At 53.1% G+C, this 142632-nt stretch overlaps 2 protein-coding genes across 2 annotated transcripts; one reads left to right on the top strand and one right to left on the bottom strand.

Annotated features, from left to right (window-relative positions):
• Positions 1-49639: 49639 nt before the first annotated feature.
• APCDD1L (APC down-regulated 1 like) lies at positions 49640-60867 on the top strand. The gene is made up of 4 exons (XM_037059834.1): positions 49640-49838; positions 51924-52062; positions 54871-55423; positions 59872-60867. The coding sequence occupies exons 1-4, from the start codon at positions 49640-49642 to the stop codon at positions 60643-60645; spliced, it is 1665 nt and encodes a 554-aa protein (XP_036915729.1). The 3' UTR covers positions 60646-60867.
• A 15704-nt stretch (positions 60868-76571) lies between these two features.
• On the bottom strand, positions 76572-123822 carry VAPB (VAMP associated protein B and C). The gene is made up of 6 exons (XM_037059971.1): positions 123545-123822; positions 95196-95348; positions 84428-84531; positions 81399-81479; positions 79478-79654; positions 76572-76796 (listed from the first exon to the last, which is right to left on the bottom strand). The coding sequence occupies exons 1-6, from the start codon at positions 123600-123602 to the stop codon at positions 76638-76640; spliced, it is 732 nt and encodes a 243-aa protein (XP_036915866.1). The 5' UTR covers positions 123603-123822; the 3' UTR covers positions 76572-76637.
• Between the last annotated feature and the right edge of the window lie 18810 nt (positions 123823-142632).

Genomic DNA, 142632 nt, shown 5'->3' with positions numbered 1-142632 from the left:
ATGTTGTGTGTAGTAGCCCCAGATGGGAACGGCGCAAACACCCATCAGGCAAAGCGGGTAAATAAATTACAGCATATTCGTACCCAGTCCTATACCCAAAGCAATAAAAGAAATACGCCCACACACAACAGCTGGCTGGAGTCTCATTTCTGAAGTGCCGGGAAAAGGCGCCAAAGGCAAACGAGCACAAACTAGATTACTCCATTGAAGGAAAACCCCAAAGTGGGCGGAATGAAGCCAGGGAGTGTTGGATGTCCGGGCGATGGTTCTCTCGGGGGGCAGGGACGGGGCAGATGCTGACACCCACAGGGAGGTGGCCGCCTGGCCCGGCTGAGGGCCCACAGTGGCGCACTGTCGGATGATTCTCTGAAGCCCTTTTCTGGGTGATATTACATTTCAATTTAGAGGAAAATATCACTTGGGCTGCTATGGGAAATAGGGGAGGGATGGGCCCTGCTGTGGGGGTGCCCGAGGAGGGGCCGTGCCCGGCACCCCAAACCACTTTGTCTTCCTCGTTTCTTTCGGGGTGGGGGGTGTCCATTTGTACTGAGCTGTGGGCCTTTAAGAAATGTTTTTCTGCTCCTGGCTTACCCGATCAGAGAAGAATCATTTCAAACGATTTCAAAATCCACCAATGTGGATGTCCATTTCACACAGGATAAAAATAACTGCAAAGGAGCCCTGAATGTTTAGGGTTAATAATATTGTTAGTAATAATATTGGTGTTTTGCAACATATAGAACCATTAAGCAATTTTCTTAATTGTTTTCAGCCTAAGAGGACAAAGAACTACAGATACAAAATCAAAGCAACCGAGTACACACCGAGGGGACAGGATACACACGTCGTGGCTAGGACCCAGTGGGTGGCACCTGGACCCTCTGCTGTCCTCCTGATGAGCTGTGCTTCTGTGGCCCTGTCCTCCATGCCCTCGGACCCCCACTCTCCCTGCAAACCTCAGCTCCAAACTTACATTTCCACGGAAGCCTCCCCTAAGCCCCCAGGCTCTGTAGGTCCTCTCAGGTTGCCCCCTAAAGTCACTGTCTGTCATCAGCTATGTGTGTGGGTGTGTGGTTCCTTGTTGCCCAAAGGCCACTATCACATCCCAACCTAACAACACCGACACGTGGCAGAAACTCGACACACACACAGTGAGCAACAGGTTGAAGACGTCAGAATAGCTAGCGTTCCGTGAGCACGTGGTATGTGCCAGGCCGCACGCTCTCTCTGAACCCTCTCAGCAGTTACAGCCGCTCCCGTGTATGCGGTACGTGCTCTGGGCCAGGCCCCGCCCTAACCATCTGAAGGTGTCACACCTCAGCCACGCCCCACGTCGATCCTGCACCGTCGGTGCAGGATCAACACACCTGATGAAGGGTCTCCTTCAGGCTCCCACGAGTGCTCAGGCTGACTTGCTCCAAGCCGAGAACAAAGAACGGGCTGGAGATATTGTTTCACCGATTTGTACGAATCAGCCAGACAAACCGTGGCCTGGACAGCGGCTGACATTTCTCCCATTGGAGGTGCCTCGTCGGGAAATGTGCCAGGCTGCCGCGATGACCAGAATGCCTCCTCAGGAGGAAAAACTTCCAGAAGAATCCGTCGCCAGCTGCCTGACTTTACCTTCCCTGTTTCTGAAGCTGTAACTGTGAAGCCCCCCGGGCCCACTTTCCAGGCAGCCTGCAGCCTTTCCGTGTGGAGCTGAGTGATCATTTTTAACACGAGTGCCCTCCGGGGTTGTAGAGTTTCGGGTGGTCACAGACGGGTCAGGCCTCAACTTCGTAACAATTATAGGAGGTGATTGAGGGCAGCAAGATCACTGCCTTCTCGCTGATGAGAAAAAGAAGCCCAGAGAAGTCAAGGGTGGGCGTTGGCCAAGGTCAACCAGCCAGACACCTGTCTGACAGAGTGAGACTAAGGTGGGGGTGGGGGGCTCTACCCCCAACCCCAACCTCTCTCCATCTGCACACCCCCCTTATTTTTTTGCCAGTGTTTACTGGGGGCTTTCCCGGTGCCCAGTTCTGGGCTGAGTACTTCCACTCTCTCCTCTCTCTCTGAATATTTCCTGGTCTCCACACTTTCCTCTGCCCTAGGATGTGCGCCCATGGCTGGGGGTAGTGGCGGAAGCTGCTACGAAGAACTGCATCGGAGCCTCAACTCACACACACGCACCAGCCAGAGTCTCGGAGACCCGGGGACAGTACGTGAAAAGTCCCGCTCATTTCCCACTTGCGAACACTGGGACCTGGCCCCGTGCCCCAGAGCTGGTCTTCAGATCCTTGAAAATGGGTCACCACCACGAGTGGAGCACGTGACGTGAGCTGACTCCGCACCAAACACTTTCTGTGTATCAGTTCTTTGAATCCTCCGCAGCAGATCACATTGGAGCCCCATGACATGAAAGGGAAAAGAGAAACTGAGACTCACTGAGAGCAAGTCCCTTCCCCAGGGTCACATGGACCCTGGGACGTGGAACGCTGGTCCCAAGGCTCCTGTCAGTACCCGAGGTTTCCCAAGATCACACCGGCCCCATCACCTCCCCATTTTCGCCATTTCACCTACCACCTGGCCTAGCTTTTGCTTCCTTCTGGTTACGAACTTACTGTTTAGAGACACCATTTTTACTGACTAATGTTTATTTTTGAAAGAATCCAGGCAGCTTCCGATGAAGACAGCTGGAAGGAGCACCACCCCCAGTCCGACAACCACAACCAACAAGCAAGCCGGGTCATGTGCGACCTCTCCTCACTCCAGCAGCCGAGGATGCCGAACCCTCGGGGAGGGCGGGTGCCTCCAAGGGGGGATAGGGCTGGGGACCTGCTCACCTGGACTGGGTGCCCATGGACACTGACAGAAAACAATAAGCTGAAATGCTAAGCCAATTGCTAAAAGTGGAGTGTGGGCCACCGAGACAATACAGGACTTCTGGGAGCCACAGATACGAGAGGAAGTCATTCTCTCCACAGCTTGTTTCCATGGCTGAACTGGTGCTCGCTGGAGGACCGGAAGGGGTGAGGGGAGAGTCCTGAGGAACCTCCCTCCCTGTGCAGCCCTGGAAGGGGGACCAGCAGCCACCGCGGGAATAACACAGAGCCCCAGTTTGGCCCTGCTCCCCTGTCTCCCTACCTCTTCTAGGGTAAGGGCAATAAAACCTGTACTCTGGGGGTGCTGGTGAAAAATCGCTGAAGGAAACAACCCCCAAACCCACATATTTTGCTGTGTATAATGCATAGTTTTTTTACCCAAATTTTTGAGAAAAAAATAAGGATGCCCATTATACATGGGTGTTTTGAGTACATACCACCGGTATAATAATCCATGTGCAATACGCACAAAAACGTGAGTGTGCATTACACACGCCACAATGTGGTCCATGCCTGGGCAGCTCTGGGATGGGCCGGAAGCCGCCCTGAGCCCAGATCTGACTCTGGAGGTCGGACCGCATCACAGTGCCTGGCTGAGACGGAGGTGTATTCAGAACAACAGGCGGGTCACCCCCACTCCCACCCCCAGGCAAACCAGCACGGAGTCACCAGTAACGGCATCTGCCACTGGGGGAGAGGTGGGAACGTGGAAAGGAACCATCTCTTTGGCAAATCATTCCACGCAAAGGAAGATGTAAAACTAATGATGGAGCAGACACTGAGGGAAACCCTCTAGCAAGCTGGCTCCCAACCTACCCGCACACTTAACACAAGAGAACTGCGGTTTTTGTTGTAGTTTTGGTTTTTCATTTTTTGTTTTGTTTTTAAAATTTACTGATTTTAGACAGAGAGAGGAAGAGAGAGAGAGAGAGAGAAGTATCAGTTTGTCGTTCCATTTATCTATGCATCCATTGATGGATTCTTGTATGTAACCTGGCCAGGGATCGAACCTGCAACCTTGGCGTACGGAGACGATGCTCTAACCCACTGACCTACTCAGTCAGGGCCAATACAAAAGGACTTAGAAGCTAGTGGCACACTAAGGGTAACTACAGCAACAGAACCTAAACCCAGCTGAACTCCTAAGTAGATTGACTCAACTCATCTCCCCACACTAAAGGCCTAGCAGAAATAAAGGCGTGTTCTATTTCCAGACGTAAAAACTATTCACCTCAGTCTCTATTGTCCTACACAAGAAATCTGGCTTCACATGCCTCACAATTTTTTACTGAAAAAAATAGGGGAAAAAAACCCCAACATAATCTCAAGAGACAAAAGAGTCAACAGAATCAGACACAGATATGACACAGATGTTGGAATTACCAGACAGGAGTTTAAAATAACTATGCTTAACACATTATAGACTCTAGTGGAAACGAGGATGCCATCAATGATCACAACAGTAATTTCAACAGAGGAGAAGAAACTATTTTTAACAATCAAATAAAAATAAAAATTCTGGAAATAAAAACCACAGTGGCAAAGATAGAGTGATTTCGAAAGATGCATTAGTAAACCTAACACAGGTAATTGCGAATGTGAACACAGGTCAACAGAAATTATTCAAACTAAAACTCAAAGAGGAGCATGAGTTTTTAAAAAAGAGCAGGGTGCCCAAGAGTTGTGGGACGGCAGCAAACAGTTTAGCAGAAGTGACTGGAATCCAGCAAGGAGACAGGTGAATGCGGCAGAATAAGATTTAAAGAATAGCCCTGGCTGGTGTAGCTCAGTGGATTGAGCACGGACCTGCGAACCAAAGGATCACGGTTTGATTCCCAGTCAGGGCACATGTCTGGGTTGTGTGCTAGGTCCCAGCAGGGGACGCATGAGAGGCAACCATACATTGATATCTTTCTTCCTCTCTCCTTCCCTTCCCCTCTAAAGATAAATAAAATCTTTTTAAAAAATGAAAAAAAAAGATTTAAAGAAATAAGGCCCTAATGGACATTGGTGGAAAACTACAACCAAGTACACAAGAAACTTTCAATAAGACAAACCATACACTGAAACCAATGTTAATACTTTAAAATAATTAAAATACTTAAATTATAGAAAAAGCACTTCCCAAAATGAATGACAGACATGAAACCACAGATCCAAGGAGCTCCGAGAACACCAACCACAATAAATCAACCAAAAACAAACCTGGGATATCCAAGCTGCTGAAAACTAACGGCAAGGAGAGAAGTCAAAGGAAGGCAGAGGGGAAACAATGTGTGACCTACAGAGAGGCACAGATGTACTGGACTTCTCATCGGACACAAGGCAAGCCTGAGGATGATGGAAATGACACCTCAGAGTACAAAAAGGGGAAACACGATCAACCCAAAATTATTCCCAGCCTGTGGGCCATGTCCAGCTCCCTGTTCTTGTACATAAAGTTGTGTTGAATTTATCAAATTCATTTCCGTATTGTCTACGGCAGCCCTCACACTGGAACCGCAGAGTCAGGAAGTTGCGACAAAAGACCGCATGGCCTGTAAAACCTTAAAGATTTTCTATCTGACTCTTTTCAAGAATAGTTTGCCAACTCTCACTCTAAAAGATAAAAGACCTTCAGAAAAGCGGCGGAAGCACGCTATTGTTCCTTCACAGCCCAAATGCAAAAACAAAACAGGAACACCAAAGGCACAAAGCAAGGCAGGGAAGAATAGTTAGCTTATTGTTGTAGGTTTTCAGACTAGACATACAGCAATATTGCTTTATTTGAAGTTAGGATTTTAGAGATTCGTATGGTAAAACCTAGGGTACCCACTAAAATTTTTTTTGAAGAGATGTAAATGGTAAGTCAATAGTGAAAATAAAAGAGAATTATAAACAAAAGGCTGGAAATTTTGAAGAAAAGAGCAGAAATTGCTGAAAAGGAAAACAGAAAAATCTAGAGGAGAAAAATGAAACCCAAAGCTGCTTCTTTGCAAAAAAAATAAAGCTGATAAACCTCTAATAATAAAAATAACAGAAATTATCAATATCAGGAATGAGAGATTGGATAGCACCTCGCAAATACTAAAAGATAATAAGAGAATATTACAATCAACTCCATGCCCCCTTCGATGAAATAGAGAAATATGACAACTTGGATGAAATAGCAAAATTTCTTGGTAGACACAGCTGTCAAAGCTGAGGCAGGAAAAAAAATGACCCAAATAATCTTTCACCTACCAATGAAATTAAATGCACAGTTAAAACCTTTCCCAAAGAGAAAAAAAACAGGTCCAGATGGCTTCAAGGGTGAATTCTACCAAATAATGTAGCAAAGAAATAATCCCAATTTTACCCATATTCCCCTGGAATACAAAAGCGGAAGGAACACTTTCTGACCCATTTTATGAGGCCAGCACTACCCCGATGCCAAAATCAGACAAAGACATTACTATAAAAACCACACAATCAACCAATAACCTTCATGAATGTGGATACAACCCTTCATACAATACAAGAAAATTAAATCCAGCAGTGTACATAGAAAGAATAATTAATCACAGCCAAGTGAAGTTGATCCCCGGAATGCAAGGCTGGTTCAATATTCAAAAGCCAATCATCGTTATTCACCATGTCAGCAGACTAAAACAAAATCAAATGATCATCACAAGAGATTCGGGAAAAGCATTTTATAAACATATAGCCGTGATTTTAAAAATAAATCTCAGAAGAAAAGGACTAGCTGGGTACCTACCCTGCTGATAACGGGATCCATGACTGACTTCACAGGTAACGGCGAAGGGCCGAGCGTGTACCCCGAAGATGTCAACAAGGCAAGGAGGCTGGCTGGTCATGCCTAGTGGCTCCTGGGGAGGAGCAGTAAGCCAAGGCGGAATAAGTCGTCCCCCCTGGAAAGGAAGAAACAAAACTATCCGTGTTCAGAGATTACATGATTATTGACGTAAAAATTCCAGAAGGATCTATGAAAAAGCTACTAGAAGTAGACAGTGAGTTGAATGAGGTCACAGAACACAAGGCCCACGCACAACAGTTAACTGTAATTCTATACACTGGCAACAATAGTTGGAAATTGAAATATTTTCAGGTGTCATTAGCAACCTCCCGAAACCCTTGAAGACTCAGGTATGAGTCTTCCAAAACACACGTGAACTCTATGAAATCAAAAACCAGTGATGAGGGAAATCAAAATGCTGAGTCCAGGGGGACCTACTCCACGTGCGATGCTCGGAAAAAGAGCCCAAATCTTCACCCCATCCCTGCCCCTGCTCTTCCCCCGCCCTCCCGGCCCTGCTGCCTGCCCGCTGACTGATCCACACAGAGTCCACGCCGGCTCCAGCTCTGCTGGTCTGCTTCTCGCAGATTTCCGTACTAGGAACGTATTTTATGTCGACACGAGAAAGAGGGGCAAGGAACCTGCACCCCAGCAGACGGAAGGCTGGTAGGGGGTCAATTCTCAAGAGCAAAGACCACCCTCGGCTCTTCTCCCTGCAAGGCACCTGGGATGGCTTATGCACAGGTAGCCTTCGTCCCAAGGGGGCAGCGCTTGCCGAGGTCTCACTGGTTGGTGGTCCATGGTTTGGCTCGGCTGGAGCCAGGACCCTGACTCCTAATATCCTGCCTCTTCCTCACCATCGTCATCATCATTGTCCTCATTCATTGTCACCATCACTGAAAACCAACAGTATCCAAACTCACTTTGCTCCCGGCTCCAAGGTTGTGGCCTGGCACGCACCTGCGTGTGTACTCAGAACAGCCGCTGGACACTGACTGGCGTGGTCCCACGAGCATGCTTCTAACACCGGCACCACCCTGTGGTGGGCACAGCCCCCACCCTGCTGCCAGAGGCGCCGGCCCCTGCCCTCCTCACCTGGTCCCACCGAGGAGCGTTCTCTGCAAGGGGCATTGCCCACTGTGTCCCCCGCCCCACCCCGGGGGCACTGTTGTAGAGGACATTCCACATCCCAGTGGACAAGCTGCCCTGGGCACAGCAGGAACCGCGGAGTTAGGTGGGGCGCAGAGTGGCCTGCCCCGCGCCACCTTGGGAACCGGCACCCAGAGAAAGGGCCTGTCCGCCACGGCCAGGCCTGAGGTCGCTCTGGGCCACATTGCCCCAGAAACCCTTTCTGCTTCCCTCTTGCTGTAGCCAGCAGGCCGCCAACATCCAAGTCATGACAAATGGGACAGGGGAAAAGGCACAGGAAAAAAGCACAGGTCCCTCACCCCACCTGCGTCACCTGAGGCTCCGTTTTGTCCCCGGCTGGTCATCCTCACCTCTGGCCATGTTGGTGAGAAGGGTCAGTCGCTGAGAACAGGGTCTGGCTGAGACGGACGAGGCCTTGGGTGGCCTGGGGGGCTGCAGCCCCTCCTTTGCATTGTTGCTGAGCCTGACAGTGATCTTCCGAACTTCCTGGCTCTTGGGGGAAACGGGCCAGAAAACAAACATCAACCTCCACTTCATTCCTTCTCTGATCTTGCAAATGAAAGAGAAACCGGAATGAACGTCTAGGATTGACACATGGGAGTGACTTAAGTCACAGCCCTGGTCCCCTTGCAGTGGGGATGACAGCACAGCTCCCAGCAGCCCCAGCCAGGCCACTCCTCCCCACAGTTTTTGGTATGGGTACCAGGCCGGTCACGGTGGGTCGGGGGACAGTCACACCTGGGCCTCACCAAACCCAGGTGCTCGCGATGGCTCCTTAACCTTTGTTCTGAGCGGTATGTTGCACCATCAGCACCACCCCAAGGTCACATTGACCTTGGCCTGGGAGGACTGGGACATTGGGCAGGACGGCTTATACATTCCTTCTTTTTTTTTTTTTTAAAGCTAGCAGGAGCCAAGGGTCACAGCCAGCTGTCCAGACCTGTTTAAAGGGATAAACCCCAGCTCAGCACATCAGAAACACCCCCCGCTTCTCCCCTGTGAACGAGGCCAGGGGGCCAAGTGCAGGAAGGAGTCAAACCGCAGGCTCTCCTTGTCCTATCAAGTCCATTAAATGGGTAGGAAAGAAAAAGCCTTCCCATCTTGGGTCCGGTTTAAACTATCAGGGAACCAATTAGAGTTAATTAATGCCAAGAACTCTGAGACCGCCAGCCCGGAGGGAGGTTCCCCGCGGGACCACTCCTGGCACTGCCTCGATTTCAGAAACCCCGAGTGGGCGCCACCTGCCTCCCTCCCCGCACCCGCGACACCGGAACCCTGGGGGCCGGCTCTGTGACTCCCCGGTCTGGATCAAGGAGAACCCCCAGCCCTGGGGCGGAGAGCGGGGCGCCCTGGAAGCAGAAGCTGCGAAGGTCTCTAGCGGACGCTCCGGAAATTGCCAGGGGTTCCGGCCGCAAGGCCAGGCTGCCAAGTTGCTTCTGACTCGTTGGAAGGAGCTTATCGGTCATTCACTGGACTAGATAAACGGGGATTTTATCTTGTAGCGTGAATCGAGATAAAAATTCCATTTTAAGAGGGAGGGTGGAGACTAAACCCTGAATGTTGATTGTAAACTGAAAAACAAAAAAAGAGAAAGAAAGAGGAAGGAAAGAATAATAAATAAGGCCTCCTGCCCGGGAGCCCTCCGAAACTCTCCCTGCTCCCGGCTGGCTGGCTGTTCACCTTGAATGCAGCTCACCTGTCCTTTGGGCGGGACACCCGACCTCGCCTGTGGACTAAATGAACCAGCCGTCCGACCCCACCCAGCGGCTCACCAGCGAGGGCCCCTTTGGGTGGGTTTTTAAACCCAAACACCACCACTGTCCAGGTATTTCCCTTTAAAACCAATGTGCTGCTTCCAGGTTAAGGGAGGAAGCAGAGGAAAGCTTACCAGCCGCTGCCCAACGTGGCCAAAGGCTCAAACCAAGCCAAACGGAAGGCAACTCCAAGGTGCAGGGTATTGGGCCCCCAAAAAGAGAACGTGACTTCACTCTGTACCTCCTACCGCCCCTCCCCCTGGCAGTTCCTTAAAGGCTAGGAAATTCACCAGAAAGCGGACACTGGGGAATTAGGGTTTATTTAGACGTGGACACGATTACATTTGGTTGTGAGCTGGGAACTACATATCCGGGTGGAGAACGGCCCCCCACATCCACGGGGCAGGTAGGACCCCACCTGACTTTCCTTTCCATTCTTCCTCCCTTGTGTTTTTCCAAATGGTGTATCGGGAGCAGCGTTGATTTTATCGAGGGAGAGGAACGAGGCTTTGACGGTACTGTGAGAGGAGCGTGTACTGGTTTCTACGGTGAGAGTAACAAGAACCTTGAACGATTAAAAACACTCAATGGTCCGAAGCCACACGCCCCCTGCCCTTCCTTAGTTTGCTTTCTTCCTCCCGCCAAAGCCCCTCCAAACAGAGGCATTGTCCTGAGGGTTTGCCTCTTCCTGCCCCCCAGTGGGGGAGTGGGTGGGGGGCTGAGGTCCATGGGAAGGTCCCACGCGGCCCTGAGACGTGGGAAGACAGGCCCCATACCACGCCCTTGGGCCCAGGCACAGACAAGAAGTGGGGGACAAGGAGGCATCAGCAACTCCCACACCAGGGACGCCTAGCCACCACCTTGTCAATCTCTCCCCTCACCGTGCCTCGGTTTCCCCGTATGCAGGAAGGGGGCATCAGGGGTTCCCTTTTGCTCAGATTGCTCTTCAGACCCCAAGTGCAGAAACATGCAGTACTATTACCTAGATCCTGGTGTTGCTCACAGCCTCAGAGGGGGTGGGCCCCACACTTATCCTTTTCCCCTCCCCCAACCCCCAGGCCCAGGTCCTTCCCCTCCTGAAGCACCACCCACTCCCATGTGTCTGATGAGGAGCCTCAGCCACAGGTACTGAAAGCACCCTGTCTGATCAGTGCCGGCCCCCGAGGGGGCATTTGGAAGCCAGTGAACAAGAAATCTGCCGCCCTCCCAGCTCTGACGCCCTGCAGCCCCGAGCCCCCTCGTGGTGGCGGCAATGGCCTGCCAACGACCCACCACCCCAGACCCCACGCTAAGAGCTTTATTTGTGTCACCTCCCAAGATCTTCCACCCGCCCTCCTGAGAACTCTCGCTTCCTAAATGAGCGAAGAGGCTGAGGGGCAGCCCAAAGCCACACACCCCTTGAGTGGTAGCATCTCTGCCCGACACACAGAGCCCCCCCTCCCCCAGCCCCGCCGTCCGCAGCAGCCAGCTCTCATGTTCAACTTTCCGATTTCTCAAGTAGAACAGACGGAACCAACCCGTCCTTCCTACAGGCCGCCTGGCCCTGTGTGGCCGAGCAGCTCCGAACCGCCCACCAGTCCCCCGCAGAGGTGATGGCCTGGGCGCTGCGAGGACAGAGCTGCTGGGGCCCAGGCTGAGCTGCCCTCCAGTCATTGCATAGCCAACTGTGTGGCAGCGAGAGCGGTGGGGCGGGGCTGCGGACCCAGAGATGGAGAAAGAAAACCCACCCCAGCCTCCCGAGCAAGGGAGACTGGTGACCTAAGAACAGGGGTTTGTTCCTCATTCAGTGACGAGTTTAAGCACCCATAGGTGCACCCTATGGCACACAGGAACACATACCCCACCTTGGTGGGGTGTCTCTGAGTAAAGGGGCAACGATGTAGTTCCACAGTTGGGGACTGGCAATCCAAGGGCAAATTAATATGTTCATGAATTGTTACTAACAAATTAATAAATGTGAGGATAATTCCCACAATCCATCCAGCTTAGGCACCCCCTAGAACAACAATCATGACAATGAAAATGTTAGTCATTACACCCATCCATCCACTCACCCATCCATCCACTCATCCCTCCATCCACCCGTCTCTCCATCCATTCTCCCTGCATCCATCCATCATCCACCTACCCACTCATCCATCCACCCAAACCCACTCACTGAACACCTGTGTGCCACATGCAGGTGAAGCCCTCCCCACACATAACAGCCTGATGGAGCGAGAAGACTGACGTGGATGTGAGCATTGGTGGGGCCGGTGTCTGGGCAGCCCCGGGCATTTTCACCACCTGCCTCCTCCCGGAGCAGGTGGACGGGAAGCCATTGAGGACCCAGGCCTTTTCCAGTCAACCAAGGAGCCAGACTTTCAATCCCAGACCAGGTTCTCACTCCGGCTCCATCTCACACCAGCTGTGTGACCTTCGACTTCTCCCTGAGAGTCTCAGGGGCCCCGAAGACTGGATCCTGCTCCCAGAGCCCACTCCTGCGGACCTCGTCTTCTTACCCCTACACAGCACCGGTTTACAGAGAAGGAGGCCGAGAAGGAGGCCGAGAGTGAGTCCCAGGGCTGGGACGAGGGTGCAGCAAGTGGGGCGCCCAGAGCTCAAAGTGGAAGGGGGGCCCATTTGAACACCCGCCCTGCACTCATGTGAGCCTGCAAGGGGCAGCCCCTCCCTGCTGAGCCCTGGCTGGGCCCCGGCCAGTTGCTAAGTGGTAGGTAGTGCCGGGGTTCGAGACCAAGCCTTCAACATGAGGCCCACCCACATTCCGTGTGGCGTGTTTGCTCATCCGCAGGGGACAAGCAAGTGTCAGTTACCCGACGCCTACATGCTCTCTCGGGGGGCAGGAGCACAGTTTCCCTGCCATGTGGGGGTGGGAGAGAGGACCTGGTCCACGCTGGCCTGGCCGGCAGAGCACTCTGTAGGCAGCAAGGGTCCCAGAGAGAGGGGTCTGTCTCCCTCTGGCCGGGAACTAACTTCACCCACACAGCCCCACCTGCCCTTCCCACGGGGAAGCTGCCTGGGCGTTTACCTGGTTATCAGGTAACCAGGCCTGGGCGCCTTTTCTTTGATCAGACACTCCTGATAACAAGCAAGGAAACAGACCATTTTATGGCACCATTTTGTTGGGGGTGATCTTATCTTAACAGGGACAGGAGTGAGGAGGCAGGTGTTGGTTGGGAGCGGGGAGGCGGGTCTGCCCTGCAGAGCCTTTCCGAGGTGCCCCCGGCCCTCTGCCCGGGCTTTGTGGGAGAGTAAGGGGAGGGGAAACGCAGAGGCGAGATGCTGGCCTCCCCCCTCCTACCATCAACATCTGGCTCCTGACTGCCTCCCTCTGGGCCCCAGAAGGGGCCCCAGAAGAGCCCCTGTGTGCCCCCACCTCTGCAGCTCTGACCCCCCGGGGAAGGCCCAGCTCTGGAGGCCGAGATGCCATAATGCTACCCATGGATGTGGTCACGGCTGGCAGATCGGGGCTCGAGAAAGAATTTGCTTCTCCTCCAAACAACCTTATAATCACCTCCGTCTCCGATGCTCCGGGCAACCGCTCCGACTGTAGAAAGGGGGTCAGGGACGGAGCGTGCACCGTCTGCCCTTCCTCCAGCAAAACGCAAGGTCTGGACGACAGATCTTCCGGGTTTCTCTTTCCCTGGTTAAAAATAAACATACGTTTGAAGCCAATAAATAAGTTTCAGCTCAGGTTTCTTCTTCATCGTTTGTCTGCTCTCCTTACAATTAGAAAAGAGTTGTTCAAACACGATTTGTTCATTTCCTTTGCTTTTTAACTTTTTGACAGTGAAATCTGCATCACCTTGGGACAGGTGGCTTACCTGCCCTGCGCTTCCGTTCCCTCGCCCATACAAGGCAGAGCTGCACCAGGTGGCCCCCACCGCCCTAGCCAGCTTTGCCCACTCTCACCACTCAGGTGACCACCATTAGGGTGATGATGGGCGGGGCAGGTTCCCTGCCCCTCCTCCCCACGCAACCCTCAGCCTCAACTCCAGGGTTTTGCTAAGATTTGGGAAGCAGTTTGCAGGCCTGCTTCCCTGTCCTTCCTAAGCCTCTTTGAAGAAAAGCTGTTATCATGGAATGGGCTTTCCCATGCAAATCTCCAGATTCAGTGTGGGTGACAACACAGTGAAACGGGGTACCCCATGCAGATGCGGAGCATCTGGGTCACAGGCAAGGCCTGGGGCCACTGGCCCAGCATCTCCCAGATCACGTCCCTGGTTCTCTGAAATGGGGCCACCACCCTTCCTACGTGTCATCAGATGGTCTGGTCCGAAAGCACACGCACCCAAAGCATCGGGCCCTCACCGGTCTGCAACAGTTCTCCACGGTCCCTCTTTATTTAAAAGTCGGTACAGCAATTGGTCACTCTTTGTAGGGACAGACCCAGTTCTGACAGAGGTACACTAAGTTCTGAAAGTGCTGAATCGTGACCTCGCCTGGGATGTCATCGCAGCACCCCCCCCCCACGCCACACCATTAACACTGAAGCCCCCACCAGCCCAGCACTTAGGACCTGAAAGGGCCCACACACCCAGAAGCCCAGAGAGCTCTGTCTCAGTCATGGACAGACTTGCGTGCAGTTTTTAAAATAATCCGTAACCGTAACATTTGCAACTTTTGAGTCGTATAATTGCCACAAATAATCACAATTATACGATTGCAAACATTCACCCCCTGCAACTCTCCCCCCACCCTGAGCAGTTACCTCTTTCCTGAGAACATCCGATGTGGCTCAGAGCCACCGTCTGCCGGGGGGAGCTGGTACAACGTGTCAACGAAGCCACCTCGCACCTCAGGCTGTTCTTGGCAGCCCAAAGAGACCAGAGGAAAATGTCCTTTTCAGGAGAGGAACCGGTCACTTCTCTCACACTTCCATTTGGAGAAGACCACACTGGGGCCTCCTTCTGCACCCTTCCAGATTCCGTTCCACTGGGAGAAGAGCGCTTGGGACAGCGTGGGTGGCCACTGGCTGGGGTCCCCAGGGTCCCTGGGAGCTTTGTCCAAGCTTCTCATAAGGAATCAAAAGCTGGGGTGCTGTCTCCCAACCCCCAGGGGCGAGCAGCCCACAAACACAGACAGATGTATCTATACGCCTTCGGAGGAAAGGCTGGCAGCTCAGACGTGCACCCTGGGCACAGACCTGTCCCAGGCCCCCGCAAGGGGACAGTCCCCATCTCTCCCTTCCCCGATTCTGTCTCAGGTTGCCTTCTCCATTCTCTCTCTGTGTCTCTTTCTCTCCCCCCACTTTTTTACTTTCTTTTTCCTTCTCTCTCTCTCTCTCTCTCTGTTAATGGCAGGCAACACAAAGAAAACAGACACAAGACCAACCCACCTCCACCCCCCACACCTTCCCGTCACTTGTCCACCTGGCCCACGCAGTAGGACCAACCCGGTTACATTTTTCCCGATTCAACTGATCCTTTCTCATCTTCATCTTCACCCATTAATCTAATTACTCGTGGAGGTCCTCTTGCAAACCTGTCTTCAAGCCTTGTCTGCCACTTGGGAGCTGCCTGGGGAGGCCGGGGCCTGGGGTGGGGGGCCGGAGGTGACTGGTTTAGGGACATGCTGTCGGTCCTCCTCCTCCACCCAGCGGCCTCTGGGCCATCAGCCTGAACGGACTCACTCAGAGGGGAATTGTGGGGGGTGTCCGGAGGAGGAGCTGGGGCAGGAGGGTGGGGGGAACCCACCCTGGTCGGCTCCACACTGTTTGCTGGGATGCTCTTGGGGCCTGGAGGAGCTCACTACAGACAGTGGCTGCTGGCTGAGGGGTGCCCCAAGTTGGCAACACTAACCGAGCCCCTAGCCCAGCTCCAAGTTGATGCGACTTTTCCAAGAGTATCTAAATAGAAACTTCAGGGGTTTGGAGACCCAGCGGGGGACAGAAGAGCTTCCCCTCACAGCCCCCTGTGCTGCCAGGAACCAGCCTGGCTAGGGGTGCGCTTTGGTGGGAGGAGCGCACGGCTCAGGTTTGGCAGGACAAGACTCGGGGAAGCGTCCCTGCTCACTGCGAAGACTCGAGGGGAGTCGAGGGACAGGAGACGGAAGGGGGTCGGCTGGGGGGTCAGAACGGCAGGAGGAGCGGCGCCAGGGGGCTGGACGCACTGCGCTGGTGTGCGCGCAACGCCGGGGGCTGTCTCCACCTCTTCTGGCAACTTGGACCTATGAGTGCGCGGCTCCACTTACAACCAGCAACAGCCGGGAGGGTGAGCGCCGAAGGGGGCACAGGGCCCTTGCAACTTCTTCACGGGACCCCAGCCGGGCTGCCAGCGTCCGCTGCCGCCTGAGAGCCCCGCGTCCGCGCCCCACTCCACACACCAGAGAGGCGCCCCCGGGCCATCCTGCCGGCCCCGACGGGATGCCTGCAGCCATGCTTCCCTACGCTTGCGTCCTGGTGCTTTTGGGAGGTAAGTCTCACCTTCCCACCCGCCCCCGCCCCCGCCCCCACCACTGGCTCCCTACCTGAGGTCGGAAGGTGGGGAGCTCGCCGTCTGAGGTCCCTGAAGGTCCTTGGGAACTGCTGCAGGCGTCTGTGTGCCGGCTCGGTGATGCTGTGTCCTGCGCGCTCTACCCGAGGCTCACCTAGTCCGCACCTGCCGCACCTCCAGGCTGCACTGGGCTCCGCGCAGGGATCTGCGTCCTTGCCTCAGTGTGCACCCCCTCGTACCCCGTGCGCCCTCGGCGCTTGACCTCCAGGCACTGGGAGGAGCCACTGGGACCGGGCTCTGGGGGTAGGGGTGGAAGGCTAGGCTCTCCTAGAAGAGCAGGAGGATTCCAGGGCCACTGAGCCCCTCCTGACAAGGAACAAACACACGCCAGGTGTTTGTATCAGGGCCACAGCATCCGGTCTTGTCCTTGGAGTCCTGGACCTGTGGGCGCTCTGGACGTGTGTTCTGAACCAGAGCTGGGGGCGGGGAGGAGTTAGGGGAGGGTGCAGTGACCCTCAGCCCAGTCTGGTGCACACAAGCCTGCTAGTTGGGCAGGGGATGGAGGAGAGGGGTGACCAAAGGACCTGGGACCCCTGGAGAAGGAGACCGTGCCTTCCAGGACTAACTGCTCTCCCACTGGCTCTTCTTAGAGGGTGGGGAAGGTACAAAACTCTACCAATGCCAGCTGACTGCGGTGTGCCACCATTGGCCAGAATGACCACACAGCCAGGCCACAAAAGCATGCCCGGCCGGAGCACCCTGGCACTGGGAAGGGCTGAGGATTCTGGTCCTGGAGTCAGAACACCTGGCTCAGAAGCCTGGGTCAGCTCCCATCCCCTGCGGTGCCTTGGTCGGACACGTCCACCGTGCTCAGCCCCATGTCCACATCTGTCAGATGGGCTCACAAAGCCCTCGCCTCTGTGCAAGCTTCTCAGGATGCTCTGAGCCCACGGCAGCTGGATGCAGTGGGAAAGCGGGTCCATGGGAAGATCCCCCGGGGCCCCACCGGGCGCTCTCTACCGCATTTCTAGTCCAGGGGCAAAGTCAAGTCTGCCTGCAGCAGCCCGTCCATCGGCCTTCTTCCCCACCCCCAATTTCTAAGCACAGTCTTTGGAGGAGAGGTGAAAAGGGTCTGAAGGAAGGTCAAGGGCAGGCAAGTGAGCAGCTTCAAGAGTCACAGATGCACAGGGTGCACTTGTCACCGGACTGGAGGTGAGAGTCACACAGCTGTCCATCACTGACGAGTCCTCCAGCAACGCCAACCCCCCACCCCACCACCACCACCAACAAACCCTGGCCCAGGCAGCCCTGCTCCTTGATTAGGGAGGGCAAGGAATGTCGGACTGGAAGTGGGGGAGAGCGGCTGGGCACAGAGGTGGGCCAGAGAGGGAGGAAGCAGGGAACCGTGGTCTTTATGGTCTCTGCCACTCCCTCCCCATCTGCTCCCTCCCGTGGGGATAGGACAGCCCAGAGCAGTGGGACCATTACCCCAGAAACCTGCAGTCTTGGTCTCAGTGCGGGGCTGTTGTCCTTGGCAGGTCCCGAGCTTCTCGTCATGCCAATAAAATCACTGCAAGTTTAGTACTGCTGCTCGCTTTCAGGGAGTCCTGCTGCTTTGCTCCTTGGCGACCTCTCGCCACGGCCCATCAGACAGACCCCACAGGAGAGGAGAGGAGGAGGGCCACGCGGCTCGGAGGAGGCGACCGCGCCCCCCTGGGTGCAGACTGAGACGCTGGGAAGGGCGCTGCGTCCACGCGCGCGAGCAGCCTTCGCCACAGCCTGCCCCAAGCTGGGCACCATTTTCCACTGAACACTTTTTCCAAGAGTCCTTTTCACTGCGGGCTGCCTCACCAGGCAACAAGATCCTTCTGCTTTAGTGAAAGGAAACAGAACCCGGTTAATCCTCAGATACTTACATAATTTAGGGACCCGAGCCGAGGCGTGCCTGGACTTCATGTCTCCTACCGCGGTTCCAGAAACTGTGGAGAAAGGCCAACGGGCCCGCCAAGTGAATTCACACTGAACACGCATGCACACGCACCCCTGGGTTCCTCAGCCTCAGCACTAGATGCCCAGACCCCTCTGCTGGGGGCCGCCTGAGGCCCTGTGGGATGTTGGGCAGCGTCCCTGGCCTCCACCCACCACCTGCCCGTGTCTGCCCTTCCCCAGTGGGGGCACCCATAAAGGTCATCACTTTTCCTGGCCCCCAGTGGGGGATGGGCAGGGAGTTGGGGAGTCCAGCGCCCTTTCAGACACTGCCGAATGGCCCCTGAGGGGCCCAGTCACCCCTGGTGGAGAATCTCGGGAATGTCTCCATCAAACTCAATGGAGCGCTTCTCCGGTGAAACTGTCAGAATCACCGGTTGGGTGGATTTTGTTATTCTTGCTCTGAGCAATCAGGAAATCAAAGGTACAGGGAGGCCCCAAGGAAAACACCACCACTAGGTAGCTTTCAATTTGGGTTGCGGACTTTTCCCATTTGTTCTCGCTCCTTCTGGTCTCCGAGAACGTCCTCTGGGTGGGTGGATGCTGGGAGCTGGGCTGTGGGTGAGTGCGGTTAGGTGCCCACCGAAGCCAACCTTCCTCCAAACCCTGAGATGCCAGCTCCGTCCTGTGCCAACGTGCTGGCCCCCAGCTCTGGTTCCCTCCACGGCAATTTCTGGCTTTAAAAAATCTCCTTACTCAACAACTTGTACCTAAGGGGGAAAATGAGAAACCACAGCTCCATTTTTTCTCTCTCTCTCATTTTTGGGGGGTCTAATTTCAGTCCTGTTTTTATCTTGAACCATGTATTTTGCGATGGCAAGGTATCATTTAGAGACAGATTAGCTAGAACAAAATCACAGGCTGGTCCACGAAAAATTAGTTGTCAATGTGGGGCTCCGCTTTGGATCTGAGAATAAAAACTGGGAAGAAAATGAACTGACATACACTCGTCTGAGAACCAAATGTGAGTAGAGACCAGTAATCATATTAATTATTTAAAACAAAGAAAATGGTCAGCAGACCCTCTCTCCTGCTGCTTCGCAAGGCGGGGTCGTCGGGGCCAGCTGTTTTGTGTATCCCTCTGACCGAGGCTGTAATCTCCAAGTTCAAAACAACCAGCTCCAGGGGACGAGAGCAGCTCCCTTGATTTCAAAACCATCTGGATGGCGAGCCGGTCGGAAGCGGTCGGTGAAGAAATGTCCATGCGATACACTGGAAGTTAACTGTGCTAATGAAAGCTTCTAAGCCGGCATGAGCGCCTGATAAAACTTCCAAGATATTGAGCTTCACCACCACAGTCAGTCTGGAAAGCGAAGAGCGAAGCCTAATGTGAGGGAAGGGAGGCCACTGCCATCCATTTGAACTTGAGGGCAACTGAGCCCCGTTAGGGGCCTCCAGGGAAATGACATTCTGCAGTCTGCACAGCCAGGGGTCTTGAATGGTGGCCAGGAGGTCGGTGTGGTCACTCCTTATACCAGAATGGCTTTCAGGAACCCTTTGTGCAAAGCCAGCTTCCTGTCCCCGGATGACCCTGATACAGGAAGCTGGGACCTGGGAAGTGAGGTGCGCAGTGGGAGGGGGGGAGGGATGGCCCTGAGAAAGTCAGACCTCCCAGCTGGAGGGGCGGCCACCCGGCCAGTGGGGTGCTGAGACATCCAGGAAGGCAGGGCGGGCGGGAGAGAGCTGGAGAGCACACCCAGGAGCTGGGCAGACCCGGGTCCCAGCCCAGCTTTGTCACCTCCCCGCTCTGTGATCTGTCACCGAGACAGGTTCAGCCTGTGTCCCCATCAGTGAGTTGGGAATGGCGGTATCTCTGGCCTCACGGGGTGCTGAAAGGGCTCGGTGAGGGCTGTGTGGTCAGGACTTGACCCCCAGAACCTGGTGACCCCTCGTTGCTGTTCTGGTTAAGAACCGGGTGCTGTGCTGAATGCTCCAGACCCGGGGAAGAGAGAGGCAGCTCTGGCCCTTGGCCGGCCACCAGCGTGGTTGAGTTTGGCAGGTCACTTACATGTGTCTCTCATTGGTGGGCGTCCCCAAGAACACTGATTATTGCAATGGCACTGGCCACAGTGACAATATGCGTCATTGCACCTAGGGGGTGAGCCAGGCTGCTGCTTGTGAGCTGCATCCTGCCCTCCCCACCCCGCCACCTCCCTAGCCGTGGGCCTGTGACCGTCACTTGCCTCTTCCGTGAGATGGGAATGGTGCTGTACGCTTGGCTGGGCCGGGTGAGGCGGCTGTGTGGCACTCACCCATGGAAGGCACTGGGGACAGAGGAATGAAGGAGGCCGGTCTCAGGCCCTAGGGAAGTGGGAGTCACATCGGACAATTAACCCTGAAGGGAGCCAGTCGCCACAGGGAATGCACTCGGGAGGAGGTCGGGCAGTGCCCGGCCCGGGTCAGTGGGTCAGGAAGGCCTCCCTGGAACAGTGATGTGTTACCTGAAACTTGAAACAACAGGAAGGGAGGAGGAGGGACACCCAGGGAGAGGGGCCTGCAAAGGGCGCTGCAGGTCCCTGACCCCACCTTCCAGTGTCCCTGGGATGAGGGGCGCAGGGGCCCACGCCCTCCCCGCCCACCTCCCTAGGGCGCTGCTCTGGCTCCTTCCCCTCATCGCTTCTAATCAGGATGGCAGCCACCTTCAGGGGCATCTGTGAGATTTCAGACGCTGCTGTCAGATGCAGGCTGTAAGGAAGTCCACCATCTGGAGTCACTCGGGGTCTGCAGGACTCGGTCCTGCCCAGACCATTGTCCACACAGCCCTGTCCCCCACTCAGGCCTCCCGGTTGCAGCTCTTCCTTCCAGTGCCCTCTGGCCCCCCTGACCCTCACCTCCACCGACTTCACAGACCAGCTCGCTTCCTCCTCAGAGAAGACGGTGACACCCACCAGCTGCCACCAGCCCGACACAGTCACATGGAAGACTGTCAGCCTGTCCGTCAAGGCACACTCCTTTCCACTATGGCCTCCGCACTCACACAGGCTGTTCCTTCTGCTTAGAGCGCGTTCCCCGCCCCCAGGCTCCCCTCCGCCTGCAGATCCGGGAGCCAATCCCTAACAGGGGCATCGCTGCGGCAAACATGGGTGCAGTCTTTCACAGGCCTTCCTCCCACATGGGGCACGCAGTCAGCACCCCCGTGCATGGCCCTGGAGGGTGCTGCTCTCCCCGCTGGCGTCCTTCCTCACAAACCAGCCCCAGTGACGCCGAGTGGGTGGGATGCGCCTTCCTCCCATCGTGGGCAGAGAGGAACATCTGTTTGCAGTTTTCAGGCCCCTTGGATGGGTTCTCCCGTCAGCTGCAGCCTTTGCCCTCCTTCCCATGGGACTCTTTAAAGAATCTCTTCTTGTCGATGCGTTAGTGCTGTTTACACACAGACGAGTAGCGGGTCCCGTCGTGGTGCAGGCGAGGTCGCTTCCTGGGAGGATTTCCTGTGCCCGTCGCCTCCACGTCCACTCCATGGAGCCCTGCGTGGTGGCAATAAGCTAAACGAGCATTCCCCCCCCCCTCGGTGGAGGGGTGGGTGACAGATGGCACACGCAGAGTGTGCAGCAGCAACACAGCTCGAACACACGTGAGGCGCAGTCTCGGCACTCGGCCTCCTTTGATTCTCTCGCTGGCCCCCTGCAATGGCGCTGTGGCACAGAGGGCAGGAGCCGGACCAGCTGGCAAGTCCAGGGGTGGAGATGAGGGGGTGCTGCGGAGCTTCCAGCCTCAGCAGCCCCCTTCCGGTGGAAGCTCCGATCGAGGTTCGGGCAGGGGCCTCCCTGCCCTGCTGCCTGTCGGCCAGAACCAAGCTTGAGAGCGAAGTCTGGCGGCGGGAGGGACTCAGACATACGTGCGAAGGTCTGTGGCCAGCAGGTCCCGTAACATGACTTCGTGCAGGAGGTCAGAGTGCAGAGGCCACAGGCACGCTGACGAGAGCAGTCTTCGAAGTCCCCAGTCGGGTGCATGTGACTCTGAGGGGGTCGAAGAGGGAAGGGTCTTAATTGTCCATTGGCAAAGGCAGCTGCGTGGGCAGGGCTCTGGAAGTCAATTTCCCAAGTTCTCATTCCAGCTGCTCCACTGGCTTGCTGATGGCTTCATCCCTCCATACCTCAGTTTCCTCCTTTTCCAAGTGGGGTTGCCCCAAGGAGACTGTGCAAAAAGCTTAGCGCAGTGCCAGGCACAGAGCTGGCACTTGGTAGGTGTCACAGCACGATTAAGGCGACAGGACACTGATCTGGGGACCGAGCTACTCAGCTGCTCAGGGAAGGCTGCAAAGCATTCTGGGCCATCAGCCGTGCGGCGGGAGGAAGCGTGAGCAATGGTGGCTGGATGGGGTCAGAGCAGGAGGGGGGTGCAGAGTAAGTAAGAGGAGGGGGTCCGAAGCCCAAGTTCCTGCTTCCAAAGCACAAGGGGGACTGCGGAGCCACCTTCGCCTGGTGGGGACTCCGAAGGGCCTGCTCTGGCAGCTGCTCTCCTGGGGTTACCGTACCAAGTGCCAGGAACTAGGTGTCCTAAAGCAGCAGCAATGTGCCTTCCCCCCATTCTGGGAATATGACATCCCCTGTCAGCAGCCACAGCCCCTCCGAAACCTGGAGGGAGACCCTTTCTCTCCTCACATAAGCCTCCGCTAGAAGTCCTTGGCATTCCTTGTCCTTACTGTGTTTTTCCATTACAGTTGACATTCGATGTTGTATTGCCTTTCAATGCATTGCCCCAGTCTCTGTCCCCAGCATCACCTGGCCATCTTCTTCCTGTGCACCTCTCTCCTCCTCTCAGAAGGACCGCTAGTCACCTTGGCGTAGGCCGCACCCTACTCCGGAGCCGCCGCATCTTAACTGCCGACATTTCTAACGACCCTGTTTCTAAACGAGGTCGCACTCTGAGTTGGGACACATCCTTCGGGGAGACACAGTTCAGCCCCTAACTCCCAGAAGGACCGCTCTGGTGGGTGGGACGGCACCAGGGGCTTCTGGGAAGTGGCGATTCAAGAACTTAAGTGATCAGCCTACCGTGGAGCAGAGATGGGTGGGACGAGCCATACCCCGGGACCCGGGGAGGGAAGGGAGCCCGGGAGACAGAAAGAAACCTAAATGCCTGACACCAGGCAATGACATCAGCTAATTTTGAGGGAACTACACACCCACAAAACACTGTGTATCAAAAAAAATATTGAGTGGTATGGGAAGATTTTTTTGGCATAATGTTAGAACAGAAACACAGTGGCATCCATGGGTTTTCCATCATGTTTTCTCTGGGGGGGGGGCGGCATCATTATTTTTTAAAAAAACTAGAAGAAAATAGAAGAAATGAGTGGTTATCTCTGAGAGGTGGGATTATGGGCAACTCGCTCTTTGCCCTTTCACGTTTTTTTCTGCTTCCTGCAGGGTCGGTTCCCTCTGGGATCCCGAGGAGGAAGGGGACTGGGCGTTTGCAGTCGCCCGGATTACAGTCTCCCANATTGAGTGGTATGGGAAGATTTTTTTGGCATAATGTTAGAACAGAAACACAGTGGCATCCATGGGTTTTCCATCATGTTTTCTCTGGGGGGGGGGGCGGCATCATTATTTTTTTAAAAAACCAGAAGAAAATATAAGAAATGAGTGGTTATCTCTGAGAGGTGGGATTATGGGCAACTCGCTCTTTGCCCTTTCACGTTTTTTCTGCTTCCTGCAGGGTCGGTTCCCTCTGGGATCCCGAGGAGGAAGGGGGCTGGGCGTTTGCAGTCCCCCAGATTACAGTCTCCCAGACTTGCAGGCCCGAGGTTGGCTGGAACCCCAGCGGGAGGGGCTGGTTAGAGAAGCGATGGGGGTTGGGGCTAGTGAAACCCGGCCTGGCTGTGGGGGTGGGTCCTGGTGTTAGAGGTGGGACCGCCCAAACGGCCCCGGGTCCTGGGAGTCAGCGAGGGTCTTAGGCAAACCGTGCTGCTGGTGTTGGTCTGGCAAACAGCAGGGCCCGACCACCCAGACATTAAGAAAGCCCAGAACTTGTGCTTCCTGGGGCCCTGCGGTGCTAACAGCCTCTCCGAATGGTCAGTCCAGAGGCCACGAGAGGCATCAATCATTCCAGAGCAGAACCGGGGCGGGTGGGTCCTTCACCGACGCCGGGGAGACCCGTTGTGCTAGTTGTCACCCCATTAGCTGTGGCCCTGAGGGGTCCCTGCCCCCGACCCCCTTCTCAAGTCCTCTCCCATTTGAAGCAAATGGGCAGTGGACAAGCACTAGGTGTTCCTGTCTCGATTCCACACCCGCTTCTGCTGGCAGCAAAATGTCCCTCCCTGGTGCCAGTCCTGGAGGAATGTCAATCAAGTCACCTCCCCTCCCCCGGGCAGGAGTCTCAAGCTGAGCAAACAGGATGCTTGTCCCAGGACCTGTAGCCTCCTGTGCACCGTGACCAGAAGCTCCAGTGCAGTGTGCCCACAGGCAGGGGCGTCCGGGAGGAACTGCATCCCCGGAGCCACCCGCCATCCCCCCACCCCCGTCCACGAGCCTCTGTGCGCGCCGAGGAGCCCGCTCCAGCCCACCTGAGTCAAATTCGGCTTCTGTTGCCCACGACTGGAGCACCTAATCAATATGGCTCCAGTGTGCATTTTTAACCTATATTTTATCAATTATGCTATCACAATTATCCCATTTTTTCTGCCCCTTTTTCCCCTCTGTCCCGCACACCCCTCCCGCCAGCAATCCCCCACCCTTAGTTCATGTCCATGGGTTGTATATGAAAGTTCTTTGGCTTCTCCATTTCCCACACTATTCTTAACTTCCCCTGTCTGTTTTGTACCTTCCATTTATGCTTCTTATTCCCTGTACCTTCCCCCCCTTCACCCCTCCCACTCCCCCATTGCTGGCCCTCCATGTGATCTCCATTTCTGTGATTCTGTTTCTGTTGTAGTTGTTTGCTTAGTTTTTTTTTAGGTTCAGTTGTTGATAGTTGAGTTTATTGTCATTTTACTGTTCACGGTTTTGATTGTCTTCTTTTTCTTATATAAGTCCCTTTAACATTTCATATAATAAGGGCTTGGCAATGATGAACTCCTTTAACTTGACCTTATCTGGGAAGCACTTTATCTGCCCTTCCATTCTAAATGAAAGCTGTGCTGCATAAAGCAATCTTGGATGTAGGCCCTTGCCTTTCATGAGTTTAAACACTTTTTCTCTAGTCCCCTCTTGCCTGCAAGGTTTCTTTTAAGAAATCAGCTGAGAGTCTTATGGGAACTCCTTTGTAGGTTACCGTCTCCTTTTCTCTTGCTGCTTTCAAGATTCTCCCCTTACCTTCAGTCTCGGCGATGTAATTATGATGTATCCTGGTGTGTGGGTCCTTGGGTTTGAGACCATGCTCCCCGAGCAGTTAGCAGAATTGTGTGCACGCCTCACCGGGTCCCCACAGGAGCTCACCCCAGGGCTCAGGGTGCATGACCGAGTCTGAGCTGCCGTCCCCAAGCCCAGGCCCAATTTAATACAGAGAAGGGGAAGAGAGGCAATAGCTCTCGCCCAACCCTGCTCTTTCCCCGTGAACGTACGTAAGAACCGAGACGCGACGTGAACCTATTTGGCTTGGCATGACCAGTGACCACAGTAAGACTCAATGACTTGTTCTTTGAAATACCCAATTAGGCTGGTTTTAACACGAGTTTTGGGCAGTTGGGGGCCATTGCTGGTCTGAAACTGCACCCAGTCTCCTGCTTGGCCCTTCACCCAGATGCTGATGGGCCGCCATTCCCTTCACAGCGACCAGGTTACAGGAGAGAAAGCCGAGCTGTCTGGGAGGGCAAGTGAGAATCCCGGGTTTTTACAACAAACGGTGTTTGGCCTCGTCTTTTCTCCCACGGTCTCACGGTGCCTTTGTGTTGTCTTCTGCCAGGCGGAGGGAGAATGGAAAGTACCCACTGAAAGGACAGTAACAACCCGGTGACGAGTTACACGTTCCCAGAGGGCCCCACCCCACGCTCGCAAGGACGCGGGCGGGAGGGGGGGTGCACCGCCGCGTGTGTGCATTTCTCCGAGGAAGGGGCGGCCTGACTCCCTGAGAAGTCCAGGTTCCAGGGGAACCGCCAAGGCCATTCCCATCCAGGGCGCTGGGTACCACTGCCGACAGGGGCCAGGAAGACAGGCAAGGAGCCCGGGTCTCTGGGATCCTGTAGGGCTCCCTGGAAGCCGCGAAACCCCTGGGGGTGTGGGCGTCCGTGGCTGGAGAGCCCCCGAGGGCTGCGGAGGCCAGAGCTGCTGGAGCTCGTCCCGAAGAGGGTGAGATACAGTCCGGGCTGGCATAGATAATTCGCTCTGAAAGCTCTTTTCTTTCTTTATGCTGCCGAGGTGCAAAGACAAACCTCTTTCTCTGTCTGGTCCCACTCCTAATTTAGGAGAACTTCCGTGAGAGCAGACCCTGACTGTGTTTTTAGGTAACTTCATTTACCCTCAACTCAGCGGCGGAAATGTCGCTTGGTCCCAGCAGTTCCTAAACCGGTGTTTGGCCGGCGCCTTCCGTGGGCCGGGCGCTGCTCTACACCCCGGGGACACGACAGTGAATGAGACAGGCCTGCCAGAGCTCTTGTGGGGCTGTGTTCTAGTCTGTGGGGCGGGGGGAGTGCAGACAATAGATTAAAAACAAATAAATAAACAAGAACATGGCCGATAGCAGTAGCACTGTGAAGGCAGAAAAGAACTCGAGCCGGGTGACAGCAGCCGGGGAGGGGGTACTGCCACACGGGTGTCCCTAGAAAGCCCCTCTGAGGAGGTACGCAGCAGCGCAGTCCCAGAATTGAGACCAAGCCGGCCACGTGAAGACCTGGGATGAACAAAAGGCACCTGCTAGAGCTGGGCAGGTGCGGAGGCTCTCAGACAGATGTCCCTGTGCCCACTGAAGGAACCAAAAGACCTCGGATGGCTGGGCAGGACAGGGTGATGGGGAGAGACAAGGAGGCGGGCAGCCACCTCGTCCTAACTCCAAGGTGAGCCTCACGGGCACCGGGAGTTGAGAGTTGAACGCATCTTTCTAGGGGGCACGATTCACCACACAACAGAAATACGGAGATGACTCCCCAATATCTGTTCTGGGGGGTGACGGCACCCAGGTGGGGGGGGTCGTGCTGCCAGGTAGCAGTGGACAGGTCGGTCACTCTGCCAGGGCGAAATGCTGTCGGCTGGCTGTGCCCATCCAGCAGGTCCCCTTTTTCTAACTCGCTCTTGACTCAAACTGGCTGGTGGGCTGTAGCCCACAGGAAGAGAGAAGGTTGGAGGCAGGGAAGGTCGGGAGTTCTGTTTGGCTGGGTTGGGCTTAAGCTATCGGAGAGCAGGGCTGTTCTGAGCTACGTCATTGTGGGGGCCACTTTGCCCTCAAGTCCCCCCATCCGCCAGGGAAGAAAGTAAACACTACCAAGACATGATCTGCTTGGGGAGGAGAGGTGGCCAGTTTCCCAGAGGAAAAAGGCCATGAGCCCCTTCCTCCAGGGGCTTTTATTGGGTTGTAATGCACAGGAATACAGGTAAGGATCAAACAGTAGCTAACATTTCAAAGAAATCTGAGGGCTTAGTCTGAGTCAGAGTCTGTCAGGAAGGGAGTTTTGCAGAAACTTTGGGAGACATTCTCATTTCCTGCTTGGACTCTTAACCTATGAATGAAAGCACTCCTAGCAAAGCAGGTTTCACAGGATTTTTAGGAATTCTTTCTGATGCCAGATTTCCCAGGATCCACCCTAGCAAAGCAAGCAGCTGCACCCCTCCCCATCAGGTTTTCAGGCTGAAGGGGATTAGAGCCAGGAAGCGCTTCTCCCAGAGGACATGGGGACTCGGGCTGTGTCACATAGCTGGGGAGCAAGGGTCCATCGCAGCCCCCCAAGTCCTTCCATGATGGCCTCCCAAGTGATCGAGTCTGGCTTAGGTTGCCCCCTGCTGTGAGGAGACTTCCCCGTCTCTGACTTCTGATCAAGCTCTGGGGGCAGGGAGAGGAAACTGAGGCAGCGTTTGCTGCCAGAGACAAGCTTTGTCTCCTGTGGCTCCCATTCCGGAGGTCGCTCACTCAGTCTTAGCCGCAGGGGGTAGTCACAACTGAGACCAGGCAGAGCGGTCCCCAACACATCATTACTCACAGAAGGCGCTGTCCCCTGAAGGAGGCCACGCCGCCCCTTGGCAGAGCCCAGCAGTGGCTGCAGAGACATGTGTCAACAACAGCAGCCACAGACTTTCAGGTGGGTGGTGGCCACTCCCCTCAATCTGTGGCCTAATTAGTAGAGCAGGTGGAGGTCATTAGGAATTAGAGGGCTCTGAAGCCAGGGTGGGGACCGGCCACACAGATGGACATTAGACAGAGGTGAGACTCCAAGAAAGGGTACCCACAGGCAAGAACAGTGACAGGGGGCCGGAGATGGCACCCACTAGGAGGTGACAGCGTGGGGGTGGCCTCCCAGGAAAAGGGGCTTTGACCAGAGGGAGGAGGAGCCATCCCCACAAAGGCCACTAACTTAGGACCTGCCACCAGGGAGGCCGATGTCGGTGGGGACGGGAGGGACAGGAGCTGTGGATCCGGCTGGTCTCCAGGTCCCGACAGAACCCTGGTGGCCGGTCATGACAGATTCTCCTAAAATCCCTCCTCCAGCTGGGCTGGCCCCTAAGCCCCTCTTCCTGGTCCAGTGAGTCTCTGTGAGCCTCGCCAGAGACCGGGGACTAGTGGCCTTTCTCTGCACAGGGGCCAATTCAGGAAAACCGAGGATATAAACAGATTCCCTTTTTTTTTCCTTGAAGAAATTATATCCTCGTTAATCAGGAAATGCAATACTTGAAACTACACGTAAGCACCCTCTAATAGGATCCCAGTTACTGAAGGGGTTCATTTCGGAGCTGAAATTTCAGCCACTGCACCACCGGCTTCCACCAGGCTCTGATGATAATGCTGCCCTCTGAACAAATTTCATTATTATTAGCGAGCAAGACACTTCTGAAGCTGGTTTACACTGTCTCTGCTTGGCTGACCTTGTGCGTATTGAATTGGAAAATGCGGTTTGTATTGTAAGGCCTCTTAATAATGTATTTTTTTTTTGCAACAAGGGACTTTTCCATTGCAAATGAGACAAAGAACACCATTATTTAGCACAAAGAATGCCTCAGTCTATTTTGAAACATAATTTTCATTAGGCAGGTTTCTCACCGTAACAGGGATTTAAATTTTATTTTAAAAACAGCGCCCACCCCCTCCCGCTGCAACACATATTTATGTATATTCCTTCACAGGAAAAAAAAAACCCATCTGGAGAGAGAAACACTAATAACGGGAGCCGCTGCTGGGGAGGGGGAAGGACGCGAGGCGGGGCTGCGAGGGATGCTGCCAGCCCGTGCGCCGCATCCTTTTGAAATAATGAGAATATATTAGTCGGGGCTGGAGGGGATGCCTCCCGCCAGCGGGAGGAGCTTGGGCTGGATTGTGTCTCTCCAACCCCGAACCCCCAGGACCTGGGAATGTGACCGCATTTGCAGACAGGGCCTTTGGGGAGGGGATCGAGGGGCTAGAGTTCAAAGGTCATTTGTTGGGTCCTCCTCAGAAGGCGGAAGGTGGCTGAAGCCCACTCAGAGAAAGATGGGGTGAGGACAGGGACAGGGAGAGGGAGGGACAGGGAGAGGGAGCCCGCCCGGCCCACACCTCTATCTGGGACTTCCCGCCTCTCTCCCCAAACAGGAGAGAACTCGGTTCAGCCCCCCGCCCGTGGGGCTTGCTCTGGAATCAGACACAGGACGTCCTGGGTTTCCTCCTCTGTGAAGTGGGCTGGCCAGCTGGACCCCACCGCAGACATGACCATGGGAACAGTCCTCTGGCTCCCCCACCCCCTCCAGCCTCTACTCCAGCCTCCCTTCCACCTGCCCCTCCCCCAGCAGCCCCAGAACAGGCCACTCACCGCACAGGGTGCAGTGCAGTTGGGGAATTATCACCCTGTGACCTCGCCGCCACCGGCCCCTTCCAGAGCGCCGGGCACGTTTCCCACGTTCCGAGTTCACTCCTTGAAAACAGGCCCTGAGTCTGTGGCTGGGCAGGCCTCCCGCCCGCCCCTCCCCGCCCCAGAGCCCACAGCCCCTGCCAAGGGCTCCGTCATTCCCGCCGGGGGCTCCCTGCGTGGCCCGTCCCGACCTCAGGCGGCCCCCAGCCAGGCCTTCGCTAAGGAAACTGTGCGTCCTGCCCGGCCACGTGGCGCTGATGCTGCCTGTGCACGGGCTGCCTCGTGGCGGTGCACATGCGGTGCCCCCGCAGCCACGTGGGGCCCCTCCCCCACACCGCACAGTGACCAGCTAGTTGGGGTCTGGCCCCCGCTCGGGGCTGGAGCCCCTCTGGAGCCACAGCCTCTTTTATTCCTCGCCAAGGCTCTCCCATGCCCAACGCGGCTCGGCGTGGCTGTTACTAAAGGAAGGCATTAATTGCACCCAGGAACATTTCTTTTCAGGATTCAGAAAAACAACCTGAACTCATTAACCCTGGGGGAAGAGGGACTGAATAGAAATGCCCTTTGCCTCCTCCACTCATAAAAACCGTCATCGAGAGCTGGCATCGTTCCGCCCTCGGCGTGGCAGGCCCCGAGTGCCACCCGGGGACCAGGCGTGAGGCTGCGGCAGCCTCGGCTGAGGCCCAGGAAGGAGGGGCGCGGGGCGCCAGGCCAGGTGCCCACCGCCGCCACAGAGGCAGTGACCTCAGCTGGGGGTGGCTCCGCCGATGGCCCTGTCGGGGCTGAGGTTGTTGGAGTGCGCTGGGACTGCTGGCCCGGTGCCCCTCTGGCCCGTGTAGTACCAGGGATGACCCATGGACTGAGCTGTCCGTACCATAGGGCACCCTGCAGAGAAGGCCTCCGCCGCTCCTTCCTCCCCGCAGCAAGCTGCAGGCCCCTTGTACAGACGGGGACCCAGAGGCTCACCGGCCTCTCACTCAAGGTCACATGACCTAGACCCCATCCTCCATGGGTCTGGCCCAGCGTGGGCTCCAGCCACAGGGCACCATGGTGGCCCCTCCTTGCCTTCAAGGAGCCTCAGGCACAGGGAGGATGAAGACCAGGTGTGTGTCGGCGAGAAGAAGCCGCAAGGAAGTTAACGAGGATGTTCGAGGTTTGGTCCGCAATGCAGCTCCTGCGATGTCTCGATAAGACTTCAGCTCTTTCCTATGTTATCACCAAGGGGGCCAGCTTCCCTTTTCTGCCCTACCTGCTGGGGTGGGTGGGGCATGACCGGAAACCCCTCTGTTTCCAATGGAAGCAGTGGAGGGGGCAGCAGGTACCCGGGGAGGAGGGTCCCTGGAGGGCCTACCTTGACACAAGGTCATAGGGACGTTCTCATTGAGGAGGTGACACTTGAACCAGAGCATGAGAATGAGCCGGAAGGTTCAGCATCCTGGGCCCGGAAACTGCTTGTGCAAAGGCCCTGGGGCGAGTGTAAGCGGAGTGTCAGTCATTTCAGCTATCACAAATTCCCACAGGCTGGGAGCCTTAAGCAACAAACAGTTCCGAAGCCTGGGAGGCCCACGATCGAGGTGCCAATAAATTCTCTCTCCAGCTGGTGAGGGCCCATTCCCCAGCTTTCCTTCTGCTGTGGCCTCCCATTGCCAAGAGGAAGGGGGCGGGGGGGCTCTGGTCTGTTCCTCTCCTTACAAGGCCCCGAATCCCAGTGTGAGGGCTCCATCCTCATGACCTCATCTCAGTCTAATCACCTTCCAAAGGGGCCACCCCCAAATGCCATCACACTGAGCAACGGGGACTCAGCAACTGGATTTGGGGGGAACACACCCATAATGCTGGGTGTTGTGCGAGGTAGGCAGAGCGCTTGAGAAAATGATAGGAGAGGAATTGGGGGCGAAGACTGGATTGGGTCAGATGTGATCAAAGCCCGTTCTTACTACATCAGATTCAACGATGACAGAACTGTGTGCCCTCTGAAACGTAACGTGAAATGGACAACTCCGAGCTCATCTCTCAGACCCAGAGCCGAACTCCGCCGGCGTCCTTGTCCCCCACGCCGACTTCCCCTCCTGGAAGCTCGTGTACATCCTTCCTAGGTTTGTTGCGGCGAATGCGGGCCCCGTGCGCGCTTTTTAGCCGAGCCTGTTTAGAGCTGTGTAAAAGTCATTTCACGCCACAGCGGGTCCGTGGTACTGCCTTTGGTCACTCCAGATTATGTGTCCGAGACCTGTGTGTGCTTTTTCATTGCTGGGCACTATTCCGATCGGTAAAGATGGGACGGGTTCCTTCTCGTTCCTTCGGTCTATGAACGTTCCACACATGCCCGTTTGGGACCATTACGGCCAAGGCGGTCACCAGCCTTCTAGTAATTGTCGCCTGGAACCCATGGGCGGGAGTTATAAAATCTGAGTCCCAGTCTGTTCACAGGCTAGGCAGTCACACTAGCGAGCTCAAACCGTGCGTTTTCTTACAGGCACGACAGGAAACACTGCCTAGTGGACGTCTCAGAGTGACAGCCCGGGCCACTCCCTGAAACCTCCGTCACCTGTGGGTGCGGGTGGGCGTGTGTGTAACTTCACGTGTAGGTGCGTGTGAGGGCCGGCATGAGTCTCAGGTCTTGATGAAAAATATTTCTACTGCAAGTCACGGAAAACGTCCGTGAGCCACGTAAACTTGGATGGAGCTCACCGACACAGACTGTTTTACAGAGAAGTTGTCCCGACTCCCTCTCCCACCAGCGGGGTTCCCACGAACCTTCCCCTCCACTTGCACTTTTGGAATTCACCATTGTCGCTGGTGTGGTGAGTGTAAAAATGTCACCTTGCTGGGTCTTTGCTGGCACGGCCCTCTGAATGGATTTGAAGAGCTCCCCGTGGCGTTACCGACCATTCCATGAACTCTCTAGTGAAAGGCTGGCGCGTGCTGTGTGCCTGGGTTCTGTGGTATCGCCGGTCTCTTCTGTGACATCTGTGGCACCCTCTCTACACACTCTGAGAGCTAATCCCTTGCTGGCCGTGTGAGGTGTAGGCACCTTCTCTTGGATTGTGCCTTTCCTTTTCATTCCCTTTATGGTGTCCTTGGTGACAGAGTCCCTAATTTCATTGTATTTTGTTTTTTAAAAGATGTTATGTATTTACATGGGGAGGGGTAAGGGCAGCCGAAGGAGAGGGAGAGAAACATCGATGCGCGGTGCTAATGTTAATGTAGTGGTAACACCCTTTGCGTTTTGGTTCATTTCCTTTTTTGCTCTCGAGATCAGAAAGATAGTCTCCTACATCGTCTTCTAAAAGCTTTAGCATTTTGCTGTTTACGTTGAAGTCTTTGATCAATTGGAAATTGATGTGGAGGGNTCCTTTTCATTCCCTTTATGGTGTCCTTGGTGACAGAGTCCCTAATTTCATTGTATTTTGTTTTTTAAAAGATGTTATGTATTTACATGGGGAGGGGTAAGGGCAGCCGAAGGAGAGGGAGAGAAACATCGATGCACGGTGCTAATGTTAATGTAGTGGTAACACCCTTTGCGTTTTGGTTCATTTCCTTTTTTGCTCTCGAGATCAGAAAGATAGTCTCCTACAACGTCTTCTAAAAGCTTTAGCATTTTGCTGTTTACGTTGAAGTCTTTGATCAATTGGAAATGGATGTGGAGGGACGATGTGGGGAAAGGTCCGATTTTTAAAGTTCCGCGGGTGGGCAGTGGACCGCACGAGCCTGTTTATGGACTAGTCAGCTCCTCCCCCGACCGGCGGCCCTGGCGCAGGTCACGCTGGTAGATTCCCTGAGTCAGCATCTGAACTCCGCTTCCCTGTCGGTCAATTTATTTATCTTCTCAAGGAACATACAATGTTGCAATTACTTCAGTCCTCAATAAATCTTGATCTGACACAGCATGCCCCCACGGCGAAATTTTCTGCCATTTCTGACACCTTTGCTCTCCTGTATACGTTTTATATCCACCTTCTCAAGATCCTAAAAATAATTCTAATAATTGGCTGGGATTTGGACTGGGAGCCGGCATCCAAGCGTCAGTGCTGCGGAGAACAGACCTCCGTGGCATTTCCCATCCCCAAATGTGTCTCTCCCTCACACCTTCAGTGAGGCCATTCAGTGCGTTTGTATCATTTTCTCCACATAGGCCTTACTTATTTGTGTTAGATTTATTCCTGAATACTTCACACTTTTTGCTACTATTGTGAATGGTGTCTCCCCATGCCACCCCATCTGTCGCTGTGACAGAATGTAGCTGACACTTTTTACGGTGATTCCTTTTATCCAGACACCTTCCCGAACGCTCCTGTTGTGCCTAACCACGTTTCAACGGACTGCGCCTTGGGTCCTAGACAAACACGTCACCCACGACTAGGAGTGTTGCCACTTCTTTGGGGATCCTCACGCCTTTCCTTTTTCCTGTCTCTCTGTGGGCACCACCGGCAAAGGTGGAAAGTCACTGTCATCCCGTGTGATGGTGGCCTCACCCGGGTTTCACCACGAAGAGCTGCCGTCGCCATGGGCGTCGGGGTGATGCCCATCAGGAGGGCGATTCACACTATTTCTCTCTTGACCAGACTTCTTCATGATGGTGCGGGGAGGGGGTGGGGTTTGGTGACCCTTTTCCTGTGGCTGTGGGCGGATAATGTGGCTCCCAGCTTTTCTCTTGTCATCAGCGGGTGTGAATGGCATTTACAGATTTCCCGGACGTTGAACACTCACATGGTGAGGACGGACCCAACCTCCACTCACTGCCCGGTCCTTTCCAAATACTGCTGGATGCTACTTGCTAAGACCTTATTTAGGATTTTTGTGACCATGTCCATAAATGAGACCGTCCTTTCTCGCACTGTCCTCACAAGGCTTCGGAGGCTCGATCCCCCTTGAGGGTCCCGTCAAAGCCGGGAGCGGGGTGGGAGCCCGAGCCGGTGCTCACGTGGACGTCGGGCTCGCAGACACTGAAAGCATGAGTGCTCGGGTTCGTCCGGAGACCGCCTCCCGCTGGCTCTTCCCACACGGACACACTTCCGTCCCTACGCTGTCGCGTGTCGGAGCGTCCAAGGCACTCGAGGGGCCCAGCGATGGGCTGGGAGTGACCTGAGGTTGTGGGCTGGGTGCCTGTGTTTTGCAGGCACTCACGTGAGCACGTAAGTCTCACCCACCTGAGCAGGTATAGGCTGGCTTCCTGGGACACTGTGGCCCCTCACTGAGCACCTGGCCCCTGGGTGGCTTCAAGGTGCACTTGCATGGGTCGCCATCCCCACAACTGCGGGGGTGGAGCACAGACAGGGCACGGGACCACTGCTTCCCATCCCTCAGCCCCACGTGAGAGGGGCTGGACCGGCGGTTCCCAAAATGTGGTAACAACCCCCCAAACACGTGACATCGTAACAACACGGTGGGGGCTGGAAAAATCTTTTCTCATGGTCAGGAACCAAAAATATTTCCAGGCGACAAAGGCCACAGGGGAACTTGGCAGACCTCCCGCTCCTGCGTGGACCAGGCAGGTGCCCAGTCTCCCGGGATGGTGGCAGCAGCCTGCGGCCTGCACCGGGCGGGGCGGAGCCATCCCAGGAGGCAAGCGGCTGATTTGTGAAATACTGCGCTTGTCCTCCTGGGTTTGGGGGTGTCTGGGGTCTTTGCCAACTTGGTAGAATTTATCATTTCTTGTGAAATGTCTCCTCACTCTAAATGTTTGCTTGTCTGCCGATTTTGAATGTTTGTTTGTGTTTTCACTTTTTCCTGGGGGGGGAGGCGGGTCTCCCACATTGAATAAACCTCGGGCTCCACAAAATTGGGGGCTGGTGGGGGGGCGGCTCCTCCTCCCGCCCCTAGAAGAGCTGGCAGCTGGTGTGGCCTTGGGATGACCTGTCTGTTTAGAGCTTTGCTGTTAATCGGCCGGCCTGGGGATCGTGTGTGCTTACTTTTCTGTTCCTTGAAGGGGTGAGGTGTGTGCATATGAATGTATACAGATACCTCACCCCCCAGTGACATATATGCATGTATCTCACTCTTCAGTAATATATATAACTGGATCTTAAACTTCTTCCTGAAAACATGTATCTTCTGAATCCCTAGGCAGGTCCCCTGTTTATTGTTTTTATTCCCAACATATTAATTTCTCTCTGCTCTTCTACCCACTGCCCTTTCCTTCCTTCCTTCCTTTCTCTCTCTTTATTTCATTCATTCATTCATTCATTCACTCATTCACCAGTCTTATCCAAGGTTTATCTGATTTGCTAAGAATTTCAGAGAAACATTCTGGGCCTGACTGATTCTTTTGTAGCTTCGTTTTTCATTTTATTAAGGCCTGCCGTTTCCTCCTTATAATTTCCTTCTGTCTGCATTAGGTGGGCTTACTCTATTTTTCTTGTTCTAACTTTTTTAAGTTGAATGAGCATCTTGTGTATTGAGACTTTCGATTTTAAAACATAAGCTTATAAGCCTGTAACCGCCCCTCAGAGCCTCGCTCCCCCCACGCCCTGTAGGTTCTGCTGTGCGTTATTTTCACCATCTGCCTAGCTCTAAGCTCCATATTTTTTTACTTTTATTTTGATTTCTCCCTAGATGCCTGAGTGTTTTAGGAGATTTTTAAATTTCCCAACACACAGACCTTTTTAAATGTTTTTATTTCTGACTTTTAACTTAGTGTCACTGTGGTCAGAAACATCGCCAGGGTGATACCTGTTCTTTGACATCTCTGGGATTTATTCTCTGGCCCAGCGCAGGCCGGCGTCTGCGAGGGCTGAGCGTGTGCTAACCCCTGACACGGCGTGCATATCTGTGCAGATGTGTAAGGACAACACACACACAAATGAATTCGGTTTGTTCATCGTGTTGATGAGTCTTCTGTGTCGTTACTGACCTTTGGTCTGCTTGACCCACAATTGAAAGAGTTGTGCTGAACGTCTCTCCTTAGGACAACGGACTCGTCAATCTCTCCCTGCACCTACAGCGACTTTTCCTTCGCACACTGTGATGCTATTTTACGATCCGATCTTCCTGGCAGATTGGATGGACCTTTTACGAAGCGAACTCTACATTAATAGTGCTTTCAGAGTATATCCGATTTTACCTAGTATCAGTGTCCTTTTACTGAGCATCTGTGGAGCGTGACTTTTCCGGGTCCTTGATTTCAAACTCTGTGTCCTTTTGCTTTAGGTACGTGAGTAACGTCGGTCAAAAGTCTACAAAACCCAATTTGATAACGTTCTCTAACAGCTCGTAAACCAGGCTTTTTAAATCATCTTTTTAATTCCTATACATTGTGCTACTCATGCTTTTTCCTCCTTTCTGGTCTTTTTAAAAATATATATACTTAAGAGATTAGTTGAGTTGTGATTATTCCTGTTTCTTTTTTCTTCTCATTTAGAAGTTATTGCCTTGGCTGACTAGCTCAGTTGGTTGGAGCACCGTCCAGATACCAGAAGGTTGCAGGTTCAATTCCCTGATCGGGACGCGTGTTTCTCTCTCACATCAATGTTCCTCTCTCTCTCTCCCCCTCCGCCTCCCTCTAAAATCAATAAGCATATCTTTGAGTGAGGGTTAAAAGTACAAATAAGAAGTTATACAATACTTCGATTGTTTTCGTGGCAACCTCTGACATTATATCTTAATATCTTAACCCTTTTCCCGATAGTGCAAGGAATTCAGGACACTGACCAAGTGACTCCCCTCCCAAGTTACGTGCTGCTATTTCCAGTATTTTAGTTCTGTCTTTTTTTTGACCCCACAAAATTAGAGATTATCAACGTATTCTTTTTTTTAGATCTGCAACACTTCAAGTTCTTTGCTCATGACAGCTTCTTTAAATCCGATATTCCTTCTTCACACAGTCCTTGATGTAGAAGTTCACTTCGCGGAGTGGCAAACACTCTCACATTTGGTGACCTGAAAATGTCATCCTTGATAACCTTGAAAGGTCATTTGGCTGGGTACCCAAATTCGAGTCGGTGGCTCTGCTTTCTTCTCTGTATCTTTAGTGTCCTTCACGTTCAAGGGGCTATTTATTTTTGTTTATCCTGCTTGGTGTGCACCGTCCTTCCTGCTACCAGTGGTTTGGTGTCATTTATCTGGAAAATTGTCGGACCTTTTTTCTTCCCTTACTGCTTATCCTCTCCCTGACCTCGTCTTCGGAGAGACCGTTAAGTTCCACGTTGTAGTTCCCCTGTCTCTTACTCCTTTTTCTGAGTTTTCAGCCCTCTCTCTCTTTCCCGAATTCAAGGTGATTTCCCTTTACATCTGTTTTCCAGTTCGCTGATCCCCTTTTCAACTACATCTAATCTGCTCGGTGATCCAGCCGCGAAGTTTTTACATCAACCATTTTAGTTTTTAATTCTAAAAATTCTATTTGATTCTTTTTCACATCTGTGTGGAGGTTTTTATAGGCTTGTGTTTGTTGCTCATTTAAAAAAAATTTTTCCTATTTTATTTCATCAACATTTCTTACATAATTAAAAAAATAATTCCAATATCTGACGCTCTTGGGATATAAGTTTTTTTCTAGTAACTCTCTCTTCAGAGTGGGTGTTTACTTGTGTGTTTGGTGATCTTTAGTTGAGAACTCCTATTGATTGACCGTTGTTTTTTCAAAAATTTTATTTATTTATTTTTAGAGAGAAGAGCAGGGAGGGAGAAAGAGAAGGAGAGAAACATCAGTGTGCGGTTGCCTCCCATGTGTCCCCCTACTGGGGACCTGGCCCGCAACCCAGGCCTGTGCCCTGACTGGAAATGGAACCATGACCTTTTGGTTCACAGGCCGGCACTCAATCCACTGAGCCACGCCAGCCAGGGCTGATTGATTTCAATTGATGGAAAATCTGGGAGCCTAAAATGGGTGTGCATTCACTCAAGAGAGCATTCATGTCGGCTTCTCCCAGGAGCCGAGGGGCGCCAGCCCTCAGGACGGTCTCCACGGTCCCACTGCAGCTCACTCTGAGGCTAGGAAGCTCAGAGGACCCACCTTCTAAAAAGTCACCCTTTACGTACGTCAAACCATTTGCGTGCAGTGAGGGTGTCCCGCAGCTCGTTCAGAGAACCACGTGGCAGAAGCAGGGCGCTGACGTCCATTTTCCGAAGGTCATGGTCGCTGCTCCAGGGAAAACGGGTGGAGGGGCCGAGCGGACGCTGGGCGAGGGGGGCGGGGCCCCCGCCAGTCCTTCGGGGGAGAAGGAGGGAGGCTTGACCCGGACGGGGGGCAGCAACAATACAAAGAAGAGGAGGACTCCAAGTTGCAGAGACCCCGCGATTACCTTGTTTATTTCTAGGCACAAAAGTGTGTGAACAGCCACAAACCATCACCAATGTGTAATTTCTCGTCCACTGTTCATGTTCAATTCCCAAAACAGCCCGTGTGGCCAGAGATGGAGGGACGTGGAGCCCACCCCCCCCACCCCCCCACCCCCCGCCACGGCAGGAGGGACACTGAAGTGGCATTTTTGGAGAACGATTTGCTCAGGTCGACCAACACAGTAAATGCCAACACAGCGTCTCACTGAGGAAAATCTTTAAGGACGCACACGAAATCCAAACAGATACATTTGAAGGATGCCTGACATACTGTATGACGCAATAACAGGAAAAAGAAAAAAAGGCCACAGCCTGCAGGACCCCCGACAGAGGACTGGCTGACCAGCGAAGTTCCGCCAGGATCGCGGGACCCGGTTTTGTCTTTAAGTCTAAGGCGGGAAGAGAGCGCTGGTCACTCAAGTGTGAAAAGCGAAGTGCAGCACAGTGTGTATAGACAGAGAGCGTTCATAAAAAAAGTGTTAACGGCTGAATAAAAACCACAGACATCAATATGCAGCCATCGGCATGAAACTGTGTTCTGGGAGGTTGCACAGCAAACTGTGAGGATAATTCACTGTGGAGGGAGCGACCAGGGCTCCAGGGTAGCACGCCGCTCCCAGTGTTCGTCTTACGCCTTTCGGCTACAACCTGAGGACCCCCGAAGCCGGGCACCGCCTCGCTTGGCCGGGTTCAGCCCATGTTCGGTGGTCTCTCCCTGAGGGGGGCCCTGCGGGAGCCACGTCCTTCTGGCCTCTGGTCCCTCCCCTCGAGAGTACCCAAAAGCCAACCTTCCTCAAAGATTTCTAAAACCTATCGTTAAGTTAAAAACATAGACTTCAAATAATATACGCAGGGTGATCGCATGTCTGTAAGACATAATTGGGGACATATTATGTATGTTTGCATGTATGTGAGTGTAAGAAGAAAAAGGCCCGAAGGATTTCATCCTTCACTCAACAGAAATGTCACACACGTCGGCCGCCGTGGGCCGGGCGGTGCTGTTGATGGGTGTCCGAAGGGGACCTCTGCGCATTTCAGCATCCCAGGCTCCAAAATCTAAAGGGTCATGTGCACCAGCAGGTTAATGACAATTCACTTGGCGGGGGGGACTGTGGGTGAGCTTTTCTGTCACCTTCATGCTTTTCTGTATTTTCTGATTTGAGTGTTGGCCCCGCGCATGGCATGAAAGGACTTACGCGAACGTACTAATGAAGCCCTGAACCGTGGCCTCTCTCCCCTCTGGTTTTGTCCCCCTTCTCAAACCCCTGCCCTCGTCCCGGCAAGGGGTGCATGTACTGATACTGGAAAAGAGGGCTGTGTGTCTAGAATGGGGATGTAGGTGGGTGTCCTGTGTTCCGTCCGCCCCCTTGGAGAGCCCCCCACCCCCTCCCCCGCCTGCCAGTCCTTCCCTGGAGGCTGTTTGCGTGGGATTCGGCCTCGCCTCTGTGGGCCCCGTGGACAGGTGTGCAGGCCCAGGCCAGTCCCTCTCAGAGACAGCACCCCCTTCCCTGTTAGGTTCTCGAACAGCTTATTCCCAAACAGAACTCCTCCCAGGGCTCCATCTGAGAAAGGGACACCCACCTCGTCTCCCCACACCACATCTCCTGCCCCCTCCACCACTTTGCCTGCAGGTGTGAGGTCATCTCCCGTAGGTGGCCTCGAGCCCCCCTGCCCCACATTGGTTTATCCTGAGCACACGCCAACAGGGCCTTAGAGCCTTGGTCCCCAACCACCTGTCCCATCCGATTGCCACTGTCCTTGGCTCAACTCGGCTTTCCAAACCCACGAACTCATTTTCCCTTATTTCAAAAATACCCCTGCCCCTGGATGCACTGGCTGCGTGCCCATTTTCACTCGGGGTCAGAAGAGAGGCAGGTGGCCCCCCGTGTTCTGCCACCATGTGCCCCTGGGACCACGGTGGTGCCACCAGGCAGACCGGGTGGTGCCCTGTGGAAAGCACTGCCTTTCGAAGTGCCTACCCCCGTCCCGCTGCGTTGCTCCTGTTTGAAGGACACTCCAGACCTGCGCCCCCGCACAGTGGTTCTCGACCTCTCCATCTCTCCCCAGGACAACCCTCCCTGCGTGCGTGCGTGCGTGCGTGCGTGCGGGCTGCCCTGCACAGGGCTCACTGCCCCCCTTTCCAGTAGCTATTTCACACCTCCCTGCCAGCTGCGCAGCCTCTGCCCAAGGGCTCCTAAGGCTCCTCCACCTGTCACGCAGCTCAGTGATTGCAGGACTTGAGGCCCACAGGCAGCCAGGCCCCACCCGCAGCCCCTCCTAGCCCCTCCCTCCCGCCGGAGCACTGCATCCTCCGCTCATCTCCAGGGTGCTCGAGGGCAGGCCGGGGTATCAGACCCTGCGCCCCTGGGGAAGCACCTTGGCCCCCCTATAGCAGGCACACAGTAGGTGCTCAGCAATGTGCAGCAAAGAGTTTTCAGGCTCCACACCCGCTTCGGAGCTTGGGCCTGTCCACCTGCCGACTTGTGGGACGGGAGCTGGACTCCACGCGTCTGTAAAAGGGGGACAATCGTAACACCCCCCAGCAGGCTGGTCGGGAGGGTCCCGTGGACAAGTCAGTGTGGGCTTTGTAGCCTCCAGAGCCTTCCAGAAATGGCGGCTTGTCATCGGGTGGTGGCCGGGAGAGCAACAGCTAACCCGCTGCGGTCACCTGGTCTGCGCCGCGCCACCCCCTGAGCTGGGCTCGCTCTCCCCCGATGTGAGCACCGCTGGGTCCAACGTCGCCAGAGACGCAAGAATTACAGCCTTTTTATTTAACATTTAGGGAGCCGACTCATTTCCCTGTGCTTCGCCTGCAATACTTAAGCCAACATTTGCATCTTTGGGATTCTACGTGTATGGTGATTTCAAAATGGGGCTTGGACTCTCTGCCAGCCTTTCTCCTGAAACTCTGAAAGCACATTAATTTTCTAGACGGTAAAATAATGTCGTAATTAAATACCACCATTTCCCTTAAAATAAAATCTGGTGACTCGTAACAAAATGGGTTTTTTCGAAACATGATGTCGGTTTCCCCACAAAATCGTACTCTGGGGAAATTCCTTATTTTGAATGTATGGGAAAGACCATGAACATAATAATCTCAACACAATGTAGGAAAAATTGATTTGTTAGATTACAATAATTTTGTTGCGTTTAAAATCGCCACGTTTCCTGGAGTGGCTGAGCCAAAGCCCCCCACCGCCATCTCGTGTCTTTGGGGAAAGGCCGGTGGAGATAAGATGTTTGTTTCGTTGTTTATGAAGCTTCCCAGATGTCCTTCTTGGGGTTCCAATTGGACTTTTTGTCCTGTGTTGCAAATGTCTTGGAAAGGAGGCAAGGCTAGATGACCTGGGTCCCCCCGCCCTTGAGTCTCCAAAGCGGTTCTCCGTGGGAGTGGACGCGAAGCGCTCCCACGTGGAAGAGAGCGCGGGCCCCAGAGCGCGCCTTCCCTGCGCAGCCTCTTCACCCAAGTCGGGGTGGCGGGGAGGGAGCCCGGTGGCCCGGGGCTGCAGGCGGAGGCTGGGCGAGGTGGTGCCGGGTTTCACCCGGCGCCCAACCGCCCCAACCAAAGCTCAAGAGGGCCCCCTTGTGGAGACTCCCAAGAACAGCCCCATAAGTGGTATGCGTCCCCGATGCTGTTGCCTTGAGCCCCGACATCTCCCGGCCCTTCTCAGACCCAAAGGCGCTCAACGGCGGCCACCACCCTCCATTCTTCTCTCCCCCAAACTTCAACATCTCTTCGAGGCGAGAAGGTTCTTGGGCCTTCCGAGGAAGACCTGGTGGTGGGCTGAAAGCGCCCAAGGGCCCAAGAAGTTATGCTCTTCAACGTGCCCCCCCAAAGCTCCCTTTCCTGGGAGCTGTCACCACCGCCACACAAACATCTCCCTTCTCGTGGAACGTGTCAAAACCGTGTGATTATGTTGCCAGATTCCTGCTCTGTAGAACAATGAAACCTTCAGCCTTCTGCCAAGAAAGTGAACAGGACTTGGTCCAATGGGACAAAGCTAGACACATGTTCGTTTAGCTAATGCTGACTTGGAGTAACTGCACCCTGGGGAAGCCCAGGCCCATCTCCGTCCAGCCCGACACCCCACTCCTCGAAGCACAGGGTGGAACGTTGCTATCAGGGAAGCGTGTTGGCCCAATTTAGTAAAATGACGAAAATCTAAGGGCCTGCCCGCACGCAGGTCTGGGAACATAGGGCTGAAAGTTGAGCTAACGAGGCCTTGTTTCCAAGACACCAGAACATCTGGCTAGAGAAAATCTCCCATCAATCACCCAGATGCCTCAGCTGCTGGAAAACAGCTGGCCTTCAGCTGGAATTTCCCAGCGTTCCTCTGGGTTGAAGCCCCCGCCAGAGCGAGGCGTAATTAGCATTATCATGGGGCCCAGGGAGAGTTTTGATTGAACGAATTTGTACTGGAACATTCCTAAACAAACAAACAAAAAAATCTGGCCCAAGAGCCAGGCCGAGTGGGCCAGACCGACTCCCTGAGCCCCCCACTCCTTTCCCACTCAATGAGCCAGAGGCCCCTCTTCCCTCGGCAGGGGATGCTCACCACAGGCGTGGGGACCTGTGACAAAAGCTTTTCCGTTTCGGAAACACAAACGTAAAGCATCGCCTTCTCTGCGTGGCACCCAGTAAGGCCCACCTTTTTCACCGACCCCGTGGTCCAGCCCAGCCTGGGACAGGTCACAGAGGATGGGGAGAGCCATGACAAACCAAACTAGGCCCTTGGCTGGCCTCCCGCCATGCGGACGGTGGCGCCCGCTGCCTCTCCCCAGCTTTCCCAGGCAGCCAGGCCCCTAGAACCCCCCGCGGCCCCTTTCACCCTCCAGCCCACCCGGAAAGGAGGACAAGTTTCAGGGTCCTGAGCCACTCGGGGGTTGGGGTGTGGATGGCATGTTTTCTAGGCCGCAGGATGAGAGAGCTCCCCCAAACCGTGAAGCCCGTTCCCCACCCTTGGCCTTGAAGCTAAAGACCCTCCGACTGGATGGAGGACGAGGTGCAGCTGTGGCCAAAGGGGGGACGTGTGAGGGATGGGAAGCACGGCCGCCTTGGCCAAGGGGAGGCTCGGCCTCCTCAGAACTCAGCTCGTCTTCTGAGTTCCGTGCTTTGCAGAGGCCGCCGTGGCGTGCCCATCTGCCACCTCCTCGGGGGACCTTAGATGTGGAGTCTGCGTGTCTTTTGTGGGATGGCTGCGGTGTCGACAGCCCCTTTGTGAGGCTCGCTGGCCCAGCCGCTGGTGCGAATGTGGCACTGTCGCACGCCATGTGTCCCCATGGGCAAGTGGTGCCTCTTCTAATCACCAGAGGTGATTGGGGGGAGCGGGGGCTTTTTATTTAAAACGTGCACAAGGTTCCAAGTCCAAACATTCTAGGTGAATGACCTCAGGCTGAGGATTTTGAGATAAACCAGAGGGTTTCAGATTTTTTTTTTGAAGAAAGAGAACACTCCCCCCACCCCAAAGTAGATCTTAATTAGGATTCTGGTACATAAACCAGAGCAAAGGGTTTGCTTGGGTGAAAGCTGGGAGAGAGGGAGACCAGAGCCCTCCTCACTCGGCCCACCCTTGTCTCCCACACAAGAACTGCCCGTGGGCTTCAGAAGCAGCTCGAAACCCTCCGACAGGGCGCAGTCCTCTCCTGGGCCAGGGCTGCACCACGCCGTAAGACAGCCCCCGCTGCTCAAAGCTGCGCTGGGCTGTGCCTGTGCACCCACACCCAACTTCGAAGACTTGGGTGGAAAAGAACACATGGAGTATTTCATTAATAGCTTTTGTATTGATCACCGGTTGAACTGTCATATTTCGGGCTGGTTTACATATCATAAAAATCAATCTCACTCATTCCTTTTTAGCTTTTGCAAAGGTGGCTCCTAGAAAACCTAAAATCACGCAGGAGGTGTGCGTGCGTGGCTCGAGGCGCCTCTCCAGACGGACCGGTGTGCTTTGGGGGTGGGTCGGGCTGTCTCTGGGGGTGTGACGCCGCTCCAGGCTCCTGGCTCGGCCACAGCAGGTTCCGAGGGCCAACGGGGCTTCCAAAGCAAGCCCCCTCCCCCACCAGCATCAGGCTCCCGTTCCGAATCGGGCCTGTACTCCAAGCTCTCAGCAGGATTTGAGGCTCACACTTCAATGTCCTTTCATTCACTTCTCTTTCCTCTCCAGCCGCCTGGGCCCCGGCCGTGAGAAATGCCCTGCAAGCCTTCCCTTCCCCGTTCCACTTCAAGCCACACTCACAGTGGGCATCAGCAACCGATTTCATGAGGGGAGAAACTCCTGAGGGGTGGAAGGAGGGGGTCACCAGGCGGTCACGTGCAGCGGTCTGGTAAAGCACCAGTAACTCATCTGCTCGTTCAGTCATTCAGTTAAAAGTCAGAATTAGAACTAGCATATCACGATGTGGAGGCATTGTTCGAAGTGCTGTCCCTGTCTCCACATAACACATATTTACCGATCACCCCTCAGGTGCATGCTAGGTACTGGGGAGTCATCAGGCCCTGTCCTCACGGAGCTGGAAAACTGGTGGGGTGGGGGCCGGTGAGAGAGAGGAAGGAACTGAGGAAAGGAGGAAGGAAGAAGGGAGAGAGGGAGGGAGGGAGAGAGGGAGGGGGGAAGAGCCCAGAGTGACACCTCAGTAACCGTGAGCACACCCAGCATTCAGGTCTTGGTTTCTAAACACCATTCTCTAATCAAAGGAGCCAGGACTCCTCGGAGAAATGGCCGACTCCAGAGCTGGGGCAGGGAAAGTTCAAACTGAGCCTGGAAAATGGTCTGGCACCAGAAAAACGAGGACGTGTGAAAAAAAGACCAGACCACGTGTAAAGAACACACAAGCTAGGTTGGGGACAATCCGAGCCACAGGATAAATAATGGTGGCAACAGACTGTCACCCGAAAGGTAAGATAAGTGCTTGTGAGTTCCCACTGGTACAAACACCCATCGGCTAGAGAGAGGACCGAGCCACGGGGCAGTGCTGCCTCACGGCACAACTCCAACTGGTAAATTCAGAAAGGACGATGGGACGAGAGGGTGGCCCTTTGGCAGACACCGTAGTGACAGTTTCTGTAGGCAAGGGTCATCGATGGTCACCGATCGACACTCACATCGGAGGGGGAGCGTAATGAAAAACAGGACGTCTGTCTTATTTCTAAGCCTACCCCCATAAAGACAGTGATCATTTATAAAGAGAAAAGTGGTCAGCAGACAGTGGAGACACCTAGCAGATTCCTCCTTAAGCACGTGGTCAAAATGAGCATCCCCGGTGTTGAGACAAAATGCCATCGTGGGCTTCCTGAGATGACGCCGTATAAGAGCCCACCACAGCCATCGGGTGTTGGTGGGGGAGAGAGTGAACGGACAAAGGCTGCCGGGGGGACCTGGACTTTGGGTGGCCCTGGGTTGAATTGTATCTCCGAACAGATGCGTTCAAATCCTAATGTCTGGCCCCGGTGCACGTGGCTGTGTTTGGAAACGGGGTCTCTGGCGATGTAATCAAGCTAAAAGGGGGACATGTTGGATTTGGATGTCTGGTGTCTTTGTAAGAGGAAGGAGCAGGCAACTTGGAAGCAGAGAGTGGACACAGAGAGGAAAGAGGCTGTGTGCCCAAGAAGGCAGAGACTGGGGTGATGCGGCCACAAGCCAACGGGTGCCTGGGGCCGCCAGAAGCCACCAGAGGCACGAAGGGTCCTCCCAAAGGGCCTGGGGAGGGACCATGGCTGCGACTCGGGTGTCTGGCCTCCAGACGGTGAGAGAACACGGCTCTGTCGTTTTAAGCCGTCTGGTGTGGGTGCTGTGTTAGAACGACCCTGGCGCAGGCAGCCTTGAGGTGCAGCTAAGAGTTAACTTCCGGCCAGTCCCCCTGCCTTCAAGCACCCGCCGCAGGTCATTACCATGCCCACCAAGTCACACCTACATCCACGTACTAAATACTATTTCCTGAAAGTGTTTCTTAACACTTCAAAATCAAGTTCAGATTGAGCCCCTTTTTTTCAATGTGTAGTGCTTATTTACTTGTTTTTAATTATATTTTATTGATTAAGCTATTACAGTTGTCCTGATTTTTCCCCCTTGGCCCCCTTCCACCCCAGCACGCCCCACTCCCTCAGGCAATCCCCCCGCCATGGTTCATGTCCAAGGTCATGTGTGTAAGTTCTCTGGCTGCTCCATTTCCTACACTGCACTTCATGTCCCCGTGGCTACTCTGTAGCTACCTATCTGTGTTTCTCAACCCCCTCCCTCTTCCCCCATCCCCCACAAGCCCCTCCCACCTGGCAGCCGTCAAAACGCTCTCCGTGTCCAAGATTCTGTCTCTGTTCCGCTTGTTTGCTTAGTCTGTTTTTTAGATTCAATTGTTGATAGATTTGTGGGTTTTTTGCCATTTTATTGTCCACAGTTTTGATCTTCTTCTTTTTCTTAAATAAATACCTTTAACATTTCATATAATAATGGTGTGGTGATGATGAACTCCTTTAGTTTTTTTCTTGTCTGGAAAGCTCTTTCTCTGCCCTTCGATTCTAAATGGGACCTTTGCTGGGTAGAAAATCTTGGTTGTAGGTTCTTGCTTTCCATCACTTTGAATATTTCTTGCCACTCCCTTCTAGCCTGAAAAGTTTCTTTTCAGCAATCAGCTGACAGTCTTATGGGAGCTCCCTCGTACATAACTAACTTCTTTTCTCTTGCTGCATTCAAGATTCTCTTTATCTTTAACCTTTGGGATTTTAACTATGATCCTCTTGGAGTGGGTTTCTCTGGGTTCGTCTCACGTGGGAGTCTCTGCTTCCTGCACTTGCACGTCTAATTCTTTCACCAAACGAGGGAAGTTTTCTCTCACTATTTTTTTCAAAGAGACATCTACTTTCTTGCTCTTTGTCTTCGCCTTCTGGCTTCCCTATGATGTGACTGTTGAACCACTTGAAGTTGTCCCAGAGGCTGCTCGTACCAGACCCACCCCTTTCTAAAACTCAGCCTTGGCCTTGGCCATAGGGTGGGTACAGCACACGTGTGCTCCAGTGAGCGGCTGCCTTCCACACCCTCTGGAATCTGTGCGTCACCACGGGAATAAACACGCTGGTGGCTGCCCCTGACAAACCCTGGCACACCCCCTGGAGCCCATGTCCATTAGGGGAGAGAAAGGGTGCCTGGCTTCTGCTGTTTGCCGTTGGTGAAGACCGACTATGTCTCCGTCTGCTCCGGGCCAGAACCCCACACTGCCTCTCCACCCCCTGCCCCACTGGAGTCGGACCCCCACTTTTCACCGATTGTGGGCCCGAGTGCGAGGCCTCTCGAAGCCTCCAGGCCTCCTCTGGGGCACGAGAACGGCCACAGCCTCCGACAGGAGCGCGGCAAAGAGCAGCTGAGAAAAGGGCCCCTGTGCGTTTCCCCCACTTCTACGACACACCAGGCAGGCAGAGCTGTGGTTGCCAGGGCTGGAGAGGAGAGAGGAAGGGACAGCGACTCCTACTGGGTCGGGGATGTCTTTTGGGGGGGGGACAAAACGTTCTGGAACAAGGGTGATGATCACACAGCCCGGTGAATGTGCTAGGTGCTGCTGAGTTTTCCTTGTACCTTTTAAAATGGTTAAAAAGGTGGGTTTTATGTTATGTGTGTTTTACCAGTTGGGGGACAGGGACACCAGCCAAGGCCCTCCACCCCTCTGAACCTCAGTCTCCTCATCTGAAAAATGGGGCGTCGACCAAATCTCCATCATGCCTGCTTGGGCATGTGCCAGTTGTGGGTCTCTAGGAACGGTGGACACGGGACAACTCGCCACCGCCGTGCTGACAGGCCACCTCCCCAGGACCGGATGGCGGGCGCCCCCACCACAGCACGGGCAGAGCAGCCGACCTGAGACAGTCTCAGCCAGGGGCCGCACTCGGTGGAGACTGAGCGAGAGTCCGCCTCCCCGGAGGCCCCGGGCAGGCTCCACGCCGCAGGTCTGTTCCTGGAACTCTGAGTCACAGTGAGACACCAGGCTGGAGCGGATGAGGTTTTCAACCCCAGCAGCCCCGGTCTGAGCCACTGGGCACTCTGGATTTAATTCCACAGGTAATTTGAACGATGCTATCTAATTTCAAATGTCCCCGCTCGTATGAGTGCAAAAGCAGCATCATTTTTAATTAGTGGGTAAACAGTAAATAATGGATGGCGGTAAGTGGACGCCACCGTTAATTAAAAATCCATGGTTGACAAAAATCAATTTGGCCCACGCATGTAAGTCAGTCTACCAGGTCCCTGCGCAAAGTCACTCAGCCCGGCCCCCCGCATCATCTGCTTCTGGCGGTTGTTTCTTTAGGGAAGACTCTTCTAGGGGAAAAAAAGGGTGGGGAGAGAAAGAGAAGACAAGAAAACGCAAAGACTTCCTCAAAAGCTGCGCTGAGTGTCACATGTTCTTCCAGAGGCCGCGAACTCCACCTTTGCGGCCTGGAAGTGAACGGCGAGGGTGGCGGGGCGCTTTCTCGCTGGGTGTTCTGTTTCTCGTGTGTGTGTTCGGCACGCAGGGGGATGACGCTGCGTCACGTCACCTCCCGACGTAATGAAACCCTAATTTCCTGCAGCGAGGCAAGACGAACCCTTAGCTCCACGGCACACTGCCCAAGGATTCGGGACCGTGCCTTCCGAGACGGCACAGGGGGACGGAAACACATCCTCCGCAAGAACCCGAGCCCTGCGGGGACCCGTGCCGAGGCCATTTCAGGGCTCGGTCAGGGTCCGGCTCCGAGACACGAGCTCGGAGCACACGACGCCTGTCCCTGCTGCGCCTTTGCTTCCCTCCGCCTGCACCCATTCCTCCAGTCAGCACCCAGTCAGGCTTCAGGGACACAGGGGATGCTCAAACCGACCTGCAGAGTCGAGGGCGGGGACCCAGGTCCCAGGCAGGAAGATGCTGAAGGTGTTGAGGCTGCGGAGTGTGCGTCCAGCTCAGACCCCCGGCAGGGTCCCATTGTGGACAACCTCCACCACGTGTCAGGGCTCCTGTCCCCACAAAATTCGTGTGCCCGAGCTCCTCCAGAACCACCTCAGGTGCCTCTCACTCCAGACTCCCCTGACATGGAGCCCCTCGGCAGAGGGGCCCTGTGAGCTCTCGGGGAGCCTGGGTGCCCACGTGGGGACACCAGAGCCTGGGTTCGGTGGCTGTTTGTTTCCATTGCTCCTGCTTGGCTGATTAAGCCAATAAAGCAGTCGTGGGAGAAACCAGGACTAGAGCAGGGACCCAGCGGCGCTGCATCCGTACCCTCTCCTGCCCCCTCCCTTCCGTCACTGCCCGTTGAGCACCCCGCATCCCACTGAGTCTTGAAAACAGACCCTTCCCCCTGCCCCTCCTGCGAGATGAGCAATGGCTAAGACATCAGGCCAGAGTGTGACAGCCTGGACTTGAACCCCGGCATTGCCACATCTGGGTGGCCTGGGCCCCGTGCCAGCTAAGCCCGTGTCGCTGAGGAGAACGCTACCGCAGACCCCCGTGTCCAAGGGTGGTTGCAAACGTCAGATAAAATATAAAACCTCACGGAGTCAGCGCTCGGTTCATAGGGACCACACTTGTCATCGGCCCCACCATCCACGTGGCTTTGGCTGTCAGCTGATCACTGGGGACCCCAAGAGACTCTGGGTGAGACCCTGACCTCCGGGGAAGTGAGAAGTCCACTCAGCCTCATTTTCCTGAGAGGCTGCTGGGGCCCTGTGTCCCAAGCTTCCCCCAGTACTGCTGCCCCTCCGGGACCCCACAGGAAGGTGTGAGTGTGCAGTGAGGAGGGACAGAACAGGTCACTCAGTTGCTTCTCCACGCAGCGCCCCAGCCTTCCTGGGGCCCCTTGGGCCACCAGGGCCTGCCTCCCTGAGCCGGCTGACATCTTTGCCAGGACTGGAGCCCCTGACCGGCTAAGGCCACAGGCTCCATGGGAAGAGAGCCTGGAAAGCCCCAGTGGGGAGCAGGCCAGGGTGGAGGCCGGGTGCCCCTGAGCACAGCCTGCTGCTGTCACACGTGGCTGCTACTGGCTGCCAGGCTCCCAGAGAATTCTGCCGCTGGGGCTGGATCAGGGTGGGCTGTGGAGCAGAGGTGGTTTCCGGAGGGATGGGCCCTGGTGCTCTCGCCCCTGAGCAGCGGAGCAGAGAGGGAGCACTCCTGCGCCAGGCCAGGCTCGTCTCCACGGGTGCGCACGTCGGGCACACTCACAAGGGCCCGCCCAGCTGCCATTCATGCCCCCAGCCCCCATGCCCGGGCTCCGCCCCAGCCCACTGTGGGCCTCCTGCATCAGCCCCAGCGCCCACCACACACTTCCTGAGCACCCACTATGCGCTAGGTGCTGGCCTGGGTCCCAGGAGGTGGAGAGGGACTACGCAGGAGCCTGGCTCCAAGGCAGGCTGTAACCTGGACTCCTTGGGTGAGGGGGTGACAGGCCCCCTGTTCCCGGGGTTGAGAGTGACTCAATCTGGGGGTGCAGGGCCCCTGGGCTCCCACCGGTGGCACTCAGCCCCAGCAGCCAGTCTAAGCATGGCCCGGGCTGCCAGGGGTCTGGCTCAGCACAGTAACTTCCAGAAGCTGGGATGTTCTCCCTCCAGGAGGCATGGATTCCATGGTGGTCACATCAGGGAATCCAGGAGATGAGTCCTGAAGCTCATTCTAGGCACCCCAATTTTATCACCCCATCATTGTCTGGGGACTGGCGTGGCCTGAGGGGGAGCTGGGTGCCAGGGTGGGGAGTGGGCAGGGGTGGAGGCTAGGACCGGCAGAGGGAGCACCTTGGCAACGCTGGGGTTGCTAGGCTACCTGGGTCTATCTGCTTTGCAGCCCGCACCGCAGAGGTGGCCAGGACAGCAGGCCATGACCGCCTGCACTGGGCGCCGCCTTGCCAGCAGCCTGTGACCAACAGAGTGCCCGTGACCGCACTGCTGCCCCCACGCCTGGAGGGATGCTGGATCTCCACTGGGTAAGGCCCCAGGGACCCCTTGACCCCCAGCCCCTGGGCAGGGAGACAGCTCTCTGAGCCTCAGCGTCCGCATCTGTGAGGCAGGCACAATGCCCACTATGGCGCGAGGGGCCCGCTGCCAGCCCCCATCACAGAGCGAGTCTGGAAGGCAGGCGCTGCGTCGGGCACATCCCGTCCCAGCCGCACGCAGCAACTGCACGAAGTCCACTTATTCCACACATCGAGTCCTTACTCTGCCCACACTCACGGGGCGCCTAGTATGAACCAGCACTGCGAGGACAGGTGCCAAACACACGAACACAGAAATAACTAATGCAGACTCAAGGTGGTGCTTAGCTCGAAAATGAGGGAAACGGAACTGAGGATGTGATCGTGAGTGACCCGGAGGGTTTTGTGAGCATGGTCAGGGAAGGCTTCTCGGAGGTGGTGACATTCAGCTGAGGGCTGAAAGAAGAGCAGTCAGCCATGCAGAGAGCCAGGGGAAGAGTCAGGCAGCCGGAGCAGCTGGTGCAAAGGTCCTGTGGCACAATGTGGTGGGCTAGAGAGTGCCCCAGCATCCCTCTTGCCTGTCTACTCTCTTTCCAACCTCACAGGCTTCCCTAGCTGCTCAGGCACTGCGGCCACGTGGGGGCAGTGGGCTCTGGGCTCTGCCCTCACTGGTGGGCCGAGCTCTCCACAGCAGCCAGCTGAGTCCCCCTTCTTGGGGCAGGGGTGCAGAGAAGGGGCCAGTGGCCTCCGCCACACCCCGCACAGCGCTTCCTCCTCTGCCACCCCCTCCCAGCCAGCCCCATTCTGCGGTCAGGGGCCTGGCAGCCTCTCCCTCTCCTCCCCGTACCTTCTGAGGTCAGGGAGGAAGCAGATGCCAAACATCTGCTATGGCCCCAGGGGGAGGGAGGGCTCCACATAGGCTCTTTGGACGCAGTCCCAGGCTCTCCCCCAGAGGCACCGCTGGCCGGGTCATCTCAGACAGAATTGGGGCTTGGAAAGGGTGAGGTCCAGCTGCAGGCTGCTCCTGCCCTGGGACAGCAGCATTCCGGGAACAGGGCTTCTAGAAACTTCTAGAGTCTTCTTCCTAGAAAGTTCCCCTGTGTGCTTTCCAGAGAGGCTTTGCTGCTCCCTGGAGTAGTGCAGAGAAGGATCCAGAGTCTGGGGACCACTGAGTGTCCGGTGTGACCTGCCGCCACCCCTCAGGCACACCACACCCTCCCTGGCCTGGTCCGAGACACAGGTGAGGGGGCTCCAAGGCCAGCGCTGGGCCTTCACGACACCCTCGCTGCGCTTAATGACCACCGGAGCTGCCATTGCCTCCCGATGTTTCTTTAGACCAACTTGCTTCTGTTCACTTAAACATATTCATTTATTCGTACAGCTTTATTGAGGTATAATTGGTATACAGTAAACAGCACATTTACTGTGTACTCTAATTATTTTTAAAGGAAGCGTAATATGTCCCTGGATATGGAGAGCAGAGCCACTTGCTATAAATGGGAGTAATGTAAAAAGAAAGTCAATGGAAGCAAAACAACATAATTAAATGCTCACTAGATCGGTCGCCTGCCCGAGGCCCTGCGTCCACTCTCTGTGGGTGGAAGGGAGGTCGGCGCCAGAGACGCGTGAGCGCCAACAAAAATTCTTCTCCTTAGCACAACCGGAGACGTGGAAGAAAAAATCACGGTCCGTCTGCATGCTGGGTGTGCACTAGCAGCCCGGGTGCGACAAGTACAGAGAGAAAAACAGTACAGGTGGTCCAGGTCAGAGGAATGCTGATGAAGGGTACCTGCGAGCTCTTCCCCCCCACCAGCCCACTCACCCACCACACATCCTCCCGGGCCCGTGATAGGAGGGTCCCAGGGGTGTCCCTGCCCCAGCCTGGGTGTGATGTGGGTCTCACAGTCACTCAGCATTTCTTAGTGCCCCAGCCCACCCTGTGCTCACATTCACCACCAGCAGAACAGGGCCCAGGGCGCAGGTCCAGCCCATGCCTGCTCTTGGAAATAAAGTTTTATTGGCACACAGCCACGGACACATTCGCATAGGCCTCTGGCTGCTTTGGCTCTGCAGCCACAACCTCGAGTCGGTGTGACAGAGACCAGCTAGCCCACAAAAGCAAAAAATAGTTACAGCCTGACTGTTTCCACAGTTGGTTGACCTCCGGTTCCGACCCACAGACCTGTCACAGGTGTCGGGGACACTTGGTCAGGCAAGTCTGCCTTGCAAGAGACAGGACGTGAGCACCTATCGCCCTGCCCTTCGGCGGTCCCTCAGCCAGGACCCGGGCAGGTCCCATGTCCCGGGCTCTGAGCCGGGCACCTCCAGAGCTCTCAGCAGGGAGCTCGTCTCAGTGCCTCCCTGAGACACTGCTGTGTTGGGCCTGTCCTGGGACGGTGGCCATGACTCTGACATCTCCACTCCCCAGAGGAAGGAGCAGGGCCGTTACCCAGGCTCACGCTCCTGGTGAGGGTCAGAAGTGGGAATGGACCCGGGTCTCCAGCTCCAAAGCCTGGGCACTTCCCGGGCACCCATGGATCCACAGGGACCCCCGGGGGAGAGGATCAGTGGAAGGAGGCGACTAGGATTTAGCAGAAAAGGGACTCGAGGCCTTGTGTTGAAACCATGAGGCATTGTGTGGATGACCCCCAGCTCCCAGAGTGGAGCTTACTAAGATCACTCAGGGAAACTGAGGCTGCAGGAGGCCAGCCCTGAGCTGAGGTCTGCAACCGGCGAGGACGGGGTGGGAGCCCATTCAGAGGGGGAGGGGCTCCCTGCAAGTTCTCACTGCTCTCCCACCTGCTCTTACCCTCTTGACAGCTGTGAGGTGCGCCCAGGGCCCGAGTTCCTCACCCGATCCTACACCTTCTTCCCCGGCCGCCTCTTCCGAGCCTACCAGTTCTACTACAGGGACCCCCTCTGCCGGGAGCCTGCCCACTCGCTGGTCATCAAGGGCAAGGTCCGCCTGCGCCGGGCCTCCTGGGTCACCCGGGGTGCCACCGAGGCCGACTATCACCTGCACAAGGTGGGCATCGTCTTCCACAGCCGCCACGCCCTGCTCGATGTCACCGGACACCTCAACCGGACCCAGGCAGGCCGGGACTGTGCCCAGCAGCTGCCCCCCGCCCGGGCCTGGGTGCCCGGCGCTCTTTACGAGCTGCTGAGCGCCCGGGCCGAGAGGAACTGCATGGCCGCCCTGGGCTTCACCATGCACGAGCTCAGCCTGGTCCGCGTGCAGCGCCGCCTGCAGCCGCAGCCCCGGGCTGGGCCCCTGCTGGTGGAGGAGCTCTACCTGGGGGACATCCACACGGACCAGGTAGAGAGGCGGCACTACCGGCCCACCGGCTACCAGCGCCCGCTGCAGAGCGCCCTGGTGAGTGTGGGGCCCCGGGAGGACGCGCTCTGAGCCCGGCCCAGTAGGCCTCACCTGATGTATTCCCTGCCCGGGGCCTTCCCTGCTTCCCCACCCTGGTCTGCTGGCCACAGGACATTTGTACATGCTGTTCCCTCGGCTTGAGTCGTCTTTTCTGGGGTCTTCACAGGGTTGGCTTTTTTCCAGAAGAAGCTACTCTTCAGCCTTCCCGCATCTGACCCTCCTGACACCTCCTCAAGGGCCTCTAGGGGCCCCTTTCTGCCCCTGCTGGGTGTGTGGACCAGGGCAGGCTCTGCCCCTCTCAGCAGCCCTGGGCTGTGTTGTTTGTTGCCTCCAGGCTGAGACCCTCCACTGGGGCGAAATCTTGCCCCTCCATGTGTCCCCACCCCCAACCCAGGTCTGGCTCACAGCCAGGGCCAATAAATGTTGGTGACCGAACCGAGGAAATGGCAGGCTTCCTCCAGGCAGCCACATGGCGCTCACAGGTCCCCCCTAAATCTCCAGGTGGAGCACACCCCTGGCGGCTGGCCCAGCGCCAGAGGCTACTTCGTGCTGATGGCGGGGAGAGCTGCGTGGTTCAGACTCCAGCGGTTCTCAGTGCCCCTCACCTGGGCGTCCTGGTGGAACGAGGAGCCAGGTTCCACGGGTCTGTGCTGGCCCCTGGGGTGTGCATTCCTAACGGGCTCCCTAGTGGGCCGTGGACCACCCTCTGGGCCGAAGGCTACAGTGTAAAGGGAGTTGCCCTCTCTTTGAAAGGCACCCCGGGGGCTCCAAAGTGACAATCACATAAGCGTATTAACCCAGATTTTAAATTAAGCCATCACAAACTTTCTGTCCCAACGCGAGGGAGAAAGAAACTGAATTTCATCTGTGTCGTGGGTCCCCCACACCTAGCAGACAGCCTGGCCAGCATGGGCGGGGCCTCATGGTCAGTGTGGGCGGAGCCTCATAACTGCTCCTGTGCGTCCGAGGAGGACCGAGGACCCCTGCACAGCGACGTGTTTGCGAAAGCATAAAGTAAAATACATCTGGTTGAAGCAGAAGCCAGTGCTGTTCAAGGAGGTGCCCACCTCTTACAGCATCGGCTTGTGACGTAACGATGCTAGGCACACAAGTTCTTCATTCTCCCTTAATTGCTAAGCAGCGAGGAGTGTACAAAATTCCCGGCATCCGGAAGACTGTTCGAAGGGGGGAGGGGTTCTGGGAGTTTCCAGAGCTTGTTGTCTGCATTCAAGGCGAGAAGGAACCTTAACTGTCAGTAGAGGTTAGTCCACACCAAGGCAAGGTTCTGGCTCAAGGTTGAGAACGTCTGTACTTGGCACCCAAGGGGTGGCCTCTGAAAGGGAGAAAGGATGGAGGGAGGGAGGGACAGGTGAGTTCGGTGTCCCTGCCAGGTGCTCTTGGAGCCCTGATGCAACTGTCCCATCATTCAGTGCGTATTGAGGGCCTACTGTGTACTAGACACCAAGGAACTAAACCAGATGGGGCAGCTTCTCACGCCTGGGAACTGCCACCTGCCAGGGCACCCCATGGTAGGGGGCTGGGAACGAGTCGGCCCCTCTCCTCCGGAGGCAGGATCTGGGGAGAGGAGAAGAGGCACCAGACATTCTCGGGATCAGAAAACCAGCCTGTGTCCTTTCTGAGACCTTAAAAAGAGGTCCCCTCCGTGGCAGCCGGTGCTCCGGCCTGGGCTGATGTCACTCCTTAGGAGCAGGCGCTGGTTGGGGGCGATGACGAGCCCACCACCTTTAGCACGGACCCACCGGCACAGAGGACACCACCTTCATGGCCTCCCAGGCTGGGCTCCGGGCAGTGGACTCCTGCCCCTGGGCGCCCCCATGGTCGCCACCGCAGCCCGCCACGGGACTGAGCAGCAGGACACACAGGGGCATGTGCACAGACGAACAATGCCAGGTGCATGCACGTTACATTAAAGGTCCCTTCTCTGGGAAAAAAAAAGATGGAAGATCATTTCAGAGAAGGAAATGCTGCACAGAAACCCTCCAGTAACAGACCCGGCAGCACCGTGTGCTCGGGGGGGCCCAGCCTTGCCCGCGGCCCAAACCACATGGTAAACATGAACGTTTGTTAGAAGTTAATTTAAAACCCATTTGATCCCCAAATTCATTGCCAGGGTATAGAATCCTAATCAATCAGCCAGCAGTCAACCCAAATCGTCTGAGCCTGGTGTCACCTCTGGGGGTTAATTAGAAGCTGCATGTGATGTTGGAGAAGCAGTTCTATGTAACAGGCTTACACCGGGAAGAGCCTGGCTCCCGCACGGGCGTGCGTTCTGCCGGCAGAGGTCTCGTGTATTAGCACGTGAGACTCCGGGCCTCGGCAGAAAGACGCCTGGAAGGTGTGGGATAGCGCCGGACCCCTTCCTTTGCCCCCCGCAAGAGCATCAGAGGAGGACATGCCGCCGTTTCTCCCTTCAGCGTGGTTCTCACCCCGCAAGCTGCGTAGGTTCTCGTCCGTTTTGCTCTCCGAAAAAACGCTCGCCCCGAATCACCCACCAGCGCCCTCGGTACTCTGACTGTGGGAGACAGCTCCGTCCTCGGGGGACCGGCAGCCTGGGATCACTCGGACGTAGAGCCTTGTGTGGTGGTGATGCACATCCCCGTGACAACGGTCAGGGTGCGGGTCGAAACACGGGAGTCTGAGCAGGCCCCCTCCGGCCCGCTCTCCATCAGCCCTCCTCCCGCGGGCGACGCAGCCCGCCGGCTTCCTGCCCGCACAGCCCTCTTTACCCCCATTGCCAGTATTTCAAAGTGCCTTCGAGTTCTCCAGGTCCCCATCCCCCAGATGAAAACCAACACACCCCTCTACATTCTGAACATTAAAGTAAGGGTAGGTTCATCGTAGAAGGAAATGCTACGCGTCGTTGTGCAGTGCGGCTGCCTGAGAAAGAAAAAGAAAACGCTCTCCCTCATCCAGGACATCCATCCTTTCTGAGCCAGAACTCCCCAACACCCCTTGTCTCGCGTGAACACCACCATGGAACCATCTGTGGAAATCTTTGGTTTTTACAAGGAAAAAAAACAGAAGTGGATTTCTCAGCCTGGTCCCCAAGCAGCCCTTCCCCTCGCCTGCCCGGCAAGTATGGATGTCCACCTGTCCCTGTGTCCACCCAGCTCGGACAGGTGGCTGTGCCGAGGACACTCCCCTTTCCAGTGAGGCTCCGGACCAGACGCTGGGCAGCAGCTCTGTCTGAAACCGACACCAAACCACCACCCGGAAGTCTGGGTGGGGTCCCTCTTCGGCCCTAGGGGGCCTTTCCACTCCCAGGTGCAGGCTGGCTACCCACACATGACGCGGGACCGCAGTCCACCACCTGGTCCCTGCAACGTGTTTCCCTGTAGACTGAGCTCGTGAGACTCAGTAAGGCAGGGACAGCTGTCAATGAGGCGGTTGAGACAGGGAACAAAGTCATAGCCCAGGCCGGGGAGTGCCGTGGCTGCGCCTGACCCCTCGGGGGCAGCTGGTCATCCCCACTGTCGATGACACCGCAGTGGGCACCTTGCTGTCCCATCCCCTTAGCACAGGCTCTGAGCGATGGCATTCCATGGGCGTGGGCATTGTCATCCCTGGTGCCACGTCCACTGTCCAAGGAAGGGGCAGGAAGGGCGTGCGCCTTCCAAGGTGAGGTTTCTGGGGACACACGGTCTCTCTCCTCCTTCTGGTGGTGGAGACAGGGACCCCTGGCAGGGGCAATGGGTCCCGATGGGCAGGGTGCCCTCCATCTCGGCCACCTCCTTGGCTGGCCACCTGGCCCGCTGGATTTAGCTTTCGCTGCTCTAACATGTCACAGCTAAGGACATGCTAAGCATGGCTCCTGGCCCATTGGAGGCACCCACAATTGTGAGGGGGTAGAGAGAGCCTTCGTGGACGAGGAAACAACCATAAGCCAAATGGGCCAAGTTTCAGGGCCGAGCAGGCTGCATGTGGGGAGGGGTGGCTGTGCCTCACTCACCCCTTCCCCGCTCAGTGATTTGTCCCTCCTGCGAACCAGGCCCTGGGGACAGCAGCCACAGAGGGACAGCCCTGCTTTCGGGAGCGCACGATCCGGTGAAGGGGAGGGTGGAGAGAAGGAGAGGTGACAGGTTTCTGAGTGCTAGAAGGGACCCGAGGGTGGCCGGGCGTGGGGTGGCCAGGAAGGGGCTCCCGAAGGCCGCTTTGGAGCCGAGGCCCAGAGGACAAGGAGGAGCTGGCCAGGCCACCTTCTGGGGAGGGTGCAGGGAGCAGGGACAGCAGGTGCGAAGGTCCATGGCGACAGGAGCTCACGGAGGTCGGGGAAGAGCGGAGCAGCCTCCGGCCAGAGGCAGTGAGTGACGAGAAAGAGACTGAGGGGGGACCATAGATAGGGTAGGTCGCCCACATATCCTGTCCTGGGGTGCACCCTGACTTCTCCGCCTGGGACACCCACTGCCTTCTGTCTGTCTCCCCAGCACCACGCCCGGCCCTGCCCGGCCTGCGGCCTCCTTGCCCACTCCAACGAGCACCGCCCGCCCGTGCTGCCCGCCCAGACAGCACTGCCCCTGCACCTCGGCGGCCGCTGGGTCAGCCCTGGGTGCGAGGTGCGCCCCGCCGTCCTCTTCCTCACCAGGCTCTTCACCTTCCACGGGCACAACCGCTCCTGGGAGGGGTACTACCACCACTTCTCGGACCCTGCCTGCCGGCAGCCCACCTTCACTGTCTACGCGGCTGGCCGCTACACCAGGGGCACGCCATCCACCAAGGTCCTCGGTGGCACTGAGCTGGTGTTCCAGGTCACAGAGGCTCGTGTGACCCCCATGGACCAGGCCACCACAGCCATGCTCAATTTCTCCGAGCCGAGCAGCTGCGGGGGCCCGGGGACCTGGTCCCTGGGGACAGAACGGGATGTCACAGCCACCAATGGGTGCCTGCCTCTGGGCATCAGGCTCCCCCACATGGAGTACGAGCTTTTCAGGATGGAGCAAGACCCCCTCGGGCAAAGCCTGCTCTTCATCGGACAGAGGCCCACTGATGGGTCCAGTCCAGACACCCCCGAGAAGCGCCCCACCTCTTACCAAGCGCCCCTGGTGCTCTGCAGTGGGGCGGCCGGGGACTTCTCCCAGCCCCCACAGCACAGGCCTCTGCTGCAGACGCCCCTCCTCCACAGTGGGGGGCGCTGTCCTCAAGGAGCCCCTGTCCTCCTCCTGCTCCTGGCTCTCAGCCTGGCCTTCCTCCAGGGGCTATGAAAGGGGGACACTGTCTGAGCCCGGGGACTCCCACCTACCACAGACTCCCCCCCCCTGTCTGTGAGGAGGTCCAGCTCTGTCCCTGTGCGGTGTTGCTAGTGGCCCTGCCACTGTCAGCTCAGCCTATGGCCTGGTGGCTCAGCCCCTGATTTCACCAGCGCCTGCAGAGTCCGTGCCACGGCTGATCACCAAGTTTTGCCTCCCAGCCTGGGCGCCGCGGCGACATCAGTCAACCGCCTTGAGTTTTGAATGTTTGCTCCCGATTTTGGGGGGCTGTTCGAAGACCAGCGCCAGGGATTGGACCTCAGAGGCACCCCCTTCCCTCCCTGCACCCTTGGGATCTTGTGCTATGGGGGCGAGGCTCCACGGGGACACACTGCTGCTGGTCTGCCCTGCGCGGGTAGTTGCTTAAAGACCAGTAATTCAAATTTTGAAACACACTCAGTCCAGAGCCACGAATCAAAGGTGCCGCTCTGGGCTTCTGGTGCTCGCTCACTGGCAGAGGGCTCGAGTCTTCGGAGAAAACCCAGCTTTCTCGAGTTCTGCCTACCAGCACCTGCACACACCTGCGTACACCTGCGCACACCTGCGTACACCTGTGCGTGCTTCTGCGAGGCAGGCCTCCAGCTGTGCGCACCGCGTGCGGAGATGTTCCCTCCCTCCGAGCCTGGGAGCGTGGCCGCCCTCACCCACCCCAAACAACGTCACCCTGGGCTGGGTGCCGGGGGGGCAGGGCTTTGGGGGAAAGTGGGGTCTCCGGCCTTTGGAAAGTAATTAGTACTGACGGGCACGATAGTGGCATCTCTGTGATTAGCCCTGCACAGGTGTCCTCTGTCTGCGAGAATCCCTGGCCTTGACTGACGAGGAGGGAGGAAGACAAGCGGAATGCGTCCATGAGACCACCCCAGGAAGACGTCAGGGTCACGGGGCGACATGGTGACCTCCGGAGGACAGGCAGCCTGCTGGCGTGACGCCAACTGCTTCCTCTGCTCGGTGGAGACAGGCCGTACCTCTCCGGGCCCCTGCCTGTGTTCACTCTGAACCGGCCTGGCACCCTGGGGGGCCCGAGGGTTTCCGGCCTCGGTGCGGACGGGGCGGCCCCTCCTTCCTCTGCCGACTCCTATCTCTGGCTCTTGTCACGGATCTCGAACAATCGTCTGTGAGGCTAATGATGCTTTCAGAAGGAAGCCCTTGTCCTTCCGTTAGGTCGTGTGGGGTTCAGTCAGCCCGCTGACATTGCTCTAACTTATCTCCCCATTCTTCTTTTTAAAAAAACCCCAAAACACCAAGTTGATATCGTCTGTGGGTGTCAGAGAGGGACGAGTGTTCCCAGCGTATTTACCAAAGCACAAGAAATAATTATTTACCGCCTCAGATTGCATCAGAGTCGGGGTGGGGGTGGGGGTGGTCTCTGGGGGCGAGGAGGGTGGGTGGCGGCGACGTGTCCGTGGCTGAGCGAGTTTTGTGTCTGAGGCTCGAGGCAACCATGCCATTATTTATCATCAAATTTGAATCTTTTAATAAAATTAAACAGCCCGAAAACTGTTCTTGCCAGTTATTAAAATCGACTGAGGGGATTATGATTCAAAGGAAAGGAAGTGAACCGTCTTCCAGAGAAAGAAAATAAAACCAGTGGAGGTCCGCGCTGGCACTCTCTGTGACGCGCCTCGAGTGGGGGCAGGGGCCAGGCCCTGCTTTGGGCGCTGTGGGGGCTTCCAGTGCCCGGGGATGAGTTCCCAGCTCCCAGCCCCACAGTGTCCACAAGGTCCCTCCACACCTCCTCCCTCTTCCCAGACTGCACCCTGCATCCTTCTCTGTTGGTCGCAGCAAGCTGTTTCCTGCCCCAGGCCCTTCGCACAGGTCATTGTTTCTGCCTAACACCTCTTTCCCTTGTTCCTTAGAAACTTGGCTCTTTTCATTCCCTTCTTAGTCTTAGACTACGTGTCACCTCTGTGTTACCTCCTCGGTGACACCCATCATCAGTATCCCCAGAAAGCAGCCTCCTTCCCTCCCTTGTCTCCTGGCTGTCCTGTCACTCTGTGTACATTTTGTTTCCTGATCACGGTCTGAAGTGAGTATTCCCACGGACCCTGCCTCCTCAGCAGCAAATATAAAAGGGAAGGACCAAGTCAGCCACTGCGACCTTTTCCAGTCCATTCGGCGGTGCCTGGAGTGTGGCGGAACCTCAGTAGCCACCGCTGGGGGACCCCAGTGAACCCTCACACCAACACGAGGGAGGGGAGGGAGCCCCTGCAGGGGCCCAGCAGTGTGGGTGGGCGGTGTGCCTGCTTCGTGCCGTGAGGACCCTAAGTCATGCTCGGAGGGGACTGGGGCTTGCAAGGTCACCAGCTGCTGGGCCTCCCTACCGGCCTGAGAGCTGAGCCTCCTCTTGGGGGGCCGCTGGGGGCTCAGTCCCCCTGACAAGGGTGGGATTCCTTGACTGTGCTTGGGGGAAGCAATTCAGGGCTGCTTTGTGGGACCCGCCCTGAGCCACCCCTAATTAGCTGCCTGGACTGTGGCCTGGTCCTCCCTCCAGGGCGTCTTGGTTCTGGAGCGGTCTTGGTTCTGACACGAACAGAAAAGCATCTCGTTGGAGGAAGGCCAGTGGGCCGGCTCCAGGCTGGGGTTGAAATGGGAGGGTGGGTTTGGGGCCCAGGGGCCTTTCTTGGCTCCCCACGGTGAGTCTGGCCCCACCCCATACAAGCTGAGATGGCTTTAATCAAAAGTGGGGAAAGCAAAACCCACAGTTCTCGTTCAAAACAAAACAAAACAAAATTAATGTTCTCCATTGTATGTTCAGTCACGTTTAAAAGGAAAAAACTGGAGCAGTTGATAATTTCACAGCATAAGCTCCCAGGAGAGTAAACGAGCTTTTTTTCTTTTTTAATAAAAAGTTTAAATTGTATACAGCTCTCAGAGGCCCATTAACTAACAGATGCTGGTTATCAAAAGTTATTTCTCTGCTCTCTCTAAGCGAGTGTGCTTAATCTCCTGGCAGCACCGCTGGCCCAAGGAAAGGCTCCAGGTGCCTGGTGACCGGGGCTCTGTCCCCTGGCCCTGGCCTCCAGGGGCCGGTGACTCAGACAGGGCAGCCGCCTCCAGACAGCACAGGGGAGGGGTCTCCTCAGGGCCCCCCTCAGGGCCATTCGTGCAGCCCTGGAGGGTGGGTGGGGGGAGGCACAGTCCCCACCTCCGGGCCTTCGGTTTCTTCACACACACAGAACCCCCGCCGGGTGGACTCCATGTTAGGAGAGAACTACCTTCTGAGCTTGAGGGCAGACCCTCCTCCGACCCCCTCCCCACCTCCACCCTCCACCCCAGCCTGCTGGGCTGCACCCCCTGGGTTCCTGCCCTTATTTCTCACCGGCCTCTCTCCTCCAGAGAGAGCTCCTTGACGGGGGCGCATGTCTATCTTTTTTCCCCGCTGCGCCCTCAGTGTGTGCAAGGCACACAGTAGGCACTCAGTAAACACCGAATGAATAGATTCTGAGTACTGACTGGTTGGAGGCTCAGAACTCAGGCATCAAGAGGACAAGCATGTACTCTAAGCACTGGCTTGGAATTTGGATGTGTTTTTTTTTATAAGATGGGCAGAGCAGAACCTACAACCATGAACTTGACCATGCTTGTGTTCCGCTGGCCTGGTCTTTAGGAAGGGTACTGGGGACAACCATTATCCTGGAACACAGGACAACAGGGCCTGACTCAGGGTCCCTCAAGAATCGATCTCAGGTTTCTCGAGCCTACATGATGGGGAGACTGGGCCTTAAGCAGACACCCAAGGCTTTGCATGCTCTTTCCACGCTCTCCTCACCTTCCGCATGAAGGCGGGGGTCCCAGCGCCTGACCCCAGTGCTTCCTGGGCCGCCCCGCCCCGCCCCGTGGAAAGACCATCACCAGTAAAAGACTCGGGAGGAATCAACGATGTATTCTAAGAACAGAAACCCCCACGGCCCGTGTCTTTTTCCACTGACGTCTATTTACTTCCCAGGGTTAATGAATAACCTGCTACTCCCGTTCCTACATGTGGTCATTTTTAATCCCTCAGAAGCAACAGAAGTAACAAGAAAACTTAGGTGGCCATTATTCTGGTAACACCCCCTGAGTCGGTTTAATGAGAGTCAGTAGATATATGTGCCCCCCACAAGACCCGCAGATCTGGAAAGGATTGAATGGGGCACCTTGGGAGGCGGGCTTCCCGACTTCTGGCCAAAGGGATCGGTGGAGCGTGTGCCTCTACTTCCTTCTGAAACCTCCATAAATTATGGGCAAAACCTACAAAGTCACAAATCATGCGGATAAGCACAAGAGGAGAACACACAGAGCCAACAGGAGATGTCGGCGGAATTCCGGACGCTGGGAGCTGACGGGCAGACCGCAGGGAGCAGGACGACGAGGGCTGGTGGAGGGCAGTGCGCAGAGGCCTGTCCACTCCATCTCCAAACGCTGGGGACTGGCGCCCAAGGCCCCTGGCCGGCGGGAGAGCGGGGGTTGAACACCTGATGCTCAAGTGCAGTCTGCAACAGAAGTCGTGCCCCCAACCTGTCCCTAACCCCCATCAGAAACGCCCAGCTGAGTGGGCATGGTCTCTCTCGCCTTGAGAGAGAGTGGCCAAGACGCCCCCGCCGAGAAACGAGCCCGGATGGGAACTACAGACACTGACGGACAGAAAGTCCCCAGAAAGTGTGTTAGGTCCTGACCCAGTTGGCTCCCATAGAGACACACGAATTGTGTCCCACCTACACACACGCAGTTGCCCGTCAGTTTGTCAGCGCCCCCGTCACATAGACACAAGGACATCCAAGGATTGCCAGGCATTGGAGGAGAACCCCCAAAGTGATGGGGGCGCCAACTAGCCCAACGTGACCAGTAGGTGGGGGACAATGCTGGTGGCAGGTCGGTACAGACTCCACCTGCCTTCGTTCGTGAAGAGTGTTAACCTGAGAAACACCACCATCGCTTTCCAGGAAGAGCCCACTGGGTGGATAGTTATGCTGGGTATCACAGGGTGACAGAGAAGAACTCAGGGAACAGCAATGGGACTAGTGCTTCCTCACTGAAAATAAAGCAGTGCACACCTACCAGAGCACGTGGCTACCCACGAATAATAGTAACTGAAAAGAATCCTCCAGAATTATAAATATAGGAGAAAAACTAAAGTTGAAGAGTCTCCCCTAGACATTAATTTTTTAAAGGATGAGGAATTAAAACGTCACTGTCACCTGCTAAAGGTGACTCTGGAAGCTGGCAGTCAGTGAATGACACTTTCAAAAGCCCCAGAATGACTTCCAACCTTGATTTTTATACCCAGCATAACTATCCGCCCAGTGGGCGGGCCAGAATGAAACACTGCAGACACGGCAAGTTCTTGGAAAAGTGGCCCCCCCCCCACTCCTTTTGCAGAAACCCGTTACAGGACACGCTCCACCAGAATGAGGTAGTAAAACAAGAGGAAGCCAGGGATCCAGAAGACAGGCGACCCAATGCAGAAGAGAACAAAGGGTGTCCCCAAGACGACAGGGAATGAGGGTCTAGACGGCAATCGGTCTACGAGAGAATGAAGAGCTCCTGACCTTTCTAAGGAAAACAAAACAAAACATCAGAATCACAGATGACCTGTCGTGTGAAGGTGTTGAGGAGATTCCCAGTCTGCAGGGTCTGGGGCTGAATTGAGGACAGATACCCAGCACACAAACCAAACGAGACACGGAGACTTGGCAACCCAAGAGGAGGAAATGGTTACTTACAAAAAGGAAATGTATTATCGTAGGACACACACAGCTGTGAACAATATTTTGAGGAGTTTGGGTAACGCCAAAGGACACTGATGTAGCCCCAAAACCACACTGGGAGAGGGAGAAGGAAGAATGTGCTTCAGGCGGGGTGGGAAGAACGGTTCCCAGAGCCAAAGTAACGCAGCCACGTCATTCAGAAACACAGAGGTTGTGCCCCCGGAAGAACCAGTGCTCACTGGCTGCCTCCTGCAGGGGGACCAGACGCTGGATCCCACCATCAGCGGCCAGAATGACAGTTGCCCAGGAACATGGGTGTGTCCACTTACACGTGACTTTTTTATTTTCTCTTCTTCATGGTTCTCTTAGTAACCTTCTTTTTTCTAGGTTACTTCAGTGTAAGAATACAGTCTGTAACACATACAACATACCAAAGATGCGTTAACTGACGCTTTTTGTTGCTAGTAAGACTTCTGGTCCACAGGAGGCCGTCAGTAGCAAGACTCCGGAGGAGTCGACAGTGAAACGCAGATTTCTGCCTGCACAGGGGTTGCCGCCTCCAACCGGGCTATTCAAGGGTCAGCTGTGCTCCGCTTTTTATGCTACGCACGCGAAATGCTTCGGTAAAAATTAAATTAAAAATACGAAACCAAGTCCAACCACCACCAGACTTACGACGTCCCCTCAAATGGCTTCCCATCCAGGGATGGGTGGGCCACGGTAGGAGATTTCAAATGCTTTGGGGTGGGGGGCAGGGAGGGGCCAGTGCCAGCTACTGGGACAGGACCGCGCTTGGGGGTCCGTGTGAACCGGGCTCGCCGTCAGTTTCTGAGACTGAGGAAAACACTGGAGAAGTTGCCCCGAGTGCGAGAGTGATGGGGCCACGGCCATGGGCCGCCACCCTTCCTCACTGGGCGGACCCCCTGGGATGGGTCAGTGTTGGGAAGTCCTGTCTGTGCTTTGGAGTCATATTTAGGACAAGCAGCGTGACCCCATGGGGGGGGGCACCCTGAAACAGCTGGTCTCGGCTGCACTGTAAAAAGCCCTGGCCTTCCTGCCCCCTTCCACAACATTTTTGAAGTAGCCCCAAAGGTACGTTTTTCCAAAAGTCCTGAACACTAATTTTGTGTTTCGGCAAATGTTTACTATTCCTTTTCTTCTCTGAAGTGCTCTGAGCAAACATTGCTAAGAAAACTCACACACACACACACACACACACACGCAGAGGAAATCCATACCCTAGTGCAAAGTCTGAGGGTATCTGCAGTTGCTGGTGGGGCACGTCGCGCCGATCACAGGACCTTGAGGACTTTACAGGGGCCGGCCTGTCCTGGAACACACCAACAAAAGGTGACGGCCGGGGAGTGCAGCTGCCGTTGTTATAGACTGCGCCTCTTCTATTGTCCAGAGGACACCTGCGTCTCACAGCTCCGGTTTTAAACCTTACAATTCCCACCATTTTCAGCCCCTCTCAGAGAAGCTCTGAGCATCTGGGACGCTGAAATATCCCTCTCACTGGCGTCCTCTGTGCACACAGACCCCTGGGCATGCAAATGGGACACACGTTTAGACAAGTGCCATCATGAGGGTGCTAGGTCAGGGCGAGGACCCAAGCTGCAGGGCTTGGCCGGAGAGAATTATTTACCTCCCCCCACTCCGTTCATTTCTATCCCCTTGGCTGCAAGTTCCTGCGAGCAAAATAATGCAGACCCCTGTGTCCACACCCTAATTATGGGGCCTTCGAGTTTTCCTTTCTGCTGTCTGGCCATCAGCCCTGGGTGTGGTAAGCCTGCCTCCTTTGACATGACTCAACCCCCATCTTCCTGAGTGTTTAGGTGGTCCTCACTCCTGTGAAAAGCTGCTCAACTTCTTGGGAAGAAATGTGAATGAAAGCTAAGCGCTCTTCAGACCCCCGGGACTGCGGGAAGGAGCGCGGACTCGGGCGGCACCAGGACCAGGAGTGGGCGAGCCCTCCCTGGAGGACAAGCACGACGCAGGCCCCCTGTGACTCAGCCATTTCTAGGAACTGTCCTAATGTTCCCACTCAGTCACAGAGCCGTCTGCTGGAGCTGCATTTGCAGCAACAAGGCTGGAAACTACGTCAATGCACCTCTGATTCACAGAGTGCTGAGCCCGTCACGCAGAGGAAAACTACAGGGCCATTAGGAAGCAGGTGGACACGAAATGCTCTCCAACGTGCATCACGAAGTCAGAGCCCAGCTCGCACGACAGGGGAGGGGAGGGGGAAAGAAAACACAAGGTAAGAAAACACAAGGGCTAGGCACACACTCACACACACGTGTGCACAGAGGGTCTCTGGCATCAAACAAGGAAAAGGGAACCCAGGAGCCTCCAGGAAGGGAAGGGGTTTGGGGGCTGGAAGGCAGCAGACTTTGGGGGGGGTGCCCCTTGGCCTCACGCGAAGGCTCACTGTTTGCATGTAGTCCTTTGCCCCAAAAAAGCTAAAACAGCCTGGGTTCATGTGTTCACAAGGCAACAGTGTGGCGTGGAGAACTGTCAGCCACTGCTTAGGACGGGAACTGCCCACGCTGCAGACTCAGATGCGACGACCGCCTGTGAGGCCCCCGTCCGTCAGCACCACGGGGCCCCCAACATGAAGACGCAGCGGCAGGTGGGGGGCCCAGCAGGGGCTCTCAAGGCAGAAGTCGCCTCATCAGAAAAATGAGGGTGTTGACCCGAAACCATCCCTTATGTCTGTTTTCTGGCATGAAATATCTCTAATTTTTCATTTAAACCCATTTTCTGTTCCTAAGCTGCAGTGAAAGAGTCGTGATGTGCACTAGAATGTTCTCTAAAGCACCTCCGAAGGCTCGTAAGCCATCCATTCAAAATAATTTTACACTGAAGCATCCTTTAAACACAGTCAGAGCACAGCTTATGGAACATAATACGGGGAGGCGGCTCAGGCCGTCGCTGATGCCTCTGCAGGGCAGGCTCCATCAGGCCGCCACGGGACACGCGAGAGCCTGCTGGGAGTCTCTTCCGCCCTGGACGCGGCAGAGATGCACCCTCTCCCCTCGGGCGGACGCAGACGCAGCCAGAAAACGCCGCACTGACTACGCATCCAACCACCAGAACGGAGAATGGCGGAGTCCTTTCCTGCAGGAACTTTTCCAATGAAGTCCACATCCAAACAGGAAATACACGTAAAACACATCAAAGAAAAACTGTGCGAACCGAAGCACTCTTAAGACATCTCTGAAATCGCTCAGTTTCCAAAATGGGAATGTGCATGGAAGGGACCACGCAAACACGCTGCGGGGGTCTCTTTCCGGACCGACAGAAAGATGGAAAAGCAGGGGAGAAAAGCAAGCAGAACGAGGGGAGAGGGGGTCGAGATCGTTCCGTGTTTCTTATAGGAAGTTCCAAATGGCAGCAGTGTATAAACTGTCTTTGCAAAGGAGGTGCTAGGGACAGAAACGAGAGCCAGATGTATTGTGCCTTTTCCTCTTCCCGTATAAGCTCAGCGGAACCGCCTCACTGCTTGGGAGTAAAGACCACAAATCCCTCCCACTGATTAATTTCTCGGTAACTAACAGAGACAGTCACTTGATAAATGTTTGCTGAATGAGCGAGTGAATGAGGAAGAGCGAGAAGAAGCAGTTCCTGTCCACGTGGTCTCAGGATTAGACAATAAATTCTGGTCTTTGATTCCAAGAAAAGGGGGCAATGGAGAGGGGGGAAAAGTCCTAAATGAAAGCTGGCCCAGAGGGGAACCGCTGAATTTCATTTACTTCTAAAACCCCAAGGAAAGCTGGGAACGAAGGCACACAGTTCACAGAAAGAACCAGACCTTTGGACTCTGCACGGGATGCCTCTGAGTCAAGGGTGAAGAGCACACGCGCTCATGTATCATTGCCAAAAGCGAGGCGTCCTTGCTAGCGCGAAGCGTTAACGACACTGTGTTAAGATAACTGATTTGTCTCTCCTGGTTGGTGTTTACCGAGGAGAAGCGAACGCTAAGGGGGAACCTGTCTGGTTTCAGCCAGCCCCGGCGTTGGGGACCCCTCAACGGGGGCTCTGGGGCAGCATCCCACCGGCGGCAGCTCTGGGCGCTCCTGCGGCCATCAAAATGCGATCGGGTGGGCACAGGACAGGGAGCCAGCCCGGGGACTGCACCCACATCCATTAGCCAAATGATTAAATATACATCAGCCCCGTGGGATAATAAAGTAATTGTAATGGGGCATTGTCACAGGATCAATGTTTCCGGGTTTCAAAATAAACATGAGCATTTATCCAGCGGCAGAAACTATTATCCCCCCGCCCCCGTACTGTTTTATTCAACTGACATCTTTTAATCAAAGCGATCCATATTGTGGCCACACTCCAAGGTATCATAACTGCAAATATTTATGGCAAGTTAGATAATAGCTACATTTTGGTTGCTAGCTTTTTCTTCCTTTCCTCTGCAGATCGGATGCTGGCATTTTCTAATGAATTAGTTCCATTAAGAGAAAAATCCGAAGTAATTATATTAATCGGGACAAGCTCTCACCCACCTCCACCGGTTTCACTTGTAACTAGCGCGCACGGCTGTGTGTGTGTGCATTTGAGTCATCTCAATTTTTCAAAATACCTCGGTAATGAAAATTAATTAAAATGAAAGCTTATTTGTCAGTGGTGTAGATAAGGACGCTCCTTCAAGGGAGGCCCGGATCCCTCCACGTGGTGGGGGGGGGGGGGCTGGTGAGCCAGAACTAATGTTCTTGAAGGCTGAGCCTGTGGGCCCAGGCCCTGGGACTTGGATGAGGAGGAGGGTTTGGGGGTCTGGCTGGAGATTCCCTTCCCCAGCCCCTCTAACCTGACACCCTGCAGATTCTCCTGGTTGGGGTCTGCTCTTACTGGCTCCCTTTGACAATTTCCCAGAGAAAGGCAACTTGATTCGGGAGCAGTCTGGGACCAGCAGCCCAAGACACCGAGGGCTTGTTCCCAAACCCCCAAACTTGCTCCCCAGGAGCACAGGGCAGATTATAGGCAGCGGGAAAAGGGGAAATGAATTTCTCCACTGTCTGCAGTGTGTTGTGCCAAAGACCAAAAAGTGCCCGAAGGAAAGCCCAGATCCCAGCGACTTTATAGGAACCACGTAAGGGATGAGGGTGGCAGACGTGCGAAGGCGCACCCCGGTCTGTGAGGGGCAGACAGCTCACGCAGCCTTGCCCACAGCCCCCCTGAGCGGCTCTGAGATTGAAACCCTGTCTCAGTGAGTGACTCAGGGCCTGCCGCAGGCTTCGCAGAGGCGGCCTTCGTTCCGAACCAGAGGTTCTAAACAGATACCCAATTTCATCTGCTCCAGGCTTCACTTCCTCCTCTGCAAAACAGAGACATGTGCCCTTGGCCATAGTGACCTTGAGGATGAAGTCCGATGAGCGAACGTTCTGGAAATGCAGTGTAGGGAGGGTGTAGCAACAGCAACTTTCCCCCAAAGGTCCTAGCACAGCCACTCTACCCCTAGGAAGGGTTGAAAGTAAAGGCCACCTGCAAATACAATCAGGGCGCAGGCCCTCACGTCCCGTGGGACACACGGGGGCCCCGAGGGCCTGGCTAGCTCCTCGTCCCATACACGGGAGATCCCACTACTCTCTGGGGAAGAAATCCAACCCCGTTTTAGCAAGAGCCACAGGGCCCAGGCTTCATGCAGGTGGGTGGGACTCTTCAGTGGCGACTTCTGTTCTTTCCCTAATTTTACTCACCTCTTCCCGCTCCTCCTGAGCTCACCAGGAAGGGGCAGCGGAGGCCTGCCGCTCTGGGACTGAGGTGACCTGCCACCGTTAGCATGGGAAGCAGGGCCCCGGACGTCTGTGTCACTCATGTGTTCAAGGTGACTTTGCAGCCTAGGTCCCTTTCCTCTCCTTCCTTTTTTCCTTGTAAACCGAGAATGTCACGAACACGCCAGGACCAAAAACTTGTCAACGGGCCAGTTCTCCAGAGAAGGAACTGAAAATGACAAACGGCGTGATGCGTTGGCGTGGATTCCGAGTTTGCAAATCAGAGATTAGTGTGTGAAAAAAATATAGGCACCATTGGAAAAACGGGGAGCTACTTCCATGTGGTCCACCCGCCACACACATGCACACACACACACACACACGCACACACACAGAGCTCGTTGTCAAATTAATTTGAAAGGCCATTTAGCCCTGAGCTATCACTGCATTCAGTCCCGACTCCTCTCGGGGCCCCCCCCACACCCAGCACCGTATCTCCCGACAGCAGTTCTCCGCCTGGGGTCCGTTTGACCGCCCTCAGGTTTTCACGGATCCCGGGAAGCTCCTCGTCCCACCCACCCCCACCCCCTTCGGTTCTGGAGGTATCAGCCATTTCTTGAGGCACACACTGTCCACTGGCAAAAATCAATTTTGATTTTATCAGTATTTATTACTGCTGGTGCCAGCAGTTTAGACAGATTAAAGAGGGAAAACATGCAAACTAGGAGAGAAAAAATTAAAGACAGGCCTTCACGCCTCCAATTAATACAGCCTGCTCTCTTTAAGAGGTGTTTTGTATTGTGCCAAGGGAACTTCAACTGTCCATTTAAAAATGCAGTCAAATAAACACGTTTGGGGCTCTGTTCCTGCGTATGTCTCTCAGTACTCACGAGCTGGGCACCCTGCTCAGGGGTGCTGCAAACCTGGCAGCGACCCCCGGCCCCGGGGCCTGCAGCCGCCCAGCTCAGCTCCCAGCCAGCACCTGCCCAGCGCCGACCTTGTTCTAAGCTGGTTCATTCCAAGGATCTCTCACCCTCTTGGGGGAAGAACGGACCACATGATAGGACTGCATGTACCCCTCTTTGCCTTGTTTTTTGCCTCCTTCCATAAGAGACCCTTAAAATGTGTACGCTTTGCTAGGGGCAAGCCCTTGAGTGTTTCGGCTCTTCGAGTTGTCCCTGATCCTCAGTAGAGCTGGCTCCTCACACACCCTCTTCTGACACTCTCAACTCCCCGGGACAACCCAGAGAAGAGCCCACGCCACCCCCGGGCCCCCACCAGGACCCTCCCCAGGGAGCTCCCTCATCCTGCTCAGCCAAAACTCCCCACAAGCGAACATGTTCACCACGTCAGAACCTCCAACGGGGACACAGACTTTACAGGATGTTGAGTTAAAAAGAAGAGACAACTTTGGATTTTCAATTTCAATGTCTGGCTGCAAACAAAATGCCCACATCCACCTGCTCCTGGGTGTCCATGAAATGCTAAGTCTCATTCAAAACGCAAAGCCTGGGAAGGCGCTGCTCTAAGGACAGTGGAGCAAGGGAGGCACCGGCCTCAGGCCAGCCCTGCTGGCTGCTGCGGGGAACGAAGCTTTGTGGGAACACACAGGCGTGTCCTCTCACACCCAGCCGGCAGACCCCTGCCTGGGGGAACCGGGACCGTCCGGCCCTCCCTCCCCATCACTCCACTCCTCCCAAGGCTGGGAGCTCCTGGAGGCTACATAAACATCCCTCGCTGCAGCTCCCATACTTGGGCAAATTCTAGTCTGCTCACAGAAAACTGGTGGCAGAAGGCACGTGCCTCTCCGCTCGGTCCCTTTGCTCCCTGGGTCCCTGTGGAAAAAACACCGGAGGCCCACTTGTGCCTGGGCAGCCTGCCCCGCCTGCGAGCTGAGTGCGGTCTGAGGGAGAGGTGTGGGGTGCTGCAGGCAAGAACTTGGGGTGCAGAGTGAGCCACTCCCCGAGAAGACCGGAAGCTACCGGCTGAACAGCCAGCGATTCCCACCGCCCGAGCCTCTCTCAAGGTCCCGGGACCACGGGGGCCTCTACCTCAGGCCCCCTTGCCTGCCCCCCACCCCCACTAGGCTCTCAGGAAAATGACTCGCGGTGTGTGACTTCTGAGAATAGTCTTCCTGTGCTGAGTTTGTATTTAAAACCCACCCGCCTGCTGTAGCCATGCTCAGCATACCTCCCACGGGTCTCTCCTGCATGACTCCTTAATCCAGACGGAAGGCTGCTTCTCACCCAGGGCCAAGTGAGGGCAGGACAGGGGGGACTGGCCAACTGGCTGCCGAAGATGCCCAGCAGCTTCGTTTTACACTCTCCGTTTAAGCTGCCCCCTCCCAACTGCGTGTGTATGGGTGCATGCATGTGTACATACAGACGAGGACAGACCTTATATGTTGGCTTATATTGAATAATTATGTATGTATATATAAATAACTGAACATACAAGGTCTGTCCAGAAGTCCAGCCACAGTCGATACGAGAACGGCTTGCACAGCATCCACGTGGCCTGGTGGCCAAGGAAAGTAGACTACCTATGTGTGAACAATGATGACTTCACTGTGCTAGTCAGTGGGGGCGGTAGACACATTGAGTGAGCACGTGCACGTGCACTGTGTGGTCATCACAGTCAAAATGACTGAGCGAGTAGAGCAACAAACCTGCATCAGATTTTGTGTTAAGCTTGAATGTTTCTCTGTGGAAACTATTTGGATGATTCAGAAGGCCTCAGCAATAGGCAGCTGGTGATTGGCAGCTTCATCACGACAACGCACCTGCTCACGCATCACGTCTCGTGCAGTTTTCTGGCCCAACATGAAATCACCCAGGTGACTCAGCCCCCTGCAGCCCAGATGTGGCACCCTGCAACTTCTGGCTTTTCCCAAAACTATAATCACCTTTGAAAGGGAGGAGATTTCAGACCATCAGTGAGATTCAGAAAAATATGATGGGGCAGCTGATGGCCAGTGGGAGAACAGCGTGAGGTTCCCAGGTGCCTACTTTGAAGGGGACAGAGGCATCACTGTCTTACGTACAATGGTTCTCGTACCTTCTTCAGTAAGTGTCTCTATTGTGCATATTGTCTGGCTGGATACCTTCTGGACAGACCTCGGATGTATTTCCTCATGAGTAGGACACACTTTAAAATCAACCTTCTAATAACAAAACAATGACAATGATAAAGGTAATAAATCTTCCCATGCAACGAACGTGACAAAACAACAAGAGAATTCTTAATTTGGGGGCTTTATTTCATTTTTTTTCTTTTTAAGATGCTACACAGTCAGACAGAAGTGGAGTGGTCTTTTGCAGCATGACCTCACAGCCAAACCCCGTCACCACGTGACGGACAGACAGACACCTGGAAGGGCCCCTCACTCGCCCCTCTGCTCCTGACCCCTGCTGCCTCAGCGGCCCACCCGCTCCCTGACCCCGGTCCCCAGTCCGGGTCAGGCTGCGCACGTGCTGAGTGGGGAGCATGGGCGGCAGGCTGAGTGGCTGAGCAACGGGGGGCCCAGCTGCTCCTCCCCGTGAGAGGGCAGTGCGGAGCTGACTGTCGTTGCTGTGAACTTCCCTCCCTGTGACAGCTGATAACTACTCACAGAGAAACACTTCCCGGCCCGTCCCCAGCCTTCCGATGGGCCACATGCCATCTACACACACACAGAGCCCAGAGCCCCCGGAAGCAGGAGGCCCCGCCCCCTCGCAACGGAACTTCAGCCACCAGCCTCTAGCAGCACAGCTGGTCGTAGGCTACAGCATTCATTAGAATCTTGTGGCAATCAGAAAACATGAGATGAAACACATTAAATAAGTTAAATATGTGTTGAATGTCTCTGAACAGCAGCTCAATCCCATTACAGAACCAACAGAATTTGGCTTGGTCCCTTGAAGAGAGCGAAGCACTGACTTTCCTCCCCAAAGTGCTGGGCCAGCCGGTCCCCCCTGCGGCCCCTTCCCCGCCCCGGCAAGCCGGTCTGATGTGGCCACAGTGCATGTCTTCTCAGCGTCTGACTCCGAGTATCAGTCCCCAGGAACGAATGGACAGCCTGGGTGGCACGTGGACAAGCGGCCTGGGGAGCGTGAGCGAGCAGCGTGGGGCGGCTGTGGAGGGGACGGCACTGCCACCATGCTGGGCTCCCGCTCCCCGCGGGCAGGTACCACTGGGCAAGGAAGTGTCGTGTTTTCAGAGAGGTGACCCAGCAACGCGGACCAAGGCTACAAATGTTTAAAATGACATTTACAACGCGCCATTATTGTCGTTTAATCGTGGTTTCCCTTGTCATTAACGAAGATTCTTTTCCCCTGATCATGTACTATACATTTGTAACTTTCTAAAAGGTCGTTATATTATGTTACATTTGGGTGTGTGTGCGCTCGCACGCGCAGGGAGGGGTAGTTTAAAGGCAAGACCTGTGAGATGTCATCATACATTAATTTCTTTTTATACACGGTTATGGTAAATTGAAATCCCAGGACATGGCGGGCCCACCGACCCCATCGACCACCCTCGCCTGCCGCCTCTACAAGGCAATCTTCCCTATGATGACCCCGACGATGAAGAACAGGACCACCAGCGCGAGCAGCCGGGTGCTGAGGCCCTCCTCCTTCCCTGGCGCGGAGAGCACAGGGCCCGGGCTGTTGCTCTGCACCGTCTTCCTCTTCCGAAGTCCGTCTTCTTCCTACGGGAGTGAAGGCACATTTCAAGACAACCCAGGCACCAGAAGTGGGAGTCACGCGTACGGCCCAGCACAGAGGGTTCACGCCCAGACTCGGACCCCGTGCTTGTGGTCCACCCTCCTCATGGGGACTGGCTGCAGGCTGCTACAAAATACTGCCCCTCTTTGCTTCCGCCCCCCTGCACGCTGCCGCCAGTCACCTTCCCACAGCTCGAAAGGTGGAAGCAGGGCACTCCTAGGCTCCCTCTACTCACAGAAAAGAGCTCTAAAGAGGGTCCAGACTGTGCTCACCGCCTTTCTGGCCACGTCCAGCTATTCCTCTTCACCTACAGCCAACCCCAACACCCTGCCCTTCCTTCCTCTACAAACAGGCATCCCTCGTCAAGTCACTGATCTGAAATGACAGGCGTCTCTAGAGGCACAAATATAAAAATCACCAGAAACTCCCAGGGAGGGCCCGAAAGCTCTCTGGTAGGAAGCTGTGTGCACAGTGGGTATGTGATGAGTTCCGTGTAGATTGCTGGACGTTCGCTATTCAGGTTAGTGACTTCTGGAATATTAAAATGTAACTAGACTTGATACATGCACCTCAAACACTTCCCGCACAATGCGCGGACCTCCCAGAGTCCCAGAGGCAGCGTGGTTTTCCCTGTACATAAAGATACGTGGCACGTCTGCCCCAGCCCCACGGCCTGTGAGGAGCAGGACTGCCTTCCTGCCCTACCACGCCCCGGCCTTCCGGTCGGGCACAGCCTGCCTCTGGCTCCGGGGCCACCTACTCCTCCCAGGAGCCACACACCAGCTGTACTCTTTCCTTTTTCCCTTCCGTTCCTTCACGTCTACCAGTAGGTGCCCACAGGTCCTGGAGACGACCGGCAGCCAGCCCACCAGGTGGACTCTCCCGGCCGGGGTGGCCCCGCTCCTTGCCACGGCTGCCGGTCTAAGGCAGTGCCTGGGTCTGTGCCCCGGCCCCACCGCTGACAGGGAGCTCCTGCAAGGCAGGACTGCACCCGTCTGTGCCCACAGTGCTGGGCACACGGCAGGGCCTCGGGAAATGTGTTGACCAAACAAATGAAAAACCACAAAACAGAAAATCAGTGTTTGGCAGGAGAAAGAATCTTCTAACGTCAGGAATGGTCTGGTGGTATTTTTAAGGTTCCTCCTTGTGGGCACAGCCAGTGTCACTGCCCAGTGACAAATGACCAGTGTTATTCCAGAAACTTCAAAAAAGAAACGGGCACAGCAAAACACAGCGTTTATTTTATTGGGTTTATACAGAAGCTATTTCTACCTATTTATCACTTCAAATGGCACAGAACTGTTTCTGAAGAGAAATACACTCAAGAAGAGGCTTTAGGCATATCTTAGGTTTCTAGCCCAAAAGTCAAGTCTCAGCACAGTAACTTCCCCACTGAAAGTCGTTACTGAATGCGCGAATGGAGACTTCTGCAGAGAAGAAGAGCACGGAGCCACTTCCCAGGCCCGTGGGCTCTGTGCCAACCACCGGGTCAGAGGGAGGGAAGGGCCGGCCAACTGAGTGGGTGTGTGCCGAGAACGTGGGGCTGTGGGTGGAAGAGCGAAACCTCGTGCATTGTTCCGTGCATGGGGCGCATGACGGGGCGGGGGTGGGGGGTGGGGTGGAGAATAGACCAGTCTCAAAATTTAAGCTGCAACAAAGTCCCTAGGGTCAGAGATCAGAAACACTCTCTTCAAGACCAAGTTTAAAACAGACACACTTTTAAAGCTGAAGGAGCCGTACAGGCATCTGGTGAACGGTGGCCCGGAGACGCTGCGACTGACGGACTCCGGGCCAGGTCAAGTCTCACCAACCGTTTCCACAACTGCACAGGCCTCGGGGGCCAAGCGCCCCTGCCCCTGCCCCTGCCACCCCCCATGCAACCTGACCCCGCTCCTTCCCCAACTCCGCCCAGCTGATCTGACAGCTTCCCACCTCCAAGCTCGACAGTGGGGCGGGCCATAGTTTGACGAGGGCTTTTGCTCAGAGCTACTAGAATCTTCAAAAGTTGGAACTGTACCTGTGTTAAAGTGGAGCGGAGGTCAGAATCAACCCCCTTCAGAACGAAATGTCACCCAGTGGGGATGGAGTCGGGTTTGAAAATATGAATTCCAATAACCATTACAGTTTTAGTTTTGGTCTCATATCTTACTTTCAGTTTACACAAATGGAGGGTGAGAGGGCTTTTTTTTTTGTATTTTTGTTTTTTTTTTTAAACAAGGGGATAAGAGTTTAAATAGTTGAGAAATTTCAGGTTCTTGATGAACGGGGTTAGGTGGTGTTCCAGGACCCTTTGAGAACCAAATGAAAGTTAAGGAATTTCTTCCTGGGAGAAAAATGTGCAAACATAAACAACTCTACAAATTCAGGGGTCATCAACTTCCCTATCCCAGGTCTTTTTTTTTAAAGATTTTATTTATTTATTTTGAGAGAGAGGGGAAGGAAGGAGAAAGAGAGGGAGAGAAACATCAACCCATGGTTGCCTCTCATGTGCCTCCTACTGTGGAACTTGGCCCGCAACCCAGGCACATGCCCTGACTGGGAATAGAACAGGTGACCCCGTGGTTTGCAAGTCAGTGTTCACCCACTGAGTGGCACCAGCAGGGCCTTACCCCAGGCCTTAGGGAAGAAGCCCCACCCCCTGCAGACTGTTAGGAAGTGCTGTTACCTTGAGCTGCCTGCTCTCCCCTCGCAGCCTCTGCACTTCACCTTGCAGTCTCTTGCACTCATCCGTCAGCTTCTTGACTTCGGTGTCATCCAGAGAAGAGCTCAGAGACTTGGACACCGCTGGTGCTTCTGTCTTTGGTGCACTTGTGGATGTAATTTTGTTTATTTCTACATCATGCTGTCCAGAAATAAACGAAAGCCCAGGCGTCACCAGCTATGCACTAAAGGACTCCATACGCACAGTAAAGCAGCTCTCAGCAAACAGCTACGGCGCAGCGATCTCATTAACACTGGACAATGCTGCACGTGCTTCTAAAACAGACCCCTTTATCTAGCATCTTTACAACCCAAAGCAGCTGACCCCCAGCACTATGGACAGGGCACACACAAAGTTCGGCCGAGTCTGGCACTTCAAAGACAGAGACCGGGTTCTGTGCGCTGTGCCAGCAGGTTCCTGCCGTGCAGAAATCAGCGTATGGTGATTATGCAGGTGCAGTTGTTGTTAGCCACAAATCACGGTCACCGTGAAGATGTGAACATCCCCGGGACCAGCTGGGCAGGGGTGGGAGACCAGAGAGGGCCGGGAGGGTGGTCTACTGCGTGAACACAGTGCCGGGAAGCTGGGGTGTGGGGCAGGGGCAGTGACCACAGGGTTTCTGTCTGGGAAGCACACATGCCCTCTTGCTTCCCACGTGAGGGTGCCGTTTTGAGACTGTCTAGGGATGTAGGTGTCAGTAAGGTGGGGGTGGGGGTGGGCGTGAGGATCGGGTGTGCTGAGAACCACTCACAGAGCGCCACCCTTTAATTTCCAGGTGGCTACTGGGGTGTGAGGTCCCATCTGCAAAACTAACACACCCCAGAGCAAGGACCAGAAGAGGGGTCCCACAGTTCCAAAGCCACCCTTCACACGGCACACTGCCCGATGCAGAGGCACAGTGTGACAAAGCGTGCTGACACCTGGGCAGGGAGCGCAGGCCGTGGGCCCGCCGCACTCCAGGCAGTCTTCGGGGGCAGCGCCCGCAGATGGTCTCAGAGCATTTCCATCGCCCAAGGCCAGCCGGCTGGGAGCAGCCAAGAGCACCTGATGCTCTGCCAAGACTTCCAACTGCGTTTTCAATGCAACTGAAGTTTTCTCTGGTCTGAGGGCTCCACACCCGCACCTCAGTACTGTCTCTGGCGGGTCGCCCCTCGGTTTCACACGAAGAGAAAAGGGAGACACGGCCCAAAGGAAGCTACGCCAGCGACTCCCCCCTCCACAGCCCAGGAGACTCTCAATGGGGGCGACTGTGCCCCTCAGGACACATGTGGCAATGTCAGGAGACATTTTCGGCCATCACCACCAGGGGCGCTGCCAGCACCCAGTGGGTAGAAGCCAGGCACCCGACAAGGCCCAGGCCTGCCCCACAGCGGAGTGCAGAGCCCCGGGGTCACAGTCTGTGGCCAAGGAACCCACCGCCAGAGGGAGGTCTGCCGGGGAGGGAGAGGGGGCGCTGCGGGGCCAAGCTGCTGGGAGCCTGCCGGCAGGACTCTGCAGCACAGCAGACACCCCGAGTTCGCCGCCTGTCCGTCTGTCAGCCTCATGACAAGCGGCCACTTACTGCCGGTCTGAGTCTAACCCCCGTGAACAGCGACTGGTAGCTCTGCCGGGTCACAGACGTTCTTTGGGCTTTGTAACATTTCAACAGCCAACAGGCTGCACTTTGCAAGGGGAAAAACTGTTTCAATTAGTTGTCTTTCTGTTAAGTCTTTCAAGGGCTCATTTCATGCGGGCCCACTTATTTGTCAACTTCAGCTTTTTTCCCCTTCATACATCAGAAAGAGGAAAATAATTTGCCAACTTAAATCTTGGTTTCACAGGAGATGGTATGCAAATAAGTATCAGCTTGCAACATTCAATTACTGTTAACTGTAAACATACTTACTGGTTTATCGTTTTCTGCTGGCAATTCAAACACACATCTAAGTTTTGAATCCATAAGGTCTTCCGGTTTTGCCTCCTTCCACTAAAACAATTTAAATTTAATAATCAGGATATTATAAAGCTGCGGGAAGAATAATTTTCTTCCTATAACTGACAATTTCAGAAAAACACTCTTAATAAGAAAGTCCTGACGTATGTCAAAGAAAGAACCGAGTCTGCTAAGATTTCAGTGTGTCTGACTTGACAGGATTAAACACATGCGCTCCCCTCAGGACTCAGTAAACACTGCAGACCCCAGCCTGGCCCCTGGAAGCCGGCCAGCCCCCCCTGCTGCCTGTCTGAAGGCCGACGTGGGGCAGGGAGGCCCACTGCGGGCGGCGGGACGGCCAGTGCTGACTCCGACTCTTCAGAAGAAGACAGACCTGCCCCGCAGGCACTCCCCGCCCCCCGAGGAGGCGCGTCCCATCTGGGAGTGGTTCCGGACCCGCACCACCCACACCCGGCAGAGCCCGTCAGCCAGCACGCGCCTCTCCGTGGTGCACCCTGCTGTGTTCTGTCCACGTGGACAGCTTCCCCTCCTCTGGAAGTGGACAGTGGGACTTCGGGTGCTCCAACAACTGCAGACCAGCACCACAGGGAGGTCACCGCAGACAGAGGGACAGCTCCCCCACCGCTGCCCCAGGGCCATGCGGGGGCAGCCAGAGAAACACAGGCACCAGGAGCCAAAAATGGGAAACGAGTGTGTGAATGACAGGGGCTGCCCAAGAAGTCCTGGCCGACCCCCTGCGGAACAGTGTGCCACTCAAAGGACGTGGGAGAGTGTTCGCGACGTGGGGCAGGTCCAAGTCCAAGGAGCAGTCAGTGAGGACGCTCTAAACAAGCTTCCTATTCTGTGCCTGTACACACATGTGTGTCAGAGAGCGTCGGGCAAAGGCTGTACCCGGATGCTGGAGCCACCGGGAGAAAGACTGCAGGCTGGCGGGATGCTCACAGGCCTCTGACCTACTCAGAGCGTCGCCCGTTCCCTATGAAGAGCCACCAGGGCAAAGGTGCTCTGACACTGGAGAGAGCTGGCTGTTCCCATCTTAACCAAGTAATTCATCGCAGTGTCACAGAGAGGCTCCATCGGCACCAAGTGCCTTCTGATATGATGCATACACACCATCACCCAGCGACTATTTAACCTCACAACATTTAACCTGAGTTTAATCCCGAGAAAGTAACTGCACAGACCCGGAATGTGGGGCATTCTCCAGCTCCTGGCCTGGATGCTAAGACTTTCAAAGCCACAAAAGACAGACAAGGCCAAGGCTGCTCTGCCGGAATAAGAACTACAGGCCACCTGGGGACCCGGGCAGAGCGCCGTGGTGTGTGCTTCCTTCTGAGAGCGCATGGCTGACGGTCACTTCCAGGGCTGTGCTAGCAGCGCCTGCTGTGCAGAGACTGTCATTGCGATGCAGCACACAGAGGGGCGCAGCGTGCGTCCCTCACTGAGGGGTAAGCGTGTGACAGAAACAGAGCAGGCGTGGCAATATGGCAGACAGTGAGTCTCAGTAGAGGTGATGTGAGTGGTTACTTTGCCATTTTTTCTGTATATCAGAAGATATATTTGTATATCTAAAATAAGAAGCACAAGGCTTCCCTTCGTCAACAGTGGTTAGGTTAAGGATAAACAAATCACAGGGAACTTTTCATTGTGGCATTTCCAAACATCTTACAATGCGCACTTTGCATGGACATCTAAACTGCTGTAACAGCGAGCACACGGGAGCGAGCGTCCCCACTTCGAGGACACCGCCGGCTGCCTCGCACAGAGTGCCTCCACAGCACCCATGGCCCAGCTGGCCGAGCCCCCGAGAGGAGCGTCAGCTGCCGGGGACCACGGGGTGGGCGAAGGCAGACCTCCGCGCCCAGGAACCCAAGCCCGCTCTCTGCACCGTGAGCCAGGCAGCACCAGCCGACAGCACTCGTCTCAGGCAGTCTGCGCTTCCTGTGTGCCCTACAGCCCCTCGATGACCCAAACCCACGCGGAAGGGCACCTGTGTTCTAGGATGTAAAAGGGAAGTGGTGAGCGCCTCAGCAACGCGTGAGAAGGGAGAAGGTGCCCCGCCACCAGTCCCTCTCACCTCCACCCGGGGCGCGTCCTCCGGGCACTGCCTGGCCGTTCGTTCCACACCATGGAGACGGCCGGCTTCCTTTTCCCAGATGAGCGGAAAAGGCTGCGTGCTGGCTGGGACACGAGGGACTGTGCACAAACAGTCCTTGGTAGCGAGTTCTCAGGGGTGAGCGTGACTCCCAGCCCACCAGAGTTCCGCCCTCCTCTATGACGCCAGGCCCTGGCGTGGGCGGGCAGGCGGGAAGTGGCGAAGGCCCAGCCAGCCCCGCCTTCCTCTCCCAACTGGGAGGGCCCCACCACTCACAGCCCGGGAGCGCCTCCTCCTTCACCCAACGTGCAACGCTTAAGCTGACCCTGGAATTCCGTTACACTCCGTCCTCCAGAAAAATGAGTAATATAATATCGTTTACTTATTTAATGAAAATGAAGTCATCTTATTTTTAAAAGAATTAAACATGTATTTAAGCAGGGAAAAAATGAAGAAATTTAAAGAAAAAAGAAAAAGAATCATGCTTACCAGAACCAAGCAATAAATAAATGAAGGAAGGAAGGAAAGGGGGGGGGCTGAGGACACTAAGTTTGAACCCTCACCCTCCAGACTCTAGGACCAGGCGGCACCCTTTCCTGTGGGGCCCAGGCCGGGGAGAGGGAGAGGACCCGCAAACCATTCAAGGCACCACCCATCAGAACGAGGGAGTGCCGGGGAAACTGAGGTAGAAAAGTCAGAAAAGAATAGCATTCTGGAGTTACATAAAATGTTAAAATCAGAGTTTTAGAGAAACCACAAAGACCGGCAAAGTGCCACCCCACCCCCCACCCCCCCAAGGCAGTTCCGACACACTGGAAGTGCATGCACCCACAGTTCTGCACCTGACGGTGAACCACGGAAAAAGAAAGAAGCGTTCTGTACTTACTACTGCTTCCATATCAGAAGTGTCAGTTGGCGCAAACATAGACTGAACCATAAACTTGTGTTTACTTTTCTCATTGGGATCATAATCGAAAGGCTGTAACATCACTGAGAAAGAAAATAGTTCATTAGGAGGGTCAGATTGGTTAGCCAGTTGTCAATACTTGCGTGTTGGCTGTGAAGCCATCACCCAGCTCTCTGAGCCCCGAGGTGCCCCGGGGGAGTGGGCGGGCACGAGGACCAGCATCTCCCCACTGCTCAGGTCTCAAGCCCAAGGCCCTACCCAGCGCGGTGACTTGCCTGAGGTCGAAAGCGGGAGGTGGTGGAACTGGGACCCAGGTGCCCTGACTCTCAGTCCAGCGACCACACAGCTGACTGTCTCCTACAGCCCTTACGGAGAGGTGAGCCAGGTGGCAATGCCACAGGCCAGCTTTGCTCAAGAACACAGGCCCAAGCACAATCTCTTTACAAGACGAATCCAAGGCTTGTAAGGAACTGTGTTTGCTCCTCTGTCCCATTTCCCAGAGCAAGGCCATCGAGGTAACAGTTGAAATGTAATTCTGCCCATACACGCTGCTAACATGTTCACAAACAGCACGCTCATGCTCACACCCCTTTCTCCCGCTGCACCTGGAGGGCTCTCACCTAAGTCCTGTGCACTGAGGGGGCGGCCCTGCTCTGACCAGCCTCCTTAGCACACTCCCCTGGCTAAGGAGTCACTTTAAAATACCGTACTTGCTACAAGGCTTTGCCTAGCCCCACATCTAGGTAAAGTCTCTGACGCACAATACTTTCTCACGTGGGAAAGGCCCACTGTGGTCCCACCAGTGCCAGGAGTTCAAGTGGATGGAGCCTCTCCCACTGTCAGTGACCAGGCTCTGTGCTTCGGGCCTGTCACCTGTTTTCAGATGACACAGCTGAAGAGCAGAGAGGTCACGCTGTGGAGAAGAGCGCCCTCGATGCGGGTGGTCTGCCTGGAGGACAGAGCTCTGCCCGCCTCCCCTGGAGGGGCTTCCACACTCTTTCTCCGGGTACTTGTCGGGGTTCTCTTTCCCTTGTACCCCACCTCAGGGCTTCCCAGGTCCTTCCCCTGAGGCCTCACGACCAGCAGCACCCCGCAGCAGGTGAAGGGCCGTGCCCTAAGGCGGAGTGCACAAATGAAGACGCTCAGTGAAGTGAGCTGACTTGCTCAAGGCCACAATGTCAGGAAGACGAAGAGCCCCGTGCAGCCCAGAGCCCCTTCTGCCACAAGGGTCTCTCAACTGGACACGGACCCCCATCCTGCCCCACAAGCCCACACACCTCACAGAACCCGTATGACGTGGAACAGAGGCACCAAGACCCTCCAGCCCTCCGGGGGGCTGCAGGGCCCTTTCTATCTTGGGGACGCAGAGGGGCTGTTAAACCCCAGCGACATGGCGACGTGGGTGCTTCAGGGTGCACAGGCAGTGCGCACCCCACGGGGTGCTGGGAGCCCCAGGGGCCATGCTGGGGAGATTTCAGGACACAAATCAGTGAACACGCAGCCCTTTCAAAATTGGGGGCTTGTATGCACATGGCACCGCGTCCAGCTACCAATAAGGTCACTAAAATCCGGGTGGTCAGCCCGAGCACCCAAGGCCCCCAGCGCGACCGCCCGCAGAGAGAACAAAGGCCGCCTCACACAGGGGCAGCTGCACCGGCGCTCCCCCCAGGGAAAGCGGTCCTTGCCGGCAGCTCTGGGCCCGGCTTCCCTGAGCTGGCGAGAGCTCTTCCGAACAGACCTGGGACATCGTGACGCAGCTGCAGGTCAAAACCAACCACTCTTCTGGAAGCTACCTTCCCACAGTGTCCCTCCACCCTCCAGTAGGACGAGGCCAGCGATAAAGCCCAGGCTGCCAGGCAGTCTTGGAAAACGTGCGCCTGTCACCAAGAGCTTCGCAGCTTCCCAAGTACTTTTCCAGTGAGGTCAGTGGAAATAGTAACGAATGCGACCTTTTCTGTTATATAATGAAGTATGTTGACATCGGAAGACCTGTATAATTCAGCTGACACAGTATTACACAATCCAATCAGAAGTGCAGAGACCAAGCATCTTGGAGAACCAAGTTCAACCAGCTCACAGACGTGGCTTCGGTTCGACACTGCGCTGAGCCCCAAGGAAGTGCCACTTGCCCAGTGTGGGTGAGGCGTCCAAGGACAACGTCCATGACTATATGAAAAGGCCACCGCAGCGCCCGTCCCCTGTCCCACTGCACACTCTGCGACGCGCATGGTCCCCCTCCTGCTTGTCCGTCAGAGGGGCACCTCACCACCCACGGACTGTCTCCCAGTGCGCCAGGCACTGAAGAGGTTGGCAGAGTATGTTCAATAGCACCGGTTTCCTCACTACAGTTCTCGGATGGAACTGATTTATTAATGTGAGTACAAATGAGTTAATACTTTTTAAATGTCTCCATTTAGTTTGCAGTACGATAAATACTGACACGACGCATAAACAAAGCCACCCTTGGATCAGCAGCCTTTGTGAGCATGGCCGGAGGGCCGAGTGCCGTCATTCCCCATCACATTGCCACCCAGGAAAGCCCTGAGGGCGGGGACCACCCTGGTGACCTGGCACAAGAGAGGGGCATTGGCTCAGGAGAAACTGCAGTTAAGAGAGAAAGCAGTTTCACACAAACCCAGCCCTGAGTTCTGGTCTGGATCGGGACTCGGTGGCACTGGAAGTGCACATGTCCCTTACAGGGAGGGGACAGCATTCCTGTGCTATTCTAACCAAACCACCCTACAGGGCCCCAGTTGGTCAGGTGCATAGGAGACGCAACTGACTGGTGTCTCTCCTCCTTTCCCCCTCTCTAAAACAAGTGAGTCAAGTCTAAAAACCACATCTATCCCTCTGCAAAGGGGGGCACTTGTGCGATGTGAACGCAGGCACCCAGCGCACCAGGCAGGCCAGTGTGGGTGAATGCAGGCACCGAGCTGTTGGTGCGCCACCAGGTCACTGGGGGGATGGGGGCGGGGGGGGCATTCGCCCCCCCCCCCCCGAAATGACTCTCCTCCTGCCCGGAACAGCAAAAAGGTTGTGGCCACCCACCGGCTCTCCCTTCCTTCTGGGCCCCCAAGTCGGCAAGCAGGAGTGCCGAGGTCAAGCGGCCACTCAGACTCCGCACAACTTCCCGAACCCCGCTGGGCCCCAGCGCACGCCCGGAAGTCTGTCTGTCGCAGCCACTGTCATCTCGCGTCAGACTCAACGGGCTCTACCCTGTTAGCTGGAGCTTTATGAGAACATGACAGAATAAATGCTGTTAATCGTTTGTTCTTTTGGCTCCGTACATGCAAATTGTGACAGAAATTATGTACTTTTTCCATGACAGGCTATAAAAGAGCTTCCCATTAACTTAATTTATTTCACTTGAATACCAGAGACACTGATGATAAAACCCTCTTAAATGAACCATCTATCCTACTTTTAAAATGTATCTGCTGATACCACATTAAAAAGAAGCCTGTTACCAGGAGACAGCCTGGAGACCCGGGTGCCGCTCGCCGGCGTTAACACTGGGATGTGCCACCTGCCGCACGGCGGGTGGCAAGGGTGGGGTCCTGGGAGGAGGGCTCGGGGGCCATGGAACACTGGATGGGAAGACCAGACTTTCTTCAGAAGAGAAGAAAAGCAAACTATATCATACTTAACTCTTGCTTGCTCGCTCGCTCTTGAGCATGGGCGCGCGCGCACACACACACACACACACACACACACACTTTGGAGAAATGATGACTTGATTAAATACAGCATAAAAGTTCCCTATGAGAATCCAAGCAAGTCACACATCATTTTCATCTGCATCGCTGTGTTAACAGAGCTAATGAATAAAAGTCTAACAAGCATTGCAGTGCGTGCTTTGTCACCCATTTTATCTCAGAATCTTATCTTCAAAGTGCCCCTCCCTGTTTTATGGGACCAGCCTCAGCTCAGGCGCCACAGACACCTAGACTCTCCCACTCAGATCTTCCCAGTCTCTCTCACAGCCAAGTCACCTCGTTCTGGACCCTCGTAAGCCCACAGACGTGTCCCCCCCCCCGGCACAGCCTTGTCACTGTGGTGCTCCTCAGACTGAGCCCCTCCCGCTTCCCAGGTGAAGCCCATCAGCCCAGGTCTCCCAGAACACGACCCAACAACAGCCCCCTGCTGGCCCCACGGGTGTGTGCCCAGCGCCGGCTCCACCCAGGGGACACCCAGGGGCCCTGTCCTTCCCGAAGTCTCTTCTTACCATACTGCCCCTACCCAGCATGCTCCCCTTGTGGCCCCCTACTCACATCTCAATAACCTTGCCTGTCGGGGTTTCACCTACTATCGACTGAGAGCTCCTGTAGCACTTGCTGGCAGGTCTGGAGCGGGCCGAGAACACGCACTGCTAACACGCCCCCCAGCGGACACTGCCCTGAGGGTCCAGGAACCACCCTGGAGCACACACACTGCACCGCACCCCTGGCCCCGTGGCCCCTGCTGGGGGGCCATTTCACATCCTCACACGCACCCAGGGACCTTGTTCTATTAGTGGGCCTGGCTCTGCACAATCCTAAGCCCCTGCTTGCCCTTTTCACTCAAGAGCCCAAGACCAGGCAGGGCCTCACGTCTTGATGTCTCCCATCCTGGGGGCTCACCTGCAGTCTTTCACTGGTTGAGGGATGAGTACCCACTCCCCTTCCGACGACACTCGCGCTCCCTCTAGAAACCTCCCTGGGGAAGCACCCAGAGAGGAACCGGCTCTGACCCTCGACCCCCCGCCTCTCCTCTTCCCTGCTGCCCGGGCCCTGGCTGCCCCACCCCGAAGCCTAAGGCACCATTCCCAGTCCTCTGGCCACAGCTGTCCTCTCCCCTCCTTTTCCTGCAGTCTGTGCACCAAAAGGCTGCTGTCTACCAAACTGCACTTTTGGTGTAATAATGAAGCCATCGCCCCGCAGTTTCAAACTCATCCAAAGCAGCCCAGGGCTCGTGACCAGACCAGGACGACCAGTACTGACGCAACCAGGCAGGGCCACTCCAGCCCAGAGCAAAGTGGCCCAGCACTCGCTCGCACAGCGCACCCTCGCTGTGAGTAAACCCACTATTTCCTTTAGGGTCCTCAGAACGTCAGGAACATCGCCACCCTCCCGGACCTCTGCCTACTCAGGGACCCATGGAGGGGACCGTGAGTCTAGCAGACAGGTAATTAATCTTACCTCTCCAAAAACAAGTTAATGTTGAACTCTGTCTTTGTGTCTTCCCCAGGACCGTGAAGCGCCCCCCCCCCCCAGAGCACCGACCCTTCACAGGTGGATGAGCCCATCTGCGCAGAGATGTACCCACGTGCCAGCATCACTGGAGGGCGGGGCGAGCCATGTGCAGGCTGCAGTCAGAAGACAGGGCTCGTCCCCTCTTTGTAACAAACACCTGTAAACACACGTCTACTCCGAAGCCCCGCACGCCTCCCGCCCAGCATCACCACTCTGCGACGGAGACGGGGCAGCCTCTCCTGGGCCGCCCTCAGGCGAGCACAGACGCCCACGGCACCCCACCTCAGGAGGGCTGCACACCGGGGTCTCAACACGGAGCGCCGGACATGCAGGGGACGTCTGTGCTGAGGCCGCGGTCCTTCCAGGCCCTTCTCTCATTCCAGAGCCCTCACTGCGTGTCCTCCGTGGGCTCCTGTCTGCCCCCCACTGTGGCCACCTCTTGCCGCCTCCTCCTTTCACCCTGCTGGGTGACGGGTTAAGTGTATAAATACACAGAGAACTGTAACAAGTGCAAAGAACAGGACATTGTATGCCCCACAGTTCCGCTGAGTGTCCGCTCCGCAGCTGTGGCGCCGAAGTCACCTCCAGCTGAAAGTGCGGGGTCCTGCACACCCCTGTGCGCCCTGCTGACCTTCGAAAACTGACCGACTACGTCGACTGTGTCACACTCAGAAAAAGTGAAACAGAGTTCTTCTTAAGAAACTTAAATACTACAGTAAACTTTAAAAAAATCTTTAAAAGTAATAATTAAGCTTAGTTTGTTGGTGAATTCCTTTTTCTATAAAACGAGAATTTTTCATGTGGTGAAAGAGATTAGAGACCCCTGTTAAGTGTGAATGACAGCTGCTCCTGCCGGAGGAACAAACTTGGTTCACGAAAGCCACTTGTAAAATGTTTCTCTTATCAGAGCCGTCAGTTCCAAAGCAAAAGATCAGACGGACAGGAGGAAGCTGTGGGGACGTGCACCCCGCCGGCCCTCTCTCCGTGGACCACGTGCTTCTGCTCTGGCGAGAGCCACCGAGCGCTGCAGCCCCAGGCTGGCCAGTGCGGAGCGAGCAGGTTAGCTCCACTACCCCACATCAGCAAAACCTCAAAAGAATTATCAATTGCAATGCTACCCAATTCCCATTAATTGACCAATGTTTCCATTCAAGAAGAGTTGCTCATATCCACTGTCTGTCCTCGGGGTTTTACTGGGAGAACTCTGTGCCTTAAATGTGACCGAAGTGCTAAAAGGGGCTACACGTCAGGGACGAACACTGCTCCTTAATTCTTTGAATTTTAATTCAAAACACAGATTCAGACACTGAAAGATGTGTGTTTGCTTGTCTCTAACCATTTTCGATTCCCAGGGTACACTTGGGAAAGTGTGTCTGTACCTAAACACTGAATCTTCAGTGACGCTTTCCAGTGCCCCTCCGGTTACAGAGGTGGTCTGCATTTCTAATGTGCTTGGTGCACAGGCAACCGACGTGCACCACTGCACTGCGAATGGAAGCGTGCTTGCTCCTTTAGTGAGATTAGAATCCAGCGAAGGTTATACAAATACTAAACTTAGTATCATATACAGGAAGCCTAAGTATTTTGACGGGCCCATAATTTTACTACTTCACCTGCTGCACCCGCTGGTGAACGTGCTCTGGAATATTAATGGGAAACTCCCTCATTATTAAACTGCAGTATTAAAAAAAATCCACAACCACTAACAGCTTACCACAAAGACATTTTCGGAAATTATCTACCTTAAAAATATTTTCCCACTAGACACTTCAGAAAATAGATTGAATTTTGTAAAGCTAGAACAAATGAGGAGACCCCCCACTGTTTCAAACAACTCCTTAATTCAGAAAGTTCTCTTTTCCTTGCATTTAACATCTTGGGGGGAAAAACCCAACATCCCTTTCTCCACTCTCCATTTAAGTGCACCGGTTTTGCTGAGGTCCAAACCCGAGTAACTCAAACTCACCTCTGGGAGACGGTGTGTGTCAGGTGTAAGGGCCAGAACCACGACCTTCTGGTCCACCTGCCAAGAGAGGAAGCACCCGTGCCCCTCCCAATGCACAGCCTCACCCTGGGGGCCCAGAAGGGGCTCCTGGTGGAAGGAGGGGAGATGGGCCCCTGAGCAAAGAACAAGGAAGAACTCAAATTATGGACCTGAGCGACCAGCTCCAAAATAACAAAGTTTATAAAACAGAGTTGTTGTTGTTTTTAAGAAACCGATTAAGTGATTTGCCACCTTCTAAAGAAAATAGCACAAAAGGTCAGAATCTGGACTTTTGACAAAAAAATAAATCTAAGTTTCACAGTGTGTCTTCCAAGGCACACATCTGACAGCTAGAAGTTCTCACTTGTGCGTCACGCCCGTGGCCCCCCGGGCCAGCTCCCATGGCTCCAGGGGTGGGTTCCACCCTCCACCCCCTCACCCCTCTCTTTCCCTCCAGCCCCTCCCCTCTCTGAGAATGACCTTCCCTAACAGCTGTTCACTGAGGGTTTTTGGAAATGGGAGAGAAACAACGTGGAGTCAGGTCCTTTGCAGGCAGGAGGTGGTGCTCGCGTGTTGTGGGCAGTGCCTGCTGGTGGTGTCTGCAGTGCATCTGATGGCCGCCTGTCCACGGATTAGATCTGAAAATCTACTAGTGGCTTTCACTATATAACAGATGTAGAATATAGAAAGAAGAAAACACAAATTTCTTCTTAAAGTTAGAAAAAGTCCATAAATTACCGAAACGTATGCAGTTAGTGTATTAAATACATACACTCAACCCCCGACCACAAACTGGCCAGTCACGTCAGGGCCGGCGGAAGCCCCCCTCTGCAACACACCTTGGGTAACGGAGTGTGGCAGGCGTCCTACGGGGCGGGTACCACTCGCCCGGTTACAGATGAGAAAGCCACAGCCCAGAAAGGCTAATGGACTGGCCAATGATCGGCCTGTGAGTGAAACAGCAGAGCTGGGCTTCCTGGTCAGGTTTCTGGTGACCCCAAATCTAGTGACCTCTGAGACTAGTGGATGAGACCACACTTGGCCACAAGTGTGCCTGGGAAGAAGGGAGGCTGGTCTTCGGACGATCTGCACAGACGGCCCCCGAGGACGCCCTCTTTCCCAAGGAACCAGGGGCACACTGCATGTCCCCAGGATGGCACCATGTACCTGCATTTAAGAGGACCCTTGGAAAAGCGCAGTGCTCTTCACCCCAAGACACGAATGTCTAATAAACGACACAGTAAAACTGCAGCACACGGGCGCCAGCTTCCCGTGCCCACGGGCGAGAGTGTCCTAGAACCGCGACGACGCCTGGCCTCACCCGCCTGTAGCTCGAGCACTAAAACAAGCACCCACCGAACAGGAGCTAAGGAACCCTCCCTGGTCCACAGGCAAACGCTCCTGTCTCGTTTAGTAGGAAGGCCCGTGGACACATGGGCATTTTATGACTCAACTGCTCTTCCCCAAGTCCAATCCATGCTGAGCTAGGGCACTTCACGTCTGACATGTATTTGCCTGCAAGCAGAGGCTTCCCCTAACGCTGCTGAGGCAGCTTAGAGCCTCTGAGTCAGGAGCCAGGACACCTGGCTTCTGACATCAACTCTGCCACTCACCACCCAGACACTCCAGATGACCCCGCCCACTCTCTGGACCTTCCGTTCTCATCTGCCCCAAGAGGCCACACCCAGTGTCTTGGTCTTCCTTCAGTAGGTAATCATAAATCAAAACAAATGCCCAGAGTCAGTTATTACTTTAAAAATCATTTCTGTGGTGGAGAGGGATAGATCTTCCTAGAAGACACACACACACACACACACACACACACAGAACATCAGAAAGCACAACCACACTGTACAACTGCCTGTTGAGATTATTTTACCTAGAAAGCCATGTTGCTGCTCCCGTATTTACCACAAAAATTAGTCACTCTCATTTACTAACAACCTCTGCTCAAATGTGGTATGGACAAGGAAATTGAGGGGGGAAAAGTCAATGGAAGAAGGGAATGAAAGATGAGGCTGCCCTTGATTTCAACAGAAAAATGAAAACCCATGTGGGAGACAGAGAAGGAGAGAAACATTGATGTGTGGTTGCCTCTCACATGCCCCCACAAGGGAACCTGGCTGGCAACCCAGGCATGTGCCCTGAATGGGAATCGAACTGGTGACCCTTTGGTTCACAGGCGAGCACTCAATCCACTGAGCCACACCAGCCAGGGCCCCCCCCTTCAGTCTGGCAGTGCGCTCCCACTCCGGGTCTAAGAGCCTAACCTTCAGAGCCAGGCAGAGTAACCGCATCCTGTGGTCCCGAGCCTGTTTCCTGAGCCCACCATCGCTGGTACCCTCCTTGGTGCGATGGAGTAACAGTGCCCTCCTCCCAGGGCAGACAGCAGAAATCACAGGAAAGAATACGTGCACTGGCCCAGCACGCTGGAGACCCGCAGTGAGTACATGGGCCCCTACCTTCCCGACCTCTCCTGGATAAGAAGTTAGTCAGGAGTCCAGATCCGATCTCGGGGCCTCAGAGAGAAGTGCACAGGGGACAGCTGGTGTAGGCACACCACAACGAGAGCGCCCAGTGGGTGCGGGGAACGAGAGTTTGTCCAGCAGTCAGATAATGAAACACCTCCTAGCCTTCCAAAGACGTGAGTCATTTTCTTTTAGGTGTCAAGTGAATAGCCAAATGTATCACAATCAAAATCTGTCACGGAAAAAGCCAGCCAGGTACCCATTTTGAATGAGTAGTAGCTTCTAATGGTACAGAACCCACTGTGACAAAGTCTCCTGCTACTTACAGGATAAACACACACCCCTGTAGTTCCTTTGCAAACACAAAAGCATTCCTGGATCCAGAAGTTCTAATAAGCTAAAAGTTTATTTCATTTCTAAAATACATTAAACTCAAACCCATCACTTACATCTCCTTAATTCTGAAATCCAATTCTCAATTTGGGCACTTTACCAGCATCTTTTCAAAAGTTTGACTTTGCAAAATATATGCACTCTCAGACAGAAGGGGAAAACCCATCAGACATGCACAAAACTTACACCCTTGAATATATTCCAATTTCCTCAGCCCTCGTCTCCCTTAGCTTTTCACAATCAGTAAAGTGCAGTTACCAATCATTGAAAATGACATGAGCTTAATGTCAGAAATCATTTAGCTTAAATAAGAAAATAACTCCATTTAGCTTTCTCCTGCAAAGTAAAATTAAGTTTGTTTAGCCCTTTTTTATTTATTGCCAAAGGGCAGATTTAATTTCAAGGGAGTGAAAACCAAACTCATTCTGAAGTCTGAAGTTACCACTTTAATTTTGCTCTAACCACTGAGGCACAAAGGCTGTAGGCATTAAACCAAAGCAGCGTTAACTATGGAAAAACAACAGGTGAGTGGGGCCCACTGAGCTTGGAGGGCTGGGGAGAGAAGACTACCCTCCTATCTTGCTACACTGAGAACAGAAGCTTTAAGAAATCCCACGGGGCTCCGGGGGGCTCTGCAGCCCGCCCTTCTGGCCTCCAGCCTCAGGACTTACCAGATACATTAATCGCAGCCCCCGCGTCAATGATCCCACTGTTGGGCCTCACGCAGTACCTACGTGGCGCCGTGGTCTTCACTTTGAAACACACATTTCGGTCTGTTGGGTTGCCAAGCTTCAGGTTGGTAGTAACAACATCAGTGAAGGGACCTACGGAACGAGAGACAGACACTGATTGGGGAAGCTCACCAGGAGAGTCTGCAAGGCTGACACACAGCCTGGGGTTGGGCGGGGTATGCAGTGTGGTTAGGAGACGACTCGGGGTCCAAACCTCTCGCTGTCGTAGGTAACAGAGAGGAGCTGGGGTTAAAGCACCAGCAGGGACAGCTGGAATCCGCCATGTCCTCACCATGCCCCCGGGCACATGCTCAGACACGCCTCCCAGTGAAGGGCTCCTGGTGTCACAGACCAGGGTCCGAGTCACTACCACCGTCTGTGCATCCAGATAAGCAGTGGTCGTCAGGCTCTGACTCCAAGGCCGGCCCCCAGCCCGTGCTGGGCACCGACTCCACCCGACAAGAAGACGGCCGGCGGGGAGAGTGCATGGGGCCAGACAGGGGTGCGTAGTGGTGACCGACGACAGAGCATGCGGACGGCAGCAGAGGCAAGAAAGGCTTGGAAGTGTTCGCCGTCTGCACACACGGAACCCTAACACCATGCTGCCACCACCCCGGAACAGGCGCAGGCTCCCGGGGCCACCATGCTGCCAGGGGCCACACCGGCAATGTTGCACACAGTCTGACCGCCCAGGCTGCCAGGAAGACTGAACTGGGGCTCGGTGTCCTCGGGGTATATTTTATTATTATTTATTCGCTTTCTACTTTATTAGATTTTTTAATTAAAAAAGAAAAACATGCTTCTTACAACAAGCCAAACAATAAAAGACATAGGAAGAGGAAGTTAATAAGCTTCCCTTGTCCCCTGAGGTAACAATATGGGAATTTTCCAAGCCATCGATGCTCCTGCGAACAGTGCACACAACCGAGGGACCGGGACCTGCTCACCACACCCCAAACCTGCTTCTTCTCTGCACACCCGTCTACCGCAAGCACCGCCCACTGGGTTCATTAAGGATTCGGGTGGGAAGTGGGAACTACAAGACCTCTTAGGTCCTTTTCAAGTTTCTATCTTTTCACTGTGTAAATCAGTATCTTGTTTTTCCAAGCAAGCTCTTTACATTTACAAGGAAGTAGGAGAAGGGGGGGGGTGTCCACCAACTAAAAATACACAATGCTGCTTCACCAGATGTTCCTTAGGAAACCCAACCAACACAGACATTCAAATCCATAACCTGAAAACTTTCTAATGAGACTCATAAGCCCCTGAGGACAAGGGTGGTACTTTCTGGGTTCCTGTGTCTCTGGCGCTGTACCTGGCATCTAGAAAAGGGGTGTGTGAGTGTGAGAGACACACACAGAAATGCATGCACCAAGGAGGAAACTACCTCACAGATTACCACCAGCTAAATGCAAATCTCAGGCTGCTTTCTCTCCTCCAGAGGGGCTCAGGGGATGAAAAATCAATGTGATATGGGCTTAACTTAAATATAAATTAAGAGATCAATAATGGCAAAAAGGAAAAACGAAAAAGAAACCCCATTCCGAAATCCAATAGACTACTGTAAACTACTATGAAGCTGATTTTGAAACCGTGACTTCGTTTCCAGGTGACTTATGTGCATATTAGGGAACAATCCAGGCACAGAACAAATTTCACATCTGCGTATGTGTGACTGTCTAACAAGAAACGCTGGACGAACCCAGAAACTGGGCCCCGCCGGCAGCTGCTGCGCAGAAACGCACACCCCTGGTCCCCCCCCACCCCCCGCAGCCTGTCCACCCCTGGTCAGGGCCACACCGGCCGCACCTGGCGTCTCACACTCCCTTCTGCGGCAGGCGACCCTCCCCCTGCCTCTCCGCCCACTCCCACGGGCAAACACCAGGTCTTCTGAGGTGGATCAAGCGCCACGCTCAACCGCAGTGCTTATGTATTTCCTACCATTTAATGTGTGCAAAACCGTGCAACTGCTTTTACTGGTTTTGTGTCTTTGTATGTGTGCACACGTCCAACAAAGTTGAACAATATAGGTTATGTATGTAGTGGGTGTACACACAAGAAAAGGAAAAGGGAGAAAGAGAGGAAGAGAAACACAGATGTAAGTGTGAAACAACTGGTGACTCTCGGACATGCCCCGACTGGGGACCAGACCCCCACCCGGGCACACGCCCGGCCCAGGAGCTGAACCGGTGACCTCTCACTTTGTGGACGATGCCCAGCCAACCACACCGGTCAGGGCCAAGGCTTCTCAGGGCACCTAACTTCATCCCCCCTCACGAGTCCTGTGGGTCTGATGGGCTGTTTTGTGTGGAACGATCATTTTCAGGAATGCCTGTGGCACACTGAGACGGAACCAACCATATCAGTGGGTCATCTTTCGTTTGGGGGTCACGTGTGCTGAAAGCTATTCTCACTTCTTGAGCAACGTTACCTTCAAGAATGCAATGCCTAACTAGCAGTCGTCAGTTCGCCTCTCCAGTAAGTCCTGCCTCTGGTCCTCCTCGTGGGAGCTGGCGGAAGCCTTGAGAGGAGGCACTGTGTAGGTGCGTGCGGCTGTGGCCAGAGGCGGGGCGGGGCAGAGCCTTTGGCGGGGCATCACCAACTGGCTGTGCCGTCTCCCCACGAAGAACTACAAGTTTATAGAAGAGGGTAGGTGCCCTGTGGCCCAAGAGGATTTTCAGCTACCACGAGGGAAAGCCAGATGCTGACCACACTCCCCCCGTGGATGGAGTTCTTGGCACTAGGGGAGAAACAGGACGCCTGGTGCTGAGGCAGGGTTCGGGGGTGCGGCGCCCTGCCCCGCTCTCCGGGCAGCAGCTCTCTGGGCGCGCAGCCCGCCTCCGCACGCACAGGGAGGAAGGCCAGCCCCCGCAGAGCCTCTGCTGCTTTGGGTGGAGAGCACGTCAGCAGCAGTGAGAAAAGATGCTGCTGAATACAGCTCCAGTCTTCAGGGGTCAGAGACACACTCATCCAACAACACACACACCTCACAGACGCCATTGCCACCCACACACACTCCAGGCCCTCACACGCCAACCGCCCATCACAAGGACTCCGCGTGGATCACAAGGACTCCGCGTGGGCCCTGCTCCCCCTCAAAGAGCCCCACAACAACTCTAGGGACAGAAGACAGATCAAAGGTGTGTCTTTACCACGACTCACCTAGAAAGGGGCGGACTTTCAGACAGAGAGCCCTAGGCAAAGGAGCTCTCACCAACAATGTGAAGGTGATTTATAAACTATCCGGTCTTCAAGCTTTCCAGACATAAGCTTGAAGTTATTAGTTTCAACAAAATTCTGCCTCAAGAACACAGAAGCATCTTCAGATTAAAATGCCAACAATTTAAAATTACCCACAAACACTAAAAAAAAAACAACCCCAGATTTTTCTGGGCTCGAAGTACACTGAGGGCGTAATGCAGGGATGCTAGGAAGAGTGCCCTGATGGAACTGAACACTTGCTCCGGCTCGGCTTCCAGAGTCTCTTCCTCCCACCCCACCTCGGGAAGCTGGGGAAGCCTGATTTCTTAAAATACAGGCAAGTCCTTAACACCACAGATAGGTTCTGCCACCATAAGAAAAATGACATATAAAGAAACCAATTTTGCCACGGGCTAATTGATATAAACAAGAGGTCAGTTCCTACGGCATCTCATCAACATTATAGCGAAACTACCTTGAACAAAACAACATTAATTGAGGAGCCGCTGTATCTGTTTATCCCTTAACACTGACCTTTTCTTCCAGGTAACTCCATAAAAAAGGAAACCAAATCTAACTGTAAAAACTAAGCCGTTTTTGAAAATTCCCCCGTTAATCTTTTATACAGCAATCTAAATACTGTTTCAATCTGTATGAATCACATAAAAAGTAATCTAAATTATTAAAAGACAGTATTTGTAGTAATAAGCAAGAAAAAATAAATATCCCAGATTTCTCCTCAACACTCAACCATGGGCCTCCAAGTATTAAGGATTTCTTGGGCTTTCATGGGTTTTTAATCTGTAAGACTCTGAAGGGAAATGCACTGAAAACACAGGAGCAGCAGAAGTACGGCCTGCCTGCGTGCGACTGGTGGGGTAACAATACCGGTAATTTACAGTTTTAGGTTGAAGATTTCACCCAAAACAACATTATGCTGTGCTTGAGTGTGATATTATGTTACAGAATTGCACACTTGTAATTTTGTGATGAAAGATTTTGTAATTAAAAGGGATTTTATTTGTGCCGGACCCCGTACGTGCAAGTGAATAACATGCCTGGGAAAACAGCGAAGTCTCATGAGAAAAAAACCAGACATTTATAAAAAAAGGCCAACCCTTCTCTCCCCACCCCTGGCAATTTACTCTAAGACTTTTATCGGAAATAAATTCTATTCAATTTGAGTAATTATAGGAAATAAACCATGTTAGTCTTCTCCTTTTCCCCTGTATTAATGAATCAGAATAGACAAAAACCTCAATAAAAATGATGTAAGGGCTTATAAGCATCATTCAGATTTTTACTAGTCACTTTCATTCCCTAAAACCACCATTTGCATTAAAGCATCATGTAAAAATGGGGCTGTGCTATGCCAACATGCATATTGATCACCAGTGAATTTAAACAGTGCTTATAAGGTGCAAAGTCAATTTTACAAATTGAAATCTCCTTCCAAAGTTAGACTTTGTACTTTTTAGAGATGAAAAAGACGATTAGGTATCTCTAGCACATACTTTTAATAATTTTTCTTTCTAATCTTCTATTCTGATTTGAGATGTTTATGTAAAATTAGGAACTAAGCATCTAAAATGTGAAACAGAGGTAAAAAAAGGAAGCAACGTAATTTTGGAAGAAGTAAGGACTATTACATAATTTTTAATTTTTCTTCCTTCGCACAACTGGACCAATGTCCACTAGGGCATACACAATGCATGCTCCCCTGGGAGGCGTTCCTGTGACTTACACACTCGTGACCATCATCAGCGACCGAGTCCAAATCCTCCACAACTGGAGAGCGGAACAGACCATTCAACCCGGGCTCCGGCGCAGTTTGGAAATAAAGCCTCAAAACCTCTGGCTGTAAAACTGTGGGGGTTGAGGTGGCAGGAGAAACTCCCAGCCTCACAGAAAAGCTCGCTGGAGAGACCCACGGGGTCCTAGACTGTGCACAAGAGCATCCACCCAGGAGTCAGCACTGGGAGGGCCCAGTTTGCTTGTGGGTGGGTACAGGGGCAAGTGACTGAAAGTTGGCAGAGGGCCAAGCAAGTGGCACTGTATTCTCTTGGACCCTCCCACAAGGCAGCACCACAATCTAGAATGTGGTTTGCCCCACCCAGGTGACTACCTAAGGCCCCGCCCCATACTACCTAACAAGCACTGAGACAAAAAAATATGGCCCAAGTAAAAGAACAGATCAAAGCTCCAAAACTAGAACTAAGCGATGAAGAGATAGCCAACCTATCGGATGCAGAGTTCAAAACACTGGTAATCAGGATGCTCACAGAAATGGTTGAGTATGATCACAAAATGGAAGAAAAAGTGAAGGCTATAAAAAGTGAAATAAAGAAAAACATACAGGGAACCAACAGTGGGTGAAAGGTAATCAGGACTCATATCAACAATTTTGACCAGAAATAAGAAATAAACACTCAACCAGAACAGAATGAAAAAACAAGAATTCAAAAAAATGATGGGAGGCTTGGGAACCTCTGAGACAACTTTAAATGTTCCAACATCTGAATCACAGGAGTGTCAGAGGAGGAGAAGAGCAAGAAATTGAAAACTTAGTTGAAACATAATGAAGGAGAACTTCCCCAATCTGGCAAAGGAAAGAAGACTTTCAGGAAGTCCAGGAAGCTCAGAGAGTCCCAAAGAAGTTGGATCCAAGGAAGAACACACCAAGGCACATCATAATTACAGTAGCCAAGATTAAAATGAAGGAGAGCATTCTAGAAGCAGCAAGAGATAAGGAGACAGTCACCTACAAAGGAGTTCCCATCAGACTGTCAGCGGATTTCTCAAAAGAGACCTTACAGGCAAGAAGGGGCTGGAGAGAAGTATTCCAAGTCATGAAATCCAAAGACCTACATCCAAGATTGCTCTATCCAGCAAAGCTTTCGTTTAGAATGGAAGGACAGATAAAGTGCAAATTCAAGGAGTTCATCATCACCAAGCCCTTATTATATGAAAGGTTAAAGGGACTGATCTAAGACAAAGATGATTGAAACTATGAATAGTAAAGTGACAAGTAACTCCCAACTATCAACAACTGAACCTAAACAAAACAAAAACAAAAACTAAGCAAACGACTACAACAGAAACAGAATCACTGAAATGGAGATCACATGGAGAGTTATCAGTGGGGAGTGGGAGGGCGGAGAACAGGGGAAAAGGTACAGGGAATAAGAAGTATACATGGAAGGTACAAACAGACGGGGGAGGTTAAGAATAGTGTGGGAAATGGAGAAGCCAAAGAACTTTTATGTACGACCCATAGACATGAACTGAGGTGGGGGGATGCCGGCAGGAGTGGGGTACAGGGCAGAGGGGAATAAAGGGGAGAAAAATGGGACAACTATAGCATAATTAATAAAATGTATTTTTAAAAATTTAAAAAATTTTAAAGAAAAAAATAGTAGAACAAAATTTTTTTAAAAATAATGTATTTATTTTCAGAGAGAGAGGAAGAGAAGGAGAAAGAGGGAGAAAAACATCAATGTGTGGTTGCCTCTCAAACGCCCCCACCAGAGACCTGGCCCACAACCCAGGCACGTGCCCTGACTGGGAATAGAACCAGCAACCATTTGGTCGGCAGCCCATGCTCAGTCCACTGAGCTACACCAGACAGGGTGTGAAAGAATTTTTTTTTTAAGGGGTAAATATATAATTTTATTTTTACTCAACAATTCAACTAGAAAGATTATATACATTTATACACACATACAGGTATCTATCTATATCTCTGTCTGGAAAAAGTCCAGCCACTGTTAATACGAGAACCATCTGCACGACACCCATGTAACCACGCAGCCAAGGAGCGTGGACTGGAATGCCATGTGTGAACAATGACAACTTCACTGTGCTAGTCAGTGGGGGCCATTGATACCGTTGAGTGAGTGTGTGTTCTGTGTGGCCATCACAGTCAAAATAACTCAGTGAGTAGAGCGATGAATCTGCATCAGATTTTGCATTAAGCTTGAACATTCCTCCGTGGAAACTATTTGGATAATTCAGAAGGCCACGGGCAACTTCATCTCGACAACACACCCACTCATGCATCACGTCTCGTGCAGAGTTTTCTGGTGCAACATGCAATCACCCAGGTGACTCAGCCCCCTACAGTCCAGATGTGGCACCCTGCAACTTCTGGCTTTTCCCAAAACTATAATCACCTTTGAAAGGGAGGAGATTTCAGACCATCAGTGAGATTCAGAAAAATATGACGGGGCAGCTGATGGCCAGTGGGAGAACAGTGTGAGGTCCCCAGGTGCCTACTTTGAAGGGGACAGAGGCATCACTGTCCTACGTACAATGGTTCTCGTACCTTCTTCAGTAAGTGTCTCTATTGTGCATATTGCCTGGCTGGATACCTTCTGGACAGAACACACACACACACACACACACACACTCACTCACACACTCACATATATATGAAACACAAAACCACAGAACTCCTACAAGTTAACAACAACAAAAATTCTAAATAACCTTGGATTTAGTGATGACTTTTCAAATACAACACCAAAGGCACACTCCATGAAAGAAATAATTGATAAGCTCTACTTCATTAAAATTAAAAACATTTGCTCTAGAATGGATACTATCAAGAGAATAAGAAGAAAAGCAAGAAGCCCTGACCAGTGTGGCTCAGTGGGTTGGACGTCACTCCGCCAAGTAGAAGAAGACTGGGGTGCGGTTCCTGCTCGGGGCACAGGCCTGGGCTGTGGGCCCAGCCCCCAGGTGGGGTGCACACATGCGGTGCCGGATCCCTGCTTCGCTCCAACACTGACGTTTCTCATCCTCTCTTCTTCCCTTCTCCTCTCTCTAAATACAAATAAAATCTAGAAAAAGAAAAAAAGACATGCAAGCCACAGACTGGGAGAAGATATTCACAAAAGACATTATTTGGAAAAAGAAACCCATAGGTGATGAAGGACTGTTATCTAAAATATACCAAGAACTCTTAAAACACTATAGTAAAACCATCAGCCTAATTTAAAACTGGGCGAGAGATCTGAAGAAATACTTCGCCAAAGACACACAGATGGAAAGTAAAACATACAGATGGAAAAATATACAAATAAAAGATGTGGAACATGTCATTAGGAAGCTGCAAATCATAACAGCAATGAAACAACGAAATACCAATAGACACTTATTAGAAGAGCCAAAATCCGCCCTGGCTGGTGTGGCTCAGCGGGTTGAGTGTTGAGTGCTGGCCTGCGAGAGGCGGCAGATCCATCTACTCGTCACACACGGATGTCTCTCCCTTCCCCTCTCTCTAAAAATAAATAAATAAAATCTAAAAAAAAAGGAATGGCCAGAATCTAAAACACTGAACATTAAACGCTGGCAAGGATGTGGCAGAACAGGAGCTCTCGGTCACTATCATTTTGTATGCTGACGGGCATACGAAATGATACAGACACTTCGGAAGACAGTTTGGCTGTTTCTTTAAAAAACAAACAAACAAACAAACAACAACAAAAAACCTCTTACCATACAATCCAGCAATCCATCTCACTCCTTGGTACTTATTCACACTGCCAAAACTTGGAGGCAACCACGATGTCCTTCAGAAGTAGGTAAATGGCTAACCTGCGGTCCATCCAATGGGGTATCGTTCAGCACTAAAATGAACTATCATGCTCAGACATGAGGAATCTTACATGCATGTTACTAAATTAAAGAAGCCAATCTGAGACGGCTACATCCTGTATACCATTCTGGAAAGGAAAAGATCAACGGTTACCAGGGTTAAGAGGAAGAGAAAGGATAAACAGATGGAGAGCAAACCTGCTCTGTATGATGGGTACCATGCTGACCAATGCACATCACACATCTGTCCAAATCCATGGAATGCAGAAGAGCGGCATCGCGCCTGACGCAGACCGGGAATCCTGGGTCACAGTGGCGTGTCAGTGTGGGCTTACCAACCATGACCAACGCAGCAGCCTAGTGCTGGATGCTGACAGCGAAGGGGTCAGCATGTACGGTGGGGTCAGGGGCTTCTAGGAACCCTCTGTACTTGTGACTGCACCTTGCCATGAACTTTAAACTGCTCTAAACGCCACCCCTGCTTTTTTTTAAGAGGAAGAAGAAAGAATCTGGCCTTCATATTAATTCACTTTTGGTAGCACCCTCAACATTTCTGATATTAAATATTATTGAGATTTTCAAATACGCATGCATACAAATGAATAAATAAAATATGTAAATGAGTAAGATGCTTTCTTTTGCATAGATTGCTTTCCTTTCCTTTTTCTAGCCTTCATGAAATCCTGTGTTAGAAACACATATTCTTCCTCTGTATTATGCCTCCTGATGTAGTGACAATACTTTGAAACCCAAATTGTGTGTGTTATCAAGTAAGTTATATATACCAATTTGATACCTAATCTATCAAGTCTCAGCTTTCCAGATATAAACTTAGTTATTAGCTCCACAACAGTTTTTTTTTCCACTGTGCATAAAAAGAGCTGTACTTTATATTCTTGCAAACACATTTTGGTACAATATCTCTCCTTTCTTCAACCATTCCAAAAAGCAAGTTACCGTATTTCGCTTCAACACTGGAAAGATTACCTCCTGGGAAGGTAATAATCTGTCCCCAGAAGCCTAGGGCTGGTGATGGATTTTGTTAAGACACTAAAATCATGCTTGGGGTTTCAATACAGTATCCTCTGTGCATGGGAAAACGACATTAAAATGGAGGGGGATGGGCAATCCAGAGTAAAATCTGTGGGACAGCTCACAGACGCCTTTCGAACAGGCCCCTGGCAGCCTATCTCCACCCAGGGCATCCTCCTGCTTCCTGCATTCCCCACTCGTCTGCGTCGCACCAACCCTCGCATTGTTTCTCTTCTTGTTTATGTAAGTCTTCCTCCTTCCAGAATGTAAGCTCCATGAACAGAGACTCTTCTGTCCCTCTTGTTCACTACTGATAACCAGCACCCAGAGCACTCCCAAACACAGAGCAGGTGCTCAGTAAACTGGCCGAGTCTATTTTGAGCCGAGGCCCCGCTCCCCACAGACAGCCTCCCGTGTGCACGGCCGGGGGGGCAGGGGCGGGGGGGGGTTGGGGGAGTGGCCTCAGAGGCTGCTGCTGCCCCCTCCCCAGCATCACCACCCTTAGCACCTTCAGCAGAGGACTGAGGAGCAACTCACATTCCACTTGTCCCCATCTAGAGTGAACTTCCACGGGAGACTGCTCCTGTCCCACTCATCCCCGGGTGCCCTGAGCCCAGAACATTGCTACTCGTCCACGACACAGTTTCAGTAGAGGTGCTCAGTGTGAAAGAACACCAGCCTTCCCGAGAGGTGACGCGACCCTGGCTGTGGCATGCTTCCTGTGACAGATGCCTACTCCGTAACCTGGGTCCAGAGTCGTGATGGATCTGCGCTGTTCACTACAGGTGGAAGGCAGTGAAAATGTTCACCTGTGTCAACAATGCTTTTGTCATTACTATCCTACAATAACTTTGTTTAAAGTTGCCCCCCCTAAAAAATGGGAAAAAAATCACAGTAACAGATATTCAAAGGGGGCGAGCTCTTAAATAGCCATGAATTCAAGAGTAAGGACACTGGGAGGAGTTTTTTTTTTAATCTATTTTCTTGATTGAATTGTTAGCTCACACATTAAATCAATGCTTTAGAAACAAATAAAGTTTTACAACCAATGTGTTTTTAATGGCAGACATTGGATTCCAATATTTCAGCAGAAAGCCTGATTGTGTAGCTCTTATTTTGAAATAACCACACATAAAGAACGCTCACATAGATATAACTTTCCTGGAGACACCTTGGACTGCAATGTGTCCTGAATTAATAAAGTAACCTCCTTGTGTCCTCAGGAGACAGCCAGCACCCGAGGAACGTCACACCCATTATTACAGCAGGAGAAACCAGCACCAAGAGCACTCCGTAAGGACGCCATTACAGGCACACTGGGAGCCGGCCTGATTGCAACGCAGACGCCAACCTTTTGGACCACTCTCCTGCGCACCAGGCTCCTGGTTCCTCTGAGCAGCAGGGAGTAAGACCAGTCTGCCCCGTGGGGAGGAAAGCTGGCACAAAGGCCCAGTGGGTGAAAGCACTATGGAGGATCTGAGATGGAACTCGGGAAAGCCGCCCCCAAAAAGACATAACACCAGACAACAAAGAAAAGCCAAAGAGCCCTGGCTGGTGTAGCTCAGTGGATTGAGCACGGGCCTGCGAACCACACGATCGCGATTCGATTCCCAGTCAGGGCACATGCCTGGGTTGCAGGCCAGTTCCTGGTTCCCGGCAGGGGACGCACGAGAGGCAACCATACATTGACATTTCTCTCTCTCTCTCTTCTTCCCTTCCCCTCTAAGATAAATAAATAAAATCTTAAATAAAAAAGAAAAGCCAAAGAAACGGGAAAGATACCTGTGGCTTATGCTAATAGATAAACAATTAGTAGTCAGAATATGTAAAGAACTCTTTAACAATAAATGTGCTAAATCCCCCAAAAGTGCCCTTTTTGTCACTGAATTCATCTAACATTCTTAATTTTTTTTCAAATAGTGAATAGCTTTTAAAAAACCGCACGGGCTGACTCTCTGGGCAGTTTCAGGGGGATGCACTCAGGGCCAGAGCCCCTCCTCCGTACCCGGCTCTTCCACTCCGTGTTGGTACAGGACTGTACACACAGACAGGCGCTACCTTTCCATGTGCTGGTTTAAACCGTCCCATTTCACTTCTGGCCTTCAGTGTGGCGAATCATGTTCTACTTCCAATGAAGCACTGGTAACGGGCGTCTGCTGGCGGCCATGAGTAACTCTGTGAGGAGTCCGTACTCACTGCATGCGGACCTCGTTTGTAACGGGACCCAAATGCGGCTTCAATTTCCAGACACCTTGACACAGGATAAAGTTTTCCATCATTAGGTACAAAAAGGCACCACATCCTCATGAAGTGCTACCCATGGAAAAGAACGGACCAGACCTGTACCCAAGAGCAGACAAGTCTCACGGACATGCTCAGCGCCGCAGCGTCCCATCAAGGGGAAACCGCAGCAGCCACAGTTTGCACTGGGCCCTCTGCAGGGCAGAGAGAGGGAGGGGCGAAGGGACAGAAGCGGAGCTCAGACAGGTCTTTAATTCTCAGTGCAGTTTACTTAATACAGAAAGATTTAAACAAGTGTAACAAGTTACTAAGAGGTATTCTGAATTCAGGTGTTGTTTACTGCATTATCTGTGTTTTTCGGTACTTAAATCTTGTCCACGTGAAAAGAGCTGCCCGTACTTCACTTCATGGAAGGTCCAGACAGCGTTCTGGTCGGGGAACCCGCCGCCCGGAGCGCCCCGGGGAGCGCACTGCCGGCCCTGACTGAGGGTGCTGGGGGGCAAGGGGCCACGCTGAGCACGGGGCAGCAGCAGTCACACTGCTTCAAGACAAACACAAACCCAAAATTTTGACCAAATCTATCGTAAAAACTCTGAAGACTAAACGCCTTTACCTACCTCTAGATCAACACGATGACCACTTTTTTCTAATGCCACACTCTCCTAAACAGAAAAGTAGCTACCGGGGTCACATAAGGACGCAGGTTTCACACATCATGTCCACACTCAGCAGCAGGACAGACCACAGTGCGCGGCTGAGGATGGTTTTAGGGTAACGTATGAATTTTATATATCATGTCTAAAAGGATCTTAGACTACTTAATAAACTGAGTGTTTTCAATGCATAATCTCTACCCCACTAACAAATAGCTAGTCATTTTTCTCTATTTAGAAGACCAAAATCTGTGATTACAATGATCATGAAAATAAACAAAAAGATAAGCAATATTCCACTCCAAATAAAATCCCACCTAAATTGGAGCGTGGCAAAGCACGAGTCATTTTGGTCAGACAAAGCAGGAGCCAACACAGACGTCAGTGACGGATGTGAGTGATGAGGGAGAAAGAGGTCCCGATTTCTCAAGGTTGTACCTGTGGTTTTAGCTTGACTGAGTTATAAATTAACAGTCTGAGCCGAGCACACACAGTCAGTATCAGCGGGGGTGAAAACCACCCCTGTGTTGGACCCTCCGTGGACATGACAGGGTACAGAAACGCTCCCGCCAGCAGTAGCGCATCCCGACGCCCGGCAGACACGTGTGAGGCAAACCTTGGGCGCGCTCTGCGCACTCGGCACCAAAGGTGGGCCGGCCTGAGTTTCCAATTGGTGAGCAATGGGGAACGGCAGAACAGTGTGTGACCTGTCCTGGCTTCCTTTTCAGGGGAGAACCTGCATGGCTACACGGGTGAGAGACAGGACCAACTAGGCCTGTAGCTCCTTAAGCCAACTCAATAGGGCCCGGGGAGGCGGGGGGCATACTTCATGTTCCTTACCTTCTCCCGTAAAAGTTACACTCATTTTCCAAAGTTTTGCTCAAATGCCTTCTCTTTCGAAAAGGCACACCTAACCGCCTCAGTCAGAAAAAAAGAGCCCCTTCCTGACCCGTGCTCTAACCACGGGCGGGCGGCTGACCCGGACCCTCCAGGTGGACCACACCTCTCCGGGTCACAGTGTCCAAACCGCACTCCCGTGACGTCCCACCCCCTCGCCCAAACCCACTGCTTCCCAACTCAGGGAAACAGGCTTCTGTTCACCAAAATGCTTGTCCACCAGCGGTCACCTGGTCTTCTCTCTTCTTCTCCCACCCAACACATAACCAGCAGCAAGTTCTGCTGGCTCTGCCTCCAGGCTCGAAGCACTTCTTATCACCTGCTCTCCACTGCCACCATGCAGGTCCCAGCCAGAGTCCCTGTCACACTCTTGCCTGGATTTCTGCAGTGCCTAGGGCTTCCACACATGGCGGCCCCCACCTCCCAGACCCCTCCCCACACCAGCCGCGTTCTCTGAAACACAGGCCCCTGCTCGCAGTCCTCTGCGGCTTCCCATCTCCCGGCAAGACCCACAGTCCTCCCTGCAGCCTGCAGCCAGCAATGCCCCTCCTGTGCCACTCCATCCCTCCATGGCGGGAACAATGACCTTGTTGTCCCTAGAATACACTGCGCTCATCACCACCTTGGGGCACTGCACTTGCCTTTCCCTCTGTCTGGAAGGCTGTTCCCCCAAACGCGCGCGTGACTCGCACACTCATTTTACACAGGGTCTCTCAGTTCAGACGTCACCTTCTCAGAGGCAGGGCCCACCCAAGCACCCTCTTCAGGACATAGTCTGCTCCCAAGCAAGCCCCTTTACCCTGTAGCTCCCTCGTTCAGCACCCCCCAACTCTGCAGCAACTTGGCTCTATGCCCCTTTTCACTCAGTGCCCACCTTCCCCAAAGGGTGTGCTCGGTAAGGGAAAGGTTTCGCCTCGGTCTGTCGAGCTCTGGAACGGCACCTGGCACTCCGTAGGTACCAAGTAATGGGCAAGCAGAGTGCTAGGTGCTGCCCCAGGCCTCGAGCTAGAGCCACACCTGCCCGGAACGCTGGGAGGGCGGGGAACGGGCCTGGGGGCCATTCCAGGATGCCCCAGGGCTGACGAGGACGAGTTTCTGGGGCGAGGACTCTGAAACAACGCATCTTGACAAAAACTATCAAATGACAGTGACAGCAGTGAACACTTAACAATGCCAGGTCTGTTTTAAGCACGGTACGTGTGTCAACTCACTTAACCCCTAAAATACCCCATGGTGGGGACTTGGAGGCACAGAGAAGGTAAATATTTGGTCCAATGACATGGCCTTCCACATGGCAGATCCCGGGTTCACACCCAAGCGGTTGGCCCCTGAACTTACGCTCTAACTGCAGAGCTGTGTTCCGCCTCTTGATGCGCTGAGGAGTGGGCGGAAGGTGACAGAGGCTCTCTGCAAACACGGCGGGTGAAGGCACGCCCATGCTGACTATGGGAAGGCCTGGAGGAGATGTGGTCAAGGTGCCAAGGGCCCTGAGAGGGGACCTTAGGGTGTGGTCAGAGTAGAAGGGGCTCAAGGGAGGCGAATGAAGCTGAGAAATTGGGGGGGGGGCAGCGTATCTTCTTACGCTTTTAAAAGCACACATATAGTTTAAGTAAAAATAAGTTGTGAAAGCCATCTTAACCATACCCAAGTCTGGCAACTAGCTCTACATGAGGAAGTGGAAAGAAAAATATTAAAAGTGGTTCTAGGAAGGTAAGTGTGAGGAAGGAAGATGGGTTTTCTTTTTTTGATCATGGGTTCTAAAAAAAGTCCTCATTGCCTCACCAGCACCCAGTACGAACCAGAGACAAAACACACATGTGCGTGGCATGTCTGTGTGTGCACCTGAGTGTCTGTCACTCGGGACAATTTGAAAATACTGCATGTGTTTAGAAGAGAAAATATCAGCTGAGATTTTCCCCCTAAAGCATGGCCTGATTTTGAAAGGCTTCGCTACAGCCTAATAGGGTTGTATCACTAACCCATAAAAGCTGGGAGGTCGAGGAATGTTTTAAAATAAAGAAATAACCCGATCAAACCTTAATTTTAGAATAGTAACTCTGAAGACTGTATACAGGACAGCTTGAGGGAGAGGGAAGCAGCGAAGAGTTAAAGACAGAAGGCCGGGACTGACAGGGGGCAACACTCCCGGTGGGAGAGGCCCGCACTCGGGGTGTGGCGGTGGGGGGGGGGGGAGCGGGGGGGCGGCACTGCAGGCAGTGCTGGTGAAAATGGACGGAACGGAAGGGGGAGGCGCAGGGAGGGGGCGCGCACTGACTTTGGGACTTCTGCCTCTCCCAATGGAGTGCCAGGGCCGTTCCCGAGACATGGAAGACACATTTGATGGGAACGAGGTCAATCGCTAACTCGGGGTGGAGAAGGTTCAGACCGTGATGCTTTCACGACGACCAGATGGGCAGGTGAGAGGTTCCGGACTTGGCAGTCGCTGTGCACTTAGAGCGGAGGGTGGTTCCGATGAGACAACACACAGAGGAGCCTGCGAAACGTCAATGGGCAGTAAGACGACAAAGACATGTGTAGTTTGCCAGGAAAGTCAAAGCCAAGTGTCACAGAGAGAAACCTGGGGAACTGAGAGGGTTTCGGTGGAGGGGTGAGGTCTCAGAATTGAAAGGAAAGTGATGACATAGATGAACGGAGAGTCACTGCTTAGAAAAATTCAGTTACTGTAGGATGAAGACTAGGCACATGCTTAAATTAAGTAGGGGAACAATCTGGAGGCACGTGATTTCTTTTTGGAATGGAAAAGTCAAACAGGTATATAGGCACTGGAAAGGAATAAGTAGAAGAGAAATTCAAGGCACCAGAAACAGTCTGACAATGGAGCAAGACACCATCAATGACGGGAAAGGTCTGAGTAAGGAACAGCACGGGAGGAGAGGGTGCTGACTCTGAAGTCCCGGGGGCAGAGGCCCGGGAACGTAAGTCTGCAGGAGAGAAAAACATGACCGGCCCTCAGCAGGAAAGTCTCACGCACTTTCTGGATGAACTGCACTGAGCCTGCACCCAGCTGCTGCCCACAGCAGCCTGGCCGTCCCGCAAGCTCGCTCCTCCCTTCTCTGTGTGCCGGGACCAGACACCGTGAACTCCCTGAGCACCTCTGTGCGCCAAGCACTGTGCCAGGCGCTGGGGCCGGGGGATAGAGGACACCATCCAAACAAGGCAAAGGTCCTGTTGATTAACGGGAAAAGAAGCCACCAAATTCACTCACTGTGATGAGTGTGGAGGCCCAGGGGAGAGGCACATCGTGCGTGGAGAGTTTCAACAAAGTGACCTCAAGTGAGGCCAGGCTGAGCCTTGAAGTGGAGGGAGCAGTTAAAGAGGGGAATGAACTCATCAGCCTGAGTGCTGGAAACACTGAGTACCGAAGTCCACGGCCAGGAGGAAGGAGAGGCTGGAGCGTGAGCATGACAAAGAACAAGGGTGACAGGCGCCCACGGTTTTCTAGGCCTTGTTAAAGAATTTAAACGCTATTCATTTGGCACCGGGCAGACATATAATGATCTTAATCAAGCAAGAGATAAGCGCAGATCTGCACATTTGAAAGTGCCATCAGTGTGGAGAGGAGTAGGCTCAGTGCAGGAAGACCAATTAAGAGGCTATCACAGTCGTCAGGGGGACGAGGCAGCTGCGGAGGGGAGGCAAGAAAGAAGGGGCAGATCAGCCACGAGCTCTCCAAGTTCATCAGCAGTGTAGGTGTGGGTACCACTCAACGAGATACGCACACTCTGGAGGACAAAAGTGAAACGGAGTGACAAGGAGTACAGTTTGGGCCCTGCTGCATTTGGAGCCCCTGTGGTCCTCCCGTACGTGGGCTTGGGGTGGGCCTGGCCTCACCCCTAAGTGGTGACAAAGGCCAAGGGTACTGGCAGAAGAGCCCCGAAAAGGGGAAAAAGGAAGACAGGGAAGCAGGGAAGTGAGAGAAAGACAGAGGAGAGGAGTAAGGAGAGGGGCAGAGGGAGAACCCATAACCCTCCGCACTACCAACAGGACGCCACAAGGAGTGGGCCAACGTAGCAAGTGGGTGGTGAAGAGAGCCACAGGGGAGCAGGGGGAGGGAGGGGAGAGTGTCGAGGGGCAGGGTGGCAACAGGCATCCGCACTACAGAGCGTGCACAGGGGGTGAAGAACAGAAGCGCAGCAGCGGATGTGGTGAAGGAGCACACGTTAAACTCCACGTTGAACTCCCGGCAACGACTTTAGCAGGAGGTGGGGAGGGAGAACGTGGAGATCCAGGCTACTGTTTTCAGCAGTTTGCCAGGATCAGCAGTAGCAGACACGACTGAGAAAGCGGTTATCCTCTCTTAAGGTGGACGAGACAACGCTCAGTGCTTACGGAAAAGGCCTGATGGCCAAGCACTGTGCCCATGTTGGGTACAACAAGGAAAGAAGGAACAAATCTTGCTCTGAAAGGAAAAGGCAACAAAGACATCTGTTTAAAAATAACGGTGAAATAAAGTAAAAGACCCACACGAACTGGCCCTGTTTTCTCTGGACTCCTCTGGGTTCCCTCTCAGGTTCTTCCCCCTCTGCCATTCTCGGAGCAAAATCAGAGGTCAGCTGGCCCCTGCCCCCTCCCCCCTCGTCAGCTGTGACCCTCCGTTCCTCAGTCACATGCGGAGCTGTGAGTGAGCGCGTCTACAGATTCTCCAAGGAGTGACGCACCGCTTCCCTTCATCCAATTAGGGAAGCGGCGTCTGACTTTAAAAGGTCAAAGAGCACAGAGTTAGATTTCAGAGCCGTCCATCAGGACACATTTACATGCCAACGAATCGATCCACCAACAGGGTGAGAATTCAAATAAGCATCTGCAAGGACAGGCCTTTGGTTTCCCAGCAAATCCCTCTTTTCACTCTTGTCGAGGCTCTGTTTCAAATGGTCCCACCAATCACTGACAAGACGGCCAGCTTGGGGCTCTGTCCCCTCCCCTGGGGTTACTGGGAGAAGAAAACAATGATAAGAACAGGGCATATTCTGTTCGTCTCCGGTGGTTAAAACTAAAGACACGAAGTCCATCAGAGCCTGCATTCCAGCAGGGAAGACAAAGCACCCAGTCGGCGAGGCCCCGGAGAGTAGGAGGGGACAGACCTGCACAAGACACGCGAACCAAAGATGCAAAGTGATGCAGAAAAAACTGGATGAGAATCTCTCCAATACTCAGGAAAAGTTCAAGGAACGGCGAGCTCCTAAACAGGAGCACGAGGAGTCTGCTGATGAAGTACGTGCAGGCCCCTGTGCAAAGCGCTGGCGGGTGCTATGAGAAATGCAAGCTCCAGCTTCTGTCTTCAAGGGGATTTCCATATTTCTTCTTCAGATAAAATAAACTTGAACCTCTCAAACTTAGGGCTGGAAAAAAACCCAAGATGCAGAGTTCAAGCCTCCCCATCCAACAAAAGAGAAAAGCCAAGCCGAGGTGGTCAGCAGAGCACCCCACGCAAGGGCAGGAGCCTGAGCCCCTTGGTAATGCAAAGCACCCAAGCCTCAGACACTGCCAGACAAGGTACACATGGACACATGTTGCCAAGTCCTGGTCCTAGATTCTCCCCCCTCTCTCTTTCTTTCTTTATAATTTATTAATTTCAGAGAGAGAGGAAGGGAGAGGAAGGGAGGGGAGGGGAGGGGGGAGGGGGAGAGAGAGAAACATCGATTTGTTGTTCCACTTACTGATGCACTCATTGGTGGGTTCTGTACGTGCCCAGATCAGGGGCTGAACCCCCAGTCGCAGCTCTCCAGACGCGGCGCCACCGAACTGAGCGAGGGCAGCGCTCCGATTTCTACACTGGAGATGGCACCCCTGAGTTCTCAGACAAGGTCCCGCTCCCGTCCTCCCCTCCTCCTACCACACTGCAAATGCGGAGCCACGCAACTAAAAGGCTAAGATGGCACCGACGCCCCACACGGTCTCGGTGGCAGACACTGAGAAAATAAAGGACTTCGAATGGGAAGTGGGGTGGTACCAGGGAGGGGACAGTGTTAACATTAGCACACAGTTCTCAATACAAATAAATGACACGATTGGAAGTGACTGGGTTAGGACACAAGTACAAATGTTTCGGGCAGTCACGCTAACGCTCCAGAACAACTCCGCACTCCGTGCAGGCGGTGCCGAGGAGGCCATTACTGGGCTGCAGGCCCCGTAAGCTCCTCTCTTCTTCTGCCTCGTTTCTCTTTCAACCCTTTCTCCACTCCCAGGGTCCTACCTGCAGTCCTTTCATCATCCTAACAACAAAAATAAAAAAACTGAGAGCCTTCCTAGTCAATCACGTTCCCACTCATCTTTTCAGGGAAGAAATATAGCCAACATAATGATAAAGAATGTGGGCTTTACACTCCAAACAGACCTCGGTTCAGATTCCAGCTTCACCTCTAATTCAGGTGCACAAATTATGAATCCAAGCATCACTCCTGTATCCACTTCCTGGGCCTGTTGTAGAACTAGATGAGCATTTACAGAAAAATATCCAGCACACAGCACAAGTTTGCCCCATCACACACCTCAAAGGTCACCTTCCCTGTGAGAGCCAAACCAGGAAGTGGAATTAACACAGCGTTTTCTAAGCTCTAATGGGGGGCTGCGTCCACACTCTCTCTCCCACACCAGTGAAGCTTTCAGAAGATGGTAACCGAGCCAACCCGGCCTCACAGCCATGTTATATTCCACCAGGCGCGATGGGGCCACCGGTCCATAAAGGAACCCTCAAAGAAGGAGTTGTTACAAAGGTACAAGCCCCAAACATGCCCAACCGGACCACCATCAATCATACACACAGTCACTCTATCCACGTGTCTCTAAACCCCCCTGCGCCCACGGCCTGGACGTCAGCTCTAAGGGAAACGCCTTCCCAGAGAACATCTCACACGGGTAAGACAGCACCTCTGCTCCTCACCTTGAGTTTATCTCTTACAGCACCGGCGAACCCTGTACCCCTCCATCACTCACCTTTATCTGTTTCCCCGCCTAAGGCAGGGGCCCACTGGGAGCATGGGGAACTAAAGGCTCGACAGTTTAAAGGCTTGTACAGTTTAAGGTGGCACCTATAAAGGCCACTGATTTTAGATATTCTTATCTAAATAAGCACCCTTTCAAAGGCCTTTACTCCCCACTTTACAAATCTGCAAACCTACCGAGATCTTTACAACACGCGAGTTCTGCCCCACCTCCCAAACGCAACAGGAGAATGCAAAAATTACTCTAAGGCTAGTGTTTTATAAATACAGCCATTAAACACCACCAAAATCTGATTTTTTAAAAAGTGAATATTCACAAGGTAAATAAAAAAATGATTTGGAGTCATCCATGTGAACTTTTAAAAAAGCATGGGAAGAAATCCTGCTGAAAAATTCCGCAGAGACTAATCCTTAATTAAGTAATGCTCTTAATAAATCACCCCGACAGCTACTAACACCTCCTCAACGTTTCCAATTCCACAGCCCCCTCCCCCAAAAGCGAATCCCTCAATGAGTCCATCTGAAAGAGCTGGCAGGGACACACCGGGAAGAATGAGCTCCCGTGCGACAGACCTCGGCTCAACCCACACCAGTGCTTACCAGTGTGGCCTCACCCACAGGCGAGCTACCTCGCCCCTGAGCAACCCGCCTCACAAGACAGTGACAGATTAAATGAGACCAAGAATGTAATGCATTTCCAACAGACCCTACACTCTGTGGACTGTATTCTGGAAATTAAGCATCTATCTTCTAGAAATGTTTATTGTTCCCTTACCTATCCCCCCAGCTTTCTGCAAAATAAACGCCAGCGTCCCTGTGACCACTGCTCTTAACTCCAGACGCAACCCACTGAGGGTGTGGGGGAGCCCACCACTCCCCCACGCAAGTCTGCCTCTGTGCCGAGACCCCCGAGGCTGTTTTCTCTTCCTCTCCACTCTCTGAGCACCCTCCAGCATCCAAAGACAACCTGGACGTGTAGGAGCCATGACGGCTCCAAACCACGTCGAGAGCAATTCCAACCTCGTGGGATGGTCCGGGGACCCAGCCCACTGTCTTCGGGTAGGATCCAAAAGACATGAACGACGCTCTCAAACTCTCTCCCGAAAACATTTACAGACAGCCCCTGACTTACAGTGGATTGACTTCAGACTTTCTGATTTAATGATGGTGTGAAAGTGACACGCATCCAGTAGAAACCGCGCTTTGAATTTTGATCTTTTCCCAGGCTAGCAGCATGCAATGTGTTACTCCCTCACAGTGCAGGGGGTGGGGCGCCTCTGCCCGACTTGCAGGCCAAGGGACGCGCCCTGAGCACGTTTCAGGTGCGCTAAGTAAGCTAGGGTGTTCGGTTAGGGCCGTTGTATTAAATGCATCTTCTACTCACAACGTTTTCTGCTTACAGCGGGTTTGTGAGCACGCAACCCGACTGCAAGCTGAGGGCACCTGTACACCCCAACCTCCTTCTGCCAAATGAACTAAGGCTGCGGGAGCTGCTGAAATGCCAACTGCACACTAACTCACTGGTAAGTGCACGCCCACCAGCAACTCTTCCAGTGTCCAGCTGGGTGTACACCTGTGCACACACGCACACCCAAAGCCTGACTGACACACTACTCGATACAGATGAAGAGAAATACTAACCTGCCCATCAAAAAATGACTAGGATAGAGCGCGGGCCTGCGAACCAGACGATCGCGGTTCGATTCCCAGTCAGGGCACATGCCTGGGTTGCAGGCCGGTTCCTTGCAGGCTAACTACCAGCAGGGGACGCACAAAAGGCAACCATACATTGATGTTTCTCTCCCTCTCTCCTTCCCCGCTAAAGATAAATAAATAAAATTTAAAAAAAAGATTAAAAAAAATAAAAATAAAAATAAAAAAATGACTAGGATAAAGGACAAAAATGGAAAGGATGAAGGGAAACCCTATGAAGCTGTATCTGCAGCGTCATTGTTTCGTGCGGTTAACGCTAAAACGTTACTAAAAGCGAGCCCTCGAGGTTTTCCTGGAGAACTGTCCCAGTTCTACGGGACTGTCCCATAGTTCTACAGGGAAAACCTGAACTGCCTGAACAGTTTTCTTCCCACACAAGCGGGAACCCTAACACATTAGGGCATTGTTTCTAGACATCAACAGTTTCTGTAAAATCAACACAGTTAATGCATTGAAAAATAGACATTCTAGAGATACTATTTGCCAGACTGATGTTTTTTTAAATCATCTTAAAGTGACTGTCGAGATCGGTAACTTTGTTTCCATAACAAAACTCTTTAAATAACTCTTGTTTTTAAAACACTAGCACCCCAGACTGTCGACCAAAACCTTCAAAGAACGTGCATCCACACTGAGCAAGGCCAACGCATCCGGGTCCACTACGCCGGCGACCCCTGCAAGGGCCTGGAATGACGGAGAGCGAGGGAGCAAGCCTGCAAACCAGGGTGCCGCTCTGCCTCTAACACGGCCCCGGCCTAAGGGCACCAGCGGGAGGCTCTCACTGTACTTGGTTAAGACACTCTAAGGCAGCCCTGTCCTGACTCATGGAACTCGGCACTCTGCCTTCCGCTTCCTCGCCGCCGTGCTGAAAGCTGTGCTCATTCGTCCCAATCACGGGGCTCTTTCAGATGGCAAATTTTTCAGACAAATGGAGGATGTGTGAGGCAATCTTGGAGATAGATAATTCCTTATACAAAACTTCAAGCTTCAGGTTCTAAAAATGGAGCCTGAGGGTAGTATTTGACCACCACACCCCTCCCCCACCCCCTGCTCCCCGGCCAGTTGTCACCTACTTGGTGGTAATACTGCAGGGTCAATGCTCTCAGTGTTTTGCTGTTGGCACTGGAAAGAAAAATACTACATAATTTTAGTAAGAGATACTATTAATAAAGTTTAAAAGCTCATCCCTTCAATAAGCATCAATTCGGACTAATCACTTTAATAAACCCACACGTGGATACAGAACCCCCAGGCAGTCACGAAGGTAACCGTGATGCCCGTCCCACCCACGTTCCCCAAGGAGCCGCCACGGCGTCCCAAACATTGTGAGCACAGCCAGGAGCTCGCCGTGTCTTCCTCAAGGGCTCATGCATCAAGACAAGTAAGTGGCTGAAAGAAAGGCAACTTCTATTTCTTTTTGTCTCCCAGGAACAAAACTTCTGGATCTAAGGAGATTTAAGTTTGACTCAAGTTTAGCAAGTTTAATGCCATTTGCTTCTGATGAGCAAGCTGGTTACCAGTGAAATAAATGAGGACAATCTAGTCAGGACAGGTCTAAACCACTTCCATAAAGAACCGCGGGCACACCGCCAACACTCTGTTGTGCCGTCACCCATGGTCATGAGACATTACGGAGATCAGGGCGACACTGAGGCCAAAGAATTAATGCTGCCCTTAGCGTCTGAAAGACAAGTACTGCACTGAACTGACTGTATGTACGGGGTTTTAAGTTTCTGCTTCCTAAACAATGTTAAGTTACACATTACCGTATTTTTAGGACTATAAGATGCACCGGACCGTAAGACACACCTAGGTTTCATAGGAGGAAAATAGAAAAAAGAATCTTGAAGCAAATAATGTGATAAAATATTTAATAACATAAATAACTTAGCCCCAACCCACAGCGAGCCAGGTAAGCTATATTCAGACTATGAGACACACCTCCATTTTCCTCCCAAATGAGGGGGGCGTCTCAGTCTGAAAAATATGGTAACTTAAGGGGTAAACTCGTGATTCTACATATGCTTTCCCTATACAAAAGATAGTATCACCAAACTCTGTCCCATCTACAGTACCCACATTCCTATCTCCCCCCCAGGGAGGTACCCAGCCACACCAGTCCATCAGTATCCTGCCTGACAGCCACCCTGGCCGACAGCACAACCTGAGACTTCTGGAAGGCCACTGGTTCAGTCTCAGAACACAGCAAAGGTAAACATGTCCACAGTTGGTTTAAACCTTAGCCCCTCAGCTCAGAAGGCTGGCTAACGGTCATTCTCACTTGAGAGCACCACATGGTGGTGGGAGGGACGAGAGATGTGCCAGGGTGTGAAGAGGGACTGAAGAGGTTTGGACAAGGACCAAAATACAGAAGACGCACTATTCACCATGGACGCCATCTGAGGACAGGGAGAGGAGAGGGAAGAGCAGACCCTGAAAGTGACTCCTCCGGAGGCTCTCTCTGGGCTGGGCAACCAGTGGGGCCTCAAGAGGGGATGGAAAGGAAAGCACGAGGCCTTGGAAGGAGTGAGGTCGACAGGAAAGAGCGACAGCGCAAAGCACACGTATCACACGCTTATAAAAACCCTTCACTCTTCCACAAAGGCCCCCGCCTGACCAGGAGCGTCTTCCCATCTCACCGCAGCTGGTGCCACAGCGCCACGCCAGCAGTCTTTCTCTGGACACCAAACCCAGTGCAGCACGGTGCCTCCTGTGAGACTGACAAGGCCATGCGAGTCTGTGTTCTCGTCTCTTCGGTCATATACTTAACTTCGACGTCAGCCAACAAAATGCCCAAGATCAAACAATAAACAATCCCGTATCATCCTAGGCTGCACTTGAAAGCTGATCATTTTTTCCTTTGGATGGTAGGTATTTTAATTATTACCTTCCTAGGTGAAGTTAGCAACCAAGTTTGATTCCTCATCTAAATGAACCACCCAAAGTCAGAGTCATCACCCTGAGTAACCTGGCAAAGACTAGATAGTTCTCATCCCAAGATGAATGACCTCTATACAGCAAGCCTGGGTATTGAGATTCTGCTCATTTAATTGTTTCACTGATCAGCTTAAGACAAACAAACAAATAAACAATCTCACCAAGTGGTTTATACATGACTGCAGATGCCTCTTCTGAAGTCACGAGCCAAGAGCATTCAACAACTTGACACCGCAACTTCTCTTGGACCAGTTTCCTAGCAAAAACACCCAGTGACTCTGGCCATCGTTATTCTGGCCAACCCAGGGCTAGAGAGTTCACTCCACTGTATCTTTTAAGTAAAAAAGGTGAAAGGATGAAATCAAATGTCTAAACACAAGCACCAGTCTCTGTATAGTACTGTGCATTCACAACACCTTCTAAACAATAACAAAGCTTTTATAGGAGGCAAGGTAACCATGAGCACCATCCCCATCACTAGGGAAGGATCCCAGGCTTTGAGGAGGGAAGTGGCTAACCGGTGGTCAACACTGGGGACAGGTGGAGGTGGCTGAGGTTGCAGGGGATCAATCAAAGAAGGACCAGCTAAGGAAAAGCATCATAGCATGACCTTGGATACCAGCGGCATCTGCGCACAGAAAGCCTTAGATCTGACCCCTACCAGCCAGCCTCTTCTACTTTACCTTCTGACCCCAACAAATGCCCTGCCCATCCTTCTAGAACTACTAGGGGCATCTAAAAGGAGCCCAGGCAGCTCAGCCTTTACATGCGACTTCCCCTACCTGACACGCTCCCCACCCGTTTCTTCTTTTAGCTGCTTCCATCTGACCTTTAAACTTGGCTCAAATGACACCTCTTTGAGGAGCTGACCTCCTTACTGCTCTCAGAGCTCTCTGGGTTACCTTACATCACTGCACTGTCCTGGCTGATTCCACCTTTTGCCCCCTTCCCTGGACCTAAGCTCTAGGGTTGGGAGTTGAGGGACCATCAGGGCACACAGGTGATGGGACTCACCTTCTGCTGGTTCAGGCACATGGAGCGGGCACTCAGTAAGTGTCTGCGGGCGACATGCGTGAACATGCTAATTCCAACAGTAGCCACGCCAGGCTTCCCTCGACATTCCCTTCATCTGCCTGGGTTTCCTTCCCAGCCTGGCTCCTCTGGGCCAGGAGAACATCACGTAAGCTGAAAGACCCTCATGGAATTATGACGCATGCTAGGTTTTGTGGTGGGTTTTGTTTTTGTTTATTTTCATTTTAAATGGAAAACCTCTGGTTCCCTATACATTGGGAGTCACTCTGAATTGCTCTCCTGGGGGAAAAGTGACAACTACCGTCACACCATGCTTCCCAGGAGTCAGACAGCGTGCTTGTCAGGAGAATGTGCTTGTCGGGAGAATGAGTGAGTTCTGAAGTTGGGGTTCAAATGTGCCCTTTGCCAACTGGGTATATGTGGCCAGCATCCGGTCCACCAATACCTCCTGAACTCCTTACATGGGCAAGTGCTGGGGACAGAGCGAGGCCTGGCCCTTCCATCTGCGGAGTCTCGCCTGCCATGTGTGTCCCCTTATTTAAACAGTAAGCTCTGTGACAGCAGGGACCTCATCTGTCTTGTCCACTGCTTGCCGCTCCAGTGCCACAGCACACATGAAAAGAAGGAATGGGTGAGTCAGGCAAGGTCCATGTGGTCCAATGGTGCTTGTATTTTGCTGGAGAAGGTAGGCAGGGCGGGGCGGTGGGGGTGGAGAAACATGAAAACTATCATGCAGGAGTGTCCAACCTGCAGCCCGCCGCAGCAGGCAGCGCAGGACGACTACGAATGCGACCCAACACAAAATCGTAAATTTGCTTAAAACATTAGGAGATTCTTTTGCAGTCACGTGTGCAGTGTATTTAATATCTGGCTCAAGCCAACTCTTCTCCCAGTGTGGCAAATGACGAGGAAAGGTTGGACACCTGCTACAGCACGGGTGTCAAACTCATTTTCACCGGGGGCCTCATCAGCTTCCCAGTTGCCTTCACATGGCCAAATGTCATGTTAGGACTGTGTAAATGCAACTACTCCTTAACTAGGGGAAGGAGCTCAGAGCTGCGGCTGGGTAGAAACAAGGTGCCAGCGGGATAAACCAAGGTGGAGGGCCGGGTTCGGCCTCGGGCCTTGTGTTTGCCACCAGTGTCCAACGGGTTCCCATTGGGAGGGGCCCTGGCTTGGCACAAGCGCTGGCCGCACACTAGGCCTCCTGTGGCTTCTGCTCCACGCAGCTCTCGGGAGGAAAAGCATCTCCTGGGAGGAGAGGCAGCTCCCGCCCTGGCAGTTTCCCAGGACTTGCACAAACATGGGTAACAGGCTGAGGAGACGGCACAGGAAAGAGGGGCCAGGTCCCATCAGACTCCCGCGGAGGGTCCTTTCCTTCAGGGGTGGCCCAGATACCTGCTCGGCTCTCTGGGCATTCAGCAGAGAAAGACCAGATCCTGTCCTCATGGAGTTTCCCTTCTAGTGTAGAAACGCAATACACAGGGAGCAAAACGGTCTTTTGGGGGTAGCGGGAAGTGCGTGCTGACCACAGAACCACGAGCTAACAGGGGACGACTCCACGTGTCCAGGTTGGGTGGCCGTTCGAGCAGGCCCGTCCAGGAGGGCGGTGACAGCTGACCTAAGACCCGAAGAGGTCAACCTCGCAGACAGCAGCGAAGAACCTCGCGGGCAAAGACTGTCACTAAGGCTCACACTCACGAAGGAAATCCCACAAACTCGACAGTAAGTTAAAATGGCAACTGTGCCAAGTGACTGGAAAGCAAGGCGCGCACGGGAAGGCTCTGGGGAGGAGTGGCACAGACTCCTGCACCCGGGCTCCCGGACGCCCGGCCTTCGGATGCAGGCGGCCCTCGCCACTTTGTGGGGCGCGGGGCGCCCGCGCTGTCGGGTGGGGGCGGGGGCCGCGGGCCCGGCGGGGTCCGACGTCACCGCCGCGCCGGCCGGTCCCTCCGGAGCGCGGGAGGGGGCGCGGGGCGGCAGGGCCTGGCACGCGGCCGAAGACGGCCGGCCTCCGGCTTACCTCGGAATTTGAGCTCGTGCTGCGGCTCGAGGCTCAGGACCTGCTCCACCTTCGCCATGTTCCTCAGCGGCGGGACACCTCTGGCGGGGAGACCCCTGAGAGGTCACCTGAGGCGGGTGGAGTTAATGCTGCGCCCCCTTTAAATTTGGGAAAGGGGGGGCCGGCTGGGGGTCGGGCGGGGGTCGCTGCGGGGTGTGCGCGGAGGGGGGGTGGCCTACGCGGTGCAAGCGCAGGGGCGGAGGGCGAGGGCGAGGCCGCGGTGCCCGGCGAGCGCACGGCACGCACGCAACGACGCACACAGCGACGCACGCACGCACGCACGCACGCAGCAGTCTGGCTGGCTAGGATCTTAGCGCAATCCGGCGGCGGGAAGCTGCGCTCCCGGAACTGCTCTTGGGGCAGTGCGCAAGCGCGACGTTGGCCTCGGGGGCGGGGCTGGAAGGGGCGGGGCGTCGCGCTGGACTGGAGGCGGGGCTTGCCCAGGAAAGAGGGCAGCCTCCTCGAAGATTGTGTTTCAAGTATCCGTGGGGACTATCAGTTGTGTTAAGTGCTTTATTCAGTAATAATAATAACAATGAACTTCTAATTTTCCCCTGTTTATGTAGTGCCAGGCACTGTTAGAGACTTTGAATAATAATGAAAGTACTGTTTATTCTTATTATAAATAGGTTTATGGGTAGACTATGCGTTCTAGGCACCGTGAAATTTGAACAGCAGTAAGTATAAATAGTTGCCAATTATTGCTTGTTTATCTTGTGCCACTCTGGTGAACGCTTTCAATAACAGCAACAGCTAAAATAAAAGCTATGCTACATTACATGTTGACTGTAACCAGCAGTGTGCTGAATGAAACCTTTACTAATAGATGTAACGAATATTTAGAAATAGAATGATCAAAAAACTGACCTACTTCCTGCCCTGTCACAAGAGTTTATTGGAGAAACAGCCTTTGACTCAATAACCACACAAATAAGTTATGTGATTAAAAATGACTGGGAACCCAGTTCTGCTTGGCCTCAAAAGCGAAAGCTACCTCATTACTGCTATCTAAATTGTACTTCATTATATAATGTTTACTACAGAAAATATGTGGTAATAGTCTGCTATATATAATAAATGAAACAAACACAGCAAATAGTTAACAGTGTTCACTCTGTATGGTGGACACACGTTCTTTATACTATTCTTCCCGCTTTTCTGTATATTTGAAATTTTTTATAATAAAAAGTGGTTGTTTTAAGATAATCTTTGTCTTTTAACTAGATCCTTTGGTCCATTTACACTTATTATATTTACTGACATAACTGAATTCATTTCTACCATCTAATTTTGTGCTTCCTATTTGTCATGCCTATTTTCTTTTTCCACTCCTTTCTTCTTTAGGGCTGATTTTTTTTTCATTCCATCTTTCTTTTCGACATACACTCTACTTCTGTTGTTGTAGTGATTACCCTAGAAATTTTGCCATGGGTACTTACATAATCCAGTTTTTTAAATACTTTGACTTGGTCTTCTCAAAATATAAGAACAGGATACTTTGATCATCCATCCTCTCAATTATATGCGTTAATCGTAGTGTATCGTAGGTTTAATCTTTTCCTCTTTCACTCTATGAGTTATTACTAAGTTGTTTTAGACAGTCGATGTTAGTTTAGACTCAAACACACAATTACCAGTTTCTCTGCTTATCTTTTCTTGAATCTCAGACCTCATAGCTAGGACCACTTTACATTCTATTTCAGCAAGGACTTGTTGGGACAGTTCAAGCAACGACAATAAATAACATCTGATTGGGTTATGACCCAAAGTAGAAAATAAACATCCATGAGTGCATACTGATATAAATAAATGATTGAGTAAATAAGTAGACTAGAAAAGTCAGAAAAAATCCCCAATACTTTGTATTAGCTGTTCTTCCCTCACTCCCAATGCCTTCAATGAGGACTGTGCTTAGTGACAGTCTTTCAAGGAGAAGTAAGAGAAGTAGAAAAAGAACACTCTGTAAGGCAAATAGCACCTCGGCTGGGTGACCACACTCAGGTCAAGGATGTGGGCCTCGCTATGATAGGATGAGGGGGGCACTTGGTCTCTGGGGTCTTTCCCCCCCAGAAAGACCCACAGTCCCACTCTAATTATAAGAAAAACACCACAAAAACCTGAACCGAAGGACGTCCTACCACAGAGCTGGGCAGGACTCCTCAAAATGTCAAAGTCATCAAAAATAAGGAAAGTCTGAGAAACTCACAGTCCAGAGGGCCAAAGACTAGATGTCATGGGGTGTCCTGAATGGGGTCTGGGAATGGAAAAAGGGCATCCTGGGGAATACCAAGAAAACCTGCATGAAATACAGACTTCAGTTAAAAATGGCATATCACTGTGGGAATGGCTGCTTGTCAGTTGTGGCAAATGTACTCATCGATGTGAGATGTTGACAGCTGGGCAGGCTGGGTGCTGGGCACTCGCAAATTCTGTTTGCTGTCTGTGCTACCTTTGTGTGACTCCCCAACTATTCTCAATTAAAAGTTTATTTAAAATATTTTTCTTGGCTTTTCGACTTCCTGTATTGGCGTTCTCTGCAGCGCAAGCTGTGACCGTCGCTCTCTGGCCCTCGAATCCTTTGATAACCAGGTGCAATGTGGAACCACAGTGAGGAAACGGATGACTCTGTGGGATTTGTGTCATCGTCTTGCTCCACTTATAGCTCTGGAAATGCCACCACCCCTGGCTGTCCAAGTCCCACTCATCCTTCGCCACCTCACTCATTCATTCTCCTGTTCATTTGCCCGTCTCAGCAGATACCGCTGCCTGAGCTACCTGCAGTGGGGTGCATTTAGCCAGAGCTACAAAGAGCCTCACTGTCTAGTGAGCAGAGTTGAAAGGAAAAAAAATAACTACAATCTGTGATAAATGCTGAAATAGACAAGAAGAAAGCTATGGAGAGATAATGAGCTTGACTCTTGGGGCTGGGAGAAAACCTAAAAGCTCAGAGGTATTAGAGAATAATAGTTTTGGAAAAATAGTAAGAAGGATCTCGCCAGACAGAAAAGAAGGAAGGGTTCTCCAAGTGGAGGAGCAGCATATGGAAAGGCAGGAGGAGCCCTGGCTGACCTAGCTCAGTGGATTGAGCGCGGGCCTGCAAACCACACGATCATGGTTCGATTCCCAGTCAGGGCACATGCCTGGGTTGTGGGCCAGTTCCCAGCCGGGGACTCATGAAGGACAACCATACATTGATGTTTCTCTCCTTCTCTCCTTTCCTTCCCCTCTATAGATAAATAAATAAAATCTTTTTAAAAAATTAAAAAAAGAGGACTTCCGCCAAGATGGAGGCATAGGTGGAAACACTGTGCCTTCTCCCACAACCAAGTTTGGATACAACAAAGGTTTGGAGAACAAAGACACAGCCAAAGAACAGAAAATTGAATTATATGGAAGTCTGACTACAACGAACCGTTCAACCTGGACGGTAAGAGGGGCGGAGCCAGCAGTGGAGCAGGGTCAGGCAGGAAAGATCCCCCGACCTAGGCGCGCAGGCAGCCCGGACACAGTCGGGGTGCGGGGCAGACTGACCTCGGTCGTACATTTGCGCACAGTGAGACGGACTGCGCAGGCCCCAGGGGGCAAACCCAGTGGTGGAGGGCTAATGGCGGTGGCACAAGTGTGCAGTGGGACAAAATGCGCGGGCCCCAGTGACGGTGGCAGCTGTGGCACCTGTGGCGGCAGCGGGAGGTGGCAGACTGGACGCCACTGCTCCTCTTTGACCCCGCCCCCACATACAGCGTCACAACCCAGCAACTGAGTTGCCCTGCTCTGGTGAACACCTAGGGCTCTGATCCTGATACGTAACAGGCACGAACAGCCCAAAAGATGACACAAGAAGAACTCAAAGCCCCAGAGCCCATATCTCTAAGTGACCAAGAGATTGCCAGCCTCTCAGATGCACAGTTCAAGACACTTTATCAGGATGCTCACAGAACTGGTTGATTATAGTCACAAATTAGAGGAACATATGAAGGCTAAACTAATTGAAATGAAGGGAGATGCACAGGAAACCAATAGCAATGGAAAAGAAACTGGGACTCAGATCAATGGAATGGACCAGAAGGAAGAACGAAACATCCAACCAGAAAAGAATGAAGAAATGAGAATTCAAAAAAATGAGGAGAGGCTTAGGAACCTCCAGGACATCTTTAAACGTTCCAACATCCAGATTATAGGGGTACCGGAAGGGGGACAGAAACAGCCACGAGTGGAAAACTCATTTGAACAAATAATAAAGGAGAACTTCCCCAGTCTGGCAAAGGAAATAGACTTCCAGGAAATCCAGGAAGCTCAGAGAGTCCCAAAGAAGTTGGACCCAAGAAGGAACACACCAAGGCACATCATAATTACATTAGCCAAGATTAAAATGAAGGAGAGAATCCTAGAAGCAGCAAGAGATAAGGGGATAGTCACCTACAAAGGAGTACCCATCAGACTGTCAGCGGATTTCTCAAAAGAGACCTTACAGGCAAGAAGGGGCTGGAAAGAAGTATTCCCAGTCATGAAATCCAAAGACCTACATCCAAGATTGCACTATCCAGTAAAGCTTTCATTTAGAATGGAAGGACAGATAAAGTGCTTCTCAGATAAGGTCAAGTTCAAGGAGTTCATCATCACCAAGCCCTTATTATATAAAATGCTAAAGGGACTTATGTAAGAAAAAGAAGATGAAAAATATGAATAGTGAAAGGACAGCAAACTCACAGTTATTAACAACCACACCCAAAACAAAAGCAAACCAAGAGGACAGCTAGACCAGGAGTGGAACCATAGAAATGAAGAACACATGGAGGGTTAGCAACAGGGGAGTGTGAGGAGGAGAAGGGGGGAGAAGGCACAGAAAATAGCATAGACAGTAGGTAGAAAATAGGGGGGAGGGCAAGAATAGTGGGGGAAATATAGAATGTAAAGAACTTGAGACAGGTGGTTATAAACTAAGGGGGGGGAGAATGGTGGGGGAGGGAGTGTTCGGGTGGGAGGGGAATGAAGGGGGGAATAGAACAACTATAATGGTATAATCAATAAAATATATATTAAACAAAATTTTTAAAAAAGAAAGGCAGGGAGTAAGAATAGTTTCTCAAATTCACTTAGCTTCTGCTCTGTACAGTGTATTAGAATATGTGTCCCGTGGTGCTATACCAAGTTACCACAGAATTTGTTCACTAACAGTTTTGGGGGTTAGAAGTTTGAAATTGGGTCGTAGGAAGCTAAGATCTGTCTGGGCTCCAGCTGGTGGCTCATCGTCCCTTCCAGCCTTGGGAGGGTGGTCGTGTCCTCGGCCTCGGGGCATCGTCCTCCATCTTCAAAGCCAGCGGCGTGCCTTCTTCTAACGCTTTCTCTCTGGGACTTCTGTCATCAGCCCACTGAGCGTGGGCCCGTGGGCCAGACACAGCACCAAGTCCTGTGTTCCATTAGCTTTTCAATCCTCACAACATCAAGATGAATCATTTAGCCCCACCGTAAAAACTTTTTCTTTAATTTTAAATAGTGTATTGATTTTAGAGAGCGTATGAGGAAGAGAGGAACATCAATTTGTTGTTCCACTCATTCATGCATTCATTGGTTAGTTCTTGAATGTGCCCTGACCAGGGATTGAACCTGCAACCTTGGTGTATCAGGACAACACTCTAACCGGCTGAGCTACCTGGCCAGGGCTTATCCCACTTTATAGAGGAAGAGGCCCTGAGAAGCGTAGCCAGCAAGGGCCAGGGGGGAAGGGCTTTTCGTTAGGCTACAGAGCCTAGATTTTTATCCTTGGATATCCTTGGCTGTCCCAACGTTTTTATACAGAGTAACAGAGCCAGCTGTATGGTTTTTTAAATTCATTTTTTGTTTTTAAATTTAAAAAATGTATTTCTACATAAACTATTTTGCACCGATTTAAGATTTATAGAGAAGTGGCAAAGGTTGGACAGAGCTCCATCTGGCCCCTCACACAGCTTCCCTGAGGTGATTGTTTTACTTCATTTTTTCGTGACCGTGGGAGCAACCCTGGAACATTATCATTAAGTAAACTGCAGACTGTTGTGCATGTCACTGGTTTTTCCACAATGCCCTTTTCCTGTTCCAGGATGCAGTCCAGGACACCACATTGCATTTTGCATACTTAGCAAACTCATTTTTCACAGCAGTTCTCGGGAAGCAGACTGGAGGGCGGACTGGTAACCACAGCCGAGCCCCCAGTGACCGAGTGCCACGTGCCGGGCACTGTTCTCACAGGCTCGTGGGTATCATTCATACATTCTCATCACAGCCAGGCGATAACATTGTCATCTCTGGTTTACAGAGGAGGCAAGGAGTGCAGGGAGGTTTAGAAACCTGCCTAAGGCCCTAACCTGCTAGCTAGTTAGCTAGAGCGTCATTTCAATACGCCAAGTTTAGGGGTTTGATCCCTGGTCAGGGCACATACGAGAACCAACCAATGATGCATCAATAAGTGGAACAACAAATGGATGGTTTCTCTCTCTCTGCCCCTCCCCCTCCTGTCTCTAAAATCAATAAATAAAAAAAATAAAAAAGAAAGAAAGAAACTTGCCTAAGGGGAACTAGAGATGGGGCAGTGAGGTGAAACAGAACATAGGGACAGAGGAGGGGCACATTTCTCAGAAGTAGGGGCCACGGAAGGGGCCATGGTGGGGGCATGAGGGTATAAAGACACCCTGGAGAGTCCCAGTGGCCCTGCCACAGGCCCTTTGCACTCACTGTTCCCATTCCTACAGCACCCTTCCCTCGGGTGCCTTTACATTGCTACCATCACCGGACAACTTGGATGCCTGAGCATGTCAGGCACAGTGTTAGGTGCTGGGGGGGTGTGGGGTGGGGCACACAAGGTACATCTGCATATGTGGAAATTAACCTCGGGAAGGGAGTTCTATGAAAAGGTGATTGTGGATGCGAGTGAGCGGGCTGGACGCTGTTCCGGAAGGTCCCGATGCCGCCGTCCAGCCCCACCCTCCATGCCCATCACAATCGCCTTCCCAGCGCATTGCCAAGGTAGAATTACTTCTTTTTCAATTTATCTGTTCTCTGTCTCTCCACTGGGAAGCAACTTTTGTAGGTGATCCATCCCTGAAGCACAGCAATTAATGGAGAGAAATGAATAAGGAAGGAAAGAAAGGGAGAAAGGGAGAGAGGAAGGGAGGGAGGGAGGGAGACCCAGGGTCAGCAGGCCTTGAGGTTCAGGACTAGTTTGCACCCAGGATTATTTGATCAAACCCTCACAGACACAGCAGTTCAGAATGAGCACGGATGGGGGTAGGAAGCTTGTAGAGTTGGCACTCCCCCACAGACGGGGTGCAGCCCTGTGGCCTAATCCTGGCCCAGAGAGGGGCTCCTTCAGGCTCAGGCATGAGAATGTGGAGGGGCCGCCTGCTCACTTGAGGGTCTCAGTGAGGAAGGTGCTGATTAGCAGGGCTGAAACCAGAGACCAGTGCTCTCCACCCCAGAAGCAACTCCCTTAAGCTCTTTACTCTTGGCGGTGGGCTCTTGGTCCCCAGCTCTGTGCCCAGCACAGAAAAGGTGCTCAATTGGTGTCTGATGAATGGAGGAAATGATGTAATTAAAAATTTGAGGGGTCAGGGAGCAGGGCAGAGTCTCCTGGAACCACAGGACCCTCCCCAGGACCTAGAAGGCCACACTTCCACCCAAATAATTGATGCTCTAATTACAGATCATTGGGATTGATTTATTAAGCAGACCCCCAAAGGATCTCTGGAAGGTAACGAGGTCCCGCGCTCCTTCGGGGCAAGGCAGACACGTTGACCTTGTTGCTCCCCCAGGGCAACAGGAGGCAGATCTACACATAAATGTGTGGTGAGGTAGGGAGTGAGCAAGTGGGGAGAGTTCACGGGTCCCCACAGATCACCCCAGTGTGTTGGGGTTGGGGGCTCACGGGGTGCACCTGTGTGTAGGTAAAATTTGCGCACCTGGGGGTAAAATTTCCCCCCAGGCTCTAGTGATTTTTCACCGTATGGCCTTCATTCAAGGAGGGGCACGCTGGCTGAGCCCTGGCGGCCAAGATACAAAAGACACACAGCCGCTCTGTCCCTGTCCAGCCAGGAGACAAAGCAAAGCCAGACAGAGTCCATCGGCCCTGCCTGGGAGTGGCTAGGGGCTGGGAGTGTTGGTCCCTCCCCAAGTCACCACAATTAAGTGATACAGTAGGTAAAACATTTTTTAAAGTAAAACAGATTATGCAGCCAGTGAGGAAAGGCAGCAGTAGGAAACTGCTGGCTCGCTGATCTAATTTTAAAAACCTGTGCTTGCTCCGCAGCTTCGGCTTTGAGTCCTCCCACTCCACCCATCTTCCTGACCTGCTGGCCACCACCAGGGCCCCCTGAGAACAGGAACCTGCAGCAACCTTGGGCCAGTCGCCAGTGTCGGAAGAGGAGCATCCCTGGATGCCTCGCCTCGGAGCTCAGAGGCCAAGCCTCGGAGGAAGGGACAGAGAGGTGGGACAGGTGGAGGGGGTTTCAAGTGTGTTTCTCCATTTCCATTCCCAGGAACACTCAGGGCCACGGATGCTCCAGTGACCACCATGACTTTGCTTTTCTATCCAGGGGAAAACAAAACCAGGCGACTACACTAGGTAAAGCAAATGCAGTGTTCTCAAGAAATCCACATACAGTGTTACAGCGGCCCCACCACATCACAAAGCTGGGTGCACAAGTGACACGTTAGCAACCACACCCTCCATCCCCAGTGAGGTCCCTAGGGCCACACCTAGAGCTGAGCCAGCTGGGGTGCTCAGTGCTGGGCGGGAGGCGGGAGGCGGGAGGAGGCGCGTATAGGCTGCCAGGTGGGGGTGATTCTGTGACGGGGGGGTGGGGGGCAGAAAGGGCGGGCAGCTGCGCCCGGCGGAACAGCCACCCAGCCCTGGTGCACAGCAGCTGGGAGAGGGGATGTCTGGTCAGTCTCTGGGGCCTGGACAATAAATGCTGTTTGGTCCGGGCTCAGACTGGTGACGGAGAGGTCTTGTTCTCGTCTTGGCGCACCACTGGTGCGAAATGGCCTTGTATCCCGCGGAACTGTTTTCTTGTGTTCGAGGAGGGAGCCCTTGAACAGGCCAGTTTTGGGCGCCAGGCCAGCTCCTGGCCACCAGGGCCTCCTTCTCAATGCCTGTGCCTCAGTTTCCTCTTCTGCAAAGTGGGGAATAATGAAGGTTTCTACCTTGTAGGTCTGGGGAGGATTCAACGAACAAACACAAGGTGAGCTGATCCCGTAGAGAAGTCGGGAGCCCACCGTGTGGCAGCAGCCCACTCACCCCAAACGTGGCCCACGCAGGAACGAGGGTATTTACCAGAGGCTCTTCATCATGAACTGGTAACTCGGTGACATCCCATGTCCCCGATTTCTGCGTGTTTTAAATGAAAGCAAATGATTCTAAAATTGTAGCAATTAGAACAAGGGACGTGGAGTGGGCACCTTCCGTTACCTCCTGCGATGGGAGAGATACCTCCCTCTCTTTACCCCTCAGAAGATCAACGCCCGCCTGGGGTCCTTGTCTGTCTGTACGGTGATGACAGCGGGTGTGTGAGAGGCATCGTATCATGCCGTCCAGGTATTTCGTTGATTTATTTCTCCGTGTCTGAGATGCCAGGCTTCGCAGCGGCGGGAGCGTGGCATCTGACAACGTGAATAACAAAGGATGGTGGATCAGCCCCTCAAAGTTGGTACCTGGGCAGCGGGGGTGGGAGGGCACCACTTGTCTTTAGATGCCGGTGGTGACAGCACCCACCCCCCCCGCCCCCGCTGCGCCGTGTCCAGGCATGGCGCTTTTTCAGCTGTCCTGCCCGTCTCTACTTCCCTCCCACCCTGCACTGGGCCTCAGAGTGTCTCCTGTCCCATGCCCTCTGACCCTTTTACTCTCCCGTAGCCAGGGCTGCAAGGACTTTGTCTTTTTTTTTTAATGTTATTTGATGCAGATAAGTATTTGCTGAGTCTGATGATATTTTATTTTGTTTTTTTAAAGATTTTATTTATTTATTTTTAGAGGGGAAAGGAAGGAGAGAGAAATATCAATGTATGGTTGCCTCTGGTGTGTCCCCTGCCGGGAACTGGCCCGCAACCCAGGCATGTGCCCTGACTGGGAATCAAACCGAGATGGTGTGGTTCGCAGGCCCTTGCTCAATCCACTGAGCTACACCAGCCAGGGCAGGACTTTGTCTTTTTCACATTTTACTTTGCCATGGAAGTCACTTGTCTCCTCTTTACATTGTGCTCCTTTGTGTGCTCACAGGTGTGTGTGCATGTATTTCTTTTTAAACGATAGCATTACGGCAAATAAAGGCAAACTTCAATTTTTTATTTTACTTCACTGGTTTTAGAGGGAGAGAATCATCGATTTGTTGTTCCACTTATTTTATGCATTTATTGGTTGATTCTTGTATATACCTTGACTGGGGATCGAACCCACAACCTTGGTGTATTGGGACGATGGTCTAACCGACTGAGCTACCTGGCCAGGGCTAAAGGCAAACTTTTACATGCTCCTATGGTAACAGAGAAACAACAGAGTCCCCGACGGCCCCGTGGTGAAAACAGCCCTCAATGTGCGTGGCTGTGTGACCTGCTGGTGCCAATCGTGGTGGTTCCACGCTCATTATTGGTAGGGTTGGCACTATGTATTTATGGAGCCTGACTACTTGTTACTACGGGCGAGTCGCAGAAGCCCCATCAAGGCTTGTTACCAAGGGCCGCTGTCCTTCAGCAAATAAAACCACGCCCCACTTGGGGAGGAGATAGCCAGAGGTTAAGCACAGCCGCTGAGTCGGCAAAATACGGCCTGCCTTCTGGCTGCCCTTGAGTCCCCTCTGAAAGCTGAGCCTCGTCACTGTTTCAGAGCATAGCCCAAATCCACGCAACGCTCGTCTGTTTCTCGAAATGCTCTTGAAGATTTCTGGGTCTTGGAAACCCGCACAGCCTGTTAATCCAGTGCACCACCCCAACCCCCACCACGCCGCCCCAGCCAGCCTTTATGGGCTGGCGACAGGATTCTCCTTCCCCTCCAGGTGGCTGAGCTGTTTGCGGAGGGGAGGTGGAAACCCGACCGGCACCATAACCTTCTCCCTCTGCTGTCCTGTAAGAGGCTTCAAAACTTGCTATCTTTTCAGCACCCACAGAGTCAACAGGTCACTTGTGAACACTGCCCCTTGGCCACCCATGTTCCCATCTCCTGTTACGCTCAGATTTGTATGGGGAGCAGTAACTTCAGAAGGAGGGAGGCAACCCCATGGGGATCCTGCTTCTCTCCCGAGGGGTTGTCCCATTGGGAATATGAACTACAAAAATAAACTCAAGCATGGCATTCTCGACGGGCTATTTTACAACGTGAGGGCCCAGATATGAACTGGCTGGTCAGCCCGTGCACCACCCTGCTGATAAAGTGTCTCCACGCCATTGCTATAGTGCCTGTTTCTTTACTTTTTTCCACTGGGGAAAAAAAAAACACAAAAAAACCACGACGTGTTCTCATTTCTATGCGAAGAAGACGTGCCCTGACCCCTTCTCTGGAGCAGCCGATGAAATGCTAATGTTGATGATAGTATACCACCGCGTGGGTTCTGCGCCCTCACGCTGGGCATCGACCTCACGTTTGCGTCACTCCAAACCCCGACCCTACTTTTTTTCCCCGGGAAAATGCGCTGCCTCTAGTAAGGGTGGAACCTTTGTAACTTTCCCATTAAATTCCCCATGTCTTTCACTGAACAGAGGCCCGAAGGTACCATTCTACACCGAGGGCTACATTAGAGAATTCTGGGCCTCTGGGGGCCCTGCTTCCTAAACTATTCCTAAACCTCTTTAACTCTGTATTCATGCCTTGTTTCTGGGGAGATGCTGGAAGGTTGTGCTGAAAATAAAACACTGAAATGACCACAGGTCCGATGGAAAATCATGCTTAACAAAGCGGTGCATTTGGACAAGGCATTAGCTCTACGGTCTTTTTTCCCTGCTGGTGGTCTTGCAGCCTCTGGCAGCGGTTCTCAGAAAGAGATGATTTCCTATTCCCGGTGGGTACATTCTAGAAGCCTGATGAGGATGCTTGACTCCCCAACCAGTGTTTTCAGTGGAGAGTTATATTTCCAGCTAGTATTATTATAAGCCAAACAACGAAACATTTTAAAAGGCCTTGCATTTTATTTCATAATTTCCTGTCTTAATGGAAATCTCGTTCTTAAGTCCTAATGGAAAAAAAAAATCTGCCATAAACAGTAGGTTGCTTAGAAACCTGGGTCCATCACTTAGTTTTTCTATGCTCTAAGGGCAAGCAGCCAGGGGCTCGAATAAAAATAAAGCAAGGTTGTTTTGTGTATGCATTTGAAACACCCTTGTTTGTGCTAATTTGTTTCTTCCTTCGCGGCGTCCAGTCACCCTTTTCCTCTGCCTCCCCACGGTGCTACTGGACAGGCTCTAGACTAATACTCTCCTTCATAACGTATATTTATTTGTACTCTCCTCTTCCAAGAGGATGTAGGGCAGCTTGAAGTGTATCCAGCATCAGCGTAAGACAACTTTGAAAAGCATGGAGACACATGTAAAAACAGGAAGTGAAAAAGGGTGACTCTGCCCTCTGAGCCTCCCTCTGCTAACAGCTTGGAGAATGTACGGGGTCCGGCAGGACAAACGCCTGCCTGAGTGCGGTTGGCAGGGTGATAATACGGGTGCAACCGTGTATAGTTTTAAGGTGAACGTTTCACCTAAAATGTCCTGGGGTGCACTTGGGTGTGATGCTGCTCTGTTACAGAGCTCCATGCTTGTGATTTTGTAATAAAAGGTTTTGCAATAAAAAAGGGGCCTTATTGGGGCTGGACCCTGCATTCCCGATTTTGAGGGCGTGCACAGGGACCTACGTGGATGTGTGTAATGTGTCTTCTACAAACGGAGCCGTCCTCTGCGCGTTCTCGAGTGTTGCCTTCCTTTCTCACTTGGCTGCACGTCGGGCTGGCTGCCATGTACGTGTGTCTGGGGCCGTGCGGGTTCCTTTTCCAGCAGCGATCAGCAAGGCTGCCACAACCACACCTGTCCGGGAGGGAGTTCTTCCATGGCACCCCCAGGCGACATACGTCTTCGGCAGCGCGTCAGGTGTGGGGCCCTGTGTGGTCCAGCAGAGGGGTTGTGGGCGGCACTCCCTACCCCTGCACTTTCGCCAACTGGCCAAAGACCAGTTCCCTGGTGCTTGGATGCGCATTCACGTGCGTTAGCCTCGTGTACCAGTTAATCCACTCTATTTTCTTTTTTGGGATTCGCCATTTCATGGCACGGGTCCTTTTAGCTCCCTTTCTGAGGGTTGTTCTTTTTACTTTAGAGACAGGAGTCCATTCCATTACCAAGGTGGCGAACATGCCCTCCCCAGAGTGGTTCCCCTTTCCACTTTATTTATAGCTGTCTCTGGGCTCTCTGGTCATGGAGCCTGAGGGTGGGCCGGGGCCGTGGCTCTGCACCTCCCCCCCCCCCGCCCCACGCAGCTCCAGCCACGGGTGTGTGCACTATACAGATCTGGAGGGGATGTACTGAGAAACAGACTCCCCCACCAGGCACAATTTAAAAGCCCTGCAAAACATCCATTGGATAGGAAAATGCAAATCCCACTAAAAGATACCACTGCACATCTGCCAGCATGGTTAAAACCGAGTATCAAATGTTGGCAAGGATGCTGAGCAACTGGAAATCTCATATACTGCAGGTGGACGTTTACTGCTAGGCCACTTTAGAAAACCGTGTGTACGAAAGCGAAAATAAACGAACCTACAGATCCGTCAATCTCGCACGACACAGCAGTCCCACTACTAGGTATGTGTCCGACAGAAATCTGTGCAGGGTGCCAGAGATGCGCTCGGAGTGTTCGCTGGGGCACCTTCCTAACAGTAGGGATCTGGAGGTAACGCAAGGCCCATCGGCCGAGAACGAGAACGGACGAGGTGGCGCCTTCACAGGGAGCGAAGGCGAGGGCTCCCCGCCATGGTGAACGAAGGGAGCCCGACCCGAGGACGTACCCTGAGGTTCCATGTGGTTGGTGTCTCCATCAGGGCCACCACCACTTGTGGTGTTGGGCGACAGGGCTGTGACCGGAAGGGGGCACAGAGTACAGCTTCTGGGATGTGGGTGACATCTAGGTTTTCAATGTGAGCAGCGGTTTACATGGATATGTGTCCTTTGTGAAAATTTATTGAGGTGCACCCAAGATTTACGGCATTTTCTGTATGTTATATGGTTTTTAAAAAAGGCAAGAACCAAATAAAACACCAAACTCGTGACACAGTCATTTAACTGAATCAGATACGGATTCTCAGGGAGACGGATGGTGGTTACGGATGAATTACGTGGGAGAGCTTCCTCTCCATCTCTGCTGTGCTGAAGGTCCGTATACGAGTCCGGGTATCTGCCAAATGACATCACCACACGTGGCAGAAAGGACCTTCCCGCTTTCGACAGGCGACGAGACTCAGGTCAAGGGCTAGACCCACACAGCCTCCAAAGAGCTGAGCTGAGACTCGACCCCACATCTGTCTGCCCCAAGCCCTGTCTGGGTCCCTCATTGGAACAGGTCAGTCCTCTTCACATAAGCACAAAACGCAGGCAGATGTGCTTCTGAGGGGGAGCGCCCAGAGAACACGAGTGTGATGTCCCTCTGTGGGCACGGAAGGGCACGGAGGGACTCCAGGGGCAGTGTCCACATGGGGAGAGGTGCTAGCAGGCACCTCTGATGAAATTCCCCAGGAACAGATGGATGGATGGTGGCGTGAAGCTCTTCTCCCAGGGCCCAAGCGAGGCGCCCCCGTTTCCAGATTTCCTCCCAGGCCTCCAGCACCCCACCCCTCTGGGCCCCATTGTAAAGATGATGGACACCTGGTGGTGGAGAGGGGCAGGGCTTGTGTACGAAGGCGCTGGAAGGGGGAGCCGACTCGGTGCATGCACATAGCTCGCTGCTCGCCAGACACCGCTGCTGTCTCAGTTTCAAAGGGACCTGGTTAAGAAAAACGTGTGATACATGCCACCACGGAGAGAAACCATTCGAAAGGCAAATGCGTGTACTTACAAACATAGCATTTTATTAACAAAACGTTTACACCCTGCTTACAATACAACAAATTTTGTAGTGATTTCAGCACATTACCCTCTATAAAAGTTGAAGACAGAATATTCAAGCTAAAAGTACAGTTTTAAAGTATACCAAATTAACCACCACTGGCAAACTACCTACCACCAGCACAAGTGAAAACAGAAAAATCCTACAACAAAAATCCAAAGATCTACTTTTCTCGTCAGCATCTATGAACAGTACAGACACCATATGGTTTGTCTGTAGACTCAGGTCCAGCCCAAGGTTGTGACTGCAAAAATAAAGTCTTTAAACATCCATCTAAGCTTGGCAGACCCTCACTACAGTATTTCATCACAGGCCGTCAAGCAGCGCGTCACGCGGGGAAGCCACGGAGGTAAATCTGGGCTGTTTATAGCGCTACCAAGCGGCCTAAACTGGAAGCAACTTTGTTTTACTCTTTTCATAATAGACACTATTATAAAAAGGCACAAGTATCTTAACCCTTGCGTCAGGTCTTGAAAAGGCATGACATTCTTAGGAGAAATAACTGCTGGTATGACGGCTTAACTTTTCAAAAAAACGTAACGTCTAGGCTCACGTCCGCACTCCACAGCTGCTTCTCTCCAAGACCAGGGCCTCGGATTCTTACGTCCTTTGACAAGCTGCTCTACTGCAAAGGAAGCAAAGATCCGACACACGGTTTTGCCACCAACGGCCGAAAGCACTTGGTCACTTGCTCCTTTGGCCACTGTCAAGTTGGTGCTGCCCCTGCCTCTAAATGCGAGCATTGAAATGCGAGCATTCTTCACCCACAATGAGCCGTGTTTTCTGACTCGCCTCCCTGGGTGGACGTGGCCAGCACACCCTGCTTCTGTCCGCATGGAAGGCAGGGCAAGGAATGTCACGTGCACTGAGGAGGTGGCTGGTGTCCTGTGCCTTTAAGGGAGAGCCCGCTGCAAAACGAGGAAGGCCCCTTCGACCACAGAGAAGGCAGGACGTCAATTCTTCGAGAAGGTCGGAGGCGTGACTGTCAACTGTGTGAGTGACTCATACAGTGAGGTGATGGGAAGACGGGGCTGGATGAAGGTGAAGCAGAAATCCTTTCCAAGAGCAGTAAGGCTCTGTGTACACGGCACAACAAATGGTTAGAGAAACAGCCGCCAGTCAGCGGCCGGACTAGCCGGCCACCGACTGTTTTGCCCGAGGTGAACTGACCAGCTGCTGTGACATCGTGTGCGTGGTCCAGGATGCTAAGGGAAAGTTCCACAGGCTATGGAACAACCGCACGTGTAAGGTGATAGGCGATACATGGATTCGAGCTCTGCTTTTGGAAGTGCTCAGGGGGTAAAGCTGACTATTCACAAATAAATTCAGTGAAGACATCCATGAAGGACAATGAGATTAGGATGATGCCCCTTTAAAGGGAGGTCACACACTGCCGTGCGCGAGTGGGCATGTACGCTTCCCGTGGCCGGGCCCCGCCCCCCTTGGCCTTTTCCCCTGCAGGGCAGGACTTTGTGGGAGCTTCCTGGACAGTCTCAGTTCTGCGTAAAGATGATCAGCCCTGAGCACAAAATGCTACTTTAATAATAATTTTCTCCAAAGTAGCACTGACATTAAACAAATTGCTTCTGGAAACATGGAGAAGTTCCTGAATCAAGACAGGGCATCAAACCCAGCATGTTCTGTTACTTTCGCATGATGAAGAATGGTAAGGCCTACTGCTCAAACTGCCAATTAAAGAAGGCTCTTTCAAAAAATCATTGCTGTCTTAAGGTTTCCCATTAACTGGCTGAATTCTTAGCACTTGAATTGCAGTTCATGGAAAGCAACCCAGAATTTTGTTTGTTTCAATTATGAAACATTTTGATGAGGCCCTGGGAACTGTACGTATCTGAAAATGACCTGGCAATAAATTGAATATTTTTGTTGTTGTTGTTAAATTTAAGGCTCCATGATTTTTGTTCTAGTCTCTACTGATGACACATTCTAATCTATCTAAAATTTCCAACATAACTGGAAGAGAAGATAAAAGTTTTCCTTTTCATTAAACCTCCGAATCTTTCTGTTCTGAAGCCCCAAGTATTCTAGCTTATCCATAACTGATTCTACTCTAAAATGAAAGAACACAGATATGAGTTATTCCTGATGGTGTAGACCCTCAAATTAAGGTTGATCTATTCTCCTGGAAGTCCTCCTCGATTTGGCAAGTAAACCGTTTCCCTACATGCTAAGAGAACCCTGAAAGACAAACTGAGAGATATGGACATTCTTGGGTCTATTTATTCACTTTCTTCATTATGTCTAATGAAACTTCATCAGAACAAGCCCCTCACTTATCATTCTCTCGAATTGAAAAAGTGGAGGCTCCTGAAAAATGTCATGCGCTTCTAATATTTTTTAGACTTTCATTTGCACAAAGAACAGGACCAATGCACCAGAATTCCATCAACGTTTCTTGCAAATCGGATAATCCAATTCCCTGGATCTCTATTACTGGAAGTCAGGACAAGTAACTCTGCTGTTAAGAGAAACTGGCAGAGGCTGTTTCTCTCATTCCTGAGCTAAACCCTGCCCCAGCTCCCTCTTTTAAACCCACACAGCAGAATGCCTACCATGAGCAGAAACCGCTGCCTGGACTATTATTTAGCTCCTAAACGTTACTTTGAATTATTTGGAAATTTCTGACGGACTCAGCTAATTGAAAGCAGGAGTGCAGCAACAACTTGACCCTTGAAGGTACATTCCATTTCTTTTAATGATTTTACTTATTTATCTTTAGAGGTGAAGGGAAGGAGAGAGGGAGAGAAATATCAATGTATGGTTGCCTCTCGTGCATTCCCTGCTGGGAACTGGCCTGCAACCCAGGCATGTGCCCTGACTGGGAATCGAACCACGATCCTTTGGTTCGCAGGCCAGCGCCCAATCCACTGAGCTACCCCAGCCAGGGCCATTCCATTTCTTTCTTTAAAAAACATTAACTGTTAAGAGGTAGACGATCCCCTGAAGTGAGCCGTAAACAGCAGTCATGCTGTTGGTCCCTCTCAAATTTAAACAACAAAGACTTCTTTACGGGTTTATATTGCTCAGCTTATTGTTAGGAGGTTAGGAGGAACGCTGGAGAGGGGAGCCTGCTGGAGTGTGGGGGCCCTCACCCCCCAAGGGTTCTGAGGCAGGCACCTTGTACAGATCAGAGTGAAGGGACTTCCATGAACCATTCTCCAGAAGGAACGGACTCTCTCATCACGGCTACAGGTTCTTGCAAAGACACCCGGATGCGTCATGCACAGAACATGCTCTGCACCGGTATCTTACACGCTGTGGGGCCATGAGTCACATTTTCAGTTTTGAAGCATGAGGGAGAAATGCTTATAGAAATTAACCTCTTCCGTGACTCTTTCTCAGAATGTAGCGGACGCACATGAGCAAATGCCTCTGCGAGCTCCGAGGCCAACCTGCCCACTGGCGCAGCGGAACCTGGACCAAGCCCTGGGCGGATGCTCTGCCTCGAGGGTCTCCCCTCTGCAGGGGAGCTGCGGGCCGGCCAGGGGCACAGGTCCACCACCGCCTCTCCCGGTTTCCTTTAGAATGCCTCCTACGCCCACTTTCCTTCTCGAGCACAGAAAAGAAACAAAGACAAGAGTTAAAGAGACGTTGAGAAATGACACCTGATTTTCTTTCCCTTTTTTACATATTTGAAAATAACGAGAATTGACAACCTCAAGGACGACACCAGACCCTAGGAGGAGATCCTGCCTCTCAGACAAAAGGCTCGATCCTTTCAGAGGGGAGAAGGCAGGTGCCTCTAACAAAATCTTAAACAGGCAACAAAGAAGCGGGTCACTTTGCAGGGACACCATACCATCTTCCTGCTGCTGGGTGAAGACCACGGCCTGATGGTGGCGGAAAGGCAGGTGACAGGTTCTTTTGGAACCTGAAGGGCCTGCACACAGGTACTTCTCCCCAGTCACTTCTTCAAGGCGAGACTGCAGCTGAAGGCCAC

This window comes from Sturnira hondurensis, unplaced genomic scaffold (genome assembly GCF_014824575.4).
Source record: "Sturnira hondurensis isolate 20B ecotype Veracruz unplaced genomic scaffold, ASM1482457v3 Scaffold0011378, whole genome shotgun sequence".
In the NCBI taxonomy this organism is placed as follows: domain Eukaryota; kingdom Metazoa; phylum Chordata; class Mammalia; order Chiroptera; family Phyllostomidae; genus Sturnira; species Sturnira hondurensis.
Note: the sequence above shows the minus strand (reverse complement) of the source record. Positions and strands in the feature narration are given on the sequence as shown.

Bases quoted from the DNA above. Each gene is read 5' to 3' on its own strand.
- APCDD1L (XM_037059834.1), top strand. From the start codon at position 49,640: ATGACGCTGCGTCACGTCACCTCCCGACGTAATGAAACCCTAATTTCC. The intron at 52,063-54,870 runs GTAAGGCCCCAG...CCCTCTTGACAG, and splicing joins GGATGCTGGATCTCCACTGG to CTGTGAGGTGCGCCCAGGGC. The intron at 55,424-59,871 runs GTGAGTGTGGGG...CTGTCTCCCCAG, and splicing joins GCCCGCTGCAGAGCGCCCTG to CACCACGCCCGGCCCTGCCC.
- VAPB (XM_037059971.1), bottom strand. From the start codon at position 123,602: ATGGCGAAGGTGGAGCAGGTCCTGAGCCTCGAGCCGCAGCACGAGCTC. The intron at 95,349-123,544 runs GTAAGCCGGAGG...CTCGTTCCGTAG, and splicing joins GCACGAGCTCAAATTCCGAG to GTCCCTTCACTGATGTTGTT. The intron at 76,797-79,477 runs GTAACAGCACTT...TCACTCCCGTAG, and splicing joins GGGAGAGCAGGCAGCTCAAG to GAAGAAGACGGACTTCGGAA.